The 121896-nt window shown below is 43.4% G+C and overlaps 2 protein-coding genes across 2 annotated transcripts; one reads left to right on the top strand and one right to left on the bottom strand.

The window, feature by feature from the left end:
- Positions 1-7328: 7328 nt before the first annotated feature.
- Positions 7329-8267, bottom strand: LOC122923416 (olfactory receptor 1019-like). Its single transcript, XM_044274224.1, has one exon. The coding sequence runs from the start codon at positions 8265-8267 to the stop codon at positions 7329-7331; it is 939 nt and encodes a 312-aa protein (XP_044130159.1).
- Positions 8268-48441: 40174 nt separating this feature from the next.
- Positions 48442-120920, top strand: SORD (sorbitol dehydrogenase). Its single transcript, XM_044274223.1, has 10 exons — positions 48442-48497; positions 68716-68931; positions 79794-79827; positions 82143-82307; positions 84852-85011; positions 93148-93266; positions 96405-96470; positions 100156-100331; positions 120369-120490; positions 120586-120920. Exons 2-10 carry the CDS (start codon positions 68857-68859, stop codon positions 120749-120751), a joined length of 1083 nt encoding a protein of 360 aa, XP_044130158.1. The 5' UTR covers positions 48442-48497; positions 68716-68856; the 3' UTR covers positions 120752-120920.
- The last annotated feature ends 976 nt before the right edge of the window (positions 120921-121896 follow it).

The raw sequence follows: 121896 nt of genomic DNA on the forward strand, positions 1-121896 counted from the left end.
TAGGTCCCAAATGTTGAACACCTCATATGAGGAAATGAAACTTATGCCGCTACATTTGCCTGACAATATCCTATATCTATCTTTGTGGTCTTAGAGATGAGCGACTTAGCAGAAGTTCGCCAAGAAGTTTGTTTTGTTCTGAATTAATTTGTCATGAATTATTATAAATCAGGTATACCCAGGCCACTCTGCCTTAGGGTATGACCCCACGGAACGGCCATGGTGCGGGCGAGTTGCAGCCATGCTGCGGTTTAGGCTACTTTCAGACTTGCGTTTGGTGCGGATCCGTCATAGATCGGCACAGACAGATCCATTCAGATAATACAACCGTCTGCATCCATTCAGAACGGATCCGTTTGTATTATCTTTAATATAGCCAAGACAAATCCGTCTTGAACACCATTAAAAGTCAAAGAGGGACGGATCCGTTTTCTATTGTGCCAGATTGTGTCATAGAAAACGGATCCGTCCCCATTGATTTACATTGTGTGTCAGAACGGCTCAGTTTCATCAGACGTACACCAAAACACTGCAAGCAGGGTTATGGTGTCTGCCTCCAAAGCGTAATGGAGACGGAATGGAGGCAAACTGAGGTAAACTGATGCATTCTGAGCGGATTATTTTCCATTCAGAATGCATTAGGGCAAAACTGATCCGTTTTGGACCGCTTGTGGGAGCCCATGACGGATCTCACAAACGGAAAGCCAAAACGCCAGTGTGAAAGTAGCCTAAGAACTACATGGACAATTTAATCTAAGACCATGCTGTATAGTTGGTCTTCATTGTTAGTGGCCATGTAATGCCCCTTTAATGCACCTTTAAACAGGGGTTGTTGCAGGTAAGGGGTTTGGCTGGTTATATGGGGGACAATATGTTAATTATTGCTGTTCTGGCCTGCAATCTCCTGCAAGTTATGCTACAGTAAACACAGAATATTAATCAGCTCTGGCATACCCACTTCTCCAACACCAACGCGCTCCTGCACTACAGATGGGTGCCCTTCTTCTGCCATCTGCTTTTCCTCCTTTTCTACATCATCTAATATCAATGAGAATATGTCATCAGGGACATCCAGCTCCTCCTCTCTCTGCATTTTGCTGAATTTTCTAGGACATGGAGACTTGGAAAAAGGTAAGCCAGCAAAAGATGAGGATGGTCATCATTAAGAACTGGCCCCCCTAAGGGGTGCAGACTGGATGGTATTGGTTGTCATGCTGGCAATGGAATAATAAAGGCTTCCATCTTATTGGCCTCCTCTACACTTAGTTTCGCTTTGTAACACGTGCAGCCACCATTTTAGGCAAACCTGATTTGTTACCATGAAGTGTGAGAAAATTTGGATTCATTGTGAATCAAAGTCTTCCTAAACGTTGAACTGAATTCTGCTTCAAATACTTTGTTTCATTCAACACTAGTCTTAATTACTCATGATGTATGAAGTATATTGGGTCATAGCCTTGGCATACTTCATTTCTAGTTTCCAGACAAACAAATATTACCAACCTCGAAAATTCAATCTATTTGGTTAAAGTTGATAGGCCTAAATTAAGGAATTCCAGACCATATTCTCTGTTTTATAGTAATATTCCTGATATTCCTTATACCCTTAGGTAGGACTCCTTTAAAGTATACTTGAGAGCATGTATGAGGTTCACTGTGACAGATATCAAAAGAGCCACAACTTATAAGGATTTATTATGATACTCATAAAGCTTGTTGGCTAGTCCTGTTACGTTTATGTAAACTACAATATTTTTCAGACTATAAAATGCACCTTTTTCCCCCAAAAGTGATGGAAAAATGGCAGTATGTCTTATAGTCTAAATGCTAATAGTAATGACGGCTTCCATTATGGAAGCCGTCATCAGCACTCGAGAAGCACAGGGAGCGTTAAGGAAGGTTCTGCACAGTACTCACCCTCCCTTCTTCCGGGCCCCACTCTGCACTGTGTCAGTAAATGGTGGGGTCTGATCTAAGTCTGATGGAGGTCTGACATGAGGCTGATGGGTGTTGGGGGGGGGTCTGATCTGAGACTAATGGAACCTGGGGGTCTGATGAAAAATATATATTTTTTAATTTTCTTTCTACAAATCCTAGGTGCATCTTATAGTCCGGTGCCTCTTATAGTCTGAAAAATACGGTATATAACAATTTTCTGTCACAGTGCAGCCCAGCTTAAACATTTTATACCATTTTTTATTTTAATTTTAGGAAGCATTTTGATATACTGACTACTGCATCCTAATTATAATACATTTGTGATTATAATCCAATGAAAGCAGCTACATTTACTGTATAATCTTTTACAATTTTAAAGTAAACATGGATGCACGTTAACCCCTTCCTGCTCAGCTTTGTTATGGTGGGGGCTCAGAACCTGTGTTGCTATTTGCGGGTACCATCTGTACTATACCCATTGAAAGTTATAAAAACAAATTGTTAAAGTCACCCCAAAACAATTTATAAAATGTATACAATATAATTAGATGCCCCATAAAATGTTCATTAAAAAAGTCCCTCAATAAACCAGCCCTAATACTGTTATATCTATAGAAAAATAAAAGGCCCTGGGCAGACTCTGGTTGATTGGATGTAAAAAAAAAACTGTGGGGCTGCACCACACCAGGACATAGTAGCAGTGTTTGGCTACATAAGGAAGGAGAATTGGAGGAAGGATCTGGCATCTGACTTAACTTTTGTTTGTGGATTCCAGGAGAGCAGTACAGTCTCTTAACTTTATTTTATTCAGCGTATGATTTGCTGGTTCCACTTCTTTTCCACTTCCTTTATTGTTAGGGTTCCTCAGCGTTCGATCCTAGGTCATCTCCTTTAGTCTCTCTAAACTGCTCCTATTGCATAACAGATTTGGCTTTCAGTGTGATTGTTATTCTGATGACCCCCAACTACATACTTTATCCCATGACATCATCACTACACTACAAAACACAAGTGATTTTTAAGTATCGAGCGCAAATATTCGAATTACGAATTTTAATCTCGAATATCGGCACTTCGAGAATTCACAAATATTTAGAATATAGTGCTGTATATTCGCAATAACGAATATTCGTCTTTTTTTTCCATCTGAACATGATATCTCCCTGCTTCTTGCTTGTGGGCCAATGACTCATTGGCCCACAAGCAAGAAGCAGGGAGGAATCATGTGTTCATGTTCAGATGGAAAAAAAATGACGACTATTCTAAAAAACTAATATAGCACTATATTCACTATATTGCAATGTATTCCTTAATTTAGAATATTTGCTATATTGGTATATATTCTCTTTTTTTATATATTACGAATATTCTAAAAAACAAATATAAAGTAATATAGAGCTGGACACTGATCTCTCCCTTTCTTTAGCTTGTGGGCGAATATGTAGAATATACTAGATTCTACATATTCTCCCACAAGCTAAAAGAGGGGAGGGATCAGTGTCCACCTGTGTACTGTTTTAAAAAATAAAATCATTGAATACAGTGCTATATATTAATTTCTATTTCAATTCAACCAAAATGAATCACAGCTGCATTCGCTATGTGGGTGCATTTTACTGCCAATTCTGCGTAACTCCAGAACACATGGTGCCTTCAGAACCAACTCCAAACTCCGCTCTGCAGAATGACAGTGTAGGTGCTCCACTTTGGCTGTCAGCTCCTTCCCAGTGAAGTCTGCCCCAGGCTGTGTAACCCCCCCCCCCCCCCCCGGCTTTAGACAAGCCTTGCATCTAAAGGCTTATTCTGCAATATGACCTGCGATCAATGATCCGGGCTGCGCACTGGAGGCAGCCACCAAGGATCCCACCAGCAGCCAGGGACCACGGCTGAGTCTTCACCAATGGGAAGGTGAACTAATCCCGGCGGCTGAGCAGGGGACACTTCCACACCCTGGCCAAGGCAAGCTGGCTCAGACGGACACAGGACAGATGGGTCCTGCCATTAGCCGGAGCACAGGGTGTGTGCGGTGCTCATCGTGTATGGGTGGGGAGAGCGGCGGTACCCATTCCTACTCACAGACAAATAGAGGATGAGAGAGCAGCTGCAAAACACTGCCACTCCTACTGCTTTCTGGCTTGGAGGAATCAGCACACGGTGAGGCTGTCTGCGCTACCGTAAAGTTCTTCCACAGACTCGATGTGCCTGATATGGAAACTGATAGCAGACCGACCGATGCAGGCAGCGTGTCTAGCTAATTTAGTACAAATTTTTTGTGTGGTTTCAAAAAGTAAAAATAATGTTAAATATTTTTTTACAATGTAAAATTGTGCTTTTTTTGCATATTAACACATTCCTGCTGCACACATGCTGCTGTCGTAGGTGTCTTAGTTTATTTATGGTTTTCCCCAGGTATGATGGGGGCCTATTCCTGGGAACACCATCCTGCTGCACACTTAGAACCTGCTGATGTCAGAGGTGTCTTAGTTTATTTTTGTTGTTGCCCTGGTCTGGTGGGGGCCCATTCTTGGGAACACATTCCTGCTGCACAGTGCACACTTAGAACCGACTGCTGCCTGTCCTGCTAAGTTATGCCAAGCTATGTGTAGGCCATATACTTGACTGTTACTATCTACCTGCTGCTGATGCTGCTGCTGTCTGTCCTGACCCTGATGACTTATGTGTGGGCTTTATAATTTACCATTACAAATACCTGCTGCTGTATGTCCGGACACTGCTGAGTTATGTGTGGGCCTTATACGACAGTTTTACAATGTACCTACTGCTGTCTGTCTTGATCCAGATGAGTTTGACCCTGGACTAAAAGGGCCTTACAACTAAGTTATCAGTTAAAATGACACCAAAGCATAACATTATAAAAAAAAATAAAATCACACGTTATAACACATCAAAAACTATTTATTAACAAAATTAAAAAAGGCCTCTAGGGCAACTCTTTTAGTTTACCAAGTAGCTTCCCCATTTCCTGCATCCCTTGAAGGTGCATTTTAATAATGTGCTTCACCTTCTTGTTGACCCGCATTAGCAGCTTGTTAACATCCTGCATGGCGTTTAGGTGGTCATGCTGCATCTGGGCCATGCAATTGATGCATTTCTTGAGTACTGTTTGTAAATTAAAAAAAATGATTGCAATTCAGGTTACAAGACAATTAGTGCATTGTGTGGAGTATATGTTTTAACACTGCCGTATTACATCTAAATTCAGTAGTCATAGATCTTTATGTTAATTATAGTGTTGTTTGCTTAGTGATAGAGTTCGGATGAAGTATAATGTTATTTTTTGGGTTAGTTAATAGATTTTAGGTAGTTTACAGAGTTACGGTGCAGTTTTGTTGTTTTCTAGTACTGTAGTTTCTGTTGTCCCCTCATTTGTTGGCACTTTTAAACAATTTAGGACCAGCTCATAATAGTATGACGCAGAGGGAGGTGATCAACACACACCTAGTCCCCAGGCATAATCGCTTGGGAACCGGCTAAGCTAAACAGGCAGACATGTTAACTAAGAGCTGCTATTGTTCGGATTCCTTACACATGTGCATTGCAGCTCCGGAGATGCAGGGTGGTGGGGGGATCGTGGGATGTTATGTATACCGAATTATATTATTGTGTGAACATATTTACACTCCTGGTGGGGGGTGTAGACATCCTCCTCTTCTTCTGGAGTGGGGTAAGGGAATCCCATGGCTGGGAGGGTCTGGGCTGCTCAGCCTCTACCTCCACCATTTTGCCCATATCAGGTGGGGGAGGGCCCGGGCTGCTCTACCTCCACCTACTTCTCTGACTCCTCCTCATCTGTGGAGACCTCATCCAGGTTCAAATCCTTTTTGGATCTTCGGTGGCTGATTGATGGAATGGGAACCCCTTTAATCACACAATGTTAAGAATTTAGACAAACAACTCAGAAATCATAACAAAGATAAAAATCTAGAAATTCCTATATGGAGGGATCTGCATGGGATTATGATTATCCCCATGGTATATTTGCCTCATTTTGGTGTTAAATAACATGCCAAAACCAGTGTTACAGATGGATTAAACTAGTCTAAGTTACAAGGTATGATAAGTTAACAGGGGATTTGTTAGGAAGGTGTCCTATAGGGTATTGTGGCTGGGTTAATGGCGTTTAGGGAAACCAAGCAACAGTTTGGAAATTACATAAGGGGCTGTTGCATTGTGTTATGTTGAGTATATCATTTTTTGTGGCTGTCATACTGTCTGTCAAGCCGCATTTTCAAGATCTGCTGCCAGCCTGCCCTCCCTCCCTGCCGATTTAGTTGCCACGAACCATAGTCACTTTATTTTTTTACAATGGCCTTTGTTTCAAGATAACACGATGAGTTAGGAAATTTGAGTTAAGAGATTGTGTGTTAACCCTACTACATCTGTACGGATTAGCAGCATAACTGAATATATACATTACAGAGTGTTGTAGAGAGAGATACAAAAGTCATGTAAGCATTTTACCTGGGCATAATCTGTGACTCATCTATCTGATCCGATCAGACAGAAAGCACTTAAGATCACACCACTTTTTCTGGAAGGCGTTCTTTCTGTGCTTCAGTCTAAATTTTTGCCATAATTCAAAATGGAGAGCCCTGATGATGGCCTGCTTCTCCTCTCTTTTCTGGGTCCTGTCATACCCCTGCACCAACATTTGCTGCAGGATAAAGATGCAAGCATATAATACTAATAAACAAAATATATAATTACCTCAACAAAACAGCAAAAAGTTGTTACGTCTTTGAAGGGGAAATATTAGATTTAATGTTACCGTTATAAAATCGAATTGTATTGCGATTGTATGTGTGTGGGGTCTTAGAAATCAGATATTGGCCAGCTAAGCAGAGATGTACCTGTCTAGTGAAGTGGTTCGCCTCCCCGTGGTGCACCCTGGGTAATGCTAAATGAACCGTTCAGACAAAGAAAGCTCATGGACATAAAATATAATCCATATATATAGTGTGAGGTATATATTGAGTGGCAGGAAAATGGATGTGCTATGTGAGATATATTTATCTGTTCTCCATACATACAGCTGTGTTAAAAATAATAGCAGACATCACTAACCTGATCAATCACTGTTTTTGGTAGAAATTATATTTCTACATGGTAAATCATTACTAGCAGGTGTACTAGAGTAATAGAAACCCAACAGACCCAACAATCATGACAGGCATGCTGCTGATTCTCTGTAGTTTAATCACTTATTGAAAGGGGCATATTTAAAATAATAGCAGTGTGGAGTTCAAAGAGTGAGGTCATTCATTCTTTGAAAAACAGGTGGCTATTATTGCCCATATTTAAGGAAGGGAAAGGGGTGACCCTAGGGGCGTCCTTATTTAAAGGAATTCCACTGATCGCAACTTGCTGTTTCAAAGTATGCTTTGGAATGATTGTATTATAGCTAATTTAATGTCTTTATTTCTTAAACTATAAATCAATGGGTTTAACATAGGTAAAACCACAGTATAAAACACTGTTGCCATATTTACATTATCTCTAGAGGCTGGAGATTTTGGACTGAGATACACATACAGTACTGTACTATAAAGTAGTGTTACTGCCACGATATGGGATGCACATGTAGAATAGGCCCTTTGTCTTCCTTCTGGAGCTGTTATTTTTAGAATAGCTATGAAAATGGACATATAAGATCCAAGAATTACCACAATGGAAGGCACAGTGACAGAAGATGAAAAAATGAATAGAATCATTTCATTTATTGTGGTGTCTGTACAAGAGATACTTAATAATGGAGGGAAATCACACACAAAATGATGGAGAACATTTGAAGCACAGAAGGAAAGATGGAATGTGCAGCAAGTCTCTATTAAAGAATGAAGAAATCCAGTGCTATAAGCTCCAAGCATCAATCCCAAGCATGTTTTATGCTGCATTATCAGGTTGTAGCTCAGTGGGTTACAGATGGCCACAAAACGGTCATAAGCCATAACAGCAAATAGGACACATTCAGTACTTCCCAGAGCACAGAAAATGAAGAGTTGTATGGCACAACCAACATAAGAAATAGGTGTCCTACTGAAATACAGGCCTACAAGCATCTTTGGAGCAATGTCTGAAGCATACACAAGATCTACAACAGAGAGGTTGCTCAAAAAAAAGTACATGGGTGTATGGAACCTTATATTGGTACAGACAAGATAAATGATCCCAATGTTTCCCAATATAGAAACAATATAAATAATTAAAAACACAAAAAATAAACATATGTTTTGGTAAGGACTATCAGAAAACCCAATAAGGACAAACTCATTTATCAAGGAATGGTTGTTGTCTTCCAAAATTCCCATTGAGATTTTATGAAGAACTGTTAGAAGCATGAGCAATTAAAGTGATGCAGTATAGTTACATCCAGAAACATTTCGATTCTCGTGAGTGATTGTGACTGACAGCAGTAGGTCCCTGTAACAAGGTTATCCTGGAAGATAACGAGAGATCAAAAATGATAGAGTGAATAATAACAATACAGTTTTAACTGACATAGTTGAGAGTGCAACAAAAAATCTAAGCCCTAAGGTTGGTTTATCACTATGTATAACAAAATCTTCAGAAGCAAACAGGGAGATTTATCAAAATTGGTGAAAAGGAAAACTAGTTTAGGTGCCCATAGCAACCAATTATATTCCACTGTTCATTTTCTATAGGAGCTCTGAAAAATGAAAGGTGAAATCAGATTGATTGCTGTGGGCTGGTTCCCCAGAAAATGTATGGTGAAGTACATGTCCGATTCAGGCTCCAACCAGTCAGATGACGAGAAGGAGACCAGATGGCTTATGTCCCAACCGGATGTGGCCGCCTATTTTCCTTTTGAACTACTTTTACTCTAATGTGGCTGAACAGCAAAAGCAGCAGCCACATTCAGTGGGGACTTTGGTGGAAGAGCTTGCAGCCTGTGTGGGCGCAGTAGGGACAGCAGCATCTGTGGTGCGAGCGGCGGGTAACATAGTAACATAGTTTATAAGTCTGAAAAAAGACATCTGTCTATCCAGTTCGGCTTGTTATCCTGCAAGTTGATCTAGAGGAAAGCAAATAACAACTCTGTGAGGTAAAAGCCAATTTTCCCAACTTTAGGGGAAATAAATTCCTTCCCGACTCCAATCAGGCAATCAGAATAACTCCCTGGATCAACGACCTCTCTAGTAACTAAAACCTATAATATTATTACACTCCAGAAATACACCCAGACCCCTCTTGAATTCCTTTATTGTACTCACTATCACCACCTCCTCAGGCAGAGAGTTCCATAGTCTCACTGCTGGTAAATACTATGTAAAACATCTTCCTTCCACAGGTTATTACTAGTTACGTATTAAAATAGATGACCAGAGAAACCCTTTAAAGACATTTACAATGCGCTGACAAGCAGACAATTATTGGGAAGGAAGGACTCCTTCCCAATAACTGCCTGCTTGTCAGTGGAGGTGAAGCGCTGCATTCATTGTCTAAACTGTATGGAGATGAGTGACAGCTGCTGCTATCGCTCATCCTCGTACAGCTGCATTGTTTCTGAGCAGCAGGGTACTGTTGACACAGCACAATCTACAACCCAGAACTGATAATTGTGGTGCCATTGAAAGCTGAATTCATTTTATGAATAGTGATGAGCGGCAGGGGTTATATTTGAATTCGCAATATTTTGCAAATATTTTGTAGAATATTCGTCGAATATTTGCAAATTCGAATATTCGTTACATTCTACAATCTTTTTTACAAAAAAAAAATCGGCAAGGTAATGATCGTGTAATATGCAAATTTTCGCAATGCAAATTTTTATTGCAAATTTTTCAACTTACACTATTAAACAAAGAAGATTATAGCACTATATTAGCTAAATTGCTCTATATACATTTTTTTTTAAAATATTCGCTATATTGCTATAATTTTATTTTTTCAAATTTTTGCAGTATTCTAAAACAAGAATATATAGCAATATAGCGAATATTCAAAAAAAAAAAAGAATATAGAGCAATTTAGCTAATATAGTGCTATAATCTTCTTTGTCTAATAGTTGTAATTTGTTTCTCATCTGAAGTTCAAAAAAACTATAAAAAAAGATTATAGCACTATATTAGCTAAATTGCTCTATATTTGTTTTTTTTTCTTTTCGACTATTCGCTATATTGCTAGAACTTCGTTTTTTCAAATATACATAATATTCTAAAACAAGAATATATAGCAATATAGAGAATATTCGAAAAAAAACGAATATAGAGCAATTTAGTTAATATAGTGCTATAATCTTTTTTTCTTCAGATGAGAAAAAAATTACAACTATTAGACAAAGAAGATTATAGCAGTATATTAGCTAAATTGCTCTATATTCCTTTTTTTTCCAAATATTCACTATATTGCTATATATTCTTGTTTTAGAATATTATGAATATTCAAAAAACTAAGTTATAGCAATATAGCGAATATTCGGGGAAAAAACAAATATAGAGCAAATTAGCGAATATAGTGCTATAATCTTCTTTGTCTAATAGTTGTAAGGTGAAAAATTCACAAAAAAAATTGGCATTACAAAAATTCTCAAACAACACTACTCCTAAAGTCAAATATACTGCAGCCTTCTCATTGGCCCACAAGCTAGAAGCAGGGAGGGATCATGTGTACTGATTTAAAAAAAAAATCGAATATTCAAAATTACGAATATATATCACTTTATTTGAAATATTCGCGAATTCTCGAAGTACCTATATTCGCGATAAAAATTTGAAATTCGAATATTCGTGATCAACACTACTTATGAATGATTATTTAGCTAAAAACATTTTGGTCTTGTAGATATCCCTAAGGTTCTCCCTCCATCTGCTACCACTGGTAGAAATGTACTTACTCAGTCCCTGATCTACTGTATATGTTTCACACAGATTATATTGACAGGTCCATCTCTCGCCTATGTCTTGCCTGCTGACTCCAGTGGCCATTACTGTACCCTTATCCTTATGGGCCAAGACAGCAGGGAATTTTTGCTCATTGCTGATAATCCCCTGCTCGGTAGGGGAGCGTTCCTTTCATCTGCAAAGGGACTAGTGATTGCTATTGCAACTGCTTGTCCCCACAGAGAATCATTATCTCTTGTTAGTAGATACCTGTTTACATAGCACAATCCACATCAATGATGCTTTTACCCGATGAACGAGCATTTGCTCATTCATTGGGTGATCAGTGGCACCTTTACACAGGGAAATTATTGGGAAGGAGCATTCCTAGCAATCACTTCTTTCTAATACGTGCCTTGATTGTTGGTCCATGAAAAGGGGCCTTTATTGACCTATATTCAGCCTTGCCTAACCCAAGAACTTGGATTTGTTTTACTGGTTCTGACTTACCAAACATTTATAGTTTCCCACACAGTCTTCTATCCTTGCCCATTTACTCTTAAAAGTATGGTGCCCATACACAGTCAGAACCAAAATGGCACTGTGTGACCAAGGCCTTAAAAAGATAAATCACTTTATTACATCTTGTTTATATGTATACCTGAATTAGAATTTGTGCAGTAATGTTCATAGAATACAATATCCATCTATTTCATACTGTTGTTGTGAACATCATGCAATACAATACCCAATGCCACTGGAAAGTCCTTGTCATAAAACAGGGCAATTTGAAGCCATGAAGAGCAGCTATGTGAATTTAAATGTTGTTTGCTTGAAGTGACTTATATTTATTCGGCTTCCTTGCATTAATTAATCATCAGAGAATACAAGTGTTTCAGAGGGAGTTAAGCATAATTTATCCAAAGACCATTCATAATTGTAACATTGATTTATTTTATGCAGGTTTTAGACTGTTTGGATTGATATGACAGTGGTACCAGTGATTTTTCTAAGAGTTGTATTTTATAATCAGGTTGTAGATCCTTACACATAGTAAGGGTCCATTCACACGTCCGCAAAATGGGTCCGCATCCATTCCGCATATAACTATAGTCAGTGTAGGTTAGATAGTGATATAGTGTAGCTGATCGGTTCCAGTGCAGGGCTTTAGGTAGTGTGACAGGAATTACTGTTTCTCTGCTGTCCATACATACATGCTACAGACATAGTGCTGTGATGTCACAACAATACTAAGGTTCCATTCACACGTCCGCAAAATGGGTCCGGAATTTTGTGGAACAGGTGCGGACCCATTCATTTTCAATGAGGCCGGTATGTGCAATTGCGGACAAGAAAATAAATTTTGCTGTCGATGTGTGGTCCGCAAAATGCCGACGCACATTGCCGGTGTCCGTGTTTTGCGGATCTGCAAAACACATACAGACGTGTTAATGGACCTTAAGATGCACCTAATGTTCACTCCAGTTGTACATTCTGGCAAGCTAGGCACAGATCACAATAATTTTTGCAGATATTCATTCCATACCAAGGATTATACTATATTTATAGACTCTAAATATGCACCTCAGAGCAACAGTGGAGGTGGTAGTCAGTAAGTGGAAGAGAAGTGCTCCAAATAATTTTTAGAGCCACAAGAATGTGTCACGGGTAAGGAAGGTAGAAAGGAAGTGCACCCCCTAAACTGCCACCCTCAACCCTGTCCCTGTCTACTTGCACCACCCACCCTAGGTGACAGGGTGCAACTGGGCGACAGTCCCCGACCTATGTAAGTGTAAAGCAGAGCGAACAGAGAAGAAGAGGAACAGACAGCCAAGGCAGAAGGCGGTACACGAGACTAAGGCAAATGGATAGACAGGGAGCTAGATAAGACAACAGTACCTAGTAATTGGAAAGGCAATGGCGGGTCAACTAGCCGAGGTCGGCTCGGGAGGTCAGGTCAATACAAGGGATGAGGCAGGGGACGAAATCCGAGAACAAGCTGTGGTCAAAACCAAGAGATAGCATAGGTACCAAGGGAGCGGGCAAAGCGAGGTCAGGAAACAAACAAGTTCAATACCAGAGGCCAAATAGGAAGCAATAATAATAGTACACACAGCCCTAGAGATGAAAATCACAGGCAACCTGTAGCCAGCAGGCCGCCTGTATTTATAGTGGGGAGTGAGGGTCATGTGACATGGCCAGCGTCACATGACTGACAGACAGATGAGTCGAGCACCGAGTGATCATCTCAGCGCTCAAGGCAGACCTAGGAGCAGGGAGCCTCCCAACTAGCAAAGCTGCCCTGGGAACGAGGACAAACACAGATCCTCGCTCCCTAAGCTAAGCAGCAAGTCTGCGGCTGATGGGAGACTGAGTGCGCCTTCGGCGCCCCGTTACAGAATGTATCCAATGACTCTCACCCTAAGGCCTCATGCACACGACCGTGCCATTTTTTGGGGTCCGCAAGTTCCGCAATTTGCAGAACGGAAAGGGGCTGCCCATTGTAGACATGCCTATCCTTGTCCGCAAAACGGACAAGAATGGGACATGCTATATATTTTTTGCGGGGCCTCGGAAAAGGAGCAACGGATGCAGACAGCACACGGAGTGCTATCCGCATCTTTTGCGGCCCCATTAAAGTGAATGGGTCCACACACGAGCCACAAAAACTGCGGCTCGGATGCGGACCCGAAAAACGGTCGTGTACATGAGGCCTAATAATAGTTTGCAAACATTGCCATACATATAAAATGGTATACTTATAAATAATATATGTATGAGACACCTGTAGTGGACATTATACTATATGAGGGGCAATTTGTAGGGGCATTATACTGTATGAGAGGCAGAGCAGGAGCTATATACTGTGTGTCTGGACACCAATTATTCTGCCAAGTTTCTCTATTACTCCTACTATCACTACACTCAAATTTATTGCAAGTGAGCCAGGAGCCAGGCGTCCGGCCGTACCCAGGTAGGAGACACCGTGACACAATTATCACTAAACTATAGAGACTTTATAGGCCATCACACCACTCTGGCATTCCTAATCTGGGATGTGCATTATAACACCTTGGAAGGGCCCTGGGATAGTACCCTGCGCATGCTGCAATTGGCATCACAAACAAATACAGAATATTATCCACCTGACCCGGCCAATGCACTAAAAGTGGCATTAGCGAACCCGTACCTGGCCACTGCAGCAGGACTAGCCAGAGGAGCTACAGGGCGATGAGGAAGACGAGGCAGAGGACCCAGACACACCGTGGCAGTAAGCAGTTGAGATGGAGGCAGGGAGTCCCTCCGAGTCACTTGCGCAAATGGCCCGATGCATTGCTCACTTGCTTGCATAGTGACAGCCGAATTGTCACCATTCGCCAGAGGGATGACTACTGGCTCTCCACCATGTTAGACCCTAGCTACCAGTCCAAAATGGGGGCCTTTTTTACACCTGCTGAGAAGGAGGACAAACTGAACTACTATCGAGATATTCTATGTAGTCAGTTGGCCCCTGCCTATGTGCGCCATTGCCCATCCTCATGCAGGTCTGACCGGGGGGCCCTCTGCGCTCACGTTCCACTGCCATGGCTGCTGAGGGAGACCAGGAGCAGTACGAGCTCCATTAGCAGCAACTTAAGTCTAGAGACGCTGATGAGCAGTTTTCTTCACCCGCCAGCAGGTTGTGGCATACTTGGAGTGCACCCTGCCACCCCACATCAAAGATACCTTGGACTACTGGGCAGCCAAACTTGATTTGTGACCACAATTGGCCGAGTTTGCCCTGGACAAGACCAGCAGTGTGGCATCAGAGCGGGTGTTTAGTACGGTGGGGCCATAGTTACCCAAAGGAGAACTTGCCTGTCCACAAAATGGGGAGAAACTGACCTTTGTTAAGATTAATCAGGTGTGGATCAGCCAGGATTTTCAAAAACCAGTGTCTGATGCATCAGAGTAGATCATCCATGGTGCCACACCAACACTTTGACAAAAGAGACCTGTTTATTCTGGCTACCTGCTTCAGCTACTATTCTGATGCTGCCACCCACCTGGGCCACTCTGTGGTCTCCTCATGTTGATGCTACCTTAACAATATGTCACTGGGCCACTCTGTGGTCTCCTCATGCTACTGCTACTTCAACACTGTCACTGGATCACTCTGTGGTCTCCTTATGCTGCTGCCACTTCACCACTCTGTGGTCTCCTCATGCTGCTGCCACATCACTACTCTTCGGTCTCCTCATGCTGCTGCCACCTTCCCACTATGTCACTGGGCCACTCTTTGGTCTCCTCATGCTACTGCTACCTCAACACTGTGACTGGACCACTCTGTGGTCTTGTGGTCTCCTCATGCTGCTGCCACTTCACCACTCTGTGGTCTCCTCATGCTGCTGCCACTTCACCACTCTGGTGGTCTTCTCATGCTGCTACTGGTCCACTCTGTGGTCTTCTCATGCTGCTGCTACCTCAACACTATATCACTGGGCCACTTTGTGCTTTTCTCATGTTGCTGCCACTTCACCATTCTGTGGTCTCCTCATGCTGCTGCCACATCAGCACTTTGTGGTCTCCTCATGCTGCTGCTGCTTCCTCAACACTATGTCTCTGGGTCACTCTGTGGTCTCATCATGCTGCTGCCACTTGACCATTTTGTGGTCTCCTTCTGCTGCTGCCACCTCAACACTATGTCACTGGGCCACTTTGTGGTCTCCTCATGCTGCTGCCGCTTCACCACTCTGTGGTCTCCTCATGCTGCTGCCACATCACTACTCTGTGGTCTCCTCATGCTTCTGCTACCTCAACACTATGTCACTGGGCCACTCTCTGGTCTCCTCATGCTGCTGCCATCTCAACACTATGTCACTAGGTGTTAGCTCAGTGGTCCATGCTGTCGCTGCTGCCCCTACCCTCGGGCACGGGCACTGGGCTCCCGTTCCCTCCTGCTGCCATGTGCCGTGCTGACAAGTGCTATCAATTCGTATTTTTGTGAATATTCTTGAGTTTTTTTCACCTGAACCCATGATCCCTCCCTGCTTATTGCTTGTTGGCCAATGAGAAGGCTGCAATGTCTTTGTCTGAGCTTAGCAACATCCCTAGCAGCCAATATGAAAGTTGCCTTCCCCTTACTATATAAGAACCTCCCCAGCAGCCATTTTCTGAAGTTTTTTTCCATTTTTGAGAGACACAGCAGTGACATTGCTGTGCTCTGTGCTTTGCTGTGTAATTATATTAGATAGTTAGTTAGTTAGCTAGCCTATATATATATATATATATATATATATATATATATACATATATATATATATACAGGTCCTTCTAAAAAAATTAGCATATTGTGATAAAGTTCATTATTTTCTGTAATGTACTGATAAACATTAGACTTTCATATATTTTAGATTCATTACACACCAACTGAAGTAGTTCAAGCCTTTTATTGTTTTAATATTGATGATTTTGGCATACAGCTCATGAAAACCCAAATTTCCTATCTCAAAAAATTAGCATATTTAATCCGACCAATAAAAGAAAAGTGTTTTTAATACAAAAAAAGTCAACCTTCAAATAATGATGTTCAGTTATGCACTCAATACTTGGTCGGGAATCCTTTTGCAGAAATCACTGCTTCAATGCAGCGTGGCATGGAGGCAATCAGCCTGTGGCACTGCTGAGGTGTTATGGAGGCCCAGGATGCTTCGATAGCGGCCTTAAGCTCATCCAGAGTGTTGGGTCTTGCGTCTCTCAACTTTCTCTTCCCAATATCCCACAGATTCTCTATGGGGTTCAGGTCAGGTGAGTTGGCAGGCCAATTGAGCACAGTAATACCATGGTCAGTAAACCATTTACCAGTGGTTTTGGCACTGTGAGCAGGTGCCAGGTCGTGCTGAAAAATGAAATCTTCATCTCCATAAAGCTTTTCAGCAGATGGAAGCATGAAGTGCTCCAAAATCTCCTGATAGCTAGCTGCATTGAGCCTGCCCTTGATAAAACACAGTGGACCAACACCAGCAGCTGACATGGCACCCCAGACCATCACTGACTGTGGGTACTTGACACTGGACTTCAGGCATTTTGGCATTTCCCTCTCCCCAGTCTTCCTCCAGACTCTGGCACCTTGATTTACGAATGACATGCAACAGTCCAGTGCTGCTTCTCTGTAGCCCAGGTCAGGCGCTTCTGCCGCTGTTTCTGGTTCAAAAGTGGCTTGACCTGGGGAATGCAGCACCTGTAGCCCATTTCCTGCACACGCCTGTACACGGTGGCTCTGGATGTTTCTACTCCAGACTCAGTCCACTGCTTCCGCAGGTCCCCCAAGGTCTGGAATCGGTCCTTCTCCACAATCTTCCTCAGGGTCCGGTCACCTCTTCTCGTTGTGCAGCGTTTTCTGCCACACTTTTTCCTTCCCACAGACTTCCCACTGGGGTGCCTTGATACAGCACTCTGGGAACAGCCTATTCGTTCAGAAATTTCTTTCTGTGTCTTACCCTCTTGCTTGAGGGTGTCAATGATGGCCTTCTGGACAGCAGTCAGGTCAGCAGTCTTACCCATGATTGCAGTTTTGAGTAATGAACAGGCTGGGAGTTTTTAAAAGCCTCAGGAATCTTTTGCAGGTGTTTAGAGTTAATTAGTTGATTCAGATGATTAGGTTAATAGCTCGTTTAGAGAACCTTTTAATGATATGCTAATTTTTTGAGATAGGAATTTGGGGTTTTCATGAGCTGTATGCCAAAATCATCAATATTAAAACAATAAAAGGCTTGAACTACTTCAGTTGGTGTGTAATGAATCTAAAATATATGAAAGTCTAATGTTTATCAGTACATTACAGAAAATAATGAACTTTATCACAATATGCTAATATTTTGAGAAGGACCTGTATATATACAGTACAGACTAAAAGTTTGGACACACCTTCTCATTCAAAGAGTTTTCTTTATTTTCATGACTATGAAAATTGTAGATCCACACTGAAGGCATCAAAACTATGAATTAACACATGTGGAATTATATACATAACAAAGTGTGAAACAACTTAAAATATGTCATATTCTAGGTTCTTCAAAGTAGCCACTTTTTGCTTTGATTACTGCTTTGCACACTCTTGGCATTCTCTTGATGAGCTTCAAGAGGTAGTCACCTGAAATGGGTTTTTCAACAGTCTTGAAGGAGTTCCCAGAGATGCATAGCACTTGTTGGCCCTTTTGCATTCACTCTGCAGTCCAGCTCACCCCAAACTATCTTGATTGGGTTCAGGTCCGGTGACTGTGGAGGCAGGTCATCTGGCGCAGCACCCCATCACTCTCCTTCATGGTCAAATAGCCCTTACACGGCCTGGAGGTGTGTTTGGGGTCATTGTCCTGTTGAAAAATAAATGATGGTCCAACTAAACGCAAATCGGATGGAATAGCATGCCGCTGCAAGATGCTGTGGTAGCCATGCTGGTTCAGTATGCCTTCAATTTTGAATAAATCCCCAACATCGTCACCAGCAAAGCACCCCCACACCATCACACCTCCTCCTCCATGCTTCACGGTGGGAAACAGGCATGTAGAGTCCATCCGTTCACCTTTTCTGCGTCGCACAAAGACACGGTGGTTGGAACCAAAGATCTCAAATTTGGACTCATCAGACCAAAGCACAGATTTCCACTGGTCTAATGTCCATTCCTTGTGTTCTTTAGTCCAAACAAGTCTCTTCTGCTTGTTGCCTGTCCTTAGCAGTGGTTTCCTAGCAGATATTCTACCATGAAGGCCTGATTCACACAGTCTCCTATTAATAGTTGTTCTAGAGATGTGTCTGCTGCTAGAACTCTGTGTGGCATTGACCTGGTCTCTATTCTGAGCTGCTGTTAACCTGCGATTTCTGAGGCTGGTGACTCGGATGAACTTATCCTCCGCAGCAGAGGTGACTCTTGGTCTTCCTTTCCTGGGGCCACTTTCAAAGTTTTCCCAATTTTTCGGACTGACTGACCTTCATTTCTTAAAGTAATGATGGCCACTCGTTTTTGTTTACTTAGCTACTTTTTTTTTGCCATAATACAAATTCTAACAGTCTATTCAGTAGGACTATCAGTTGTGTATCCACCTGACTTCTCCACAACGCAACTGATGGTCCCAACCCCATTTATAAGGCAAGAAATCCCACTTATTAAACCTGACAGGGCACACCTGTGAAGTGAAAACCATTTCAGGTGACTACCTCTTGAAGCTCATCAAGAGAATGCCAAGAATGTGCAAAGCAGTAATCAAAGTAAAAGGTGGCTACTTTGAAGAACCTAGAATATGACATATTTTCAGTTGTTTCACAATTTTTTTGTTATGTATATAATTCCACATGTGTTAATTCATAGTTTTGATGCCTTCAGTGTGAATCTACAATTTTCATAGTCATGAAAATAAAGAAAACTCTTTGAATGAGAAGGTGTGTCCAAACTTTTGGTCTGTACTGTGTATATATATATATATATATATATATATATATTACAGATAGTTAGTGGGAGATAGTCAGTTAGATAGTGATATAGTGTAGCTGATTCCAGTGCAGGGTGTTAGGTAGTGTGATAGGTTCTGCTGTCCATACATACATGCTACAGACACATTGCTGTGATGTCGCAAGTTCACAACAATACTTACTGTCACCAATCAGTAATATGTAGTCAGACCTGCTAAAATGTGCACGTATTGCGCAAAAATATGTGCATCATTGATTGCCGATTTGTGCAATCGCGAATATATTGGAGCACTCTATCTTCATATAAAGCTATTGTAATGTTCTACCGTGCCAACCATTTTCTTCAGTCTTAGGAAACTTCGAGAAGCTTGAAAAATGTATCAAAAGTGACCCATGCCTTTATTGCGTGCGCAATGCGCGCATATTACATTGGGGATTTTCGCTATCAAGAAAATAATCGCAAATTCGCAAATTTATAACGAATATTCGTGCAAAATATTGCAAATTCGAATATTGCCCCTTCGGCTCATCACTAGTTACACGTATGTTCTTTATTAGTGATGAGGGGACCTCTGGATGTCCGGGTTTGAAAGTTTCAGCCAAACTTTGTTTCATAATTCGGTTCGAGTTCCGATCTTGACCCCGAACAACGAACCCCATTGAAGTCAATGGGGACACGATCTTTGGGGCACTAAAATGGCTGTTAAAAAGTCATAGAAAGGGCTAGAAGGCTGCAAAAGGCTCCTAAGTGGGTGTAAGAACGGTACAATTGCCCTGCAAACAAATGTGGATAGGGAAATTACTTAAAATAACATAAAATACATAGAAATAGAAAATAACAATCTTGAACCAAGAGGCTGAGATCCAAATGGAGTAGGACTTTTAGGAGGCTGTGGATGTGGCAGAGTAGATGGAAGAGGCGGAGGAGGTGGAGTAAGAAGCTAACACTCTGTGTTAGACCTTCAGCCATTTTTGGTAGGGGTGGCCGGTATATTTCTCTGCCAATATAACACATAATAATCTTGAGCCAGGAGGTGGAGGTCCGAGTGGAGGAGGAGGGGGTCGTGGAGGTGTAGGTTAAAGAGGAGGGGGAGGAAGCCAACACTGTTTCTGTTTCTTCTTTCTTTTCCATGTGTCCGTCAATTCTGTGTCAGGTTGCTAAGGGCTACGGTGTGACAGTTTGGTGCTTGTATGTCCTGGGTTAAATCTGGGTAGAAAATGTATTTCGTCTCAGTTTAAGATCTCAAAAGTCCCCTATTTGGGGACAATATATTAAAAGATTTTTTTCTCCTACTACAGTTAGATGGATGGCAAATGGGTGTTGTAAATTTAAAAAAATTGCCGGATGGTCAAAGACGCACTCCACAGAAGAATTTCCTCTCTTACATTAGCTAGACGGATGTAAAAGGGGTGTTCATAATTAAAAATGTATTTTATTTTTCATTTTATTTATTTATTTATTTATGTTCATTACTGTAGGCACCAAATGATTGGGAAATGGTAAAAGGAACACACAAAGTTAGCTGGAGTATAACATTGCCTGGGGAGAGCGGTAGAGAGGCTGTCCCAGATGGTCCGGGACAGACGTCACGCTTTGGCAACAGGACATACATGTGAGGAAAAGGTGTGGCCAAAATTAGGTGTGCACCAGTCGGCTGGTGTTATGCAGATTGGGAACCTGTAGAGATGTATTTTGGTGAGGGTAGAATGGCGGAGCGACATGCCTCCTGGAATGGGACTGGGGCCTGGTGGCTGTCACCTTGAAGAAGAGCTTGCTCTGTCCACTCCACTCAATGACCTACTTTACTGCGAATCATCAGTGCATGTAACTGTGTTCGCTGGACTCTCCAAACGGAACAGAAACGCAAACAGCTCTGCGGGCAAGGCCATGTCTCGCTTCTTTCTCATACCCTTCTGGAGGGTTCTAGGCTGGGGCAAATTGGACAGCTGCAGATAATACAATTGCAAATACCTGCATTATCTTTCCTTCTTAGTTTAATATCTCCTACGTCCCCTATCTGGAAACCATATATTAAAAGAATTTCTCCTATAACAGTTTAGACAGATGGGGGAGTGTACTTAATTTAAAAAAAACTCAATGACTTTCACAGATACTATCCACAGAAGAATTTAGTCTCCCACAATAGTTACCTAGTTTTAAAAAAAAACACCATATTGGTGGTATGCCACTGGCTACAGCACGGACAGGCAAGCAGCAGCAGGGTGAGAACGCTGAAAGCTGAAAGTGCGCACAGATGGCCCTCACTTTCTGCAGCAGCTCTGACATATTGGGGTTATTTTTAAGGAACCTCTGCACCACCAATCTCAGCACATGTACCAAGCAATGTGCATCAAACCGGCTAGGCCCAGAGCTGCTACGAGATTTTGCCTGTTCTCGCACACCACCAGGCTGGGCTTGAGGCTCAGCAGTACCAACCACTCAACAGTCTGTTCTTCCGTGCCCGCCCACAGCTCCTGCGCGGTGTGGGGTCCTTCCCCCAAACATATGAGTTTCAGAACTGACGTGATGAGGAGGCGGTAGAGGAGAAACCAAAGGAGGAAGCGGGGGAGGAGGCACCAAGAAATGTCCAGCAGTCCTCGTGGCAGTAGAACATGTGCCAAACCGTTGTCTGCTTCAGGCCCAGCCGCCACTACATTTACCTAGTGGGCAGTTAGGGAGATATAATCTCCCTGCCTGTAATTACTGGTCCACGTGTCGGTGGCTATGTGGACCTTGCCACTCACTGATGTTGTTGCGCAGCGCACACCTGATTTTTTCTGTCACATGTTCGTGTAGAGCAGGGATGGCCTGTCTTGAAAAGTAGTGGTGGCTGGGAACCTTGTACCATGGGACAGCTACCCTCATGATGTTTTTAAAACTCTTCATCTCCACCAGACAGAATGGCAGCATTTCAAAGGCCAGCATTTTTTAAATACAGTCCTTCTTCATTGTTAATGGCTGCGCAGCACTTTGAATGCCCCTTTAAACAGGGGCTGTTGCCGGTATGGGGTATGGTTAGTTAGGTGGGGGACAATATGCATATTATTGGTGTTCTGTTTATTTGACAGTAAACACAGAATATTAATCAGCTCTGGCATGCCACTTCTCCAACCCCAGCAAGCTCATGCCCTACAGGTGGAGCCCTTCTTCTCCTATCTGCTTTTCCTCCCTTTCCATATTATCTAATATTGAGGAGAATATCAGTAACATCCAGTTCCTGCTCTCTCTGCATCTTGCTGACTTTTGTAGGACATGGAGACTTTGAAGGATGATTTGGTAAATGGTAAGCCAGCAAAAGATGAGGATGTTCATCAAGACCTGGCACCCATAAGGGGTGCAGACTGGATGGTATTGGTTAACACTCTGGCAGTAAAATGATAAAGGCTTCCATCTTGTTGGTTTTGAATTACATATCTTAGTTTATAGCTGATGTAGGAATAGGTAAGTGTAAGAATAAATAAATGAAACTGACTCAGAATAAGGCTCCCTGCACTCTCCCTCTCCAGTATTCTTCTAGTAATCATTTTCAGCAATACTGTCCAAAGCGCATGAGTGATTGCCACGTATGTCCCGATACTCATTTCACAGGACAATGCCAGAGACCGCGCAGGATGAGGGTTTTATAGGCCTTTGACATAACAGGGGATGGTCATCTGCATAATGGCAGGCTGCACAGCATTATGTGTGATCTTGCATTCCCGGGCTTCTTACTTTGTAACACGTGCAGCTGACATTTTAGGAAAAAACTGATTCGTTACCACGAAGCACGATTAAATTTGGGATTCACTTCGCTCAACACAGCGATAACAGGCCTGTTCATTTATAATATTACAATAGTGATCATCTTTATTTAATAGTTATTTTGCATTGTGGTTATGAAACAGCAGCAATGTATTTTTATTATTAAAGGGGTTGTCCGGGTTCAGAGCTGAACTCGGACATACCCTTATTTTCACCCCGGCAGCCCTCCTGAGCCTAGCATCGGAGCATCTCATGCTCCGATGCGCTCCAGTGCCCTGCGCTAGATCGCGCAGGGCACGGGCTCTTGTGTTTTCAATAACACACTGCCGGGCGGTAACTTCCGCCCAGCGGTGTGTTCGGTGACGTCACCGGCTCTGAGGGGCGGGCTTTAGCTCTGCCCTAGCCGTTTTACTGGCTAGGGCAGAGCCAAATCCCGCCCATCAGTGCCGGTGACATCACCGGGGTTCCTGTCAGCCCCATAGAGAGCTCCGGTACGTCACCGGAACTCAGAAAAATGCCCTTGCCCTGTGCAATTTAGCGCAGGGCAAAGGAGAGCATCGGAGCATGAACTGCTCCGATGCTCATGTCAGGGGGGCTGCCTGGGTGAAAATGGAGGGATGTCCAGGTTCAGCTCTGAACCTGGACAACCCCTTTAAGCTAAGCATAATGTTCTGTGTATGTGGTAATAGTCATTGGCTGTGTTCTACTGTGATTGTGTAAAAATTATATTTGTTTTACTAGGCTGTGTTCAGTTGATCATTTCACAATAAATAGTGTCTTCATTTCTAGACTTTGCTACAATGATGTCACAGTATTGTTCGTATTTATGCACAGGCAATTTTTTATTGTGATGATGTCAGGAAATCTGTGTCTGTATTTGTGCGATGGTATTTTGGCCAATATTTTACTTAAGTATTTGTAAGACAATGCAACAAGTCATAGACTAATCGCACACATGTCAATCCCTACTTAACTCCTCATCAGCCACATTAATTGCAGTGATGATAGATTAACCATAGCCTATAAAGGGGCAAACGCAAAGTCCAAGCTGTTTAGTTCGCAGAGGATTACTTAGATGGGGTGCAGTGCATCAAAATGTCAGCTCGGAGAAAGACTCAGTCTTTATGGGTTTTCATCCTCTGTATATAAACACGTTTAATATTACCGACAGCAAGCAGACTTAAAATGTGAGGAACTGAAAAATCAAAGTATGTTGGAAAGAAATATGCATTCCCTTACGTCCTACCAGCAGCACAGATGGGGTTAACTGCCCCCCGTGGACTGGTAGGACCGGCGGAATGTTTAATGAGCCCAAAGAATAAACCAATAAAAGAACTCCAGCTCCCTTAAAGGGAGGGGTTCATCCCCCAGCCCACCGTGTTTTTTTCTGTCCTTTGGACAGGTGGACTGGCGAGTTTTTTCACTCTCTCCTTGTTGAGAATTGGGGACGTTTTTCTTGACTCTTAGAGCCATGAGTGTCCCCCTTTTTTTTCCTTGTTAGTGCGCTTATATTTGCGCCTCATTTGCAAGTGGATTAGTCTACTTGCCTCGGTCTCTCCCCCTGTGAGTCGGCAGCGCTCCGCTGCATGGCTGGTATGGGCGCCGCCATGACCGGAAGTGACGCGGGCCTAGCCGCGGCGTCACTTCCGGTCCCTCGGCCGGCCGTTCGGTCCCTGACTGCAGTTTCAGGATAAAGAGTTACCGGCCGGTTCTTTTTTTCTCTAGGGGGGATGGAGGTGTGGTGGGGATCACCACTTATTCATTAACCTTCTCTTTTAGGGAAGGTAACAGTAATGAATGGCAGTATCGTTAGGGGGAGGATTATTTTAACAAAGACCACTCCCCTGGGCGGAGCTACTCTATTAAGCTCCCTGCTTCCATTCAGTCGGTCTCTGGCTGCGCTGCTTTTACAAGCAAGCTCCAGAGTCTCCTGCCTTTGTGTGATATTGCTATCCAGACGGGATTTTATTTTTTGCTTTTCAGCTTATTACTGACTCCTCTGGTTCGTGCTCCTAAAAATCAATGGAGGGTTTTTCCCTTATTTCTTCTTTTTTAGGATGTTTTAATTGTTTTCCTTTTCTATTTTCAGCTATGGCCTCTCCCAGAGAGCCCAATCAGCTACGGAAAGCAGCTACCAAGAGGAAACACCTGGCTTGCTATGACTGCAATACGCCTCTTGATGAGAGCTGCCCTTTTTCCAGGTGTGACAGTTGTCGTTCCACCACTGCTACTGAGCCTTCGATGCAGGACATGTACCAGTGGGCCAAGACTTATGTTGACGACTCCATTCAAGGGGTCGTACGTCTCCTTAATGAGAGGCTACCTGTTCCCTCCCAAGCTCCTATGGAGGTGACCGATAGGCCTTTACCCCTTTCTGTGGGGTCATCTTCTTCTGAGGAAGAAGAATCGACTTCTGGCTTCTTTCCACCGGAAAAGACTCAGAAGCTTCTAAGGTCCATCAGGTCGGGGGACCATGATGTTGACGTAGGGGAGTCTTCCGATCCCGCCTACCGGACCCAGCGGGTCTTTAGGGCAGATGAGACCCTTCTCTCTGTGATGCGCACAGAGTGGAAAAAGCCGGAAAAAGGCCCAGTCCTTACCAGGAAATTCAAACAAATGTTCCCAATGGCTAAACCCTTAGTGGAATCGTGCGGTTCCATTCCTAAGGTGGACATGGCAATCGCCAAGTTGTCCAGGCGCACTCTGGTTCCTGCAGACGATGGGTCTAGCCTGCAGGACCCTCTAGATAGGAGGACAGAGTGCACCCTTAGACGAGGTTACTCGGCGGCCGGAGATTGGGGGGGGCCGCCTAGAAAATTTTCTAGATGCTCCCGTAAACCCACCAGGGAGGCAAAACCCTCCTGACTATGGGCCTCTCTGAGGCTCTTGGATAAGCCCTGCTATCCCTGTCGTTACGCCTCTGGTTTTTCCCGTACCCCTTCTCCACCTCCCTCTAAGGGGGCGTCTTTTATCCAGACTCTTATGGGCCCAAGAAATCCCGCATCCTTGGGTCCAAAATATTGTAGCCATAGGCAATCTAATAGACCTTGTTTTTCTCCCCCCAGGAAGACTCATTGCTACTCGCAGTTTTTTGCCGGCCAGGCAAAGAATCTTGGAGGTCTATATTCAAGACTACCTTTCCAAGGGAACCCTGGAGGAGGTACCGGCAGGGGAGAAGGGTCTAGGGATTTATTCTCCAGTATTCCTGGTTCCCAAGAAGACGGGAGATCTTCGGACGATCATAGATTGGATACTTCTCAATCGCTTCTTAAGGAGGACCAGATTCCACATGGAAACTATAAGGTCAGTCAGCCACCTCCTCAGCTCTGGGGAGGTGATGGCCACTCTGGACCTCAAAGACGCTTATCTCCATATCCCGATCCACCCATCATCCGGAAAATTTCTCAGGATCACGGTCCAGATACTAGGAGTAGGCAGACATCTCCAGTTTGCCGCCCTTCCCTTCGGAATCTCGTCTGCCCCCCTGATCTTCACCAAGGTGATAGTATTGGTAGTGGCAGCATTGAGACTCCAAGATCTGACCATTGTCCCTTACTTGGACGTCTGGCCTCTACTTTCCCATCTTCTTCATGTCGCAATTTTCTTTCTGCTCCACCTAGGTTGGATTGTCAACTGGCTGAAGTCGAACGTGAGCCCTTCGACTTCTATCCGTCATCTAGGATTCATAGTCGACTCTCTGGAGATGTCCCTCCAGTTGACACCAGAAAGAAGAATGCGGATTCAGGACCTAGCAAGGTTCCCTTATGTATCACAACGAGTCTCCATATGGACCCTCATGAAGATGGTGGGGCTCGTGTCAGCGGCTGCGGATGCAGTCCCTTGAGCTTTATAGCACCTCCGGCCCCTTTAGTCGGAGGTCTTAAACAAACGGAACGGCAGCCCCTTGGGGCTAGATTCCCTGTGCCCCCTATTCAACCAGTCCCAACTTTCCCCCACATGGTGGTTCTATCTACCACAGGGGAAGTCTATGACCCAACCAGTTTGGCTCATATTGACCATGGACGCGTCCCTAGTAGGCTGGGGCGCTCATATAGACGGGTCCCCAGTTCGGGGATCCTGGTCTCCTCAGGAGTGGCATCTTTCTTCAAATCTCCACGAGATGTGTGCTATCCGGCTAGCCCTCCTTCACTTCGCCCCTCAGATTCGGGGCAAAGCAGTGAAAGTCCCGTCAGACAACAGGACTGTCGTGCTTTATATAGACAAGCAGGGAGGCACAAGATTCTTACCCCTTCCGTCTGTGATCGGGGTAATTCTGCGGTGGCCAGAGCTGAACTTATCCCATCTATCCGCCACTCACATCTGAGGCTCCTTCAACGTCATCACGTACCGCCTAAATTGCGGCCTATCGACCATGGAATGGTCACTACATCCGGAGATCTTCAAATAATTAGTCCTCAGATGGGGGATGCCATAGGAGTATCTCATGGCAACCAAGTTCAACGCCAAGGTACAGAGGTTCTGTTCCCTAGACAGGGAGGACAACCCCCTGGCGATAGACGCTCTGACAACACCGTGGAGGTTCAGGCTGGCGTACATCTTCCCTCCCCTTTCCATGATTCCGAGGGTATTGATGAAAATCCGTCAGGATCAGGCCTCGGTAATAGCCATCATACCATTTTGGCCCAAGAGATCCTGGTTTACCCAGCTCATTCAGATGAGTCGGGGACAATATTGGAGACTCCCCCCGGAGCAGACCCTGGTGTCATGGGACACGCATCTCTGCCCAGATCTGCACAGATTCAACCTGACAGCCTGGAGGTTGATCAGTCCCTTCCCAGAGTGGATGGGCTCTCTGAGTCGGTCCTGAGAACTTTATCGCATTCCAGAGCAGAGTCTACTAAAAAGGCCTACTCCCGGATCATGAGGATCTTCACCTCTTGGTGTAGCTCCAACCAGGTGGCGTTTGCAGATCCGCCCCTAGCAGCGATCTTACAGTTCCTTCAGGATGGGATGGACAGAGGTCTCGCCCCATCTACCCTAAAGGTCCAAGTGTTTGCCATCTCGGCCTGTCTTAACAGACCATATTCTCGGGACCCACTCATCAAGCGCTTCCTTAAAGGAGCGGAAAGATTGAAGCCTACAATACTGAAACCCGTCCCTCAATGGGATTTGTCAGTTGTTCTCAGGGGGCTAGCATCCCCCCCCCTTTGAACCCTTGGAGGAGGCAAGTTTTAAATTTTTAACACTTAAGATGGTCTTTCTTCTGGCCATAACCTCGGCCAAAAGAATTTCGGAGCTACAAGCTTTCTCCGCGTTATACCCATATACCATGTTTCTACAGGATAGGGTCCTTTTAAAATTTCTACCTTACTTTAGGCCTAAGGTTTCAACCTTTCAGAATATTAATCAGGTAGTCTCTCTACCTGTATTACTCTCTGCCTCCTCCTCTGATGTTCCAGTGCGACATCCACTGGATATATCTAGATGCCTTCAGATCTATGTGGATAGATCCAAAGAATTCAGGTTGGATGAAAATCTCTTTATCCTGTTTGCCGGTAAGTCTAAAGGCCGTAAGGCGTCTAAAACGACTATTAGTCGCTGGGTCAAGGAAGCTATCAGGGAAGCTTTCACCTCTCAATCCTTAGATCCTCCGGAGTTTGTGAGGGCCCATTCTACAAGGGCCGTAGCTACCTCTGTTGCGGAGAGAAGTCTTCTCCCCCTAGAGTTGATCTGTAAGGCAGCTTCCTGGAGCTCTGAATCAACCTTCATCTCCCATTATAGGATTGATGCTAGGGTATCAGAGTTTTCGGCCTTTGGGCAGACAGTTCTTGCTTCTGCCGAGCATGAGGACCCTCCCTAGGGGATTCTTCTTGCTATCTCCCCATCTGTGCTGCTGGTAGGACGTAAGGGAATCGTTAATTTCTAACGATAATTTGTTTTCCCTTAGTCCTAACAGCAGCACACAAATTTCCCGCCCTAAAGCATTTTTTTCTTGTGATATACACGGTGGGCTGGGGGATGAACCCCTCCCTTTAAGGGAGCTGGAGTTCTTTTATTGGTTTATTCTTTGGGCTCATTAAACATTCCGCCGGTCCTACCAGTCCACGGGGGGCAGTTAACCCCATCTGTGCTGCTGTTAGGACTAAGGGAAAACAAATTATCGTTAGAAATTAACGATTATATAATGATTAAGCGTTTTTGGGTTGTTTTCTGTTTTACATAAAACTGTACAACCACTTTTAAGGATTTTGGAGTATTAATCTGGCCAAATAGCTCATATGGTATGCATAAAAATTGTGAATATGTATTTCCTATAGTAATACCTACCTATCCCTTGGTTGCACTTGATGGACTTATGGTTTTTTTTTTCAACCGTATTAACTATGTCACCTATGTAATCAACCAGACCACCAGCAAATGTGCTCTAGCCTCTGACCTTTAAGTCTAACACCTAAGTCTCGTAAGACTCAATGGGGGACATTTATTAAGCAAGTTGCGCAATAATTATGGTGTAAAATGCGCCAAAAAGAATGGCATTTTGATTTGCACCAAATATACCAACTGCTTTCTCCATAATTTTCACCATAAAGAATGCATCACGCCAGAGATAAGTTATAAATGTCAAAGTGGGCGAGGCTATCAAATTGGTGCATATTACAACTCATATACACTCACCTAAAGAATTATTAGGAACACCATACTAATACGGTGTTGGACCTCCTTTTGCCTTCAGAGCTGCCTTAATTCTACGTGGCATTGATTCAACAAGGTGCTGATAGCATTCTTTAGAAATGTTGGCCCATATTGATAGGATAGCATCTTGCAGTTGATGGAGATTTGAGGGATGCACATCCAGGGCACAAAGCTCCCGTTCCACCACATCCCAAAGATGCTCTATTGGCTTGAGATCTGGTGACTGTGGGGGCCATTTTAGTACAGTGAACTCATTGTCATGTTCAAGAAGCCAATTTGAAATGATTCGAGCTTTGTGACATGGTGCATTATCATGCTGGAAGTAGCCATCAGAGGATGGGTACATGGTGGTCACGAAGGGATGGACATGGTCAGAAACAATGCTCAGGTAGCCCGTGGCATTTAAACGATGGCCAATTGGCACTAAGGGGCCTAAAGTGTGCCCAGAAAACATCCCCCACACCATTACACCACCACCACCAGCCTGCACAGTGGTAACAAGGCATGATGGATACATGTTCTCATATGTTAATATATGAGGGAAAGCAAATAACCATTTTTGATTTGTTATGTAAGTATGTTACGTCATTATTGATAAATGACTCCCAATGAGTACTTGACCATAATGATAATCTTATTAACCAGTCCACTGGTTGGAACATGTATTCAGCCTCTTCCAGTGTACTTATTACCTTATAAAAATGGCTCTTGGTGCAAAGTGTTTGCATCACAACTATTATCTTTGCCTATTTTAAGTTCAAGTGTCCTGATACTGGCATGCTCGTTGCATCGGGTGGTGGCAAACATGTTTGTGACCAACTTTAACACTGACATTTTCTATAAGGCTTGGTACACTGAATAAAACTTCTGCTTAATTATTAAAAGGCATTTTATGGATAAAACTAGACAATGGACAGGTTCATTAATAGATGTCCAAAATAATACATTTCTACAATGTACATTTCACTCTAACAGTTGATATTAGGGCAAATTTTATGTCTGTATTTCTCAAACTATAGATCAGTGGGTTTAACATGGGTAATACCACAGTATAAAAGATGGTGGCTATATGCAGGTTGTCTCCAGAAGACTGAAGAGATTTAGGACTGAGATACACAGAGAGCAGTGTGCTATAAAATAATGTTACTGCTGTGATAAAAGTGGTACATGTAGAAAAAGCTTTCTGTCTTCGTCCTGCAGCTATAATTTTTAGAATGACGACAGAAATTGAGCCATATGAGAACAGAATGGCTATAATGCAAGGTATAATAATAAAAAATGAACAAACAAATATAATCATCTCATTAATTGTAGTGTCAGAACATGAGATTCTTAATAATGGAGGAATATCACAGACAAAATGATGGAGGACATTAGATTCACAGAAGGAAAGACTGAAGATTGAACAAATTTCTAATACAGAATGAAGAAAACCTGGGATATAAGCTACAAGAACAAGTCCCAGGCATGTTTTCTTCTGAATTATCAAGTTGTAATTTAATGGCTTACAAATTGCCATATAACGATCATAAGCCATAACGGCAAAAAGGATGCATTCAGTACTGCCGAGAGCGCAGTAAAGGAAAAGCTGGGTGGCACAGCCAAGATAGGAAATTGATCTTTGATCAAATATAAGGCCAACCAGGATTTTTGGAACAATATTAGAGGAGTACACAAGATCCATAAGAGACAAGTTACCTATAAAAAAGTACATTGGAATATGAAATTTGACATTATTAGATACAAGAAACAAAACTCCTCCATTTCCCAAAACAGAAGTTAAATAAATGAATAAAAACAATAGGCTCAAAATAATTCTTATATCAGATCTTTCCGAAAAGCCAGTGAAAATAAATATATTCACAAAGGAATGGTTGGTGGTTGCTTGTGATAATCCCATCAGAAATTCATACCTGTATCATAAATTAGATTTAAAAATTATAATTGTTCATTAAAGCTTGCCATGCACGTGAGATAGTTGTGATCAATCTGTTCTGTATCCCCCATACACATGCATGCTCAGTTTGGCCAAGTATGAATGTGATGTGAATAAGCCAATGAGAGAAAGGCACTATCAGACTTCTCTAGTTTATCTCCCAGAAAACAAGTGTCATTAGGCATTGTGAAAACCATCATTCCCAACCCTTCTCTCCCCTGATATCTGAGTTTGGCCTCATGCACACAACCGTTTTTTTTAAGGTCCGCAAAAACGGGGTCCGTGGGTCTGTGATCCGTGACCGTTTTTTCGTCTGTGGGTCTTCCTTGATTTTTGGAGGATCCACGGACATGAAAAATGAAAAAAAAAATCTAAGTCAAGTTTGCCATTGAAATGATAGGAAAAAACAGACACGGATCACGGACGCGGATGACAATCTTGTGTGCATCCGTGATTTTTCACAGACCCATTGACTTGAATGGGTCCGTGAACCGTTGGCCGTGAAAAAAATAGGACAGGTCCTATTTTTTTCACGGCCAGGAAACACGGATCATGGATGCGGCTGCCAAACGGTGCATTTTCCGATTTTTCCACGGACCCATTGAAAGTCAATGGGTCCGCGAAAAAAAACTGAAAATGGCACAACGGTCACGGATGCACACAACGGTCGTGTGCATGAGGCCTTTAGGAGGGGAAAGTAAGGAAGACCCAATGCACTTTAGATGGTGTGACTATCCTCCTGAAATCGGTGGGTTCAACAAACATTTATCTGATCTGTATTGCCAGCTTAACAAAAGACCGTTAAGTTCATCTCAAATCAAATTGGACCACACAATAGATCCCTCCTCCTAGGTGTCTTTTTAGATAAAAAATGGGATTAGATTGAGACATAAACAAGAGGGGGAATATTTCCTTAGGTAGCTCAATCCATGCATCCTTTTGATCTTTTTGATCTTCTTTTTAATTTTTTTGCATCCATTTGATCACAGAAAAATAAAACTCCCTAAAAGATGCCTTTTTGCAAGATTAGCTTTTCTTAAAGACTATGGGAAGCTGTCACTATGTTCGTGCTGCCATATGTGTGGTAAGTATGATATGTACTTTTGTAAAGCTTTGCTCTTCCTACACAAAGAAAACTGTCATTTAGGCTAGGTCTACACGATGACATTTGTCACGCGACATTTTGTTGCACCAATGTCACGTGACAATTTTTATAATGGCAGTCTATGGTGTCGCACTGCAACATGCGACATGCTGCGACTGTGATGAGACAGTCGCAGAAAATCCATTTGAGATGGATCCATTCCGTCAGGTCGATATAGAGTCGGTCAATACGGACGCAGCGATACCTAAAATGTCAACTTTTTAAAATTAATTTTGGGAAAGGATGCTTTTTTTTATTGAAACTTTTAATTATTTTTTTTACTTAATTTTTTGTCCCACTCTGGGACTTCAACTTTTGGGGGTCTGATCCCCTGGACAATGCATTACAATACATCTGTATTGTAATACATTGGCTGTAAGTGTATTACACAGTGTAATACACTTACAACTTGCTTGCCTGTGAGATCCAGGGGGCTGGATCTCATAGGCTTACAGGAAGACCGCCACAGTGCCTAAGGAAGGTATTGGGCTGCAGTTCCAGCCATCGGTTTCTCGTCAAAGCAACGTGGGGACCCGATGGCAGCTCTCTCCAAATACATCGCACGTACCGCGGTCAGTGCTGACTGTGGCACATCTAGGGTTAATGCGCCGGGCTATCAGTCACTGCTGGGCCCCTGCAGCTGATCGGGCGGGCACAGCTCCTGTGCTCACCCAATCAGCACACCGTAGTACGATGCTGGTATTTTAAACACAGTAGCCAGCTCCATACATGTATGGCACCGGTACTGTACGGGTTAAGGATTTAGTATGCAGAATGTTGGTATTCCAGTGACATGATTTAGCTGTCCACAACACATCAATGCCATAGACATAAAAGGAACTGTAAAGATATATTAAATGTATTTTTTTAAATGTGAAAACAGAAAGGGATTAACCCATGAATTAAAAAATAAAATATCTTGAGAAATGCACACTATTGTTTAAACCTTATCAATGCATAAAAGCTGCTCTCCAGTGTAATTCTCATTTTTTTCTTTTTCTTTTCTTTTTACTTAATATATCTGGACGACTTGTATCTTCCTTTCTGTAGGTGGCCAGAAGCTTTTTCACATGAGAAAATCAACCACCGGATCCTTCTTTATGGGGGTTAACTATGCCATGGCCAACTGTACCAACTTCAGACCACTGATTGGTGCCATGGCGTTGTTCGCCCCCATAAAGAAGGATCTGGAACCACCAGGAAGGTTTGCAGACCTCTCAAATATTGGAGCGCTCCATTTGAATATTAGTTTGAAATCGTCTCAAGGAGCGATTACCTTGAACTCACCAACGGACAAATCCCGTGAGACAACCATCACATGGTACGGAAGTCTCGAGCGAGGACGCCAAACAGTGAGAGAGGATGGCTGCACAGCGTGGAGAGGTGGTCAGAGAACAGAATCTCCCACCCAGGAGGGTAAGAAAAGCGGCTATACCTTGATACCCCACTCCCCACCTGCAGCTTTATAACAACAGTGTTGTGTGTTAACGTACATTGGAATCACACACCTTCTCCGTGGAACTAGTACACGATCACTGAACCAACTTCGGACCACCGATTGTCCCTATTGGTGAATACATCCCAAGGAGGACAACCATTTAATATAGAGTGTGTTTTCTTCAATCAGAGAGAAACACTTACCTTTATCCAAGGGACATTCTCACCGTCTCCCATAGTGGTATAGACGGCACTGTCATCCTGCGGTTATTGTGCACATTTATCCATATTGTATCTCATTTTTATTGAATTTTACTACATGTGATTCTACTTTATTGTATGTTGTAATGATACCCTATTCATTGCTAAGTTGCCCCTTTAAAGCCTCGTTCACACCAGCGTTCAGCCTTTCCGTTCTCCTGCTCCGTTATAGGAGCAGGAGAACGGAAAGGACGGATAGGGCACATAACTGAGACGAGCGGAGCCTACGGACCCCATAGACTATAAAGGGGTCCGTTAGGTTTACGCTCAGAAGATGATTTTGGAGCGGAGACAAAAGTCCTGCATGTAGTACTTTCGTCTCCGCTCCAAAATCATCTTCTGAGCGTAAACCTAAAGGACCCCATTATAGTCTATGGGGTTCGAAGGCTCCGCTTGCCTTGGTTATGTGCCCAATCCTTCCTTTCCGTTCTCCTGCTCCTATAACGGAGCAGAGAACGGAAAGGCTGAACGCTGGTGTGAACTCAGCCTAATAAGGATTTGATATCTGGTGCATCAGCAATGAAAACATTGGCACTCAGCAAATATGAAGGTTCCTGGCTGCTTTCATCTTTACAAATATATATTTTTTTTATCTTGAGTCAGCGACATGGTATACTTTTTTCTTTGAACAGTGGCAGAGAGTAACGCTATTATTCAGTTGTGGCAATAGCATACATGCATACCTGAAATCAGTGACTATAGCACTCAGTATACTCCTTATCCAACTAGTATACCACTCTGCAGTTATCCTATATATTTTTTATAACACCTGCATATTCTGCAGTGCAGTACGATTGTTGGCAGCGGTTTCTTCAATGACAAAAAGCCTTCCAGAATTGTATAGCTATTGGGCTTCCTTGATGGAAGCTGGAGGATAAATAAGAAAAAACACAAAACTTAAACTTGTAATGCGATTTCATTTCATTTTGAATAGTTTATGGTGACTAGATGAAATAAGTGAATGTCAGTCTTTTATATTTGTTTTTCTTCTTTTGTGCTTACTTTATGTCCAGATGTAAATTTCCATCCCAAAATAAATATTTTTTCTCTTCATGAACAAACTGAACTTGATGTACATCTACAGAGGTTCATTTTTATACTATTTATCTCCAGTAATTAGTCCATAAAGGGTATTAAGAATAATAATAATATTAACTCTGGGAGTTTCACAAACCTTAAAGAGAATCCCCAGGGTACACGGTTATTGTAGTCTGTTATCTCTATTTTAATGATTATTATTATGAAATATACCACACATATGTACATAAAAGGGTTTATCATGATTAATGTAAAAATGAAAATCTAATATCATACAGTACATGACCGTCTCTTTTGTAAAAAACTCAAACCAACTCTGTTGCTCCATTTGCTTTGCTAGATTTATTTCAAGTTGCCAAATTAGGGTGAGTGCACTTTCCAAGCGGGCATGTTCTTACTCAGATCTGAGCATTGCCCACTTCTGCTTCAAGAAGCTATGAATATGGAGATTTCAGGGTGTATTAGGTTCAACAAGACAACTTGCTCAAAAAAATTATCTTGCAGCAGTCTATGCAGGGAGTTGGAGGATGAAGATTAGTGTTATGTGAATCGAAACATCTGCAGTTGAATTCAATTTAAAGTATAGGAAAATTTTGATTTGCCACGAATCTGAATTTCCTCATGCTTCGTGGTAACAAATCGTTTTTTTTTTTTCCTAAAATGACTGCTGCACATTACAAAGTGAAAGTACCAAGCCCACGAAAGTGATTTGACTCATAATGTCTTGCAGCCAGCCAATCCGCAGGTAGCCATCCCCTGTGGTCTCCGCCATTTCACTATGAGCTGAGCTTAGGGAGAGACATGACAAGGGCTTATGCGCTAAGGACATTGTTGCTGAAAACTGTTAATAGATGAATATTGGATAGTGAAAGTTCAGGGACAATGCAGGGACTGTGTAGGGAGATTGTAGGGAGAGTTTTTAGAGACTGTAGGGACAGTGCAGATTGAGTTTAATCACTGTGTGTATCTTATTGAGCTGTTGCCACATTCCCAGTTAAGTTCCCATTTGTTAGTCTATACATAGAATTACTGTGTCTCACTATAAAAGGGTGGTTTAATATATTGCTGTGTGCGTCTTATTGAACTGCTGCCACATTCCCGCATTCTCATCATCAGGGGCCGAGGGTGGCAGCATGCCCATAAAACAGCAGGATGGAAGAGTGCCTGTGAGGCAGTAGGGTGGAAGTGTGGCCATGACAGCTTGGTGGAAGCAATGGGAGATCTGCAGCCAAATGCCAGAGGGAAACATCATCTGCTACTTAGGAGACCACCTGTGAGGAAAACACTAGCAGTGCACAGGTTGATAAAAGCAGTGGCTGGCAAGCATCTTACGGTGTTGGAGGGTAAATGCTTGCCAGTGTGAGAATCTTTCACCAAGACGCTAGGGAACGTTAGAGCGTCGGTATGCAGGATATGTGGGCAGAAGGTGTAGCATGATCAGGGTGCTTATTTTTGCACGACTTCCCTGTTTCAATTCATGGAGCGGCACCATAAAGTGGCGTGGGAAAAACCATGACACTCATTTAGTGTTACACCTGATGCAGCAAACCCTGCATCTCCCACTGGCCTGCACCACCTCTCAGACACTCATCAATGTCAGCAGAAGGAAGCTGTCGTTCCTTACCATCGTTTTCAATGTTGTCTTTTGCTCCTGATGCTCCTCCCCCTCGTCACTTGTTTCAATAGCAATCAATCACCAATGTGATTGCAAAAATATAACAGTATGCATGCACTCATACAGTGGCTCAATGTGTATCTGGCCATTTTTTCGTACTACAGTCCCTCCCTTTCCATGTAGTTGACTTTGCACATTTCAGAGAGCTGGTGGCTTGTTCCCACCCAAGGTGGAGAGTCCCAAGCCAACATTACTTTTCAAAAAAAGCTGTACAAGCCCTGCACACATATGTTGAGCAGAAAGTGGCCAGTCCTTGGGCCTTTCAGTGTCTGGTAGAGTTCACACCAGAGCTGATGTATGGAGTTGGTCAAGGACAATATATGTCATTCAAAGCATAAATGTGGTTCCGGACCAGGCACATGAGCAACTTATTCAGGTAATGGCAATTTCACCTCCATGTTGTAGTGCTGAGATTTATTTGCCAATATCCTTCTCTGTCTCCTCATTCTTCACCTTGTCCTCACCCTCCAATGTAAGGACAGTTCACAGTGGTCCTCCAGAATATCACTAAGTGTTGTCATACTGTTCTGCACCTGATCAGCCTAGATAAATGGAACCACACTGGGGAGGAACTGCTAAGCGTTATCAATAAAGAAATTGAACATTGGCTGTATGACAACTGGAGATAGGAACCATGGTTACTGATAATGGGAAGAACTTTTTGTCTGCACTGCACTGGCACACATCTTCAATCTTCTTGTTATCTGGTTCCTCAAGTCTTCCACTGAACTGTAAGAGCTGTAAACATGGTCAGGAAACTGTGCATGCACTTCAGCTACTCTTACCGTGCAAAACATACCCTCATTGAGATTGAAAGGCAAAATGCTTTTCCCCAACATCACCTGATATGCAGCATTTCCGACTGTTGGAACTCCATGCTCCATATTTTAGACTGCCTGTATGAGCAGAGGAAGGCGGTCAAAGATTTCTTAATGCTGCAGACGGACAGGTATACTCCCCAGTATAACTTCCACATTAGCCAGTGGCAGCTCATGTGTGACATGTGCTGCCTGCTCAGGCCCTTTGAGGAGGCCACTTTATTTGTCAGTTGGCAGAACTACAAGATTAATGATTTCATTCCACTCATTAACATCCTGGAGGGAATGCTGACAAATCTGATAGGCGAGGGGACAGAAGATGTGGCATTTCTCGGTCACCTGAGCCCTAAGGAGATGAACTGGTAGAGCAGGAGGAGGACATAAACAGCAAGGAATTTTATACACAACTAGGTGGTTGTTCTGCCCAAGCAACAGGAGGAGTATGAGAAGCTGGAGGGCGACAACGAAGATGACGCAGATGACCCGACAGACCGTGGCACTATGCAGTGGAGATGGAGGCAAGGAAGTCCTCTAAGTCCCTTGTGCAAATGGCCAAATGCATACTGTCATGTTTGTGTAGTAACAGTCGCATTGTTAGGATTCAGCAGAGGCATGACTACAGGCTATTCGCATAATCAGACCCTTGCTACCAGTCAAAAATTGGGGCATTTTTTTATACCTTCTGAGATTGATGCAAAAATGGACTACTATAGAGACATACTGTGTAGTCAGTTGGTCGCTGCTTATGACCGCCATTACCCATCCTCAGGAAGGTCTGACCGGGGGGACCCTCTACACTCACACTCCACTGCCATGGCTGGGGGGGAGGGCAGGAGCAAGCAGCACCCGCTCTATATGCAGCAACTTCAGTTTGAAGTCTATGATGAGCAGTTTTCTTCAGCCGCCTACTGAAGAAACTATCCAGAAGCAGGACATGCAGAAGAACCACAACCAGCAGGTGGTAGCATACTTGGACTGCAACCTGTTACCCATGATCCAAGATGCCCTGGACTACTGGGCATGCAATCTTGAAAAGTGGTCACAACTGGCCTAGTTTGCCATGGGCATGATTTCCTGCCCAGCAAGTAGTGTAGCATCAAGTCGGGTGTTCAGTGCTGCAGGTGGCATAGCTACCCCTAAGAAAGCTTGCCTTTCCTCCTTCATAAAGATGAATCAGGTGTGAATCAACCAGGTTTTCTAGACACCGGTGACTGATGCAACAGAATAGATCATTCTGCAACTAATAATCGTACTGTAGTGTGCTGCTGTGAGATATGGAAATAGTTCTCATTTTTTCAATATTGTATTTGTGTAAATGAAGTTAAATGATTTGAACTGACATTCTACAATTTGGCCACAGGAGGTCGCTGTTTCTTAAGCACAGCTAAAAGACTGCATTGCTATATTCATGAGATGGTAAACTCTCAGAGGTGGAGCTACAAGTGTGAAGAGGAAGTGAAGGATCTTCCATCTTAGAGTGTGCCTGAGAGAAGGATACAGGAGCTGTGTGAGAAGAATCTCAATCCATCCAAGCGTGGGAGCATCCTTCAGACACCAGACCTGCAGCCAAGTGGAACTGATCGTGTCTTTGACTCTGTTGTTGTCCAGATGAAGGGGAATTTCTGACAGAAACACAGATGAGAGCTGAGGAGTAAAGCAACAGACACTGCAGTACCGCACGCTGGTTGGAGGAACCCTTTTTCCATCCACAGTAACACTTCCTTAAGGGCCTGTGATTTATTGGTTAGCACTAGTGATGAGCGGAAGGTGCCATATTCGATTTCGACGAAATTCGCGAATATTCGACAGAATATTCGTTTTATATTTGTCGAAATCGAATATTCGTCATTATTCTTGTTATCGCGATTACTATGCGATTGAATTAATCGCGTATTGCGATTGTAACTTAAAGGCTACTCTCCTATTGAAATAGCAATGCGATTAATTCAAGTTATAATAATCGAATTTCGATTTTAACTTAAAGGCTACTCTCCTATTGAAATAGCAATGCGATTAATTCAAGTTATAATAATCGAATTTCGATTTTAACTTAGCACTGCTATATTCCTTATTCGTTAATTCTAGCCTAATATGGAATATAGCAGTGCTAAGTTAAAATCGAAATCAGATTATTATAACTTAAATTAATCGAATTGCGATTTCAACTTGGACCTGGTTTATTATGGTTGACATGGTAGAATTAGCGAATATGACGAATATATTCGTTATATTCCACAAAACGAAGATAACAAAGTATTCTGCATCTTCGTTTTAGCTACCTATTCGTCAACTTCGCTAATTCTAGCAATCATATAGGAAAGTTTACTATAGAGACAGCTAAGTTTAATTCGCTATGCGATTATATGACTGCTTTAAAAAAAAACTAAGATGCAGAATACTTTGTTATCTTCGTTTTGTGGAATATGACAAATACATTTGTTATATTCGTTTTGTGGAATATGACGAATACATTCGTCATATTCGCTAATTCTACCAAGCCAACCATAATAAACCAGGTCCAAGTTGAAATCGCAATTCGATTAATTATATAGTTATAATAATCGAATTTCGATTTTAACTTAGCACTGCTATATTCCATATTAGTGTCACAACCAGACAGCTGAGGAGCTCTGACAGAGGCCTTTCAGAACCTCCTCCTTGAGTTTTCTTTGTTGTGGTATTCAGTTCCTCATCTCGTTAGCCTCTCTCAGCTGTCATGTAGTTGGACTGATTGCTTCCCTTTAAATTCCTCCCCATAATGCTTTACTGGGCGGCTTATGCTTCTTCCTGGAGTGTGTGTGCATGCTGATCCTGTTTCCCAGTCTGCTACAAAGTTAAGTGCTGTACATTTATCTGTTATTTTCTGTTTGCTGGATCCCAGGTGACCCTGACTCCCTCCGTGTCTGGTGTAGGGAGCCGGTGGTCGTGTCCCCTCACTATTGTAGGGTGTTCAGGGGTTATATAGTCGAGGTACGTGGATATGCAACCATCCACCTTTGGGATCTTTGCATAGGCTGAGCAGCCAGGGAAAGTGCTAGGTCTTGTGCAGGGGTCTCCCTTTTGGTTCCTTAGCTTTGGATCCAGTGAGTCATATATGCATGTTGCTTTGTCTTGTTTCCTGTACACCGTCCGTCACAATTAGGCTAGAATTAACGAATATGGAATATAGCAGTGCTAAGTTAAAATCGAAATTCGATTATTATAACTTGAATTAATCGCATTGCTATTTCAATAGGAGAGTAGCCTTTAAGTTAAAATCGAAATTCGATTATTATAACTTGAAATAATCGCATTGCTATTTCAATAGGAGAGTAGCCTTTAAGTTAAAATCGAAATTTGATTATTATAACTTGAAATAATCAAATTGCGATTTCAACGTAATTCTCAAATCCGACAGTACATTCTAGTATATTGAGACGTTCCCATGGTGATGGGGACGCTCCATGAGCACGGAAGTCGGCAGAAGCGGCAACGGGCACTGACTGGTGCAGCCAGGAAGCCAGGAATCCAAAGGACAGGTAAGAACAAGTTAGGGAAGTGGGAAAGAAAAAAATATAATTATTAAAAAAAAAAAAAGAATATTCGAAATATCTAATTTATATCACTATATTCGAAATATTCGCGAATTAGCGAAGTGCCGATATTCGCGAAAAAAAATTTGATATTCGAATATTCGCGCTCAACACTAGTTAGCACATGCGACCGTGCTGAACAATCCTAGCCCTCCTAAACATATATAACTGGCTCGCCCCCTTCCCAGATGCCTGAGCATGGTCCTAGTTCCTCCAAAGGTTGATGTTATCTCTGCTTGTGTACCTGTTTACCTGACCTGTGCTTGTGTTTGTGGACTCCAGTACCTTTTTGATCCCTGCCTGTTTACCTTGACTCTCCTGTTGCTAATCCGGATTGCCTGACCTGTACCTGTGCCGCCTGTCCTGATCCATTGCATGTTTGACCTCGCCTCTGCCTCACCCTTCAGTCCTGCACTATAACTCCTGGTTATGACTTGGCCTGCACCTCTGTTTACCTTGCATTGGTAAACCCTGGTTCACCTGGACCAGCTGCCTCGTGTGCCAATCCTCCTCAAGAGATAGGGACCTGGCGTTTCCCTTAGGAAAGTCTATCCTCACCATCAGGGGTACTGCGAAGAACGAGGGGTTCACTTAAACAATGCTCTAAGAGGAGGTTGGTAACTTGGCACAGTGGGTTCACACCTGCTGGTTTGTCGCAGTACATTCAGGCCTTGGACACTGCTGGTCACCCCAAGCCTGTTGTACTGTTATATGAGATTAGATGGCGAACGACAGGATGTCCTGATGCACTTCATACATAGTGTCACTGCTCGTCTGGATGCCATTTCACCTCCATTTCACAAGTCAAAAATAGTGAGATATCTTGCAGAGGGATGCAGCACTCTTAAAATTGCAAAGCTTCTGAAGCGTGATCATCGAACAATCAAGCGTTTCATTCAAAATAGTCAACAGGGTCGCAAGAAGCGTGTGCAAAAACCAAGGCGCAAAATAACTGCCCATGAACTGAGAAAAGTCAAGCGTGCAGCTGCCAAGATGCCACTTGCCACCAGTTTGGCCATATTTCAGAGCTGCAACATCACTGGAGTGCCCAAAAGCACAAGGTGTGCAATACTCAGAGACATGGCCAAGGTAAGAAAGGCTGAAAGACGTCCACCACTGAACAAGACACACAAGCTGAAACGTCAAGACTGGGCCAAGAAATATCTCAAGACTGATTTTTCTAAGGTTTTATGGACTGATGAAATGAGAGTGAGTCTTGATGGGCCAGATGGCTGGATTGGTAAAGGGCAGAGAGCTCCAGTCCGACTCACATGCCAGCAAGGTGGAGGTGGAGTACTGGTTTGGGCTGGTATCATCAAAGATGAGCTTGTGGGGCCTTTTTGGGTTGAGGATGGAGTCAAGCTCAACTCCCAGTCCTACTGCCAGTTTCTGGAAGACACCTTCTTCAAGCAGTGGTACAGGAAGAAGTCTGCAAGGTAAGAAAAACATGATTTTCATGCAGGACAATGCTCCATCACACGCGTCCAAGTACTCCACAACGTGGCTGGCAAGAAAGGGTATAAAAGAAGAAAATCTAATGACATGGCCTCCTTGTTCACCTGATCTGAACCCCATTAAGAACCTGTGGTCCATCATCAAATGTGAGATTTACAAGGAGGGAAAACAGTCCACCTCTCTGAACAGTGTCTGGGAGGCTGTGGTTGCTGCTGCACGCAATGTTGATGGTGAACAGATCAAAACACTGACAGAATCCATGGATGGCAGGCTTTTGAGTGTCCTTGCAAAGAAAGGTGGCTATATTGGTCACTGATTTGTTTTTGTTTTGTTTTTGAATGTCAGAAATGTATATTTGTGAATGTTGAGATGTTATATTGGTTTCACTGGTAAAAATAAATAATTGAAATGGGTATATATTTGTTTTTTGTTGAGTTGCCTAATAATTATGTACAGGTGACAGTAATAGTCACCTGCACACACAGATATCCCCCTAAAATAGCTAAAACTAAAAACAAACTAAAAACTACTTTCAAAAATATTCAGCTTTGATATTAATGAGTGTTTTGGGTTCATTGAGAACATGGTTGTTGTTCAATAATAAAATTAATCCTCAAAAATACAACTTGCCTAATAATTCTGCACTCCCTGTATTTCCCTTTGTGTGTTTTATCTAGGCCTCTAGGGAGACGCTTGCTTCCTCCTGGTTTGAAGAAGCAGGTTGCCTCTTCCCTTTTCCCTGCTCCTTAGGGTTTGCCCACAGTGTTTAGGTTTAGGCACCAGGGCATGTGCATATCCACCATAAGGGTATGCACATGGACACAGCAGTCTAGGTAAAGCTTTTAGGGATCGCTAGGAGGTGACCCTTTTCTCCCTAGCTTGTGGGCCTAGTTGTTGTTCTGTTTGTCTTCCTGTGTTTGGTTTTTTACCCACTTACTTGCTCTGGCATTTGGTGCCGTTGGAGGAAATCAGGTCTGCTTAGAGCCTAAAGTCGCTCTCCCTGATAGGTTCTCAGGGGGTGGTGATGACTTTATTCGGTTCAGGGAGTCCTGTAGGTTGTATTTTCGTCTGCGGCTGATGTCTTCTGGTGACGAGAATCAAAGAGTGAGGATCGTTATATCTCTGCTCAAAGGGGACGCGCAGTCCTGGGCTTTTTCTCTGCTGACCGGTTCACCACCCCTCTGGTCGGCAGAGAAAGCCTTGGGCTTGATTTATGATGACCCAGACCAGGTCTCTATGGCTGAATCTAAGCTGCGCAGTTTGTTACAGGGAGAACATACTACAGAGTCGTATTATGCAGAATTTAGAAGATGGGGAACTGACTCGGGGGTGGATTGATCCTGCAATCCGGAGCCAGTTTTGTCAGGGGCATCTGAGAGGTTGAAAGATGCCCTTGCTTTTCATGAGTACCCCGATTCATTGGAGACGGCCATGTCTTTGGCAGTGCGGCTTGATAGACGTCTTAGAGAGAGGTATAAGAGATTCCTCTCAAGTGGGGGGTCCCGTCTGTAATTGGATCCGTCCCACCTAGTCCCCGGGGTAATATGACTTTTGAATCTGGGGCAGGAGAGGATCCTATTCAGTTGGGCCAGGTTTCCTTTGCTCAGGTGATAGGGATTTTAGTAAGCTGAATAAGCTATGCCACTTCAGTGAAAAAGAAGGTAATTTTATTTGTGTGTGTCCTTTTGTTAAACCTCTTAACGGTAATGAAAAACTACAGAGGAATTCACATAAAGAGGAAAAAACAGCTTCCCTGACTCTTGGCAGTGTGAATGGGGAGTCTGAGCAAGCAAATATGTTTCCTCCTGCCTGCCATGGTGGCGCTAGACTCAGTAAATTTTGATTTTGAGGTATTTGTTGACAGTGGTGCGGGGGTAAAACTTATTGATTTTCTGTTTAGATAAAGAGATACCAGTGTTTGTTAATGATTCCTCCCCTCTCTCACAAAAGAGTCTTACTCATATTGTTCATGACATTCAGTTAAGGGTGGGTGATTCACATGTTGAGTCCATTTTTTGTTTTGTTACGAAGGGCTTGCCTGCTCCGATGGTTCTGGGTTTACCGTGGTTGATAAAGCATAACCCTACTATTGACTGGCAAAAAAGACAAATCAGTAGCTGGAGTAAATTTTGTGCTTCTATCTCAGGGGTGTCAACTATGGTCCTACCTCAGTTTCTCTCTGATTTTGCGGATGTGTTCTCGGAGGGTGGTGCTAAGGAGCTGCCCCCCCCCCCCCCTCCCCCATCGAGAATATGATTGTCCGGTTAATCTCATCCCTGGAGCTAAACTAAGCTTTATTACTAGTAATGAGCGGCATAGGCAATATTTGTTTTTGCAATATTTCCAGAATTTTCCGCATAATATTCACAATAAATTAGCAAATTCTAGAATATGTGATCACCAGTCATTATTTTTGCGATTGCGCAAATTGGCACTAATGATGCGCATATTTTTTGCGCAATACATGCAACTTAACAATTTATCAGGTCTGGGTAGATATTACTGACTGGTACATCACAGCACTATGTCTGTAGCATGTATGTATGGACAGGAGAGAAACAGTAATTCCTATCACACTACCTAACACCCTGCACTGGAACCTATCAGCTACAATATATCACTATCTAACCTACACGGAATATCTCCCACTAACTATCTGTATTACATATATGAGCTAACTAACTATCTAATGTAACTGGATAAGGAAGAGGATCCAGATGAAAGCAGAGAGCACAGCAATGTCACTACTCTCTCTCTCTCTCAGAACTGCTAAATTCTGATTACAAGGGCTGCTGGGTAGGTTCTTATATAGAAAAGGGGTAGGCAACTTTCCTATTGGTTGCTAGGGATGTTGCTAAGCTCCGACAAAGACATTGCAGCCTTCTCATTGGCCCACAAGCAAGAAGGGAGGTTACTGATGAAAAAAAAAATCTAGAATATTCACAATTACTAATATATAGCACTATATTCTACATCTTTGCAAATTCTCGAAGTGCCGATATTCGCAATAAAAATTCACGATTAGAATATTTGCGGGGGACATGATCACTTGTATGGGCACTATGGGAGCATTATTACTTCTGGGGCACAGTGGAGACATTAGTACTGTTGGGGGCACTATTACCTCAAAGCGTGCTCTGGCCTGGCAGAGAATTATTAGTTGGGACTTTGGGGAGCACTATTACTGTGGGGGCACCTTGGCACAGTATCAGCTTAGCACAGTCATTTTTGAGGGACATTATGTTTACACTATTAGTGTCAGGGACACTGTTTGCTGGGTGCAGTTCTTTTAAGACACTGTGTTCCAATAATTTTTGAAGGCATTATCTGCATGGTACTAGTATTATCAGGGGGACTGCTTCTGCAGTATAGTATTGGGGAGCACGACAGGCACAGTATTGGAGATGGTAAGATGATTTGTCCAGAAGGTGGGAGGATGATGGAAAAGTAGGATACTAAGATTTTTTTTTCAAACTGCAGAGACGAGAGATGGTTGAAAAATCATCATGGTGGTCTGGTCTGAATAGAGAAGATGAGGAAGAGAACATCTCTATCAAAGGAGACGTCACTGAATGTAAGAAGTATGGAGCGTTGTATTACCCTGTATGTTTTGTAGTGATATATGTAATGTTATGTTGAGAATTTGGTATGGGAAAGGGGGGGGGGGGTGCTGTTTCAATTTTCGCCTCAGGCAGCAGAAAGGCTGGGTGCAGGCACAAGGAGGCATAACTGTGGGAACATAATTAGGGGGCACTAACAGGGCATCTTAGTGTGAGTCAGAACTAAGGTATAAGTACTGTGTGGGGGCACTAAGGAGGCATTCAATTGTGAAGGGCACAATAAAGGGGGGCGCAACATGGGCATAACTAAAGTTTGGAGGCACTAAGGGAGCATAACTACTTTGTGGTGGCAATAAGAGGGTATAACTACTGTGTGAGAGCACTAGGGGCATAACTACTATGTGGGAGCACTATGGGAGCATTCTATTATGAAGGGGGCACTAAAGGAGAATAATCACTGCGTGGAGGACACTACTGGGACATAACTACTGTGTGGGGGCACTAAGGAGGCATTCCACTGTGCGGGGGGCATAATTGTTAGGGCACTAACAGGGCATTCTTACTGTGAGTGTCACTAAAGCATAACTACTGTGGGAGTGCACTAAGCCAGCATTTAACTGTGTGGGAGCACAAAGAGGACCGTGTAGGGACAGTAAAGTGTAATAACTACTGTGTGGGGGCAGTAAGAAGAATAACTACTGTGTGGGGCACTAAGGAGTCACAACTGTGGGGGTATTAACAGCATTCTACCAGTAAGGGGGCACTAAGAGAGCATTTTATTGTAAAGAGCAAAAAGCGTTACTGTGTTGGGGCACAAGGGGAATTCTGTGAAGGGGGCATCCTGTGTGGCAGCACTAAGGAGGCATAATTGTGGGAATTCTTAGGGTCCATTCACACATCCGCAATTCAGTTTCGCATTTTACGGAATGGAATTGCGGACCCATTCATTTCTATGGGACCGCACAATGTGCTGCCCAGATCTAAAAATGCAGACCAGCACTTCCTGGTCCACAATTCCGATCCCGAAAAAAAAAAAAGTCCTATATTGATTAGGCATTTTCTATTAAGTGCCGGCGATGTGTGGTCCGCAAAATGTGGAACGCACATTGCCGGTGTCCGTGTTTTGCGGATCCGTGGATCCGCAAAACACACACTGATGTGTAAATGGACCCTTGTGAGTGAGTATTACTACAGGGCATTGTACTTTGTCCGTGCACTTACAGGACATTATTAGACCTCCTGCACACGACCATATGGCTTTATCAGTGTTTCGCAGTCCGTTTTTTACGGATCCGTTGTTCCATTTTTTTGTTTCTGTTGTGTTTCCATTTTTGCTCCGTTTTTCCTGATGGCATATTCAGTATACAGTAATTACATAGAAGAAATTAGGCTGGGCTTAACATTTTCGATAGATGTTCCGCAAAAACAGAACGGATACAGAAGACATATGGAGTACATTCCGTATGTGTTCCGTTATTTTTGCGGACCCATTGACTTGAATGGAGCCACGGAGCGTGATTTGCAGGCAATAATAGGACATGTTCTATCTTTCAACGGAATGGAAATACGGAAAAGGAATGCATACAGAGTACATTCCGTTTTCCGAGGGTCTTCTCTCTGTGTTCATGTTGGGCTGTGATGAAGGGCGGTTACATGTACCACTGGTGGCATAGGTTGGGAAGCTCCTAAATAATGAATATAAGATAAAAAATACATTTAGTCACTTTTCAGAAGTGTGTCTGCCGCTGTCTATATCTACACATGAGGAAGGTATATACATATGACAACCCTATTTCCTCATGTCTGGAGGGAAACATTAGCAGTTACGTGCAGACACTTTGTATGTGCTCTGAATCAAGCTGCTGAGTAAAGTTTGTTGAGAGGAAAAAAAAAAAAAAGGCCTGTGGGAAGAGAGCCAGACAATAGCAGGAGGAAGTGAGGGAGCTGCTGCCTGACATGAGGTCTGTAAGAACGTGGGTCGCTGGGGTTAGACTGGTTGTGACATATGCAGCTGTTCACACCTATGAATAGGTCTGTCCTGCTGCAATGTCTCCTCCTGTCCTGAACTTGTGAAGAAAATATGCTCTGAAGATTATGCTGATCAGTAAAGTGTAGCTCTGCTCTGTAGAGCAGTGGTTCCCTTACCCGTGGACTACAACTCCCAGCATGCCCTGGAAGTCCCAGACTGGAAGCTATTATTTTAGGAAGATGTCCATTGCTTTAGGTCAGGGATAGTGTTGAGAGAACTTATGTTTTAGATTCAGCTTCCAAAGTTCAGGTTCGTGTTAGGGTCCATTCACACGTCCGTAGAATGCGGACCCATTCATTCTCTATAGGGCAGGAATAGATGCGGACAGCACACAGTGTGGTATCCGCATTTCTGGAGCGCGCCTCCGATCTTCCGATCCACGTCTCCAGAAAAAAAATAGAACATGTCCTATTTTTGTCTGCAATTGCGAACAAGAATAGGCGGTTCTATGGGGGTGCCGGCTGGGCAATAGACTACGGACGTGTGAATGGACCCTTATTGAAGAATTCAGTTATGGTCCGTGGTAGCGGAATCCATAACATGATTCTTCGATAACCCGAACTTTGGACGCTGAACTTAAAACACAAGTTCGCTCAACACTAATGAGGGCTGCTCAACCGTTTCTGATCCAGTGGCTGGCCACAATGGCATATTGAACCACTTTACGGCATATAAAGAATAGTGGGGTCATTTATCAAACTGGTGGAAAGTACAACTGGCTTAGTTGTCCATAGCAACCAATCAGATTCCAAAGGAGTTGTCAAAAATAAAAGGTGGGATCTGATTGGTTGCTATTGATAAATGACCCCATAAGTGTCATAAAGGTCTGATCATAAATGTCGGCTCTACAACTGCATTTATTTCTATGGCTGCCCTGCTACACTCTGATCCTTCGTCACGCCTAAAACCGTCATGTAGACCCCAGCCTTATAGATGATGGGTGTTGTGGTCACAGCCGAGCACTTCACAACTCCCATAACTTTCTATGGAAAGAATGGCATCTCTAACTCTTGCTCGTTATCTGGAGTGCTGAACAGGGAAAAGAGATCTTGTTCTCCTCACATATGGAGGACCCTTCACAGAAAAACTGCACGCATTCTGCAACGTGTGCAGGTGGGCTTAAGGGTATGGCCACATGGGGCAGATTTTCTGCAGCAGAAACCCTGCTGCGGATTTTTCCATACTTTTGTGGAACTCTCCAGAGTAAATTTGCAGCTATAGGGCTCATGCACACGGCCGTGAGCGGTCCGTGGAACCACGGGCTGGATTCCTGCTGAGAGCAAGAGCGCACAGCGTCATTGGTTGCTATGACGCTGTGCGCTCCCTGCTGCCGCCGCAATACAGTAATACAATGGTATGATCTATACCAGTGTATTACTCTATTGCGGTGGCAGCAGGGAGCGCACGGCGTCATAGTAACCAATGACGCCGTGCGATCCTGCTCTCAGCAGGAATCCAGCCTGTGGTTCCACGGACCGCTCACGGCCGCGAAACACGGCCGTGTGCATTCGGCCATATCCGCATGTGTTAGGCCGGGTTCACACTTCAGTTATTTCCATCAGTGATTGTGAGCCAAAACCAGTTGAGGGTCTGTAGAGGGAAGTGCCAGATGTGATGTGTGTATATATAAATATATATACAGCAGGGCTTCACAAATTTCCTTGGAATCTAGGAGCCAGCTAAAAAAGTTAGGAGCCCCCCCCCCCCCGATATAAAATCATTGGTAGGCACCGGCCGACACTGCGCATGCGCTCCCCCCCCCCACCTTCCCAGTATTAAAATCATTGGAGGGCAGTGCGCCCCCCCCCCGGTATTAAAATCATTGGTGGGCACTGCGCCCTCTCCCCCCACCCACCAGTATTAAAATCATTGGTGGGCAGTGCGCCCCCCGGTATTAAAATCATTGGTGGGCAGTGCGCCCCCCCTCCCCGGTATTAAAATCATTGGTGGGCAGGGCGCCCCCCCCCCCCCCTTTCCTGTATTAAAATCATTGGTGGGCAGCATTGACACTTCTCCCCCCCCCCCAGTATTAAAATAATTTGTTGGCAGTGTGCCCCCCCTCCCCTGTATTAAAATCATTAGTGGGCAGTGCACCCTCCCCCCTTCCCCTGTATTAAAATCATTGGTGGGCACCGGCCGACACTGCGCATGCGCTCCCCCCCCCCCCCCCACCTCCCCAGTATTAAAATCATTGGAGGGCAGTGTGCGCCACCCCTCCGGTATTAAAATCATTGGTGGGCAGTGCACCTTCCCTTCCTTCCCTGTATTAAAATCATTAGTGGGCAGTGCACCCCCCCTCCCCTGTATTAAAATAATTGGTGGGCATCGGCCGACACTGCGCTTGCGCTGGGAGCCTCACCAGCTGTTAGGGAAGAGAAAAATTAGGGGCCAGTGCTTTTTCCCTACCCTAAACGCTGGTGAGGCTCCCAACGCAGTGTCGGCCGGTGTCCAGCTGAGAACACCCATCCGATTACCGCGCCTGCGCACTGGCCTGTAATTTTTCCCTACCCTAACCGCTGGTGAGGCTCCTGGCGCATGGGCAGTGTTGTCCGGTGTCTAGCTAACTCTGCTGTGAAATTTCCCTACCCCGTGGTTGTGCGCCTGCCCGCCGCACCACACCTCCTCACGTCATGTCCGGTACGGGCGGAAGTGATGAGCATAGGGAAATCTCACGAGGTAGGGAAATATAACTGAACACCGGGCGGCCACAGCGCATGTAAGTATATTACTACATAGTAACTGGCCATGGCAGCCAGTATATAACGACTATATAAACTGACTATGGTTTCTGCTGCACTGTACCGTATTTTTCGCCCTATAAGATGCACCTAGGTTTAAGAGGAGAACAATAGGAAAAAAATATTTTTCATTACACCTCAGGTCAGACCAGCAATCAGACCCCCAATGTTAATCAGACCTCAGATCAGACCCCCAATGGCTCAGATCAACCCCCAAACCTTTAGCCATCTATCAGCCCCACGTGTCAGCCCCTCATGTCCCCCCGTGTCAGCCCCTCATGTCCCCCCCCGTGTCAGCCCCTCATGTCCCCCCCCGTGTCAGCCCCTCATGTCCCCCCCCGTGTCAGCCCCTCATGTCCCCCCCCGTGTCAGCCCCTCATGTCCCCCCCCGTGTCAGCCCCTCATGTCCCCCCCGTGTCAGCCCCTCATGTCCCCCCCGTGTCAGCCCCTCATGTCCCCCCCCGTGTCAGCCCCTCATGTCCCCCCCCATGTCAGCCCCTCATGTCCCCCCCCGTGCCAGCCCCTCATGTCCCCCCCCGTGCCAGCCCCTCATGTCCCCCCCCGTGTCAGCCCCTCATGTCCTCCCCACCCCATGTCAGCCCCTCATGTCCCCCCCACCCCATGTCAGCCCCTCATGTCCCCCCCGTAATGGAAACGCTTCATTAGTACAGCGTTAAAGACTGCTCTGATCGCCGCGGCCCGGCAAACCATCTTCCAGGTCCTGGACCGCTGCCCTAGAGTGCCCTGGGTATTGTGCTCCAGGCAATAATTCCTGTATAGTGTCCCCAGAAATAATAGAATTGCCCCTACAGTGCCTCCCCAATAGCAACACCCCCATATAGTAATTTCCCCCAAACTGCCTCCATATAGTAGTTTGTCCCCACACAGTAATTTCCCCTACATAGTAATTTCCACCACACTGCCCCCACATAGCAATTTCCACCACACTGCCCCCACATAGCAATTTCCACCACACTGCCCCCATATAGCAATTTCCACCACACTGCCCCCACATAGCAATTTCCACCACACTGCCCCCACATAGCAATTTCCCCTACACAATAGTTTCCCCCACATAGTAATCTGCCCCCACATAATAATTTGACCCCACATAGCAATTTCCCCCACATAGTAATTTGCCCCCACACTGCCCCCACATAATAATTTGACCGCACATAGCAATTTCCCCACACCGCCCACACAATAGTTTCCCCCACATAGTAATTTGCCCCCACATAGTAGTCCCTTCCATAATAATTTGGCCCCACACAGCCCCCACATTCCCCCCCGATGTCCTCAATGTCTCTTCGCTAATATGTCCTCCTGTGTGTCCCCCCCACATGTCCCCCAAAGTAGGCAATGAAATAATAAAAAAAAAAATGAAAAAAAATTAAAAGCTAAAGACTCATCTATGTCCAGGGCCAGGCGCTTGCTCGAAGAGGAAGGCGGGATGAGGCAGGCTTGCACATGTCACAGTGCTGCATTCTGGCACAGGCGCGCAATGACGTCATCACGCCCGCCTGCGCCGGGATTTTACTACCACATAGGCCTCAGGCCTACTAGGCCTGAAGCCTATGGCGGTGATCGGCGACGGGACAGGGAGCTATGCGCTCCCGTGCCCCGCCGCAGTATATGGGCGTTTGAGTCAGCGTTGGGCCCCCCAGCGGTGCTGGGCCCTGGGCTTCCGGCCTGAACGTCCCTATTGTAATCCGCCACTTAGTCCGGCGGTGGAGCCCTCGGCAGTTGAGTTGAGCAGCCGCTAAAGAAGAATCGTCCTCCAAGACAAGGAGCAAAAGCGAAAATCTTCCCCTGGAGACGAGCATTAAACCTTGGCTGGCGGAGTAACCCTTTCCCTACACCCTAGACCAACGAGCATTATTATTATTAACCCTTTTATCCCTATATCCTTCTGCCAGCAATGTTATTAACCCTTTCCCTGTAACCCCTAGTCATGCCATACCCCTACATTGCCACATCAAGCCCTGCATTTCTTTGTACCCCTGTATTAACCCCTGCCTTGTCATCATCCCTGCTTTAACCCCTGCATTGCTATATTTAACCCTTTCCTTATCTCCCTACAATACATTCCCTGCCTTAGGAGGTGGTGATGGTGAGTACAATAAAGGAATTCAAGAGGGGCCTGGATGTATTTGTGGAGTGTAATAATAATACAGGCTATAGCTACTAGAGAGGGGTCGTTGATCCAGGGAGTTATTATTTTTTATTTCCCTAAAGTGAGGAAAATTGGCTTCTAGCTCACAGTTTTTTTTTTTTGCTTTCCTCTGGATCAACTTGCAGGATGACAGGCCGAACTGGATGGACAAATGTCTTTTTTTGGCCTTATGTACTATGTTACTATGCTACTTTTAACCCCTGCCTTGCCATCATCCCTGCATTCCCTGCATTGCTATATTTAACCCTTTCCTTATCTCCCTACAATACATTCCCTGACCATTAACCTTTGTCTTGCCTTCTTCCCTGCTTTAACCAGTGTATTACCATTATATACCCCTGACCCTGGTATTCCTGTATTGTTTTAACCCCTGTAGGGAAAGTTAGGGATAGGTAGGAGGGTGCAGTCATTATAGAGTGTATGTGTATGTTTAGCTAGAGATTTTGGGGTGGAATAATAGTGGGGATTGTGTAGTTTGTCTAGTTTAGTTAGGTTTATTATACAGGTCCTTCTAAAAAAATTAGCATATTGTGATAAAGTTCATTATTTTCTGTAATGTACTGATAAACATTAGACTTTCATATATTTTAGATTCATTACACACAACTGAAGTAGTTCAAGCCTTTTATTGTTTTAATATTGATGATTTTGGCATACAGCTCATGAAAACACCAAATTCCTATCTAAAAAAAATTAGCATATCATGAAAAGGTTCTCTTAACGAGCTATTAACCTAATCATCTGAATCAACTAATTAACTCTAAACACCTGCAAAAGATTCCTGAGGCTTTTAAAAACTCCCAGCCTGGTTCATTACTCCAAACGGCAATCATGGGTAAGACTGCCGACCTGACTGCTGTCCAGAAGGCCATCATTGACGCCCTCAAGCAAGAGGGTAAGACACAGAAAGAAATTTCTGAAGGAATAGGCTGTTCCCAGAGTGCTGTATCAAGGCACCTCAGTGGGAAGTCTGTGGGAAGGAAAAAGTGTGGCAGAAAACGCTGCACAACGAGAAGAGGTGACCGGACCCTGAGGAAGATTGTGGAGAAGGACCGATTCCAGACCTTGGGGGACCTGCGGAAGCAGTGGACTGAGTCTGGAGTAGAAACATCCAGAGCCACCGTGTACAGGCGTGTGCAGGAAATGGGCTACAGGTGCCGCATTCCCCAGAAACAGCGGCAGAAGCGTCTGACCTGGGCTACAAAGAAGCAGCACTGGACTGTTGCTCAGTGGTCCAAAGTACTTTTTTCGGATGAAAGCAAATTTTGCATGTCATTCGGAAATCAAGGAGCCAGAGTCTGGAGGAAAACTGGGGAGAGGGAAATGCCAAAATGCCTGAAGTCCAGTGTCAAGTACCCACAGTCAGTGATAGTCTGGGGTGCCATGTCAGCTGCTGGTGTTGGTCCACTGTGTTTTATCAAGGGCAGGGTCAATGCAGCTAGCTTTCAGGAGATTTTGGAGCACTTCATGCTTCCATCTGCTGAAAAGCTTTATGGAGATGAAGATTTCATTTTTCAGCACGACCTGGCACCTGCTCACAGTGCCAAAACCACTGGTAAATGGTTTACTGACCATGGTATTACTGGGCTCAATTGGCCTGCCAACTCTCCTGACCTGAACCCCATAGAGAATCTGTGGGATATTGGGAAGAGAAAGTTGAGAGACGCAAGACCCAACACTCTGGATGAGCTTAAGGCCGCTATCGTGGGCCTCTATAACACCTCAGCAGTGCCACAGGCTGATTGCCTCCATGCCACGCCGCATTGAAGCAGTCATTTCTGCAAAAGGATTCCCAACCAAGTATTGAGTGCATAACTGAACATAATTATTTGAAGGTTGACTTTTTTTGTGTGTTAAAAACACTTTTCTTTTATTGGTCGGATGAAATATGCTAATTTTTTTAGATAGGAATTTGGGTTTTCATGAGCTGTATGCCAAAATCATCAATATTAAAACAATAAAAGGCTTGAACTACTTCAGTTGTGTGTAATGAATCTAAAATATATGAAAGTCTAATGTTTATCAGTACATTGCAGAAAATAATGAACTTTATCACAATATGCTAATTTTTTTAGAAGGACCTGTAGTGTTGTTATTGTATATTGTAGTGTGAGTCTATATGTATATATATATATATATATATATATATATTTATATAGCCATTGGTATAAATATATATATATCAGTTATAATTGATGGTGAACTGTAATATTTTAATAAATATAGTTTAATGTTAAAATACAAGTACATAGAGTCTTTTGTCGCCGCCATAGTCCAGGGCACGCAGTTCAGGAAAGTTAGAGAAACAGAGAGAGAAAAATAGGCAGAGTCAGCCACAGCTGGTTACGTCTATTTATTAATATTAATCCCAAATATTAATAATTCATATTTTCTTTAACAGGGTAGAAAACACAGAACAGGACTAAATCTTTACATTATACTTTATCTCTGAATAACAGTGCTCCAGACTTTGGCTCCTGAACTGAAAAATTTTGGAGCCAAATTTAAAATGTAAATTACATATAATTATAATAAAAAAGACTTGAAGGAGGAGATTAGATGCAGGTCACAGTAGTGAGCCAGCACTACATACGGCATACTGCCTGCCAGCACTATGAAACATATAGGAGAATACAGCGCCACCTACCTGTGATGTAGATGTTCTCCTTCCTCATCTCCTCCGTTTGACCCAGATTGCCATGACAAATTCTTTCAGCCACATCTCGTCTCTGCAGAGTTTGTTACACAGACACAATAGATTACTCAATTTTTCCATCACCCTCCTCACCTTTTCAACACAAACATTCCATGCTGGTGTCCCAACAATTTCATCCTGTTGCCATTTCCAGTACTGTGCCCACTGTGCTCCCCAATGCCCCCAAATAACATACTGCTGAAAAAATAGTGACCCCAGTAGAAATAATTGGGGTCATTTATCAAACTGGTGTAAAGTAGAACTGGCTTAGTTGGCCATGGCAACTAATCAGGTTCCACCTTTCATTTTCCAAAGAAGCTGTCCACAATGAAAAATGGAATCTGATAGGATACTATGGGGAACTAAGCCAGTTCTATTTTACATGGGGGTCTAGAACATGGGATCTTTTGATCCCTTGTCCTATTCACCCTAATAGAGATCTATAAGGGTGAATGGGATTTTCACAGCATGGTAACCGATCTGAGCCCCTGCGGTTTTAAAAATAAAATTGTGGGGGTTCTGATCGAAAGGCAGTGGGAGCCACATCCCTCTGTCTTGCCTCATAGGTGCTGCAATCAGCGTTGATTGAAGTCATTGAAGTCAATAAAGCGTTATTGAAGTCAATAAAACACTGTATTGGTTCTTTGCCAACATAAGGAGGCATATAACTCATCAGCCGTACCGCTCCTGGGAAGATCAGATCACAATCTGGTGTATCTTCTACCTGTATACAAACCACTAGTGCGTAGAGAACCAAATGTCGGCTGTACAGTGAGGATATTGTTTCAACACAACATGGGCATGGGCAAAACTGCAGGATTCCTATGGGGAGGAAATGGACAGGTCTCACACACTGCATAACAGACTACATCACTTTTGTGTGGACAACATGGTACCCACAAAAATGGTGAGGTGCTTTTCTGACGACAAACCCTGGATTAACCCTGATATAAAAGTCTTTAGGTCAGGCGACAAGGAAAAGCTGAGGGATGCACAAAAGCAGCTGAGGCGTCAAATCAGAGAGGGGGAAGTCAGATATAAAGGGAAGATGAAGGAGCAAGTGGATCAGAAAAACATTAATGAAGTCTGGAAAAACACCATACAACCAAGGCTACTAAGAGACGAGCTGGATCTTGTTGGAGTGGACCACCATCTTTCCAATTGGATCCGAGACTGCCTGACAAACTGACCTCAGTATGTGAGAGTCCGGGACTGTTTGTCAGACACTGATCTCTAATACAGGGGCACCTCAGGGTACCGTTCTTACTCCTTTCTTATTTACACTGCACACTGTAGACTTCAGGTAGAACTCATCTAGCTGCTACTTACAGAAGTTCACTGATAACTCACCAATAGTGGGCCTCCTCACAGACAAGGATGACATGGAGTACAGACAAATGACTTGGGAATTTGTGGATTGGTGCCAGCCGAACCACCTTAGGATCAATGCTGTGAAGACTAAGGAGATGTTCAGCACGCCAGACCTGCAGGGTATTGCGATAGTGAGGTCACGGTTATGGGCAATCGAGGGTTACTCACTTTTTAGAGGGGAACCCTGGGCAGGCATGCGGCAGTGAAGGAGAGGTAGACACTAGTTCCTCTGGGGCACACTCTGTAAATTGGGACCAGGCCTGATGGTGTGTGAGGTGCCCTGGATGTTGCAGGTATTTTGAGTGCCTGGGGCAAGGTCCCTTTAAGGATCGTGACGCCAGTGCCTGTAACGGTGGCACACCGATTTGTAGGAGTAGTAATAGAGTACACAGATGGTAAACCAAACGTTGCTTTACTTGATAAGAACAGTCCAACTTTGTACAGACAGTTTACAGTTGATAATGATGCAGTCCCTTATATCACAAATGCACAGCAGGTTCACTTCACAATATGGCAGGTATAAATCTTGGAAGATACTTGTAGGGTAAACAGTTAATGCTTCGCAGTACTATGCTGCACTGTCCCCTCAGCTATTCTAGCTGGCTGGATCCCAAGGCCCGGATGCCTAAATGCTGGCTTTAATCCTTGGTATTAAATCTTCCTCCAGTATTGACCCTTGCTTTATATTAAAGTACCTCTGCCCCACTGCGGCTATCATTCCATTCAGAGATTGAATTTGTTAAGCTGTGATATTTATACCCCTTGTTTTTTACTTTTTATACTGTCACTGTAATGCCTTTATTTTGGATTTTTTGTACTCTCTGTCCTGCTTTGGTGGTGCTGTATCACATGCATTTCCCCACTATGGGACTATTAAAGCATTATGTTATCTTATCTTATAGTTCTGCCAGTAATAATGCCCCTGAACAAAAAATCCTGCTGTAATGCCCCATATAGTGCCCTCATATAAAAAAAAATGCCTTGGTAATGTCCACTGTGGTGCCTCAGTCCCCAGTAATGTCCCTTATACTTTCCCCAGTATAAAAAATTCCCCTAGAGTACCCTCAATAATGCTGCCACAGTGCCCCTACAGAAGTAATAGTGCCCCTCCAGTAGTAATGACCTCCACAGTGCCCAGCCAGTAGTAGTGTCCCCCACACTGCCCCACAGTGTAAATGTACCCCACAGTGTCTCTCCAGTAACAAGCCTCACAGTGCTCTCCCCAGTAATATCCCTCACATTGCCCCCCAGCAGAGGTCACGCTGCATTTTTTCTGGAAGAGTAAAAATACTCCTCTTACCATTTTTGATCAGTATTTTCAGCCGATGAGGAGTACGAAAGTTACAGTAATTCAAATAGTTAATACGACGGCCTACATCACATTAAGGAGTTGCTATTTATGCAGGGAAACCATTACTAGTACTCTAGAACTGTCTACCATGCATAAATAGCAAATTTAGACAATTTTAAATTTAGCCGAGGTCACTGTTGCGCTGAGGGGTCGGTACTGCTGAGGGGTCGGTACCACTGAGGTCACTGTTGCTCTGAGGGGTCGGTACCACTGAGGTCACTGTTGGGCTGAGGGGTCGGCACCACTGAGGTCACTGTTGCGCTGAGGGGTCAGTACCACTGAGGTCACTGTTGCTTTGAGGGGTTCATACCACTGAGGTCAATGTTGCTCTGAGGGGGTCATACCACTGAGGTCACTGTTGCTTTGAGGGGGTCATACCACTGAGGTCACTGTTGCGCAGAGGGGTCGGTACCACTGAGGTCACTGTTGCTTTGAGGGGGTCATACCACTGAGGTCACTGTTGCGCTGAGAGGTCGGCACCACTGAGGTCACTGTTGCGCTGAGTGGTCGGCACCACTGAGGTCACTGTTGCTCTGAGGGGGTTGGCACCACTGAGGTCACTGTTGCGCTGAGAGGTTGGCACCACTGAGGTCACTGTTGCGCTGAGAGGTTGGCACCACTGAGGTCACTGTTGTACTGAGAGGTTGGCACCACTGAGGTCACTGTTGCGCTGAGAGGTTGGCACCACTGAGGTCACTGTTGCGCTGAGAGGTTGGCACCACTGAGGTCACTGTTGCTCTGAGGGGGTTGGCACCACTGAGGTCACTGTTGCGCTGAGAGGTTGGCACCACTGAGGTCACTGTTGCGCTGAGAGGTTGGCACCACTGAGGTCACTGTTGCGCTGAGAGGTTGGCACCACTGAGGTCACTGTTGCGCTGAGAGGTTGGCACCACTGAGGTCACTGTTGCTCTGAGGGGGTTGGCACCACTGAGGTCACTGTTGCGCTGAGAGGTTGGCACCACTGAGGTCACTGTTGCGCTGAGAGGTTGGCACCACTGAGGTCACTGTTGCGCTGAGTGGTCGGCACCACTGAGGTCACTGTTGCGCTGAGAGGTCGGCACCACTGAGGACACTGTTACAGTGATTTCATGAGGTTTAAAGGGTTTGTCCTGTTCTGGGGGTAATGTGGCTGATGGGGGTTATGACTTATGAACAGACTGTGGCTGCTTCCTCTAATTACAGAACATGCTGTCTCCGGTTGCTATAGGTAACAGCTGTACTGTACTCCTCAGTCCTCATGACGCACGCTGCCTGCAGATTAGGAGCTGTACACTACAGATAAGGGTGGGAAACTGAAATGTTGTCGGTGACACAACACTCACCATGCTGCCGGCCGTCACTTATGGGTAACCTGTGCAAAATGTGGCGTTACCGAAAAGTTACCACTAGCAGGGCTGGTCCCTGACAGGGCGCACACTGCGGACGAGCACCGCTATAGCTCACATATCCATATGTGTTCATAGCCGGATTAGGCTCATACAGCATGTGAGGCTGAACAAGTTAAAACAAGGCGCTGCAGCAAGGCCACTTACCCTGCCAGTGATGATCGCGTGCACCTCCTTCCTTACTTCAGAGCGGTGTGCCATAAGCTCCGGCAGCCCGCTCAAACTGACCAATCACTAAGCTCCTAACTGTAAGGAGCTTTGTCATTGGTTGTGTCAGGCAGCAGCCACATCTCTGCGCTAGTCTCAATAGTTACATAGCTACTGAATGAGACAGGAGAAGGAATGCCTTTAACATACAGTACAGACCAAAAGTTTGGACACACCTTCTCATTCAAAGAGTTTTCTTTATTTTCATGAACATGAAAATTGTAGATTCACATTGAAGGCATCAAAACTATGAATTAACACATGTGGAATTATATACATAACAAAAAAGTGTGAAACAACTGAAAATATGTCATATTCTAGGTTCTTCAAAGTAGCCACCTTTTGCTTTGATTACTGCTTTGCACACTCTTGGCATTCTCTTGGTGAGCTTCAAGAGGTAGTCACCTGAAATAGTTTTCACTTCACAGGTGTGCCCTGTCAGGTTTAAGTGGGATTTCTTGCCTTATAAATGGGGTTGGGACCATCAGCTGCGTTGTGGAGAAGTCAGGTGGATACACAGCTGATAGTCCTACTGAATAGACTGTTAGAATTTGTATTATGGCAAGAAAAAAGCAGCTAAGTAAAGAAAAACGAGTGGCCATCATTACTTTAATTAATGAAGGTCAGTCAGTCAGCCGAAAAATTGGGAAAACTTTGAAATTAAAGGGATTCTGTCACCTCCCCTAAGGCAAAAAACGATTTAAAACCAGCCATGCAGCACAGCTTACCTGGATTAGGCTGTGCTGTTCAATCTTGAAATCCGTCCAGCAGTTAGTTCAAAAAACGAGTTTGATCAATGAGGAAATGCGTCCTGAAGGTGCCCAGAGGGGCGTTTTTTTCTTCTGAGAGAGCCCAGTCCCGCCCCTTTTTCAGTGCCCAGCCCGCCTTCCTTTTACTTCCTAACCGCCGCCCCCAGCCTGCCACAGCCTCCCCTTCCTCTCCTCCCCCTCCCTCTTGCCGAACGAACTCTCGCACAGGCGCAGTACCCACTGAGGGCTGCGCCTGTGCGATCATCAGGAGACTGAGGGCGGCAGCTTCATCTTCGTCACTGGGCATGCGCCGAGCCCAGTGACGTCCGATGCTCGCTCTTCCCTCAGTCAGCAGGGAAGAGCGAGCATCGGACGTCACTGGGCTCGGCGCATGCCCAGTGACGAAGATGAAGCTGCCGCCCTCAGTCTCCTGATGATCGCACAGGCGCAGCCCTCAGTGGGTACTGCGCCTGTGCGAGACTTCGTTCGGCAAGAGGGAGGGGGAGGAGAGGAAGGGGAGGCTGTGGCAGGCTGGGGGCGGCGGTTAGGAAGTAAAAGGAAGGCGGGCTGGGCACTGAAAAAGGGGCGGGACTGGGCTCTCTCAGAAGAAAAAAACGCCCCTCTGGGCACCTTCAGGACGCATTTCCTCATTGATCAAACTCGTTTTTTGAACTAACTGCTGGACGGATTTCAAGATTGAACAGCACAGCCTAATCCAGGTAAGCTGTGCTGCATGGCTGGTTTTAAATCGTTTTTTGCCTTAGGGGAGGTGACAGAATCCCTTTAAGGGCTATTTGACCATGAAGGAGAGTGATGGGGTGCTGCGCCTGATGACCTGGCCTCCACAGTCGCCGGACCTGAACCCAATCGAGATGGTTTGGGGTGAGCTGGACCGCAGAGTGAAGGCAAAAGGGCCAACAAGTGCTAAACATCTCTGGGAACTCCTTCAAGACTGTTGGAAGACCATTTCAGGTGACTACCTCTTGAAGCTCATCAAGAGAATGCCAAGAGTGTGCAAAGCAGTAATCAAAGCAAAAGGTGGCTACTTTGAAGAACCTAGAATATGACATATTTTCAGTTGTTTCACACTTTTTTGTTATGTATATAATTCCACATGTGTTAATTCAGTTTTGATGCCTTCATAGTCATGAAAATAAAGAAAACTCTTTGAATGAGAAGGTGTGTCCAAACTTTTGGTCTGTACTGTATATATCTCCTTGAGAAGCCAATTTGACCCTAAAGGGTTAATTCAACCTATAATCTAAACTGTGTCCTGTTACTTCTCTTATCTCTCTGCTGACTGCCTGTCCCTTAACCTCATCACTGCTGCAGCCTGGTCATCAGCCTCAGTGTAAACTGTTCGAGTGACTGATGGCTCTTTTAACTCAAAGAATCCAATGAGTCTCTAACTAAGGCCTCATGCACACGACCGTGTGCATCCGTGGCCGTTGTTCCGTTTTCCGTAATTTTCTGCGGACCCATTGACTTTCAATAGGTCCGTTGAAAACTCGGAAAATGCACCGTTGTTCATCAGCGGTCGTGATCCGTGTTTCCTGTCAGTCAAAAAAATATGACCTGTCCTATTTTTTTGACGGACAACGGTTCACGGACCCATTCAAGTCAATGGGTCCGTGAAAGAACACGGATGCACACAAGATTGGCATCCGCGTCTGTGATCCGTGGCCGTAGGTTACTTTCATACAGACGGATTTTAAGATCCGTCTGCATAAAAGCTTTTTCAGAGCTGAGTTTTCACAGAGACGTTCCCATGGTGTGTACATGACTGCCCCCTGCTGCCTGGCAGCACCCGATCTCTTACAGGGGGCTGTGATCAGCACAATTAACCCCCCTCCCTAGTTTTTATTTAATTGGTGGCCAGTGCGGCCCCCCCTCCCTCCCTCTATTGTATTAATTTCATTGGTGGCCAGTGTGCGGCCCCCCCCTCCCTCTATTGTATTAGTTTCATTGATGGCAAGTGTGCGGCCCCCCCTCCCTCCCTCTATTATATTAGTATCATTGGTGGCCAGTGTGCTGCCATTCCCGGCCCCAACTCCCTCCCTCTATTGTATTAGTTTCATTGGTGGCCAGTGTGCTGCCTCCCCTCCCCATCATTGGTGGCAGCGGAGAGTTCCGATCGGAGTCCCAGTTTAATCGCTGGGGCTCCGATCGATAACCATGGCAACCAGGACGCTACTGCAGTCCTGGTTGCCATGGTTACTTAGCAATATTAGAAGCATCATACTTACCTGCTGCGCTGTCTGTGACCGGCCGGGAGCTCCTCCTATTGGTAAGTGACAGATCATTAAGCAATGCGCCGAACAGACCTGTCACTTACCAGTAGGAGGAGCTCCCAGCCAGTCACAGGCAGCGCAGCAGGTAAGTATGATGCTTCTAATATTGCTAAGTAACCATGGCAACCAGGACTGCAGTAGCGTCCTGTTGCCATGGTTACCGATTGGAGCCCCAGCGATTAAACTGGGACTCCGATCGGAACTCTCCGCTGCCACCAATTATCGGGGGGGGGGGGGGGGGAAAGAGGGGAGGCCGCACACTGGCCACCAATGAAACTAATACAATAGAGGGGGGGGCGCACACTGGCCACCAATGAAACTGATACAATAGAGGGAAGGAGGGGGGGCCGGGGGGGTGTACACTGGCCACCAATGAAACTAATACAATAGGGGGAGGGAGGGGGGCCGCACACTGGCCACCAATGAAACTAATACAATAGAGGGAAGGAGAGGGGGGCCGGGGGGGCCGCACACTGGCCACCAATGAAACTAATACAATAGAGGGAGGGGGGGCCGGGGGGGGGGCGCACACTGGCCACCAATGAAATTAATACAATAGAGGGAGGGAGGGGGGCCGCACTGGCCACCAATGAATTTAATTCAATAGAGGGAAAGAGGGGGGTCTGCCCCCTGCTGCCTGGCAGCCCCTGATCTCTTACAGGGGACTATGATATGCACAATTAACCCCCCTCAGGTGCGGCACCTGAGGGGTTAATTGTGCTGATCACAGCCCCCTGTAAGAGATTGGGTGCTGCCAGGCAGCAGGGGGCAGTCATGTACACAGTTCGTAGTATATTCTAACTTGAAGCGTCCCCATCACCATGGGAACGCCTCTGTGTTAGAATATACTGTCGGATCTGAGTTTCATGATCTAACTCATATCCGACAGTATATTCTAATGGGGACGCTTCAAGTTAAAATATACCATCGGATTGGAGAAAACTCTGATCCTATGGTATAATAGGGACTCCTGACTTTACATTGAAAGTCAATGGGGGATGGATCCGTTTGCAATTGCACCATATTGTGTCAACGTCAAACGGATCCGTCCCCATTGACTTGCATTGTAAGTCAGGACGAATCTGTTTGGGTCCGCACGGACACCAAAAGATTTTTTTCTTCATGTCCGTGGATCATCCAAAAATCAAGGAAGACCCACGGAAGAAAAAATGGACACGGATCACGGACCTACGGACCCCGTTTTTGTGGACCTTAAAAAAAAACGGTCGTGTGCATGAGGCCTTAGTCGGATCTTTAGATTCTTTTAAAGGGAACCTGTCACCCAAAAATCGCCTATTAAGCTGTTTACAGTACCTTATAGTGCTGTATAGTCGTTTCCTGATGCACTTTTTGTTAGTTTTGCAGCATGTATGCTCAGTCAGAAATCGATGTTATATTCAGCTGCTGCCCCGTGCTTCAAGTCAGGCTTGAAGTCACGGGGGCAGCGGCCTCGGCGTCTTACATGGCCCTCTCCCCGCCCCCTGCCTCTGTGACTGACAGCCGAAATCCGATTCCGGGACCGCGCTCAACGGCCGCATGCGCAGTAAAGGGCGGCAGGAGCGCGGTCCCGGCTGCCGCGCGTACTACGCGCCGTCTTACTTTCGCCGCACTGCGCATGCGCCCGACATCCTGTATCAAACGCGCCCGCGCCCAGATGCCGGGCGCGGGCGCGTTTGATACAGGATGTCGGGCGCATGCGCAGTGCGGCGAAAGTAAGACGGCGCGTAGTACGCGCGGCAGCCGGGACCGCGCTCCTGCCGCCCTTTACTGCGCATGCGGCCGTTGAGCGCGGTCCCGGAATCGGATTTCGGCTGTCAGTCACAGAGGCAGGGGGCGGGGAGAGGGCCATGTAAGACGCCGAGGCCGCTGCCCCCGTGACTTCAAGCCTGACTTGAAGCACGGGGCAGCAGCTGAATATAACATCGATTTCTGACTGAGCATACATGCTGCAAAACTAACAAAAAGTGCATCAGGAAACGACTATACAGCACTATAAGGTACTGTAAACAGCTTAATAGGCGATTTTTGGGTGACAGGTTCCCTTTAACCTGTGACTCATTCGATTCTTAGACTCCCTCCTGTACAGTGTGTGACTCAGAGCTGCTTGCCTGAGCTCTGATTGGTTGCAGGCCGAGGTGGGCGGGGAGGGGCGGGGCTGGCTTCCACTCTAGGATCAGATTACGCTCCTCCCTGCTGCCAGCGTCTCTCTGCTCTGCTATCTGACTGAGCTGTTTCACACGGATCAGCTCAGTCAGTGGAATCGACTCCTCCGGTTCAGTGAACTGAATCAATTCAAAAGAACGATTCATTCATAAACCGGACATCACTACTGCGCTGCCCGTGCCGTTCACAGCGCTCACTGCACTGATGAATGGCAGGGAAAAGTCTGAGGCGTGTTGGTACGCCTTAGGCCTCTTTCACACGGCCCTTACGGAAAAATGTGCGGGTGCGTTGCGGGAACATGCGCAAAACGTTGTAATGCGTTTTGCATGCGCGTGAGAAAAATCGCGCATGTTTGGTACCCAATCCGGAACTTCTTCACAGAAGTTCGGGCTTGGGATTGATGTTCTGAAGATTGTATTATTTTCCCTTATAACATGGTTATAAGGGAAAATAATAGCATTCTGAATACAGATTGCATAGTATAATGGCGCTGGAGGGGTTAATTATATATTTTTTTTAACTCACCTTAATCCACTTGATGTGGTGACGTCACTCCGGTCATCACATGATCTTTTACCATGGTGATGGATCATGTGATGACCTGGAGTGACATCACCACAGGTCCTGTTGTTGCACAAAGCTCAGATGAAGACATAAGGAGATGCCGGCTTCGCGATCAAGTGGACTAAGGTGAGTAAAATTTTTATTTATTTTTTAACCCCTCCAGTGCTATTTTACTATGCATTCTGTATTCAGAATGCTATTATTTTCCCTTATAACCATGTTATAAGGGAAAATAATAATGATCGGGTCTCCATCCCGATCGTCTCCTAGCAACTGTGTGTGAAAATCGCACCGCATCCGCACTTGCTTGCGGATGCTTGCGATTTTCACGCAACCCCATTCATTTTTATGGGGCCTGCGTTATGTGAAAAACACACAAGATAGAGCATACAGCGATTTTCACGCAACGCACAAGTGATGTGAGAAAATCACCGCTCATGTGAACAGCCCCATAGAAATGAATGGGCCGGTATTCAGTGCGGGTGCAATGCGTTCAACTTGCGCATCGCATCCACGCGGAATACTCGCCCGAGTGAAAGGGGCCTTAGACTTTTTCCAGGGAGTAAAATGGCCTACACAGTCTGACGCTTGTACAGGCGTTATTGCGACCTCTGCCACTCAGTAATGTCCCCCATAGTTCTCACTAAGCCTTTTGAGTAATGTCCTCCCAAATTATTTTTTACTATAAGAAGCTGTGAAGCTGTGGAATAGATTTCCTGAGGACGTGGTCACAGCAGGAACAGTTTCAAAAAGGGTTTAGACAAATTCTTAAAAGTAAACAACATTAATGCCTATGAAAATGTGTAGAAATCTTAGTTTCATTTCATTATGGGATTTGCGTCCCCACTTTATCCCTATCCCTTGGTTGAACTTGATTGACTTGAGGCGACTTTCACACTAGCGTTTTACTGGATCCGGCAGGGCTCAGCAAAAACGCTTCCGTTACTGATAATACAACCGTCTGCATCTGTTATGAACGGATCCGTCATGAACTCCATTGAAAGTCAATGGGGGACGGATCTGTTTTCTATTGTGGCATCCCAGTGCGGAAAGCAAACTACAACATGTTGCAGTTTGCTCTCCGGTTTGAGAACGCAACTAAGCGGAACGGAATGCATTTTGGAGCATTCCGTACTGTTCAGTTTTGTCCAATTGACAGTGAATGGGGACAAAACTGAAGCATTTTTTTTCCGGTATTAAGCCCCTATGATGGATCTCAATACGGGAAAACTTAAACACTAGTGTGAAAGTAGCCTTATGTCTTTTTTTTCAACCATATTAACTAAAAATTCCCCTTCAGTATTTTTGTTCCTCAGTGCCCCTGCAGTGCTCTCCTTCCTGCTAGTAAGGTCCCCCAAGTGGGCATAAAAAAAAATAAAAAAATACTCACCGCATTTGCGGTCACTGATGGAAATAACTGACCAAATAACTGAAGTGTGAACCCAGCCTTACATAGCATGTGGTTGAGAATTTGTGAATTGTCATGCACTTTGCTGGTACTGTAATTTTTTGGAACACTTGTAAAAGTGCATGTTTTAAATGTTACAAAATAAAAAAAATGCTTGTAGAATAAAACAGCAGCTGAAAAGACTTGAAAGTGTTTAAAACATTGCAAACATAGTGTGTGTGAAGTCACCCATAAGGTATGTTCACGTGACAAAATGTGCTGCATATTCCCTGGCTGAAACTGCTGTGGTTTCTGACAAGGTTTTTCACGTTGAGTTCTGTGAACCTGCTCACGGTTCAGCCCCACTGAATGGAGCTAAGCTGTGAACGGACAGCCACCATGGCTTCCAGTGGCATCTGTCCTGGCACGGCAGCAAGAAAGGACATGTCCTTTCTTGGCGCGGTCGCGGCTTTAAATTGCCAGCTGCAGGAACGACAAAGTGGCCTCTCATTGAAAACCGTGGAAGTGGACACCATGGAGTCCACACCAAAATTCCAGCTGCAAAGGATGCAGAGTAAAAGGGCCCTGAGGCTGGATTCACACATGCAGATTCAGTTTTGGTGCAGATTTTGGTGTGTTTGTGTTGTAGTTGTTCCGCTTTGACTTTGGTAGAACGGCATGTAATATCCTCGGTGCTGTTGTCCATAAACGCAATCCAATGCTGCAGTGGTATTCCAACCTTACAGACCTGGTATTTTTGCAGAAGACAGAAGTAAAGCTGACCTTTACATGGCCGTCTGCTTCCAGCTAAATTTGACACTTTTAAAAGGTATCACTAATGGAGAATTTTGGGTTACACTGACTCAGATCGAAATTTACAGCTTATTATTTTTTTTTTTTTTCCTTTGAAGTTAATGAATGGCGCTTTATATAGAGCAGGAGCCTTCAGTGTTGTAACACTTTTCCTTTTAATATTTGCCAGAATGTTGGCAAAAGATAACTTACAAATTAATACATGGCTCTTATAAATGATAAGTTCCTCCTACTAAGCAGAAAGTAACATTCTTCTCTTTTAGGACCAGGGTCAAAAGCTAAAGCCAAATCTGACAAACAGAAGGCTCAGATCAATCTTTAACCCGACTCTTTGAAGTGCAGCAAAAACCAGCAGAACTGATAAAGCAGGGACATATTTTCTGAGAGGCCATCAGGATAGAGCTATGGCAGCCACAAAGCTGAGTCCGCCTGTGGAGAACCTGTCTGTTGTAGTCCATGGGGTTGGAGATCTTCGTTTGGTAAGCTAACTTCATCCGTGACTAGTACAAAGTCCAGTATGATGTATTAAGTTGTCTATGATTAATTTCCATCTTCAATATTTACTCTACATTCAGTACTAGAAAGCTGTAAGAAATATCTCAGGGCGCTTTTGTCTACCAACGGTAATGGGGGATTTCCTTGTAGGCCTCTGAAGGAAATGACTGAATAGAGCTGATTAATGGGTTATATGAAGAGCTTGTCCAGGAACAATGTCCTCTCACCAATGGGCTCAGGCTTTTATCTCATACACCCTGACTGTTCCTGAGGTGCAATACCAGAAACACGCTTTTTGCTAACCATGTTCACCTCTTCTTAATATGTTTGTTAAGAAAGTCATCCTCTATCCTTACAGGTTACGTATTCCAGTCTAAGCTAGTCACTCAGTTATCATTAACTCGTCTATGTAATAATCGACTTTGTTCAAATGTTGACTCTGGAAGTAAAGTTTTAAAGGAATTTTGAGAACATAGGAGATTTATCATCTCCCTGAGCCAGTAAAGTGGCGTAAAAAAGTTGCAAACCACATGTTTACAACTTTTTTAACGCAACTTGCAACAGATATTTTCACAAGTGCCCTTTCTATGCCAGCCTCGTCACTTTTCTAAAAAGGGGACAGGACCAGCGGGTTTGCCACATTTTTCTTCAGTTGCGCCTGTTTTCAGGCACAAATGAAGACAGAAATATACTGCAGCTCCTAGCTGCTGTTGATTTCACTCTGGCAAACGGACAACCGGAGACGCGTATAATTTGTGATGAGGCCTGCTCCTCATCACAAATTATTTGCATCTTCTGGCAGCATGGAGATTTCAATGGCCAGGGTAAAACACCTGTTTTTGATCATTTTCCCCCATCATTTGTTTGTGGATATTTGATGTCTTCTGTTCAATTTCTTTCATTGCTCAGACTCGGGTCACGTTTGCTAAAGAGGTTCTGGAGATTTTGGCAAAAAAGCAGGACAAAATGCCACTGCATTATAATCAGTGGTGTCTGTAGGATGCTGTTAATGTCCATCAAGTGCTGAGTTTTTGTGTTCCTACACTGGAACTCAACAGATGTGAAGCTTGCCTTAATTGGGTATTCCAGCCTCAGAGTATTGATAACTTGTCCTCGGGATAGGCCCTCAATATCAGATCAGAGGGGGCCAGACTCTCGGCACCCCTGCTGATCTTATAGAAAAGATAACTGCACTCAAGTAAGTGCTGCAGCATGTACTCACATGACCTAGGATGAGCACCACCAATATACAATTCATAAAGGTGCTATCAGCATGTATGAAAAGTCAACAGCACAAAGAAAGAAAGTACATTGAATTTAAACTGATAAAGCTTTATTTGATGATTTTAAAAAGTCATTAAAGCCTGAAGATCTCATAAATACATATATGTGAGAAAATTCCCCCACAGCACTGTTTACAATAAAAACTAAGAAAGGTGAAATACACCAATAAAACAGGCAAATAAAAGGATTTTTATAAAGAGATTTCATATATAAGCTCCAAATGGAGTTACAGAATAGATACTATTTAAGCCCCATATTCATTGCATATATATTCATAAGTGATGCAACATCACATGAACAAAAACAAATAAAGTGCAAGTGCACAAGTTGGAAAAACAGTTAAAACAAATACCATACAGCGCTGCTGTGTCACTGCCATAAACTGTGCAGCTTCATCGGAGAGAGTGTCGCTAATGAGAAAAGCTCATTATATAGCCATTATAATTAGTACAATACACTATATACAGTACAGACCAAAAGTTTGGACACACCTTCTCATTCAAAGTTTTCTTTATTTTCATGACTATGAAAATTGTAGATTCACACTGAAGGCATCAAAACTATGAATTAACACATGTGGAATTATATACATAACAAAAAAGTGTGAAACGACTGAAAATATATGTCATATTCTAGGTTCTTCAAAGTAGCCACCTTTTGCTTTGATTACTGCTTTGCACACTCTTGGCATTCTCTTGTATATAATTCCACATGTGTTAATTCATAGTTTTGATGCCTTCAGTGTGAATCTACAATTTGCATAGTCATGAAAATAAAGAAAACTCTTTGAATGAGAAGGTGTGTCCAAACTTTTGGTCTGTACTGTGTATATATATAATTAGTCGTGCCTAGAAATGCAGTCAAAATATCCCTAAGGACTCATGCACACAAGTGTACTTGCTCAGTACCCGTGCTGTGGACCGAAAATGTACGTTTGCACTCCGTACCAGAAATGCGGACCCATTGACTTTAATGGGCTAGCGATCTGCATCATACAAGAAAGAACATGTGCAGTGTCCTGAAAGACACTGCTTAATACTGTAATTGGGTTTCATGAAAATGTGCTTGTGCCTGAGTTCCCATAAAGTTGCACAGGGAGGGGGAGGTTCTAACGCACCTCTCAATGCTGACTCCGCCCTGCTCTCTGGAGAAGAAGGAGAAGGAAAATGTGATGTCTGGGGAAAAAGCTGCACCTCAGCAGCCATTTTGCAGAGTTAGCAAAACTCCAGAGTTAGTTCTATGTACCAGCCCATAGAAGGGAAAGATTACAAAAGATCCAGGCAACTCGGAGAGTTAGTGAGAATATTGGCAAAGGAAGGTAATTGTCATTTATCAGGCTCTAGTCTCCTTTGCATTTGGTGGAGAGACAGAAAGTCCACCTGCCAGGAGATAGTATTCCTAGAGAGGATACAGAAGTATATGACTATACAGTACAGCAGAGATAGTATATCCCTTCAGCCTGCAGAAACAAGGGAGAAATATTGATTGCTACCCCTTATGCAACTTCTGGGAACTACCTTGAGCCCTTGTAGAAGCCACTTTGCTGTAAATGACTTTTGTGCACATTGATGACCTTTGGATCAGCTTCAGTAAAGTACTAGGAATTTGTTAAAGGGGTTGTCCGGGATTGGGGACATTTGTCTATTAGTAATCTAATAACATAAACATTACAAACATGCATGTGGTACCTTTAGAGCATATTGCTGAAGCCCTGTTTTCCAGCTTTCAATTCATGGCCGGAAGTGAGTATTTTCTTATCTTTAGTGACGTACCGGGTCCCTGGCAGGCGAGCAAAGCTTCCTCTTCCTCTGCTCACGGAGCCCGGTGACATCACTGGCAGTCTAGATGACAATGCAGAGAGGTTGGAGGGGCGGTTACTTGTCCGTCCGGCATCGCGCTAAGCCCCGCCCCCAGTCGGTGACATCACCGGGCCTTCAGCATTTCAATGAATGGAGGAGGATCACTATGCTTGTTAGCATAGAAAACTCCTCCCATCAGAACTACTAGCTAATGGGGCAGAAGGCTTTAGAAAGGAGGAATTCCTTTCACCACAGAACCACAGGATTACATGGCTGTGCTAATTGCATATATTGCATTTAGACAATAGCATGTTGATTGCGTAAAAAATAAAAAATAAAAATAAATAAAACAATGGCTCAGTTGAAAGAAAAGGTAATATTAGTGTAGTCAGTCTGCTTTTTTTTGAATTTATTTGAAATAAACGGATAATCCTATTTATGTAATGAGGCTGCTTTTATCTAGTTTAAAATATTTTTTTTAGCCCCGTACTTGTGTTTTGGAATGAATCTTTTTTGCACATTCTCCTTTTGGAGTTGCAGTGCGTGCATTTCCCTTTCCTGTGGTTATACATCGGTTTCAACTGGTCAGTATATAAGGTTTACCTTGAGCCTGAGGGGGCCCAAAGATCCTTGGCCCACATAAGAAGACACCAGTATTATAGAAAGTGCATGCTGGTCAAGTTACACCTCTGGCTGGAGGGAAAGGGTTAGGTCAAGAATATGACATGGGAGGAGTGCTGTTTCAATTTTTGCCTCAGGGAGCACAAAGGTTATGTGCTCCCCTGCTCCTGGCCACAAAGCACTGAGGGAAGGGGGGCCCAAGCTGAACTCTCGCACCAGGGCCCATGAGCCTTCAGCTACGCCCCTGCCTTGAAATATGTATATATATATATATATATATATATATATATATATATATACACACACACTACGTGCAGAATTATTAGGCAAATGAGTATTTTGACCACATCATCCTCTTTATGCATGTTGTCTTACTCCAAGCTGTATAGGCTCGAAAGCCTACTACCAATTAAGCATATTAGGTGATGTGCATCTCTGTAATGAGAAGGGGTGTGGTCTAATGACATCAACACCCTATATCAGGTGTGCATAATTATTAGGCAACTTCCTTTCCTTTGGCAAAATGGGTCAAAAGAAAGACTTGACAGGCTCAGAAAAGTCAAAAAAGTGAGATATCTTGCAGAGGGATGCAGCACTCTTAAAATTGCAAAGCTTCTGAAGCGTGATCATCGAACAATCAAGCGTTTCATTCAAAATAGTCAACAGGGTCGCAAGAAGCGTGTGGAAAAACCAAGGCGCAAAATAACTGCCCATGAACTGAGAAAAGTCAAGCGTGCAGCTGCCAAGATGCCACTTGCCACCAGTTTGGCCATATTTCAGAGCTGCAACATCACTGGAGTGCCCAAAAGCACAAGGTGTGCAATACTCAGAGACATGGCCAAGGTAAGAAAGGCTGAAAGACGACCACCACTGAACAAGACACACAAGCTGAAACGTCAAGACTGGGCCAAGAAATATCTCAAGACTGATTTTTCTAAGGTTTTATGGACTGATTAAATGAGAGTGAGTCTTGATGGGCCAGATGGCTGGATTGGTAAAGGGCAGAGAGCTCCAGTCCGACTCAGACGCCAGCAAGGTGGAGGTGGAGTACTGGTTTGGGCTGGTATCATCAAAGATGAGCTTGTGGGGCCTTTTTGGGTTGAGGATGGAGTCAAGCTCAACTCCCAGTCCTACTGCCAGTTTCTGGAAGACACCTTCTTCAAGCAGTGGTACAGGAAGAAGTCTGCAAGGTAAGAAAAACATGATTTTCATGCAGGACAATGCTCCATCCCACGCGTCCAAGTACTCCACAACGTGGCTGGCAAGAAAGGGTATAAAAGAAGAAAATCTAATGACATGGCCTCCTTGTTCACCTGATCTGAACCCCATTGAGAACCTGTGGTCCATCATCAAATGTGAGATTTACAAGGAGGGAAAACAGTACACCTCTCTGAACAGTGTCTGGGAGGCTGTGGTTGCTGCTGCACGCAATGTTGATGGTGAACAGATCAAAACACTGACAGAATCCATGGATGGCAGGCTTTTGAGTGTCCTTGCAAAGAAAGGTGGCCATATTGGTCACTGATTTGTTTTTGTTTTGTTTTTGAATGTCAGAAATGTATATTTGTGAATGTTGAGATGTTATATTGGTTTCACTGGTAAAAATAAATAATTGAAATGGGTATATATATTTGTTTTTTGTTAAGTTGCCTAATAATTATGTACAGTAATAGTCACCTGCACACACAGATATCCCCCTAAAATAGCTAAAACTAAAAACTACTTCCAAAAATATTCAGCTTTGATATTAATGAGTTTTTTGGGTTCATTGAGAACATGGTTGTTGTTCAATAATAAAATTAATCCTCAAAAATACAACTTGCCTAATAATTCTGCACTCCCTGTATATATATATATGGGAGCGTGCCCCTTACAGTGTGACGGTGTCTGGTATGTTTATGGATGCATGTGGGAGTGTGCCCCTTACAGTATGACGATTTCCGGTATGTTTATGGATGCATGTGGAAGTGTGTCCCTTACAGTGTGACGGTGTCCGGTATGTTTATGGATGCATGTGGAAGTGTGCCCCTTACAGTGTGACGGTGTCCGGTATGTTTATGGATGCATGTGGAAGTGTGCCCCTTACAGTGTGACGGTGTCCGGTATGTTTATGGATGCATGTGGAAGTGTGCCCCTTACAGTGTGACGGTGTCCGGTATGTTTATGGATGCATGTGGAAGTGTGCCCCTTACAGTGTGACGATGTCCGGTATGTTTATGGATGCATGTGGAATTGTGCCCCTTACAGTGTGACGGTGTCCGGTATGTTTATGGATGCATGTGGAAGTGTGCCCCTTACAGTGTGACGGTGTCTGGTATGTTTATGGATGCATGTGGAAGTGTGCCCCTTACAGTGTAACGGTGTCCTGTATGTTTATGGGTGCATGTGGGTGTGTGCCCTTTACAGTGTGACGGTGTCCGGTATGTTTATGGATGCATGTGGAAGTGTGCCCCTTACAGTGTGACGGTGTCCGGTATGTTTATGGATGCATGTGGAATTGTGCCCCTTACAGTGTGACGGTGTCCGGTATGTTTATGGATGCATGTGGAAGTGTGCCCCTTACAGTGTGACGGTGTCTGGTATGTTTATGGATGCATGTGGAAGTGTGCCCCTTACAGTGTAACGGTGTCCTGTATGTTTATGGGTGCATGTGGGTGTGTGCCCTTTACAGTGTGACGGTGTCTGGTATGTTTATGGATGCATGTGGAAGTGTGCCCCTTACAGTGTAACGGTGTCCTGTATGTTTATGGATGCATGTGGGTGTGTGCCATTTACAGTGTAACGGTGTCCGGTATGTTTATGGATGCATGTGGAAGTGTGCCCCTTACAGTGTAACGGTGTCTGGTATGTTTATGGATGCATGTGGAAGTGTGCCCCTTACAGTGTAACGGTGTCCGGTATGTTTATGGGTGCATGTGGGTGTGTGCCCTTTACAGTGTAACGGTGTCCGGTATGTTTATGGATGCATGTGGAAGTGTGCCCCTTACAGTGTAACGGTGTCCGGTATGTTTATGGGTGCATGTGGGTGTGTGCCCCTTACAGTGTGACGGTGTCTGGTATGTTTATGGATGCATGTGGAAGTGTGCCCCTTACAGTGTAACGGTGTCCGGTATGTTTATGGGTGCATGTGGGTGTGTGCCCTTTACAGTGTAACGGTGTCCGGTATGTTTATGGGTGCATGTGGGTGTGTGCCCCTTACAGTGTGACGGTGTCCGGTATGTTTATGGATGCATGTGGAAGTGTGCCCCTTACAGTGTGACGGTGTCCGGTATGTTTATGGATGCATGTGGAAGTGTGCCCCTTACAGTGTGACGGTGTCCGGTATGTTTATGGATGCATGTGGAAGTGTGCCCCTTACAGTGTGACGGTGTCCGGTATGTTTATGGATGCATGTGGAAGTGTGCCCCTTACAGTGTGACGGTGTCCGGTATGTTTATGGATGCATGTGGAATTGTGCCCCTTACAGTGTGACGGTGTCCGGTATGTTTATGGATGCATGTGGAAGTGTGCCCCTTACAGTGTGACGGTGTCTGGTATGTTTATGGATGCATGTGGAAGTGTGCCCCTTACAGTGTAACGGTGTCCTGTATGTTTATGGGTGCATGTGGGTGTGTGCCCTTTACAGTGTGACGGTGTCCGGTATGTTTATGGATGCATGTGGAAGTGTGCCCCTTACAGTGTGACGGTGTCCGGTATGTTTATGGATGCATGTGGAATTGTGCCCCTTACAGTGTGACGGTGTCCGGTATGTTTATGGATGCATGTGGAAGTGTGCCCCTTACAGTGTGACGGTGTCTGGTATGTTTATGGATGCATGTGGAAGTGTGCCCCTTACAGTGTAACGGTGTCCTGTATGTTTATGGGTGCATGTGGGTGTGTGCCCTTTACAGTGTGACGGTGTCTGGTATGTTTATGGATGCATGTGGAAGTGTGCCCCTTACAGTGTAACGGTGTCCTGTATGTTTATGGATGCATGTGGGTGTGTGCCATTTACAGTGTAACGGTGTCCGGTATGTTTATGGATGCATGTGGAAGTGTGCCCCTTACAGTGTAACGGTGTCTGGTATGTTTATGGATGCATGTGGAAGTGTGCCCCTTACAGTGTAACGGTGTCCGGTATGTTTATGGGTGCATGTGGGTGTGTGCCCTTTACAGTGTAACGGTGTCCGGTATGTTTATGGATGCATGTGGAAGTGTGCCCCTTACAGTGTAACGGTGTCCGGTATGTTTATGGGTGCATGTGGGTGTGTGCCCCTTACAGTGTGACGGTGTCTGGTATGTTTATGGATGCATGTGGAAGTGTGCCCCTTACAGTGTAACGGTGTCCGGTATGTTTATGGGTGCATGTGGGTGTGTGCCCTTTACAGTGTAACGGTGTCCGGTATGTTTATGGGTGCATGTGGGTGTGTGCCCCTTACAGTGTGACGGTGTCCGGTATGTTTATGGATGCATGTGGGTGTGTGCCCCTTACAGTGTGACGGTGTCCGGTATGTTTATGGGTGCATGTGGGTGTGTGCCCCTTACAGTGTGACGGTGTCCAATTGTCTCTCTGCTCTGCAAACACTGAGCACTTGACAGATGCCAGAGATAGAGTAAGGAGAAGTTTATGGGCGTACATATGGGGGAGGAATATGAGGCAAGAGGATGAATGTGTGTGAGGGGGGCGGATCGAAGGAGGAGTGGAGGCTGTGCAGGATGCATGAATATGTATGAGGGGGGCGGGTGCAGGGACACTGTTAGACAGGAGAAATCAGCAGATGCTGCCCTGCACTGAGACCCACAATGCAGTGCGGCAGGAAGTGAAGAAACAGATAAACAGATATGTAAACAATCTGTTCAGGGCTGTAGGAGCCATGCTCCAGTGTAAAAGATACCTCAAACCACCTTGGGAACATAGACTTGGCTACTAAAGGTGAGTAAGATGTTTAAAAAAAAAAAAAGTTTGATCCCGGACAACCCCTTTAAGAGAACTGGTCTCCTTATTGTGCAAACTTATCACCTATTTGCACCTTATGGTGCTGGCGTCATGAACACCAGAGACTCTTCCTCCATGGCACCTTAACCCCATACCACCAAGGACACCTTGACCACTATCTGGCGGGAGTCCCTAGACAACAGAGTGTGCCCTGAAGGAACTGGTTCTGTCCTTCCATTCACTGCACACCGGCCCAGGGAGCGCTACTAACCAGGAGTCAAACTGCTACTACCCCCATCGGCCCACCATAATTCACACATATTGCCCCTGTGGCCCGGTCGCTGCACATGTCTTATCTTTTTGTGGTGCCAAGGCACAGACCAGAAGCCCACAGAAGCGCTTAGTAGTGCTTCAGTGGGCTTCCAATCTGTGCCTTTGCACCACAAAAAGATAGGTGAAGTCCTATCTTCGGTCGTATCTGGCGGATGCAGACCCATTCAAGTCAGTGGGTCCGCATCACTGAGACGGAGAGCGCACGGCTGATTTACAGTCTGCAGCACGCACACTGAGCAAGTACGCTCATGTGCATGAGCCCTAAAAAAGATACTAAGGTGGACATTTATCAAACCACTTTTTTTGTGCCATTTCTGCAACATTTAGGAGACAAACCACTTTTGAAAGTGGTCTATGTTTAAGGCAGAAAAGTGAGATTAGACCTGGATTATGGCACATTTACTGTCTACGACACTCAATGGCCAAATAGGTCATGGCGAAAATTACCTAGGTAACAGAGGGGTAGCAATGTCGCGCGAGCCTAATCCATGGGCATGCGCAATGCGAAGTCTGGATCGCGAACAGAGTAAGAAGACATGCGCAGTGGCATGGGAGCCGTGAAAGCTCCGACGTCACTAACAAGCGCAGCGCCGGGTGATGATCCGTACCAATGGGAACAAGAGAAATGGTAAACATATCTCCCCATCCAATCAGAAGCCCAATTAAGACATCGGCTACGCCCCCAATAAGGCGCACGACTAACGCGTCATTAGCAAAGGTCATAAAAGCCGGAAGTGAGGCAAAGCACGCTCAAACACTGCCCTTACCCCTGAGGACGCCGTGATATGGCGAAACATGTCGGGGGGCAGCGTGAGGCTTTAATTTTAATACAGTTACACTGTGACCATTGAGTAGACAATAACAATAGACACAATGCCATTAACAATGAGGGCAAGCGCGCAGCCCAGCATGGCAATTGAGTGTCAAGTCTGAGTAGGAGACTTAATAAGTCAGATAAGGTCACAGACAATAAATCCTAAGAGACAAACAAGGCCAGTGTAACTGGAAATTTTTAAATCACCAAATATGTGTCGGAGCACAATTAGAAAGTATTATTTATAACCATTAAAAGTTAAGTCTTAGGAAATCGGTAGGTGCAAAGGAAAAAAAGGTGTTAATAAGTCCAAAAGGACACTAGTAGTAGGTAGTTATGAGCCCAGTAGCTCAATGTTGCAGAAGGAGAACGGGTGGGATTGTAAAATACTGGGAGGAAGGATAGACTGGGGCTTTACAGGTTCAGATTTTTTATGCAGTTTTTGAAGATAAAGCCAGAAACAGATCGTAAGTAGAAAACATGTATAAAGAAAAGACCTTCTGAATCCAATCCTGGCTTTGACTTCAACAACTGCATAAAAACCAGCATAAAAAGCTGTAACACCAGTCTACGGATTCTTCTAGCAGTAAGTATTTGGTCAGTGATTGATCAGTGATTTCCAATAGTGATTATGAGTCAAAACCAAGAGTTACACAGCCTTAAGGTATAAGGGAAAGATCTGCACCTGTTCTGTGTTTTTGACCCGTACCTGGTTTTGGCTCACAATCTGATCAAACACTGGCTATGTGAAAGTGGCAGAATGCTTCACAATACGCCAAAGGCACAGTCCTCTTAATAAATTTAGTGCATTTCCAGGCAGTCCGTGCGCCTGACTTTCAAATGTACACAAGCTGGTGTAAATGATAGTAAATCTGTCAGCAGGAGGCCACACCCCTAACACTAAGCCCCTCCTACTATTTAACACTTTTTTTAGAAAGTGGCAATAGAAGTGAAAAGGCATACATTGTTGCTCAAATATGGCGTTACACCACAATCATGGTGTGTATATTTTTTGGTAAATGTCCCTCATTATTTATTTATCATTTGAAATAATTAAACATTCTTTGTTTTGGATAATAGGAAAATCGTCCAGTACCTGAACCAGGAGCAAGCGGTGAGTGTTTATTCCCATAAATGTAATAGTATAGTGGAAGATCATTTAATGCTTAAATTAGCATGTTGACTCATATATCATTAGACCACTAATTCCCTTCAAATATGGCACTAAGGACTAGTTCAGTAAATGAAGCTGATGGGCAGACTCATGTGGCATACATTACATAAATCTGCCAGCTACATTATACCACTGAATAGAAACAAAAAAGAACTGAGGTCAGGAACATCCACTGGATTTGATATATTCATCCGCTTATTTCTTTTTATAGACACAGAGCAGACCATCAGTGTAAGAAGCTAGATGTCCATGGTACTTAAAGCGAACCTAACTTATTTCTGCCCATAGTACGACTTGTATCTGCCATTTTTACAAATTTCCCTTGTGTATGTCGAAAATCTAGTTTGCAGTTTCCCTAGATGTTTTGGTTGGAAATTAGCTGCCATCCACTGCACATAGAAAGTAGAGGAGAATCTGCTTCCCAACCTTATTTTACCCTCTCAGAATAAAGTATTTGTGCTGATATATAAACTTTGTATTTCTCCTGGAGTCTTGTCTTACTCTGCTCCTGCTAACTTCTTTTGCCTCCCCTCTCCATAGACTTGTATTGACATGTGTAATATGCTCCTTCTATAAGCTGCTCCTGTCCTGGATATAATCAAAGCATATTTTAGAGAGAAAAGCATTAAGCAAGGGAAGGGGGAGGTAAACAGCTTATAATAACATGAGAACTAGACATTTCTCTCAGATAAGACATATTACAAAGTTTCTTATGATCACTTTTAATACTGCTTTATGTTGTCTGAAAACTTAGTGACCATTTAATGCTAATTTTATTTAGTTTTTCTTAAAGGAGTTATGCCATGATGTAATGTTAAAAAAATTAAAAGCCAATATCATATAATACATGACAGTACTAGCCAACTTAGATCCAGCCCTGTACCTCACATAAATCTATAAAATAGAAAATTTGTAGCAGCACTTAAGGTAAAAGTTGCCAATACGGTGATGGTGCCAGCGGTGGTGGGTACCAATCTGTAGTTCCTCCAGTGTTCAAAGACTGCAGCACTCTCAATTCTTCAAACATTCTGTATTTTATTAACCAAAATGTGCGATGTTTCGACCCTACATGGTCTTTTTCAATCCAGAGATCTCCCCATTCATTGCTCCAATTGTTCTGCTAGATTTATTTCAAGCTGGCAGCTTAGGGGGTGTGCATTTTCAGAGAGTGTGTCCTTTCTATTGTAGCTGAAGGAAGGAACTGAGTATATTCTTCCATCTCTGTGAGCAGGGCAGAGAAATTAGAAAAAGAGCCAACAGTAGGTGGCGCTATACAGAGAGATTTCAGTGAATAACTCATTGACTATGCTCAATTACAAAAGTATTCAAATCTAGGTGCTAGTTTGAAAAATATTGAATATTTTTACTGGGACAGCCTCTAGAAAGGGAACCTGTCACTTGTGCTGCCTTCAGTGGTCAGTACTTCTAGACTACCGATTAGTATAGCCCTGCAGCGCATACTAGAGCTGCGAGGGAGAAGAGTCCAATGAGGCTCGCAGCCCCAGCCCTTCCCTACCTGCAGACTATGACTGATGGGTTTCCTACCATGTCAGTCATGCTAAGCGGGGACAAAAAGCCTCATGGGACTCCTCTCCCTCGCAGCACTGGCAGTACTCTAAAAATACTGACTGCCATCCTATAGGTAAAATACTGCTTTAATCAGCCACTGCACTATGCTGCACTCAGATAGCATAGTACAGGTGACCGGTTCCCTTTAAAGGGATTGTCTGGTGGGATATATTTTTTTTAGATAAGGGGCAGAAAAGTGTTGAAATAATATAAGCATTAGGTACTTTCACACTAGCGTTTTTGTTTTCCGGTATGGAATTCCGTCACAGGAGCTCAATACCGGAAAACAACAGATCAGTTTTATCCTAATGCATTCTGAATGGAGAGCAATCCGTTTAGTATTCATCAGAATGTCTTCAGTTCAGTCCCTCTTACGTTTTTTGGATGGAGAAAATACCGCAACATGCTGCAGTTTTCTCTCCAGCCAAAAATACTGATCACTTGCCGGAATGCCGGATCCGGCATTAATTTACACTGAAGTTGTTGAAATCAAGCTTTCAGTTTAAACATGGGTAAAGGGTCCAGCACATGGAGATGGGGGCTCAGAGGCCCTAAGTCTGTTGTGTCTCAAGCGGTTTAGTTTGTCAGTGTAGACATGCCCATCATTACTAAATCAGTACATGGACACCGTGATGGTTTAGAGATCTACCAAAGTAAACCTATTTTTCCACACCATTCACTTGTAGAGGTCTTGCTGCGGATGCATTCAGTTGGAATATGTGGATCAGACGTACATTACTGGCAACACGGTCGTATTGGTGATTTCATAGTGAAAAACCCTATGGTTCTCGGACATGAAGCCTCAGGCACAGTGGTAAAAGTAGGATCCTCGGTGACTCACCTGAAACCAGGTATACCCCAATCACAGCTACTCTCTGAGATGTTAGATTATTATCAGTTGTCTGATTTACCAAACAGAATCTGCATATATTCACACCCTCAGGGTACAGTTTGCTGATATGTATTCTTCATTGCACATTTAGCATATGCAAATGCTTAGCACCCAGTCATACGCCAAGTGGATATTCTTTTGGTATACGTTCCACCTATACTTCTGGAGCACTTCCTGGTGTAGCAAAGTGAACATAGCCTTAGTCATATGGAAAAGCATTGCTTTGAATAGTTCACGTGTTAGTAACCCTAGAAATCTTAGTATGATATCAGACAGTTTTTGCAATAGTAAGTTGCAGAACAATGGCAGAACTTTAACCCTTTCAGCTCTGTAGGTTTTTTCATTTTCGTTTTTCACTCCCTGCCTTTCCAGGGTCATAACTTTGTTTCTGTCATCAGAAAAACCGTCATGTAGCTGGCTGACATTAGAGATGTGCTAATGTCAGCAGGACACTTATATCTGCCTGCCTGCCGCCGTTCGCGCTAAATAATGACTTTTATATTATGCAAATGAGCCTTTAGGTGCTAGTAGGGCATTGCTGCAGCACCTAGAGGCTCCGTCCTCTCACCGTTTGGCGCGCCCTTGTACAAGTGATTGACATCCTTGGTCTCCTCCGTGCTCCGCTAATCCCGCGCATGCGCCGACCAGTTTAGTATTAGGTGCAGGCGCAGTGAGTGAAGGATGCTCGCCTGCTGTGGTCCTTTACTCACTGGGCCTGCGCCTAATACTAAAATGGACAGCGCGGGATTTGCGAGGCACGGAGAAGACCGAGGATGTCAATCACCTGTACAAGGGCGTGCCAAACGGTGAGAGGACGAACCCTCTAGGTGCTGCAGCAATGCCCCACTAGCACCTAGAGGCTCATTTGCATATGATAAAAGTCATTATTTAGCGCGAACGGCGGCAGGCAGGGAGATATAAGTCATACAGTTATGTTCTGCTGACATTAGCACATTGCTAATGTCAGCCAGCTACATGACGGTTTTATGGGTTTTGTTTTTACGGAGTTCCCTATACGGTAAAACTGACATGTTAACTTTCCGGGTCAGTATAATTAAGGCGATAGCACATATGTAACAATATGACTTTTTGATCACTTTGTATTACATTTTTTGTGGGATGTGGGAAAACATTGAATCGGCCATTTAGATTTATTTATTTTTTTGCCGTATGGAATAAATATATTTACCGTATATACTCGAGTATAAGCTGACCCGAATATAAGCCGAGGCCCCTAATATTACCCCCAAAAAATGGGAAAAATTATTGACTCGAGTATACGACTAGGGTGGGAAATGCAGCATATGTGGGGGATCTGTGGAGGACACTGTTATGTGGGGGATCTGTGGAGGACACTTATGGGGACCTGTGGATGGCGCTGTTATGGGGTGGATCTGTGGAGGACGCTGTTATAGGGGATATGTGCTATGACACATAGGGCCATGAGGGGGGGCAGCATAAGACATATAGCATCTTATGCTGGTCCCCCTCATGGCCCTATGTGTCCCCTCATGTGTCCTAAACTGCGCACATAACTGGCTTTGTGTGTAAAGTAATTTACTAGTGTGTAAAAGAATCTCTCTCCTATTGATAACAGGTCCGGCCTCTGTACTCACTGTCACGATGAATGCACTACAGCGAGCGGGAGCTGGCTGGCCGGCGCGTGACTGACATCACTTAGTAACGCTCCTCCCACTTCAGGAAGCAGGAGCGTTACTAAGTGACGTCAGTCATGCGCCGGCCGGGCCGCTCGCTGCAGTGGCATTTTCAGGTCGGCCAAATCGAGACTCGAGTAAAGGCGAGGGGGCTTTTTGAGCACAAAAATATGTGCCAAAAAACTCGTCTTATACTCGAGTATATACGGTAGATTATTTAGAATTTAGTGCTATATATTAGTATTCGCGAATAGTGTTGATCGCGAATATCAGCACTTAGCAATATCCCTAGCAACCAATAGGAAAGTTGCCTACCCCTTAATGTTGATCGCAAATATTCTAATTGTAAATTTTTATTGCGAATATATTACATTGCTGATTTTTGCAATCAATTAAATAATGACTGAAGATCACAAATTCTCCAATTTGCTAATTTATGGTGAATATTCAGCCAAAAATGTGTGAAATATCGCAAATTCGAATATTGCATATGCTGCTTATATCACTAGTCCTGAACATAACAAAGGCTGGTCAATGTTCCTTCCATGAATACCAGACAGAAACAAGCATAGCAACTAATGGCGTCCCACACAATAAGTGATGTTGGTCCTGAGGACCTCCACAAAACACATGATGGCAGTAGGCGGTCTCCAGCCCTCCTGAGATGCGGCCATCAATGGTAAACAGTAGTGTTCAGTGATGAAAGCAGGTTATGGCTTGGCACTAATTATGGCCACATAAGAGTTTGCAGGCCATAATGCTCTACAACTATACAACTTTTGGTTTGGTTATGAACGTTAATGTATAGACTGGTTGAATACTGTATCTTACATGTTTGGGCACTGCAGGTGACAGAGTGGCTATTGAACCAGGCGTTCCAAGAGAAAATGATGAGTTCTGCAAAAACGGGCGCTATAACCTGTCTCCCACAATTTTTTTCTGTGCGACTCCACCTGACGATGGGAACCTATGCCGATTCTACACACACAATGCCAACTTCTGCTACAAGTAAGGATGTTATCCATTTGCGAAATGTTATAAAATGTTGTCTTCAACAACCATTTGGCAAACCCTAGCACCACTAACTCCATACTCTATAGCCAGCAGGCACCCGCCATAGCCACCAGGTGCCTGCTATTTTAAACCGCAGACACCCAGGGCTAATGTACGTTATCCTCGACCACACACATTTAACTCCTCAAATGTCAGGGGCGCCAAAACCCGGAAGCACGTGCAAAATCCCGGAAGTGCGTGCAGCAGCCTCAGTCCTGAATGATCCGAGGCTGCCGCATGTAGGTTCCTATGGAGACCCTTCCTGTGGAACATAGTGTAATCATCAGATTGCTTCTCTCATAGACCCCAGTGCATTAGCATTTGAGTCTTTGAGAGAAGCAATCTGATGATTGCTTGTTCAAGTTACCTAGGAGAACTATAAAAAAAAAAAAAAAAAAAGTGCTCCCTAGTCTTGTCCAGGCCTGCTCTGCACTGTGACATGACATTGCTCAATGTCATGGTGCGCGCGCTACGTACTGACGCTGTACACAATCAGGACATGTGCAGTGCTGCCCCAGGAGGAAGGTCAGGGAGCGGTCAGTACAGGCAGCTTTAGCAGTGCTACACTCACCACTCCACTAATATTCGCATTAGAAGACACATTGCCATTTTCCAATCACTTTTTGGGGGAAAAGTGTATCTTACAAAGGGAACAATATGGTAACTTTGGTATCCCTATTATCATATAAAGCTATTATTTTATAAAAACCGTATGTGGAACCCCATAAAACTGCCATTTTTTGCCCACCTCAACTATACCAGTAACAACAACAGCTTGTCCTGCAACAACCCCTCACACAGCTCAGTCAACACAAAAAATCTAAAAGGTATGGCTCATAAAATTATTTCAGCAAATTCCATGTTACAAAATCCAGATTCTTCTCCTTCCTTTCTGAGCCCTGACATGTCCCCAAACAGCAGTTTATGACCATATATGGGGTATTTATGTACTATAAGAAATAGTATAACAAATTATTTGATGCTTTTTCTCTTTTTACCCCTTCTAAAATGAAAAATTTAGGGATAAAGGAACATACTACTGGTAAAAAATGTATTTTTAATTTTCATGGGCCAGTGTTAAATTCTATGAAACACCTGTGTCAAAATGATCACTACTCCCCTAGCTAAATTGGGGTTAGTTCTTAGTCAATCCATAGTACTGGTACCTCAGGGGTGTTGCAAATTTGACATGGCACCAAAACCCGTTCCAGTAGTCTGGGTTTCAAAAGCCAAATGGCATTGTTTCCCTTTGGGTGACCCTTCTAAAAATAATAAAAAAATTTGTTAAAACTACCTATTATTATTATTATTATTAACATGTCATTTTTGATGTTTGTGCCCCAATTGTAATAAATTCTATGAAATACCTGTGGGGTCTAAATGTTCACTGCACCCCGATGTTTATTCCATGAGAGGTGTATGTTTCAAAATGGGACCTTTTGGTCTCTGCAAGCCTGAAGTGGTGCCCCAAAAACTTCCTAAGAAAATGGAGACCCAAAATTGACAAGGTGCTGCTTCAGTTCTCAAGCCGATATTTGAGTGACATAGAATTGTAGGGCCATATATAGGATATTTCTAAAAACTGCAGAATCGGGGTAGTACTGTAAATTTGGTGTATTAGTATCATTTTATCACCTTTTGTGTTCCAAATAAATGTAGTAAAATTGAAAATCTGCAAAAAAAATTAAACTTCTAAATGTCAACTCCATTTTGCATTTAAGGGGTTACAGTATCTGATTTTACTGTGCTCCTGATCCAATAATATGCATTGTGTATGTGATGCCAGCCTGGTTACAACTCACTGCTTGCAAGAGAGTAAATCTATTGCTAGCGCTGTTGACAGATCCTTTTTAACAAGCCTTGGAACACGAGGTAAAATAGCAAAGTCATAATCCATCTGCAGACAGCTGTGTTGGAGTGTTTGCCCCTCATCAGTACAGAGTAGGATTCTGGCTGGCTGAGTGAGATGCCTTGAATAAAGCTTAGCTGAGGTCCTGGCTCTCCTTGCGGGGACCAGCTGTTTATGGAGACTTAGTTGCAATTATTCTCCATGGGAAATTAATATGCAAAGAGGTTTCTCCCAGAAAAAGAAAATTGCCATCTTCTGGACGTTGCTCCCTTTGAGCCTCCTGACGAAGCCAGCAGGTAAAACGAGCGTTGAGGTGGACTTTCTAGTCTAGCGGTGCGATCTTGCACTCCTATCATGTCACAGGGTATGTACTGTTTGTACTGAATTTCTTTGCTATTGATAATTGTTTTTCTTTATTCATTTAGGGATATGGTTTATCTTCCATATCCCTAAGAGTATTCAGTCAATCTTTGTCCATTGTGGCATCAGGAGGTGTGATATACTATTGTGTTGCTATTGCCACATACCAGGTTATAGTCTCGTTTCCTCCCATATATTTGTTTTAGGTAGATTTCTTCACAATTTTGGACAGATTATTATTATATACTATTGTGTTCATTTACTTTTTATATACGTGCCCGTTGTGACATGAGTGTAGATCGCAGCGCTAGGTGCACTCTGCATTATTGGGCTTATCCTCAATAATATACAGCAATATTGGACATTTTTTATATTTATTTGTGATTTTGGACCAATAAAATGTGATATTTTTATATTTTGGCTCTTCTTTTGGTGGTTTATCCCTATGAGTCAGTGTCTGACTTTTTAACAAGACTTTGAATGTGACAAGTCTGCATACACTCTACCACACGAAAAAAATGCTATATCAGTAGATATCCATAAGGGAAGAATAAAGCAATATAACCATGAACACCTTCCCAAATTAAAATACAAACCGGATTCCCAAAAAGTTGGGACACTATACAAATCGTGAATAAAAACTGAATGCAATGATGTGGAGGTGCCAACTTCTAATATTTAATCGTTTAAGGGCCTGGAAATCACGGGCATCCAGTATGGTTTTACGGCCTTGACCCTTACGCACAGAGATTGTTCCAGATTCTCTGAATCATCGGATGATGTTATGCACAGTTGATGATGATAGAGGCAAAGTCTTTGTAATTTTTCACTGGGTAACACCTTTCTGTTATTGCTCCACTATCTTTCTGCGCAACATTGTGGGAATTGGTGATTCTCTACCCATCTTGGCTTCTGAGAGACACTGCCACTCTGAGAAGCTCTTTTTATACCCAATCATGTTGCCAATTGACCTAATTAGTGTTAATTGGTCTTCCAGCTCTTCGTTATGCTCAAATTTACTTTTTCCAGCCTCTTATTGCTACTTGTCCCAACTTTTTTGGGATTTGTTGACACCGTGAAAATTTGAATCAACATATTTTTCCTTTAAAATGATACATTTACTCGGATTAAACGTTTGATCTGTCATCTATGTTCTATTACAAATAAAATATTGACATTTGCCATCTCCACATCATTGCATTCAGTTTTTATTCACAATTTGTTTAGTGTCCCAACTTTTTTGGAATCTGGTTTGTATACCTTTTAATAAATTTGAGATGAGATACCATGGATGCAGTTCAGGGGAGGCACTGGCTTTTTCTTTCAGAGATCAGCAGTGTATGGAGACTTAAAGGGGTTATCCCATCATAGACAATGGGGGCCTATCACTAGGATATGCCCCCATTGTCTGATAGGTGCGGGTCCCACCGCTGGGACCCGCACCTACAAGTAGAACGGAGCAGAGAAACTTGAGGAGGGCGCACTGCGCATGCGCATGCGCCTGGTGGTGGACGGACCCCGGGAAACCCGGGGTCCTCCAGCCACAACTCTCCCCGGCTCCGTTCTCCTTGTAGGGGCGGGTGGGACCCGCACCTATCAGACAATGGGGGCATATCCTAGCGATATGCCCCCATTGTCTATGAAGGTATAACCCCTTTAATATAACCATGAACACCTTCCCAAAATTAAAATATACCTTTTAATAAATTTGCTTAAAAACTGGCCTACAGCCGGACTACGTCAAAAACAGGGTCAAGAAAGCACATACAACATGAACTACTGTATGTAATCGCATTTAGCATTATATATACACAGTGTTTACTCACGGTTAGCTGAAATCACATAGGATAAACAGACAAGCTATATAGTCACACTCAGTACTAAAATACTCGGTATTTACTCACGGTTAGCTGAAACGTTAGATGAAGTGATTCTCGACTAAATGGACAACCAGCAATGATGAAAAAGGGGATGGTCCAGGGATAATAATGACAGAAGGTGTAATGACTGGCGTCACGCACAGGGAGGGAAAAGAGAAAGTCCTGCCCAAGGGAGAGGGAAAGGTGGTGACCCCTGACTCACCTTGCCGTTGGCACCTGACTGCCCTGACGTCCCTAGACGGGTTCCTCACCCGTGCGGCGATCACGTGCCTAAACCCTGGCTTTCCCTAAAATGAGCCCTAGATAGTGAACGGGCCGGTGGGATCGCTAGTCCGCACCACTGACACTAAGAGGGAAACACCAGGGAGAGGACAGACAAACACATAAACCCAGGTGGGCGACCACAGCAGACCCCAAAGGTCCAACAGGGATCCAGAGGGAAACGTTCTGGAACAACAACCAGAGAACGCAGCAACACAGCTCCTGTGGGTCAGTATAGATGGCCAGGCAGGAAGCTCTATATCTGGCAACCAGAGAAGTGTGAGAGGGGAATATAAGGAGGTTGGGAGTGCTGGACAAGGAACAGCTGAGGAGAAGGAGCTACGGATCCCTGAGTGAGCCAAAAAGGGTTGCAAAGCAAACCCAGAAAGCTACATTAAGGAAACAGCCCTATCTTACATAGAGCGCGCAGCCAACCACTGCGACTTCCTGACCCCGGGTATAACGGAGTCAGGCGTGGGTCTTGACACCCTCGTGAAGAAGGTCCTTGGTGGATGATATCCAATAACGAAGGTCACCCTTATGGAATATAGTATAGAATAAATGACCTAGACAATTCCCTATATGACCCTAGATATGCTAAGCCCAGAGACACCCCTTGAAGGTAGGGGCTCCCTGTCCTCGTACCTAACCTAGTAAACCTGAGAGCGCCCTATCCTATAGTACACTGAGTGACTAACATAGATCTCAACACACTAACATATAGAAAAGACAAACAATACCCAACGTGGGACACTGAATAGAAAATCTCCACTGTGAGATCTTGTTACTGGAGCATCATCCTCCTCTTCCCCTGACGAACCAGTCGTAATATACAACGGCTGGGGAAACGTAACGTTGGGAATTGTTTGTCTTTTCTATATGGTAGTGTGTTGAGATCTATGTTAGTCACTCAGTGTACTATAGGATATGGTGCTCTAGGGTTTACCAGGTTAGGTACGAGGACAGGGAGCCCCTACCTTCAAGGGGTGTCCCTGGGCTTAGCATATCTAGGGTCATATAGGGAATTGTCTAGGTCATTTATTCTATACTATATTCCATAAGGGTGACCTTCGTTATTGGATATCATCCACCAAGGACCTTCTGTCATCATTTTCCCTGGACCATCCCCTTTTTCATCATTGCTGGTTGTCCATTTAGTCGAGAATCACTTTATCTAATGTGATTTCAGCTAACCGTAAGTAAATACTGAGTATTTTAGTACTGGGTGCGACTATATAGCTTGTCTGTTTATCCCATGTGATTTCAGCTAACCGTGAGTAAACATTGTGTATATATAATGCTGAGTGCGATTACATCGTTCATGTTGTATGTGCTTTCTTGACCCTCTATTTTTTTAATGTAGTCCGGCTGTAGGCCAGTTTTTAAGCAAATTTATTAAAAGGTATATTTTAATTTGGGTAGGTGTTCATGGTTATATTAAGTCTCCATACGCTGCTGATCTCTGAAAGAAAAAGCCAGTACCTCCCCTAAACTGCATCCATGGTATCTCATTCAGCCAACCAGCATTTTACTGATGAGGGGAACACACCCCAAAACAGCTGTCTGCAGATGGATATACTGCTTGGCTATTTTCACTTTCAAGACGTGTTAAAAAGTGAGACATTGACTCTTAGGGAGCCACTTCCAGAAGGTGGCACTAGCATAACTGTTTTCTTTCTCTCGGCGATGCCTTTTTGCATATTCTTTTTCCACGGAGCTTTGCCACTAAGTCTCCAATACAAATATGGTCTCTTAAAGGACAGCCAGTAGATCTTTTTGAAAAGTTTTAAACTCATTTCACTGGAAAAGAAGAACAGAGATAAAATAAGTGAAAGGGAAAGTCGGATATTCACGTGTAAAAATAAGGTGCAATGTACACAACCACACCTTCGTCTCTAAAAGATATGACAAATCCCCATAAAATTGAAATTGTATTCAAATACAAACAACTGATAAGATATACAGCAAACAAATGCATTGTTATAGCAATAGTAAAAGAAAAAATGGAGCAGGAAGAACCACTGCTAGGTCAAATTCCTGGGTATAAACATTCAAACACGCAAAAGGAAGAGAGACAGGACGGGCGAGGGAATGGGAAGGTACATTTTGCATAGATAAATATTACGTAGTAACAAGAGTATTTATAGGTTACCTCTGGTGATTAACTGAACAGGATGTGGTTTTCTCTATTGATTACCTAAATAAAGGACAATCCCAGGGAGATGCTCTAAGCCAGAAATTAACAAATCTTTGCCACGTCAGCGAGCCAGCTTCCAAACTAAGTTGTCAGCAGTGATACATTGCAGGTCAACACTATCAATGGGGATGGGCAAGCCAGGTTTTTTTCATCAATAGAGCTTTCCTTGGTGGTCACTGCAGTGATTTTCCTAACCTCTGAAGTCTGAAATGCATGTGTCTTACTGCTCCAGTTGTGATAAAAATGCACAAATTTACATTGCCATGGTGCAATAAGGGGAGGGTTCTGTGAAACCATTACCATTCCATATGAATTAACCCCACAAAATTGTGTCTAGCCCATTCCCCCACTTTGTTGGTAGTCACAGAAGTTCCCCAAAGTCCATTGTCTCAAGTAGCCAAAGCTAGCCCACACATCTACATCCCATCCACTGTCTAATAGTCACAGCAGCACCCTCCCCAGAATACCCCCTAGCCCACTCACTCTCACCCACCAACAACAAAGTCCCCCCACCTATCCACTCTCAGTACATAAGTTATTTGGTAACAACTCCAATTTACGGTATTTGTGCACCGTTACCTTCAGATTTGTTGCTTTTACTAGACTGCTTTAATCATGATTGATATCTGAACAGAATGAGATTAATTTTTTTCACTAAAAGTGGGGGGAAATGCCCTTGCGTCTTATGGGGCGAATACTAATGAGCGCTTCCATTATGGAAGCGCTCATTAGTACCGGAGGACCGGGAAGCGGTGAAGGCTCTGTATTTACCGCTTCCTGGTCCTCGGCTGTCGGCTGTGCAGTGGCTGCGCACAGCGTGAGGACTGCTCTGTGACCTCACGCTGTGTGTGTTAGATCACAGCCGACGGAGGAGGAAGAGTAATGGAGCAGAGGAGCTGCGTCCGGAGCAGAATCGGTAAGAGGTTTTTTTTATTTTATAATCCATGAGGCAATATCGGGCTGTCGGGGGCTTTTCTGAGGCAATATGGGGCTGCTGGGGATAATCTGAGGCAATATGGGGCTGCTGTGGGATGATCTGAGACAACAGAGGCTGCTGGTGGCTAACATGAGAGGCAATGGGGGCTAATATGAGAGGCAATGGGGACTACTGGGGGCTGATATGAGGCAATGGGGCTGTTATGAGGCAATGGGGGCTGCTGGGGTGTGACATAAGGCAATGGAGGCTGATGAGAGGCATATGGGGGCTGATGAAAGGCTGCTGGGGGCTAATGATAGGCATATGGGGGCTGATGAGAGGCATGGGGCTCTTATCTGAGGCCTGATTGGGGGTCATTCACATTGGGGTCTAAGCTGTGGTCTTGTTGGGGTCTTGTTAACATTGGGGTTCTAATTGGGGCTGTTAGCTGAGGTCTGACTAACATTGGGGGTCTGTTTGGTTGTCTGACCTGAGGTCTAATGAAAAATATTTTTTTCTTATTGTCCTCCTCTAAAACCTAGGTGTGTCTTATAGGCCGGTGTGTCTTATAGGACAATAATAGGGTATGTATGATGTATTTTCTCTTATATTTCATTTCTTGTTCCAGGCTTCCAGACAATGTAACATTTGAAGAAGGTGCTCTCATAGAACCCCTCTCTGTTGGGATCCATGCCTGTAGACGAGCTGGAGTAACACTTGGAAGCAAAGTGTTCATCTGTGGTGCAGGTACAAGTAAAAGTTTAGTATTTTACTAGAGTTTGTGCTGCATTTATGCATATGTAAAGATTAAAGGCTGTGTCCACCTGCACAATCATCATTATTGCTCCTGTACATCTAAAATGAAAGAAAGCATTTACAAATAGTCTTAAAGGGATTGTCTCACTTTATCAAAAGGCATTCATCATTTAGACACAGTTAATACCAGGCACTTACTAATGCAATGGATTGCAGGGTGGTCATAACCCCTGCAAACAAGCAGTGTATAATGTGATGGGAAAATGAATGAAGCCAGCAAAGGAGGCAATATGGACAATCACAATATATTAGTACGTGCATGGTAGTAACGTTCTCTACATGATAAATGGCACTTGCTGAAGTGAGACAACCCCTTTAATTAAGAATTTCCTTCCATTCTGTATCAACAGTGGAGACCTGTGTGTTTCCAATCTCTGCGAACAGTTTGAATCTGCCATCAGTCTCTGTTTCATCTATCGCCTACTTCTTTTTAACATTAATTTGGAGGGATAAGGAATTATGACTGTAACATCCTATACAGGATTTGCTTGTCGTCTATAACCATAGAGACACATAGGTGCTCTTGAAACACAGTGGTAGGAAATTTTGAATTAATTATTTTGCCAAGTTTCTGCATTATATACTGTTTTTGGGATTTAGGACCATAACATGTACCAATAATTAGAAGCATAAAAAGAGGAAAAATGTATTTTTTTTCCTTTGGGTAATATTACAGGGGTTGTGTCATTTCAGCAAGTGGCATTTATCATGTAGAGACTTACTAGTGTATTGTTATTATCCATATTGCTTCCTTTGCTGGCTGGATTAATTTTTCCATCAAATTATACACTGCTTGTTTCCATGGATATGACCATCAGTGGTGCTCGTGCTTGCACACTATAGTAAAAAATGCTGCCCTCTCTGGTGATCGGGACCGCGGGAACTGACGTAGGCTGGTGCAAGCATGGCCACCGCAGATGGAATGCAGGGTGGTCGTAACCGTGAAAACGAGCAGTGTATAATGTGATAGAAAAATGAATCCAGCCAGCAAAGGAGGCAATATGGACAATCAATACATTAGTAAGTGCCTTGTATGTCTTTCTCTACATGATAAATGCCATTTGCTGTAGTGACCAAAACCCCTTTAAGCAATCATACATCTTGTTAACATATGGAAAAGGAGAACATTCTGGCTGATTCTGTTGAAGCTTTAGGACACGGCTAGAAGGTACTTACAAAGCAGAACCTGGACAGATTTACTAGGCTGGTTGTACCAATGTCTGTGTTACCTATCTGCTTAGGTAAAACTGTTTGTGGGGGAGATTTTTCAATTAATAGGTGACAAAACAAATAGGGCAAAATGTGGCAAGATCTAGTTAGCGCCAAATTTATCACATGTCAACGTCCCTATTCAATCCATGAAGCAGAATTCTCGTTGAAATAGAAATCTGCAGAGAAAAGTGGGCTTGTTTAATACAGTGGCATTAGGACCGTCACATTTATGAATGGGTTATCAGATAAAAAGGCACAAATATAGGTTGTGAGACAAGGCTAAACTCCTGAAAAGTTGCACGCAGTAATCAAAATTTTTACATTCCAAATTTCCACATTCAGTCCTTCCTTCTCTTCCCTCACACACTGGCATAAAAATGTCTCAACTGTCGCAATATCCACCAAAAAGTCACAAATGTGCACTGTGTCTCATTTATTATGCTCTTCAAGACATCAGCTCTAAAAGATAGTTATGGAGTAAACGATGCCAAAAATTGATAAATCTCCCCCTGAGAGCTGGAAATGAAAGTGGTGAAAGTTTAAATCAAATGTCGTACAGACCATAATAAATGAGACGTAGTGCATATCCACAACATTTCCATGACAATTGCAACATTTTCCAGCAACTGAGACGTTTTTATGCCGGTTGGTGGGAGAAGAGCAGGAAGGACTGAAAATGGCTATCCTCCCTCCCTTGTATTCCCCTGGCTGGTGAAAAGCAAGTCTTCACACATCCCCCTCTCCCCCCCCCCCCCCGTACATGGGATATTGTGCTAAGCCTCTCACATTAGGGCTCTTTCACACCTGCGTTATAGAGTTCCGTCGTCGGGGCTCTATGCCGGAAGAATACTGATCAGGATTATCCTAATGCATTCTGAATGGAGTGAAATCCGTTCAGGATGCATCAGGATGTCTTCAGTTCCGGAACGGAACTTTTTTGGCCAGAGAAAATACCGCAGCATGCTGCGCTTTTTGCCCCGGCCAAAAAAACTGAAGACTTGCCGCAAGGCCAGATCCGGAATGAATGCCCATTGAAATGCATTGATCCGGATCCGACCTTAAGCTAAACGTCGTTTCGGCGCATTGCCGGATACGACGTTTAGCTTTTTTAGAGTGGTTACCATGGCTGCCGGGACGCTAAAGTCCCGACAGCCATGGTAAAGTGCAGCGGGGAGCGGGGGAGCAGTATACTTACCGTCTGTGCGGCTCCCGGGGCGCTTCAGAGTGACGTCAGGGCGCCCCAAGCGCATGGATGGTAAGTATACCGCTCCCCCGCTCCCCGCTCCTACTATGGCAACCAGGACTTTAATAGCGTCCTGGCTGCCATAGTAACACTGAAAGCATTTTGAAGACGGATCCGTCTTCAAATGCTTTCAGTACACTTGCGTTTTTCCGGATCCGGCGTGTAATTCCGGCAAGTGGAGTACACGCCGGATCCGGACAAAGCAAGTGTGAAAGAGCATGCTCGACCAGCACCCTGAGGTTGAGCTACAGGTCGTAACCCTAGGCAGCGAGCTATAGACTCCATATATTGGGGCAATAAGTAGTGATTATGTGGGGAACTATTGAAAAGGTTTAATGACTATGTAGTGAGGATTTTTGCTTTGTGCTGCATACTTTACATAGGAGACAAGTTTTGCATACTGGAATTTCCCTTTTGAATGAAAGCAACACACATAAAACATTGTCATGTAATAAATAAAGTTATAGGAAAATTTACCATGTCTTTATTGCAGAAAGAATAGCTCTACAAAATGTACTGTGTATTTACTAAAAGAATTGCTTCAGGGTAGTGTTTTGATAGCTTTGTGGTATGATAGTAATGTTTTTATTTTTTATGTGAAAACCATGTTTTAGGACCTATTGGCCTGGTTTCTCTAATTGTGGCAAAGATGATGGGAGCTTCACAAGTAGTTATAAGTGGTAAGACCAATAAATCATTGTTTGACTATTTTTATATATTTAGTTACTACATAAAAAAAATAAAAAAAATAGAAAAAGTGGTTAACCCCTATCTACACCACTCGTCTGCCTTTGTCAATCCCTGTGAGAATGAATGGGCTACTAATGCACATGTACGACCCCCGTTCCATTCAGATAGGGGATACAGGATCGCTGTTCTTGTGATTAGTGCCAGTCTCAGTAGTTGAAGACCCATCGATCAAATGAACAGGCATGATTCCATGCTCAAATATGACGCAAATTGATGCTTGGAAAGCTGGTCCTGTGAGTGAGCATTGACCCGCTGAAGCCAAGTATACTGCAGCGGGCATCAATGCGCAGGTGCTGGAAACACGATCATGCGGTGCATGCGCAAGATCTAAGGTTGAAATGCAAATGGTTGGTTAGGGGGCACAACGAGTCTAACTGCAATTGAGAAAGCCACTGCCCCCTTGACTTCAAGAAGCTAATTTACATATGGCCTGAGGGGGAATTAGTTCTTTTTCACTAATCATGCGCATTGGTTATTAAGACAAAAACATCTTTAGAAACATGATGACAACATCTGTAAGGTAAAGCTTGCGGTTTATAGTGCATATAGTCCTTTCATACAACCCAAGAAACACAACATGATGGATACTTGTTTAAGACTAGGGCTACACGGCGACATGTCTTGCAACATTTTTATAATGATAGTCAATGGTGCCGCACTGCGACATGCAGCGACTGTGAAACTACATTCGCAAAAAGTCATGTTGCAGTGCAACACCATTGACTATCATTATAAAAAAGGCTGCTCGTCATTGGTGCGACACATGTCGCATTGTAACCCTAGCCTAAACGTGCCCATACGCATGAACGTTAGCTGTATCTGCTGATTTCAGCTGGAGCTGTTGACTGTAGAATTTTCTTGACCCTCTTCCAGCAGAGATGTTGAGAGAAGGAACATTAGGCATGCTGGATTTTAATATGCTCAATGCTTTGTTCTCACAGAAGATAAAACACTTTAAAGGGGTTGTGCAGGGTCCTAAAAAATGTAATTTAAGTGTGTAAACCTTGTCTAGTCTCCTACAGAACATAATAGTGTTTCCTAAGCCTTCATTGCATTCTCCATGCTGCCGCTGCTCTCCATTGTTTACAACTCGAACATCTGGGTTGTGGGGGTAGATGAGCTGCAGCCACAACACTTCCCATAGAGTTGTGTGCTGCAAGACTAGCCAGAAATGTACATGCCTACTACACCCATCCCTGGACTGATAACTCTGCCCACTACACCCTCCATCATCCCCTTGCTATCTTCCTAATGTTTCCTCCCACACAGCCTCAATATGACAAGCAGTGGACTCCTCCTACTTTGCTTGTGGCTTGAGAGCATCGACCATCCCTCTCCTAGATCACATGGGTCCAATGGCGTGCCTTGTTTTGCACCCAAGGCAGGTTCTTTCTCTGGCATTCCCCCCCCCCCCCCCAAATACTTTTTTTTTTAAATGTGCCACCTGACAATAGCATTGCCCTCATTGTACAACCTTCACAATAGTTATATCCAGATATGTGTCCCCTAATAAGCCTCATTAAGCCCCCTCACTGTAGTTATGCCCATATTGTGCCCCTCTTAAAGTCCTTATCCATTCTTTGTGCCCCTTTCACAGTAGTAATGCCCTATCCGTGTCTCCTTCAGAGTGATAATACCCTCTTTGTGCCCCCTCACAGTAGTTAAGCCCTCTCTGTGCCCCCTTTACAGTAGTAATGCAAGCTGTGCCCCTTCACAGTATTAATGCCCATTGTGCCTCATTGATACTAATAATGCCCATTGTGCCCCCTTCACAGTAGTAATACCCGCTCTGTGTCCCCATAAAAGTTATGCCCCTTCACAGGAGTAATGCCTCATGTGCCGCTTCACAGTAATAATGCCCATTGTGCCCTCTTCATAGTAATAATGCCCATTGTGCCCCCTTCATATTAATAATGCCCATTGTGCCCCCTTCATATTAATACTGCCTATTGTGCCTTCTTCAAAGTAGTAATGCCCAGTGTGCCTCCTTCCTAGTAGTAAAGCCCCCTGTGCCCCCTTTATAGTAGCAATGCCCTCTTCTCTGTGCCCACTTTGTAGTAGTAATTCTCTCTCCTCTGTGCCCCCTTTGTATCAGTAATGCCCTCTCTGTGCCCGCACCTCTGTGTTAAAAAAATCAAAACAAAATAAAAAACACTACCTACTCACCTTGTCCCGTTCCTGTTGCTCACATCCAGCTCTCCCCTGCAGACACAGATCGCTCTGCAGCCCTGTGTAGGTGGAGCTTAGTCAGATTCTCAGGCTGCAGGCTCCTCCCACAGAGGCCAGCAGAACGATCTGTGCCTGCAGGCTGAATAGTAGAGCAGGAAGAAGTCTCCCTGCTTCACTATTCTGTGTGCCGCCGGCCTAAAGGAGAGAAAGAGCCCGGGAGCTGAGCTGTCAGTGAGTGACACGTGCGCTCTAGCAATGAGCGCTTCCATCTGTATTGATGGAAGCGCTCATTGCTTCTTGCACCCCCTGGCAACGGAGACCCGGTGCGAACCGCGATCCCCCTCCCCCAACTTAGCACGCCACTGCATGGGTCTGACATTACGACAGCATGACATCACGTGATTCTGGCGGAGGGCATCATTGGAAGCATTGTCGTGATGTCAGAAGAAATACAGTCTCCACAGGGGGCGCAGTCTTGTGACCACTCTCCGTCTCTCCAGAGTGAGACAAAAAGTCTATTATAAGTTGCAAGGCCTGGCAGGGGAAGCACAGGGATAAAGAAAATATTAGACCCAGATAACCCCTTTAAGGCTACTTTCACACTAGCGTTCGTTTTAGTTTTCCGGTATTGAGATCCGTCATAGGGGCTCAATACCAGAAAAAAACACTTCATTTTTGTCCCCATTCATTGTCAAATGGACAAAGCTTAACTGTACAGAACGGAATGCTCCAAAAAGCATTCCGTTCCTTTTAGTTGCATTCCTATACCGTTTAGCTAACCGCAACATGTTGTAGTTTGCTTTCCGTCATGGGATGCAGAGTGAGACAGATCCAGCATGCCCCCCAATGCAAGTCAATGGGGACGGATCCCTTTTCTCTGCCACAATCTGCCACAATAGAAAACGGATGCAGACGGTTGTATTATCAGTAACGGAATTTTTTTTGCCGGACCCTGCCGGATCCACTAAAACGTTAGTGTGAAGGTAGCCTAAGAAGTGTCTGGCAGCTTATTCCCCTCTCCCTGTTGAGAACATTCGTACTCTCAGGTAAGTCAAGACTGCATTTGTATGTAGAGGTAGGTCAGGAGGGATAGCTGGTGGCTAGTGTTTGGTCGACAGCTAACGAAGGTGTATAGCTAAGTGAATGTTTGGCCCACAGCTATCTAAGGTTCTTGGCCACCTTAAAGTTTAGGTCAGTGATTGCTGAGATCTAGTTGGGCGCCCTGAAGTAACTGCAGTTGTTAGTCCATATGTTTTTGCACTGCACTTAGAAATGTGTACATTTGACAGATCTGGGCTAATGGCTTTTCTATTTATGTGTCAAAGGGGTTTTATGTTAGCACTTTTTACACTTTGCATTTGATAGCACTTTTTTTTTTTACACTTTGCATGGCACAGTTACCCTTCTGTTTCTCCATTGCTCATGACTATGGAACCTTCCTCCCAGATTTATCGCCATCAAGACTAGAAAAAGCTAAAGAAGTGGGAGCAGATTTTGTTTTGCAAGTTGCCAAAGAGCCAGCTCAGCAGACTGCTCAGAAAGTTGAAGAATTACTAGGATGCATGCCGGAGATCACCATTGAGTGCACTGGAGCTGAAGCATGTATTCAGACAGGGATCTATGTAAGTAGTGAAGAAGCCACATCTTTGCAATGTGGATTTTGGCATTGCAATGCTTTGAATAGAATGTACCTCCACCCTAAATTCTTAATCCATTTATACCCCTGGATTGATGTCACTATCTCAGGCATGCTGTACCAACAATTTAATTGAAGAGGTATCAAATCAAAGCTTGTTTGTAGCCATTGTTTCTGGGCAACAGATGCAACACAACAATGTGTCATGTCACAGGCCGTGAGAAGCTTTTGATTACATTATTGCAATTTTGATTTTCTCTTTAAATTGGAGTGGAGATTGGAGGGTTCATTTTAAGTGAACCCTGTCATTTAAAAGTGTAATAGATTACTATGTGTTTAAAGTCAGCTGATAAAAAAAAAAAAGTTGGACTTTAAGTTGAAATGACTTCCAAAGAAATGATTTAACTAGACTAGAAAGTGCGTCATAATAAATGTGTTGTCTTAGGTGTGTTTGGAATGTTATATGTGACACTTCATCATTTTATCCACATGGCACTTCTACTCCTTCGTTTGCTTTTGCTTTATTTTTTCGTTATTCCCATATGTGATTTTTTAACTAAATCTCCCAGAAAATGTTTTGTCTTTTTTGCTCCGTTTGTAATGACTGTTTGGTAAATAGTGCTGCAGTTATTTTTTTTTAACAATCGCCTTCTTCCCAAATTGTTAATGTTTGCTCTGTTCCTTCACTTGTACCACTGGATCGCACTCTGACTTGCTGAATCATACAGCTTAATGTACTGTGTACTGGAATTTTACCTCCTTTTCTTCTCAATAATAGAGCTTTCATTTGGTGGTATTTTATTGCTGCTGAAATTTTTACTTTTTTGTTATTAATCGAAATTTTCCAAAATGTTTGCAAAAAAATGACATTTTTCACTTTCAGTTGTAATTTTTTCTTTTTTTTAAACTACATTTCTATATAAATTTTTCTCTAAATTTATTGTTCTACATGTCTTTGATAAAAAAAAAAAATGTCCGTATGTGATCACCCCCCTGTCATTGATGACCCCCTTGTAAGGCTCTATTCAGAGGTCCGTATGTATTTTGCGGATCCGGTCCGTGGATCCACAAAACACATACGGACCTCTGAATGGAGCCAGCCTTACAGGGGGGTGATCAATGACAGGGGGGTGATCAGGGAGTCTATATGGGCTATATGTCATTGATCACCCCCCCGTAAGGCTCCATTCAGATGTCCGTATGTGATTTGCGGATCCGCGGATCCATGTATCGCTGTAGATCAGCTTGTTTACCTCCGGTTCCTGCGAACGCGTGCTCCTGTGTGCGCGCGTTCACAGGAAATCTCGCGTCTCGCGAGATGACGCCGATCGGCGTTAGTGTGACCTGGCAGGGCCGCAGCATTGACGCCGATCGGCGTTAGCAAGACGGGAGATGGTTAAAGGCTTTCCATTTGTAAACAACCCTTCTCACTGTAGAATGCTGCATGTCATATTAGTTAAAAATTGCTGTGTAACCATTCACATATTGATGAGCAGGAATAATATCTTATCAGGTCATGGCTACATATTACATATCCACACGGTGTGCCATAAATCGCTGACAGGTGCGAGTGCCACCTCTGGAATCTTTACTGTGATTCAGGATAGGATGCTTTCTCCAGTGACATCAATGAAGAAGTGATGACATTTGTACATTGCATAGCAATAATTTTGTATGTAAAAAGAGTGACTAGACTTGCACAGATTCTTCTGCAATGATTATGTATTGGTTTAAAAAGACATGATTGCTATTGTAACAAAAAATAAAATGTTAGATGCTGATAACAACTCAGTTTGTTTAGTAAAAACTCAAAATTTGCTGCCATAATTGAGGCTACACATTAGTAGATACTTACATCTGACAACTTTAACTAAAACCAATACAAAATGATAAATATAGGATATGTCGCACTAAAATAGGAAGGGGATCCAGAAGAGGTGCGCCCACTAACAGACAGCACCCAGTCTGATAGAGGTTAATATGTAAAAAGAAATAGAAGTGGGGCACTCACTAAAAGTACAGTGGAGGAAATAATTATTTGACCCCTCACTGATTTTGTAAGTTTGTCCAATGACAAAGAAATGAAAAGTCTCAGAACAGTATCATTTCAATGGTAGGTTTATTGTAACAGTGGCAGATAGCACATCAAAAGGAAAATCGAAAAAATAACTTTAAATAAAAGATAGCAACTGATTTGCATTTCATTGAGTGAAATAAGTATTTGAACCCTCTAACAAAAAAAGACTTAATACTTGGTGGAAAAACCCTTGTTTGCAAGCACAGAGGTCAAACGTTTCTTGTAATTGATGACCAAGTTTGCGCACATTTTCGGAGGAATGTTGGTCCACTCCTCTTTGCAGATCATCTCTAAATCCCTAAGGTTTCGAGGCTGTCTCTGTGCAACTCTGAGCTTGAGCTCCCTCCATAGGTTTTCGATTGGATTAAGGTCCGGAGACTGACTAGGCCACTCCATGACCTTAATGTGCTTCTTCTTGAGCCACTCCTTTGTTGCCTTTGCTGTATGTTTTGGGTCATTGTCGTGCTGGAACACCCATCCACGACCCATTTTCAGTTTCCTGGCAGAGGGAAGGAGGTTGTCGCTCAGGATTTCACGATACATGGCTCCGTCCATTTTCCCGTTTATGCGAATAAGTTGTCCTGTGCCCTTAGCAGAAAAACACCCCCAAAGCAAAATGTTTCCACCCCCATGCTTGACGGTGGGGACGGTGTTTTGGGGGTCATAGGCAGCATTTTTCTTCCTCCAAACACAGCGAGTTGAGTTAATGCCAAAGAGCTCTATTTTGGTCTCATCAGACCACAGCACCTTCTCCCAGTCACTCTCTGAATCATTCAGGTGTTCATTGGCAAACTTCAGACGGGCCTGCACATGTGCCTTCCTGAGCAGGGGGACCTTGCGAGCCCTGCAGGATTTTAATCCATTGCGGTGTAATGTGTTTCCAATGGTTTTCTTGGTGACTGTGGTCCCTGCTAATTTGAGGTCATTAACTAACTCCTCCCGTGTAGTTCTAGGATGCTTTTTCACCTTTCTCAGAACCATTGACACCCCACGAGGTGAGATCTTGCGTGGAGCCCCAGAGCGAGGTCGATTGATGGTCATTTTGTGCTCCTTCCATTTTCGAACAATCGCACCAACAGTTGTCACCTTCTCTCCCAGCTTCTTGCTAATGGTTTTGTAGCCCATTCCAGCCTTGTGCAGGTCTACAATTTTGTCTCTGACATCCTTGGACAGCTCTTTGGTCTTTCCCATGTTGGAGAGTTTGGAGTCTGCTTGATTGATTGATTCTGTGGACAGGTGTCTTTTATACAGGTGACTAGTTAAGACAGGTGTCCTTAATGAGGGTGACTAATTGAGTAGAAGTGTCTAACCACTCTGTGGGAGCCAGAACTCTTAATGGTTGGTAGGGGTTCAAATACTTATTTCACTCAATGAAATGCAAATCAGTTGCTATCTTTTATTTAAAGTTATTTTTTCGATTTTCCTTTTGATGTGCTATCTGCCACTGTTACAATAAACCTACCATTGAAATGATACTGTTCTGAGACTTTTCATTTCTTTGTCATTGGACAAACTTACAAAATCAGTGAGGGGTCAAATAATTATTTCCTCCACTGTATATGGATCTTTTATTACATAAATCACAGCAACACACAGTAAAATATCAGCAGTATAATAAAAGGAAAACAAAGATAAAAATGAATATATAAAATCGGTACTAGCAAGAATATAGATAATATAATAAAATAATTAAGGTAATTAAAAAAGGATTAAATTCAGCAATATTAATATGTTGATATATATATATGATCCCAGTGTATACCGTTGAGGATAAGATAGTGATTCAAATTGTAATAGATGATGGTATTCACTAGTTGACTTCTAATAAATAGTTCCGTATGTGGTTATCCACTCCAACAACCAGTCCTTCTGGCAAGTCTCTCATAAATGATAAAAGCAGAGTTCCAGGCGTATGCAGCTATAGGCTATTGCTTAATAGTGATTCAACTGCTAATACGCACAGCGGCGTCCCGCTGTATTGAATGAAGCGATCGCTTTAAGGTGGGATGTGCAAGGTCTTACCTGAGGATCCTTTGCGCTGGAGTACTCGTCCCTCGACTCGGCTTGTAGTGTTTTAACTCCGGTCTCAAGGGTTAGAGTTCTGGTTCAAATTTGGCGCCAGTGAAAATGTTTCCTACACGTGGTTGGATTGTCTTACGTGCAGTATCATCTGTATATTCCGGTGATTCTCTGGCCCACAGGATATGTTCTCCAGGCTTCCTCGGTCTTGCAGTCCCACTTTTCTTGGCGGGGGGGATACCAGACGCGTTTCGGGGATTTACAAGAAAGACCCCTTCCTCAGTGGTTAACCACCCCCTGTTCGTATTCCGCCTTTATAGTGTATGGGGAGCAGAAGGAAAAACTGGTTAGGGATCCGGATTTTGAGAATTGGGATCCATGTGGATCGGAGCTGACTTCAAGGTATGTATTCGGCATACCGTCCTTCCAAAATATCTCTGCCATATCGTTCTTGTAGTGGGATAAATATTATGAGTCCATCATATAAATAGGGGACATCCAAATAAAATAAAAATATATAAATATAAATATGAATGATAATATGAACTTCACCTGCAAAGACTTCCCTATGTTATTTAAATGTAACAACATAACAAATGTGATTCCAGAGAAACTGTTACATTTAAATAACATAGGGAAGTCTTTGCAGGTGAAGTTCATATTATCATTCATATTTATATTTATATTTATATATTTTTATTTTATTTGGATGTCCCCTATTTATATGATGGACTTTGGAAGGACGGTATGCCGAATACATACCTTGAAGTCAGCTCCGATCCACATGGATCCCAATTCTCAAAATCCGGATCCCTAACCAGTTTTTCCTTCTGCTCCCCATTCACTATAAAGGCGGAATACGAACAGGGGGTGGTTAACCACTGAGGAAGGGGTCTTTCTTGTAAATCCCCGAAACGCGTCTGGTATCCCCCCCACCAAGAAAAGTGGGACTGCAAGACCGAGGAAGCCTGGAGAACATATCCTGTGGGCCAGAGAATCACCGGAATATACCGATGATACTGCACGTAAGACAATCCAACCACGTGTAGCAAACATATTCACTGGCGCCAAATTTGAACCAGAACTCTAACCCTTGAGACCGGAGTTAAAACACTACAAGCCGAGTCGAGGGACGAGTACTCCAGCGCAAAGGATCCTCGGGTAAGACCTTGCACATCCCACCTTAAAGCTATCGCTTCATTCAATACAGCGGGACGCCGCTGTGTGTATTAGCAGTTGAATCACTATTAAGCAATAGCCTATAGCTGCATACGCCTGGAACTCTGCTTTTATCATTTATGAGAGACTTGCCAGAAGGACTGGTTGTTGGAGTGGATAACCACATACGGAACTATTTATTAGAAGTCAACTAGTGAATACCATCATCTATTACAATTTGAATCACTATCTTATCCTCAACGGTATACACTGGGATCATATATATATCAACATATTAATATTGCTGAATTTAATCCTTTTTTAATTACCTTAATTATTTTATTATATTATCTATATTCTTGCTAGTACCGATTTTATATATTCATTTTTATCTTTGTTTTCCTTTTATTATACTGCCGATATTTTACTGTGTGTTGCTGTGATTTATGTAATAAAAGATCCATATACTTTTAGTGAGTGCCCCACTTCTATTTCTTTTTACATAAAACCAATACAAAACATGTTCTATAAAAAGGTTTACTTGGCTCATATGTTTGTCCATGCAGGTGGGTACAAGAAATACAGACTTTTTGGCTCCTGCTAATCTTGGGTGTAAAGAGCAGCAATTGGCTCAAAGCCCACCAATCTATATTTGCTTTCTTGTCGGTCAATCAGGGTAGTCTGATGTCTCATGTAGACACTCATTAGTAGCCTAATCCTTACTTCCTTATTGTCTGTATCTTTATTTACCCATATTCCTGGAAAATGGCTGCTTGCTAATTGCAAGGTAAATTTACTTTTTTATGAGGTTTTTATGATTGCAAATATTTGTTGTTGCCTCAAGCATCGCACCCACAAGTAAGGGCTGTATTACATTTAGGGACTATTCACATGTCCGCAACTGTTTTGCGTACGCAAATTGCGGATCCCCAAAACACGGATACCGGCCATGTGTGTTCCGCATTTTGGTGAATAGTGGTATACCGATCGTGGTGTCCCACGTGATGTTACTGCCACTTACCGCTACCCTCCACCTCTCTGTTACATGCAGGTAGTCCGCCTGTCTGAATCGGGATGTCTCACGTGGTAGCGCTGCTTAGTGTCAGCGTCCTACGCACTACATGGGATCGCGTCCAGGCTGTTCAAAGGCTTTCAAAGTTCATATGGTTGTAGATAAGTAATCCGTGGAGAGCTCCACTTTGGTTTTATCTTCCCCAAGATCTTCCGCAACTCCTTAGCAAGATAATCAATATTTTAAGATGGTTTTTGTTTTTCAACCAATTTCCTGGTTAAACCATTAAACCAAACGCGTTTCGGAGTCTTTCCAACTCCTTCTTTAGTGGCCATATTAATCCAGGAGATCCTGCCCATTTATATACCCGTGGTTTCAGTTCCATATGAAACCCAAAACGGACTGACGTTTGTGTCATTAGTACACCTCATTTTCATTCTTGTATTTATAACTCAATATATATCTTATTCATTTTAGAGCATCACAGTCTCCCATAATATTGTCTTCTATATATCTATTATCTTCATTTATATATAAATTCATTAAAAAAACGCATTGCAGTTTTGGCGTGTTTCCGATGTATTTTTTGGGGAATAGTTGCCTCTAGTTGCCATTGCGTTTTAATATGGGTATATAATATTTTACCTTTTCAATAGTCATAACATGTAATATACGTAAAAAATATTATTAAAAATGACACCAAATAATAAAATAAAGGGATATTTCTCTACAAGTACTTTTTCAAATACTTGATTTTGTCTATATCTTCAGTGTGTGTGTGTGTGTGTGTGTGTGTGTGTCTGTTTTATCTTTCTTTTTTCTTTTACACTTATCTTTTTTGTTCTATATTTGATTTACGGGATTTTTCTTGCAGCAACATATTCATCAAAATATCCAGAGCTTTTACATATCCAGACGTCTGGGGTGTGGGCCTCCTGCCAAAGGGAGATCGGGGTGCTGGTAAAACAGCCTGGCTCCGATTTCGCATCAGCGACGGGCACCCGCCCCAATTCTTTTTTTTGTTGCAAATCTCTTTTTATTATTTGAGAGTTTTTAAGAACATAAAATTACATTTCCACATTGTAATACAGTATGCACTACATTATATATCCATGTTCAAGTACATTTTCAATGCACATGTTTAACAATTACGGGAAGAAGAGGAAGGGGAATAAGGAAAAAACATAACATTGAAAAAAGGGAACAAAATAATATAAGGGTAAACGAACAGGTAGGCTCTCTGGTAACAATTAGTCAATACTCTATTATCTGTTAAGTCACGGATAATGTATAAGGTTGCTAAACACTCACTATATTGCCACTATATAATGAGTTAGGCTGGCTCATGAAAGAGCTCGACAGAATTCACACAATGAGAACTTAAACTTATTCATGGGACAGTTACTCCTATGAGGATACCACCCCCAGCTCGTCGAGAGCTTCCACATCCCTAGCTACCTGAGACTGTTTCCAGGGAAGCCAAGTCTTTAAATATCTGGACCTATTACCATGAATCCATCCTACCATCTCCTCCATTCTGTGGAGTTGGTGCATTTTGTTGAACCACATCTTCAAATCTGGCGGGGAGGAATCTCTCCACTTTGTTGGGATAAGTAATTTAGCTGTGGCGATCATATGCGTAATTAGATCCGCTTTTGATGGCTTAAAGTTGGGGATAGGGATCCACAAAAGCACCAGCTCAGGGGTTAACGTTATATCTGTTGCACATATAGAATTTATGTTCTGTTCGACGTCTTTCCAAAATTGTTTGACTCTGGGACACGACCACCAAATATGGATCATAGATCCTACCCCGGACTGGCATCTCCAACACTGATCTGTGGGTGAAAGGCCTATAGAGTGCAAATATTCAGGGGTTCTGTACCACCTGGTAATGGTTTTATATGAGTTCTCTTGATAACGAACGCAAGAGGAAAAACCCTGTGCATGGGATAAAATATAATTGGATTCAGTATCCGAAAGGATCTTGCCCAGGTCTCTCTCCCATTGATGCAAATAATATGGGTTGGGAATGCTAAGATCAGATAAAAGGTTATTATATGTAACCGAAAGTGACTTTTTTAAAATAGTGGGTAGAGCCGTGAAATTTTCGAGCCAGGTGGGCTCCAAAAACGTGTGACCTGATCCTTTCACATATTTCTTGCATATATTTTTGAAGTCCCAGCTATGTATTAGGGCAGGAGGCCCTCTGTCCAATTTGTGATATGCTTCCTCTAATGACAAAAAGCGATTGTTTTCTATAACTTCACCTATCCTCACATCTCCCCATGAATGCCACCAGCTCTTGTCATCTCCTCCCATTTTATCTACCAGATAAGGAAGGACATCTAGTGGAGCTATTTTGGAGATCAACTTTCCTCTTACTAAAGCAATCTTAGAGTTACGATAACAGATCAGCATACTCTTTGTCAGCGTGCACATTTCTCGACAGAGAGAAAGAGGGGCCTCTGGAAGCCACATTAGGGCATGCCTATGTGTACCTAAAAGAATCCTCTCTATGTCTAGAAAGGGAGCTTGTAGTTTTTCATTTGCTAAAAGTGCCCATCTAGCTAAGTGGATAGCTTTATTATAAAAAGACATATCTGGAAACGATATGCCACCTTTGTGCTTCTTCTGTGAAAGAAGCGAGTAAGCCAATCTAGGCCGTCTCGATTTCCACAAAAATGAAGTAAATGTTCTTCTAATTTGTGTTAGAAAGGAGGTAGGTATATGTAACGGAAGGGCTTGGAACACATACAAAAATTGGGGTAGGACAAACGTGGCCAACAAGTTTTTCCTACCGAACCAAGACATGTACGGCACCTTTAATGAAGAAATTAAGGATTTGGCTTTTGTAAGTAGCGGGGTATAATTTAATTTAAATAGCAGACTCAAATCTATCGGGATATTAACCCCCAGAAATTTGATTGCTGTTGTTGGCCATTTGAACAATGATGCGCGTCGGAGAGAGTCCAGAATCTTATTTGGGATATTAACTTGTAGTGCTTCCGATTTGGAAAAGTTAATTTTAAAATTAGAGACTAAACTATATTGGCCAAATAAGGACATAACTGTGGGAAGGGCTTCTTCAGGGTTAGAAATGACAATTAACAGGTCATCTGCAAAGGCTGCAGTTCTATGCTGGTATTGACCCAGAGAAACACCCTGAATTTTGTCAGACTGTCGGATCTTAAGGAGGAACATCTCCAAACATAAAATAAAGAGGGTGGGCGAGAGGGGGCAACCTTGCCTAGTACCATTCCTGATGGGGAAGGCATCCGACAGGGCACCATTAACCAAAACCTGTGCCATAGGACAGGAATATAATGAAAAAATAGCTGAGACAAATATAGGAGGAAAACCAAATTTCAATAAACAGGCTCTCATGAAATCCCAGCTAACCCTGTCGAATGCCTTCTCCGCATCAGTTCCCAGCAGCAGCAAAGGTGTTTTCTTAACATGGGCGTTATGAATCAAGTGGATCACTCTCCAGATATTGTGTTTACCCTCCCTCCCAGGCACAAACCCTACTTGTTCAGGGTCTATGAGTCTATTTAGCATGGGGGAAATTCTGGACGCTAACAACTTGGACCACCATTTCAAGTCGCAGTTGAGAAGGGATATAGGTCTGTAGCTCCCACAGTCCTCCGGGTCCTTCCCTTCTTTATGTAGGATGGTGATATGCGCCCTCAAGGCCTGGGGAGCCAGAGACATCCCTCCCAGCAGCGAATTGCAAAGCTCTGTAAAGTGAGGGAGCAAAATCCTTTTAAATTTTTTAAAATAAATAATAGGGAGCCCGTCTGGACCAGGGCTCTTCCCTATGGGGATAGAATTGAGGACTTTCTCTACTTCTGTTGTGGAGAAGGGTCTGAGGAGGCTTTCATTTTCCTCTTCTGATAACGAGGGTGCCCTAATCGAGGCAAGAAATTCCTCAATCAGAGAAGCCCTTGTTTTGTCACCCGCCCCTGAAGGTATCTCTGGTGCTGGCAGGTTGTAAAGTTTAGAGTAAAATGTCTGGAAGGCCTTAGCTATGAGAGGGGTCGAGGTCGTCCTTAGTGTTGGACTAGACTTTATTGAGGGGACAAAGGTTTTTGCCCTTCTTTTTTTGATTAAGTAAGACATCATCTTATTTCCCTTGTCTCCATGTTCATATATTCTACTTTTCAGATTCATCAGTGATTTGGCACCTTTAATATTAGTAAGATCCTTAACTTTACGTCTAAGTGTAACCAAGGCCTCTTTATGGGATTCAGAGTGTGTTAGTTTATGTAATTTCTCCTGTGTTTGAATCTGGGAAAGTAGGGACATCAATTCCTTTGTAGATTTCTTCTTAACATATGAACCTAGTCCTATCAATTCCCCCCTTATAAACGCCTTATGGGCCTCCCATAACATTGGGGGAGAGATCTCCGGGGTGGCATTGGTTTTAAAGTAGTTGTCTAATTTATCTGCCAAAGTGTCCACATGAGATTTTGACTCTAAAAGTGTGGTGTTCAACCTCCATGACCATGCTCTATGTGGGAGACATTGGAGAGAAAGCGACATTGCTACGGGTGCATGATCTGAAATCACTATATTCCCTATTTCCACACTTTTCACACATGTTAAATATGCATCAGGCAAGAAAAGATAATCTATCCTACTGTATGAATTATGAACATGGGAAAAATATGTGAAATCTTTTTCTGATGGATGAATGGTCCTCCAAACGTCCAACAGACGCAATTCTGCTAGTGACATCATTAGTTTCCCCATTTGTTTCTTAGTGATGTTATGAGATTTTGGTGTATTGATGTCCAGTGAAACATTAAAGTCCCCCCCCACTACTAACATACCTTCTGAAAATTCCTTAATTTTCTTAAGGGCCTTAGTCAACCAGGGAATTTGACCTGTATTAGGAGAGTACATGTTGGCTATTGTAATTTTAAAATTAAAGATGGTACCTTGAATAATAAGCATGCGTCCCCCTGGATCAATAAAGGATTTAATCAATTTAAATGTAATAGAAGAGCTTATGGCGATGGATACCCCTCTAGAAGCAGATGAGTGTGTTGCATGGAACCACTGCGAGTACTTTGTCGTGGGCAGAGTGGGAATATGATCATGACGAAAGTGGGTTTCTTGCCAAAGGACAATGTCTGCTTTTTTGTTTAAGAGCAGGTTAAATATCTGACGTCTTTTTTGAGGGATGTTAATTCCGTTCACATTATGTGACAATATGTTTAAGTTAGCCATACCTTAATGAAGACGTGAGTATTGAGCTTTCAAGAGCCTTAAACAGGTAAAGAACTGGGGGAAAACACATTGTACAGTGAATCATAGTTGTGAACAAACACTTGTCAACTGACTTTGATATAAGCAGTAAAGGAGTTGACGGCGTTCCACCCGGCCCCAACCCGCCACCCCCACCAAATGGGTGAGAAGGGTAGGCCAGGTCTGGCGCAACACCCCAACTCTGCTTGGAAGGGAGGAAAGCCTTTGACATCAAGACTAACTGCCCTATCATAAACAGAATGATTAACACCTTATTGTGTAACGGGTGGAAAACCTATAATGTTGTCTAAGCCAGTGTTTCCCAACCAGTGTGCCTCCAGCTGTTGCAAAACTACAACTCCCAGCATGCCCGCACAGCCAAAGGCTGTGCGGGCATGCTGGGAGTTGTAGTTTTGCAACAGCTCGAGGCACGCTGGATGGGAAACACTGGTCTAAGCAACAAAATATGACAATATATGATCCCAAAGTGGTGTAAAGGCATTAATAACTGCACTATAATCTTTCACTCAGAGGAGGCACTAAATATTTCTCTACTATGTAGAGGTAACATAATATCAGCAGTACAGCTTAAACTCATGCCCTCTGGTGTTGATATTACATATCATCTAACAACTTCCAACTTACAAGCACCCTCTATGATGGTGTTAGAGTGCTCCTACAAAGAACTGCTGTGAGAAAAGGAGCAAAAATGGAGATATACAGTTCCCATGAAATTTCATGTAATCTTCCTGTTCTTTGGTGATTTCGGCTTTTTTACCACCTGCCATGTAGGAATCTCTGGCAGGTCAGGTAAGCCCAGATCTTCTGGTACTGGCATCCATGGTTGAACTTCCACAGGAGCTATACCTAGCTTATCCCAAGCATCAGTTAAGTCTTGCGGTGTTCTGATAATGATCTGTCGGCCCTCTTTAAAGGTCGCAAGACCAAATGGAAATAGCCATCTCACTGGCAACTTGTGGGCTCTAAGAGCTTCTGTAACTGGCTTTAGCGCTCTGCGTTTAGCCAAGGTACTAGATGCTAGGTCCTGAAAAAATTGGATGCGCGCTCCATTATATTAAATATTCTTGGCTTCTCTTGCAGCTCTTAATATGGAGGCAGTGCCCAGAAAATTTAGCAATCCGCATATAATATCTCTGGGTGGGCCGTTCTCCTGTGGCTTAGGCCTTAGGGCTCTGTGGGCCCTCTCAATTATTATCTGCGCAGCCCTGTCTTCCCCAACAAGTGAGGCAAATATGGCGGTGACCGCTGCTGTGATTTCTCCAGGAGGGACATCCTCCGGTACTCCTCTTATGCGGACATTCTTCCGCCTACTTCTATTTTCCTGGTCTTCCAGGTGCAGGATCGTTGAGGTAAGTAACGCATTATGGCCCTGTATGGCCTTTTTAACAGCCTCTCTGTGATGAATTATGGCCGCCTGCGTCTCCTCCAAAGATACAACACGTCCCCCAATCTGCTTAACCTCCGTCTTGATATCAGATATGTCTCTGTGCAGGGGTTGGAGCGCCTTATAAAGCGTCTTCTTAAAGAAGGCTCTGGACAGGGGTAGATCTGCAGGCTCTGTACCTTCTGACATGGCGCAGGAACTTTCACCATCGGAGTCTTCTGGTGGCGCGGCGGCTCTGGCTCCCTCCGGCGCCATCTTGGATCTGTGGGCTGGCGAGAAACTCCGTCTTTTGAGAAAACGATCCATTTCTGATTGCGTTTGGCACGATTTTTGAGTGCCCTGTATTGTATCGCTCCTTTCTTTGTTAGTTTTCACCATCTTAGGGGCTTCTGTCACCCGTTAAACCGAAGCTGCAGCAGCGTCTGTGTGGAGCTCTGAGATCAAGCTTCCATCTCGGCTCGCGGCTAGCTCCGCCCCCCCGCCCCAATTCTACAGGAAACCGAAAAGCTCTAATTCTGCGTTCAACCCCCCAAGGTAAAAGTGTGTCAAAATCAAAAATTCTTCTTGAATCCTTCTGTGACATCCTAACGATGTGTTCCTCCCCCCCTTCAGTGTTTTGTAACCTTCTCAAAGGCAGCAAACTTTAAAGGGGTTCTGCAGTTTTTTTAAACTGATGATCTATCCTCTGGATAGATCATCAGCATCTGATCGGCGGGGGTACGACACCCGGGACCCTTGCCGAACAGCTGTTTGAGAAGGTAGCGGCGCTGGCAGTAGTGACGCGGCCTTCTCGCTGTTTACCACAGGCCCAGTAACGTCACGACTAGTATCAATGGCCTGGGTGATTGGCAGTTGTCCCGGGTGTCGGACCCCCGCCAATCAGATGCAGATGAAAAAACACTTTTGCATATATAAAATATACTATAAAGATCATAGAGAATTTAAAATATGAATCCCTATTGGATTACGGGTACATTATACGTCAATTCATTATAGACTATAATAGATCATAATCAAGGGATAACTGCCATTAAAAAACCCAGTTAGAGATGAGTGGTCGACTTCGAGCTTTATAGCAGTATACCCCCTGTACGATATAATTTAACACATAACTATTTTTATTTTGATACAGCATATTTTTACAGACAAGGGGGACCACCATGGGCACCAGGTTTGCCCCAAGCTATCCAAATCTATTTATGGCACAGTGGGAACAACAGTACATTGTGCCTAAGCTAGGGGCAGGCCTGGTAGACTGGCGGAGATACATCGATGACATTATTTTTATATGGCAAAAATCTGAGATAGATCTCCAAAGTTTTGGGGAAGAAATAAATAATTCAAATAATCAAAATTTTTAGGCAAATACCAATAAACATCAGATTGAATTTTTGGATCTGAAGATTATAGTAAAGAATTGCAAATTAATATGTAGTAATTACCATAAACCTGTGACAAAAAACGGTTAAATTCAAGCTAGCATCTACCTAGATGTCTCTTGAATATACCGATGGGACAGTTCCAGAGGATAAAGCGGAACTGTACGGACAGTTAGTAATTCGAAGAGGAGGTAGAGGAATTAAGAGAACAGTTTATAACAAAAGAATACCCATTGATGCATCTCTCACTAGGGTGAGAAATATGGACAAACAGATGCTTTTTGAAAATGATACGGCTGATATAGAAAAGGAAGTAAAGGATGATGACATAAGGATCATTTTACCTTTCAATACATATTACAAAAAAATAGAATATAGTATAAAATTACATTGCCATTATATTTTGAAGGATAAGGTCATTGGTCTGTGGATAAACAATACCCCCAAGATAACTTACACGGAGGACCCAAATTTAGGCCTGAAAAAATCGTTCTGTCCATTAAAGAAAACAAAAAAAGGAGAACACTTAAGGTCAGTTCTACACAGAACTCTTTTTCTTATGACAAAGGATATACAGGCGAAACTCGAAAAATGAGAATATTGTGCAAAGTTCATTTATTTCAGTAATCTAACTTAAAAGGTGAAACTAACATATGAGATAGACTTATTACATGCAAAGCGAGACATTTCAAGCCTTTATTTGTTATAATTTGGATTATATAGCTTACAGCTTATGAAACCCCAAAGTCACAATTTTGAGGTACCCTTTGCTAAGGGGATATGGAATTATTTAGCTGACTAGAGTGTGACACTTTGAGCCTAGAATATTAAACCTTTTCACAAAATCGTAATTTTAAGCTGCATTAATGCAATTCCTTTTAATTTGCATGACTGAAATAAATGGACTTTTGCACGATATTCTAATTTTTCGAGTTTCACCTGTATATTATTGAATGCCCCTGCAAGAAACAATGTATGATTTTATGGAGGACAAAAAGGCTGTTGAAAAAAAGAATATCTGAGCACATAGTAAATATAAGGAATGGATATGAAAACATTCCTTATCTAAACACTTCAAACAATTCTACAATCATGATCCAAAAGGTTTAAAGTTTGCTACCTTCGAGGAAGTTACACTGGATGAGGGGAAATCACTTCATTAGGATGTCACGGCAGGAGCTTTTCGGTTTCCTGTAGAATTGGGGTGGGTGCCCTTCGCTGACAGGAAATCAGAGTCAGGCTGTTTTACCAGCACTCCGATCTCCCCTTGGAGGGAGGCCCACACCCCAGACGTCTGGATATGTAAAAGGTCTGGATATTTTGATTGTTGCTGCAAGAAAAAGCTCGTAAATCAAATATAGAAACATAGAACAAAAAAGAGAAAAGTGTAAAATAAAAAAGAAAGATAAACAGATGAGAAAATAATTCAGTATGAATGGTGTCATACAGTCCTGATGAAAAATTTAAGACCACTTGAAAAATGGCAGAAAATCATATTTAGCATGGCTGGATCTTAACAAGGTTCCAAGTAGAGCTTCAACATGCAACAAGAAGAAATGGGAGTGAGACAAAACATTTTTTGAGCATTCAATTTAATGAAAACAACGAATAAACTGAAACAGGCTGTTTTTCAGCTGATCAAAAGTTTAGGACCACACCTCCCAAAAATATAAATAATAAACCCCCCAAAACAGAAATCCAACTTCCAAACATCAACTCAGTAATGAGTAGCTCCGTCGTTATTGTTTATTACTTCAAAAATAAATTCGTTTCGGCATGCTTGATGCAAGCGTTTCAATGAGGTGAGTGGGAACATTTCTCCACGTGGTGAAGACTGCCGCACGAAGGCCATCTACTGTCTGGAACTGTTGTCCATTTTTGTAAACTTCCCTTGCCATCCATCCCCAAAGGTTCTCAATTGGATTTAGATTAGGGAAACACGCAGGATGGGCCAAAAGAGTGATGTTATTCTCCTGGAAGAAGTCCCTTGTCCTGTGGGCATTGTGTACTGTAGCGTTGTCCTGTTAAAAAACCCAGTCGTTACCACACAGACGAGGGCCCTCAGTCATGAGGAATGCTCTCTGCAACATCTGGACATAGCCAGCGGCCGTTTGACGCCCCTTCACTTCCTGAAGCTCCATTTTTCCACTGAAGGAAAAAGCACCCCAGACCATTATGGTGCCCCCTCCACTGTGGCGCATAGAAAACATCTCAGGTGGGATCTGCTTGTCATGCCAGTAACGTTGGAAACCATCAGGACCATCAAGGTTAAATTTTTTCTCATCGGAGAATAAAACTTTCTTTGCACCTTTTGAATGTCCCATGTTTGGTGCTCTCTTGCAAAGTCCAAACGAGCAGTTCTGTGGCATTTAAGGAGACAAGGTCTTTGAAGACTTTTTTTGTTTTTGAAGCCCTTCAGTCTGAGATGCCGTCTGATGGTTATGGGGCTGCAGTCAGCACCAGTAAGGGCCTTAATTTGGGTCGAGGATCGTCCAGTGTCTTGATGGACAGCCAATTGGATCCTCCGGCTCAGTGCTGATGACATTTCTTTGGGTCTTCCACTTGACTTTTTTGTTCCATAACCCTCAGGATCATTTAAGAAATGCCCACCTCAGCAGTGATGGCGCGCTGTGAGAGACGCTGCTTATGCAGTTCAACCCGACCACGTTCAAAAAGGGAGTTTTTTTGCCTTTGCCATTGCAACGTGTGACTACCTGACAGAAAATGACAATGAATCTACATCTTTGCACAGATTTGGCCTTTTAAAGGCATGTGGTCCTAAACTTTTGATCAGCTGAAAAACAGCCTGTTTCAGTTTATTTGTTGTTTTCAAAAAATTTAATGCTCAAATTTTTTTTTGTCTCACTCACATTTCTTCTTGTTGCATGTCGAAGCTCTACTTGGAACCTTGTTAAGATCCAGCCATGCTAAATATGATTTTTTGCCATTTTTCAAGTGGTCTTAAACTTTTGATCAGGAATATATATATATATATATATATATATATATATATATATATATATATATATATTGAAGATATAGACAAAAATCAAGTATTTACATAAGGACTTGTATAGAAATATCCCTTTATTTTATTAAAAATGACACCAAATAATAAAAAATAAAATTATGTATCTTACATGTTATGACTATTGAAAGGTTTAATATTATATACCCATACTAAAACGCAATGGGAGGCAACTATTCCCGAAAAAAAACGCATCGAAAATGCACCAAAATCGCAATGCTTTTTTTGGATGAATTGAAATAAAAATGAAGATAATAGATGGGCAGAAGACAATATTATGGGAGACTGTGATACTCTAAAATGAATAAGATATATATTGAGTTATAAATACAAGAAGAAAATGAGGTGTAATAATGACACAAATGTGAGTTCTTTTTGGGTTTTATATGGAATTGAAACCATGGGTATATAAATGGGCAGGATCTCCTGGATTAATATGGCCACTAAAGAAGGAGTTGGAGAGACTCCGAAATGCATTTGGTTTAATGGTTTAACAGGACATCTTTTGAAAAACAAAACCAAAGTGGAGCTTTCCACGGATTACCCATCTAGAACCATATGAACTTTGAAAGCCTTTGCGCAGCCTGATCGCGATCCCTTGTACCACGTGGGACACCGACACTAGGCCGCGCTACCACCTGACACATCCTGATTCAGACAGCGGGACTGCCCACATGTAACTGAGAGAGGTGGAGGTAAGCGGCAGTAACATCACATGGGGCGCCACGGTTGGTATACCACTATCCACCAACAGTGAGTACATGAACTTTGCAAACAAAGAATATGTTATTAATGGAGGGATGTGAATAATTAAAAGGCGAATTGTGGAAACATAAGTGGTATTAGGCGTGGTCAAACTCCCATCACTGAACAGAAATACATGTTTATGCACATTTATAAATGCGGACTATATGAAATCACAAGTGTATAAATAATATAGTCATAAATACGGACGATCTGAATCTAACCAGCGGACTCTGGAAGTAGGAAATACAGATTTATGGTAGAATTATACACTGTGGGATAATATACAGGAAACAACTATGGATATCCCATACCATATATATCCAATAGCTATATTATGTATGGAAATATATGCTGCACAATAATTAACAACAACACCTATATACAATTACGATACTGTGCATGTGAAAAGTATATATAATAGCAGCGTTTATATATACACCTATATTGGATATTCATGGATAATTTTATTTGTGGACCCGGTTTCAAATGATTTTAGAGTGTATGTAATTGGAGAGGTATATTTCAGGGATATTTTAATTTTGCTTTGTTTAGAGGAATATTTAATAAATAACTTAAGAATATATAGGTCTCTGAATTAATACAGATGGTTTGCCTATCATTATATTAATTATTCAACTTATTACATTGTGACGCGGTGAAGTCCTATAGATAGAACACCTTATCCAGCGTAATCAGAGGGTGAGCCGCTATTTTATAAATATTGTATATCTACTGGTACACTGATTGTTTCCTATCTCATTTGTTCCCTGGATTATATTAAACAGTATACTTACATTATGGGCAGTGGTTAAAGATAACAGTTTATTTTTAAGAGAGCTATCAGCAGCCTGCAAACAAAAAAAGCCTAGGTTCACCTCTAACTGGAACATCAGTTCACCTTTGGCTAAGCAAATGTACTTAAAGGGAAAGTGTCATCAGAAAACACCCTATTAAATCACTTTTTTATGTTTAACATATTTTTAAAGAATTTTTGATGTTTTTAGTTTTTCTCAGTATTTCATATACTTAAAAAAAGAATCTTGCAGTTTCTACACTGGTCACTATGTCTAATAATTGGTGCCACTTCTTGGTTTATACAAATAACTTTACTGCAGTTAACTCATTCTAATCCTAAGTGTAATGATGAGGAGATATCACCTGTGTATAGAAAAGATAGGGTCCTCTGTTCACAATAGGTGATCGTCAAAGCTTGTCTAGTCTTTCCTTCTACAATGAACCTTGCACAGGTCACAGAACATGCCTATAAAACTCTCCCATAGAAGACAATGAGGTCCTCTCCTGACCATTGTGTCCATGGCCCAGGGAGCTGCCGTAAAACAATTTTCTTAATGATTTCTAAATGCTGTTAAGAAGAGCTAAGGCAAGATGGCAGCCTCCATAATCATGTTCATGAAAATTAGAGACAATTAGAACATAGCAGCTATTGATGGCTACCACAGATTGACAAGCTTCTGGGGAGGTATTTTGTGCTGCACTATGGTATTGCTCACCCTGCCAACTTTTATTGGCATCATCTACTTCTGTTGCCCCACTTCAATTTGGAACCACCTACAACATTGGGGCCACTTTTAGTTTTTTTAGGGCCACTTTAAGTTCTCAGTCTACCACTGAAGACACTCATGCGGAAAACTGATGATAGTGTATTCTGGCAACAAGCTAAGGATTCTTTGTTACAGAAGTCATTCTTCCATTACTGATCCAGATCTATATTTTGGGTTCAAGTATGATGTTATGCCTTATAAAACTACTGAAATGAGAAGATTGCACTGAAAACTAGAAAGTACTGAAATTTCTCAAAAATTAATGTTGTAAAATATCATGCTGATCCCAAAATTATAAGGTTGCATAGCGTCCCCTCTTTTCAGCGATGATTGGTTTTCCTATTTTGTTTATGTAATTTGTTTCATTGTCTGCTTTTCCACAGGCAACACGCTCTGGTGGGACTTTAATACTTGTTGGTTTGGGACCAGCAATGGTCAATGTGCCTATTGTGAATGCCGCTGTGCGAGAGGTTGACATCAGGGGTATTTTCAGATACTGCAATACGTAAGTTCTTGTACAACAGTGTACTATACATTAGTTAGAAGGATATGGTTTGTTTTTTCTATGAGACTGTACACTTTGGTTGTTTATTTTTGCAGGTGGCCAATGGCTATTTCTATGCTGGCATCCAAAAGAGTAAATGTGGCTCCTTTGGTTACACATCGCTTTCCCTTAGAAAAGGCACTAGAAGCGTTTGAAACTACAATGAGAGGAGAAGGTGTGAAAGTTATGTTGAAATGTGACCAGAACGATCAGAACCCATAAAACAAGTAATGTCACCTGTACTATTCTGAGATTCATCTTAGGATAACTAGTTGTAATTTAGAAAAAAAAAATGTATCTTATGATCATGTGCATTGATTTTTTTTCTTGTTAGAAAGTATTAAATCCCAAAAATCATGTTTTTTTTGTTTAATAAACTGTTAAAAAACTGTGTTTTTCTTTATTTTTCAGAACAAAAATCTATTGCCACACCATAAACAGAGATGTAGCTATATTTTATGGCACCTAGGGCAAAGATTCAGAGTCCCCACTTCTCCCTAGTAGCAATACAAGTTTTGAAGTGCGGGTATATGCTGAATTGCGTTATTTATTCCGTTACCACGGACAATTAACGCAATTCCATGAAGGAATGCATAAAGGTACCATATTTTTCGCCCTATAAGACGCACTTTTTCCCCTCCAAAAGTGGGGGAAGATAGCAGTGTGTCTAAGGCTACTTTCACACTTGCGTTCGGGTGTCCACTTGTGAGTTCCGTTTGAAGGGGCTCACAAGCGGCCCCGAACGCTTCCGTCCAGCACTAATGCATTCTGCGTGGACGCGGATCCGCTCAGAATGCATCAGTCTGGCAGCGTTCAACCTCTGCTCCGCTCAGCAGGCGGACACTTGAACGCTGCTTGCAGCGTTCGGGTGTCCGCCTGGCCGTGCGGAGGCAAACGGATCCGTCCAGACTTACAATGTAAGTCAATGGGGACGGATCCGTTTGAAGATGACACACTATGGCTCAATCTTCAAACGGATCCGTCCCCCATTGACTTTACATTGAAAGTCTGGACGGATCCGTCTGAGGCTATTTTCACACTTAGAAATATTTTAACAATATAATGCAGACGGATCCGCTCTGAACGCAAGTGTGAAAATAGCCTTATGGGGTGAATGATGCAATTTACAATGATACACGGCCGCCGCGATGCCGCACAGTGTGGTCGGCGGGTGTATCAACTGAGAGGGAGGAAGGGCTGGGGGCCGGCTTCTGGAGTAGGAATGACAGTGGGGACGGGTGCAGTCCCTGTATTCTATTGCGCCGACCCCTCTCACTGTTGTAAATTCTTATTTAACCTGTAGGCATTGTTAAGATATAATAATAATGTGTAATCCAGCTGTATTACTTACAACTAAGTTCCGTAGC

This window comes from Bufo gargarizans, unplaced genomic scaffold (genome assembly GCF_014858855.1).
Source record: "Bufo gargarizans isolate SCDJY-AF-19 unplaced genomic scaffold, ASM1485885v1 original_scaffold_1579_pilon, whole genome shotgun sequence".
In the NCBI taxonomy this organism is placed as follows: domain Eukaryota; kingdom Metazoa; phylum Chordata; class Amphibia; order Anura; family Bufonidae; genus Bufo; species Bufo gargarizans.

Excerpts from the sequence above, each read along its gene's own strand:
- SORD (XM_044274223.1), top strand. The coding sequence starts at position 68,857 with ATGGCAGCCACAAAGCTGAGTCCGCCTGTGGAGAACCTGTCTGTTGTA. Across the intron at positions 93,267-96,404 it reads AGTGTTCATCTGTGGTGCAG|GACCTATTGGCCTGGTTTCT; the intron begins GTACAAGTAAAA and ends ACCATGTTTTAG. Across the intron at positions 96,471-100,155 it reads TTCACAAGTAGTTATAAGTG|ATTTATCGCCATCAAGACTA; the intron begins GTAAGACCAATA and ends CCTTCCTCCCAG.
- LOC122923416 (XM_044274224.1), bottom strand. The coding sequence starts at position 8,267 with ATGGGAATTTTGGAAGACAACAACCATTCCTTGATAAATGAGTTTGTC.